The sequence below is a fragment of the Anguilla rostrata genome, chromosome 8 (genome assembly GCF_018555375.3).
Source record: "Anguilla rostrata isolate EN2019 chromosome 8, ASM1855537v3, whole genome shotgun sequence".
Taxonomy (NCBI): domain Eukaryota; kingdom Metazoa; phylum Chordata; class Actinopteri; order Anguilliformes; family Anguillidae; genus Anguilla; species Anguilla rostrata.
The window spans coordinates 18720136-18842031 of record NC_057940.1 but is presented as its reverse complement, the minus strand read 5'-3'; the positions used below and the strand labels follow the sequence as shown (position 1 = coordinate 18842031).

The following is a 121896-nucleotide window of genomic DNA, read 5'->3' as shown; positions in this document are numbered from 1 at the left end:
TTTCTAACAGTTACCACAGAACTGAGGACACTAGTAGGGAAAATGGTCATGCCTCATTTAAATAGACACCAAGGCTGCATGCTCCGTATTTTAGAGTGATCTCTGTACTCCCCCATTTGGCCATTGTAGGGCAGTGCAGTTAGGAGCCACCATGGAAATCAAACTTACTGAGCATTTTAATGAACATGTCTATTACTGTTCTCCATGACCGGTTCTGTTCTTCTAACATGGCTAAAAGGTTCATTTATGAAAAAGATAAGTCATTTAGCTCATTCCTGAAATTATCTTAATGTGATTGGCAGTATGTAAGCACAGCAAAGAGAAAAACAGCAATATATATTCCATAAAAACTCAATACAATGCAATATCTAAATGTGCATATATCTAAAGTATCAAATCTGTATAGAGCTGAAGTCCTTTATGAAATCACTCAATATTTTAGTATTTATATTTTAACATAATTTAACTTTAACATTTCATTTAGGTCTTCCTGTGTACTGTGTTGAGAACATTTACTAAGGTTGCCACAAATTCACTTGTGTTGTACATACAGTGGTGGATCTGTATGCATATCTCCTCGCTTAAATGTGTACTCATTCTGAAAAAAATTAAGTCTGTAATTGAACCAAATTTACAAAGTTGCTTGCAGGTTACAGCCCCAGTTGGAGGTTAGTGGTGATTGAGATTAGTTTCTTCAGGTTCCTTCACTGTGGAGCACTTTAATTGAGAACAAGAGCTGGAATTAAATGAAATCTATTTTCCATTATTAAGCAGGTTGCATGGAAAAATGTAATCTGTTTAAGTTACTCTGGATAAGGTCATCTGCTAAATGCCTAAATTAAAAAGTAAAACATGCATAATTCCAAATTACAAGCATTTTCAAACAGATAACAGAAAATAGAATATTCCATGATTATATAAAATCATGTTGCAATAAATTATCTCGCTAACGAGTGGCAGCAGAATATCGAAACATAGTTCTGTCCCACTCCACAGAACGTTTCCAGTCCAGTCCACGGGTGCGACCCATTACTCCTCACCTCCTTTCCTCCACTACCCATTACCATTCGTGTTCTACCCAGCAAGTATGTGGAGGAAAGGTGGGGAGGGGACTAGTTTGAAGCCGCTCCACCAATATACAGTACCTCTGTGCGCTTTGCTCGTCTCCTTAAATATTGGGACACTGGAGGGAGGGCGGACACAAAGAGCGGTTTCAGGGGTACGGAGCAGGGGAGGTGGTAGTGGAGGAAAGGCGGATACATTTTACGAATATCGGGATGCACCCCTACGGTCTATGGACGCACCCATACAGTTAAGTGGACGCACCATCTCAGACGCGTACAATGGGTTGCTATGGTTAACGCAACTTCCTGGATACGAACAGAGCTTTCTCGTGTATTTCCGGGATTTTCAATCGTATGAAGACAAGCGGACACATTAGATGGCTCAGCATCAGGTCTACTTTTCGAATTGGTAGTTAACGTCTGATCCTATAGCTTGTAAGTTAGCTATTATTACTTTATTTTTTTAAATATAATTCACCGCCATAGTTAAGTTAGGCGAAATGACAGATGACACTAGGCGAGGGGAAGAAGATGAGCGGGGTCCCGGTGCTGCTTATCAGATGTTTGTTGTCATGGAGGATCTGCTAGATAAACTGAAGCTTCTGGACTACGAGGAGGCAGTTCTGGAGAAACACAATATGAAAGCTCTCTCCAGGTATTGTGAACATTAGCTAAGTACAACCAAAACTAATTCAGAGCAATGTGTAAATAGCTATGCTATATTAGTCAGCTGCCTAGCTAACATTTTAAACGAATTAATCACTATTTCCATCATAAAGCAGACACCCTAATTTCCATAACTACTGACCAGCTATCTAACTAGTTAGTTATTCGATCTCTTGTGTTACGTGAGCTGATGCAGTGTCTGATTAGCTAAAAAAAAATATGCCAATGATTATTAGTTAGCTAATGAACTTACGAATGGCGATGTAACATGTGCAATCCTATTAATGTATCTTTGGTCTTAGACATTACTTCGCTTCAAGCGCCTACATGACTTCGAACCCAGGCGAACAATTCTACATGTTTACAATCCTTGCATCTTGGCTCATTAACGAGGCGGGTAGACCGTTTGAGCAGCCGCAGGAATACGACGATCCCAACGCGACCGTGGCAAACATTCTTGCGGAGCTCCGAGCGTTTGTAAGTTGAGTGACAGTGCGAGTCCTCTTTATACGAATAAATGGTAATGATAATATTCAGTTTTCATTTAATTTATCTGAAGGCTGCGATGTGTTATTTTTCTGATGACGTTTTGCTGGCTAAAGAATCCTACCTAAGAATGTCTTGTGGATTTAGGGTGGGAAGGTGGATTTCCCTCCTTCAAAGCTGAAAGCTGGCTCAGGGGAACACGTGTGCTATGTGCTAGATCGTCTGGCAGAAGAAGCTTTGAAAAAGAAAAGTTTCACATGGAAGAAGTAAGTGTACACCGCTCTGCTTGTAAATGGTATCATTGGCAGTGCCTCTAGCACTCATTATCACATTCAAGCAGTTGCTAGACGTGAGTTAGATGCAAACATGCAATGTTGTTAAAACCAAAATTCAGTATTATTGCATTCCATATGGCAGTTGGTAAGTGGTTGCCTGTACTGTAGTCTCTATAGTCTCTATAGTTTTTCTTGGCTCAAAATAGGGCTTAGATGGTGCCTTCACGTGACAGCAACTGTGATCGGTTTGGGTTTACGGCCGCTGTCAACTCGATGTGTTTGTCTTTTTGTATGGCCACATTTAGAATGTAAAGGTCTGTAAAGTGTTGAAGGGACCACCACAATGCATCGAGATGTAGGCTATTTAAAAATTAAACGTGACAAAAATAAAGAAATGGAAAGGGGGGGGGACATATTGTATGACATATTGTAATATGTCATTTTTGTCACTGGTGTTACTTGTACCTTTGTATATTTTTATTTCTCAGTTAAATCTGCATATAAAGGCAAAATAATGTAGTTTAATGATAATACAGTAGAATCCACTTGATTGCATTACGGATTATCACATAATTTGGGCTATTCCAGACCGTGCTATCCCACAGAGGAGCTGGAGGAGGATTCTGTCATGGAGGATGATGCTGAGCTCACGCTGAGCAAAGTGGAGGAGGAAATGACTGTGTGTGTCACATGCATCACACTTCTGCTATAAAGTAGATTAAAAATAATTCTGTTCTATCGTAGCGTTTTTGGGTTCACATGAACTATAACATGAAACTTTTACAAATTTTCAGCAATATATATTCTCATATTTTTAATTGACAGACATCATCAACAGACACACTACATTAACAGTGTAACCCAATATTGCATATTGACAAATAAATTATGCATAAAAAAAGTGAAAGATCTTGACCAATAATTTGCACATTAAAAAAGTAACATTGTCCAAAACCAAAAAGGAATGCTGACAGGGCGTTTCTTGCCATGATTTATCTTGTGCACTTACATAGGAAAGAAAGCATGGATTATTTAAGCTAATGAAGTGAATGCCCTGTTTTTGGTAAGTCACTGGAGAAAAAGCTATATTAACTGTGAACACTAATAAGTCTGTACTTTCCCCTTTAAAGGAAGAACCTGATGACTATGAGGAGGATGATCTCATTGATCTTGATGCACTGAAGGCGAGGACCAATCAGAATGTGAGTTTATAAGCATATCAAGTTGGTTATAGAATGAACCAAAATAATGTGATTTGATGCCAATATCAAGGTAAAGGGCCAAGGTAAATGATTCATTCACCAGTACTACTTCTCTCTACTGCATGGCCTCTTGTTCAACCGGGGTCCTACCAGAGGGCTCACTCAAAGCATGTGTACTGTAAAAAGGTCTCCATGCCTGTGCAACCAAAACACTGCATTGCAAGTTGCTCGAGATTAGAGTGTCTGCTAAATGAATGTAATGCCATTTAATTACACGGGTTTACTAACTGATTCCAAGAAACATAACTAATATGAACACCTTTGGGTAAAATCCCTAGAGATGATTGTCTTTTGGTTTAGGAAGTTAATGGATCCTCAAAACCTGAGGATATTTTGGAGTCAAACACAGATGCGGCCGAGTGGAATCTGGAAGTGGAGCGGGTTCTTCCGCAGCTGAAGGTGACCATCAGGACGGACAACAAGGTGACAGCTGCCCTTTGCTAATGGGAATGTTGTTAGCCAGTTCTGACACTATAGCTCGTAAATCGGATGAATGCAGTTATCCTTTTATACTGTACGTTGCTATGAATAAGTGATATAATACTATGGTATAGTTGGAGTTACAAGCAATACATCTCAATCTACATTTCCAGGACTGGAGAATACACGTTGATCAAATGCACCAGCACAAGGAGGGCATTGAGTCTTCACTGAAGGAAGCCAAGGTACAGTGCAGCCTGGGTGTTCAGACCGTGTGCTTCAGAACACAGCGTTTGGCTGCATCTGCTCATGACCCACACTGTTCTCCAGGGCTACCTCAACAAACTGCAGGAAGAGATCAGTAAGACTTTGGAGAAGGTTGGCAGCAGGGAGAAGTACATCAACAACCAGCTGGAGCACCTTATCCAGGAGTTCCGCTCTGCGCAGTCCAAGCTGAGTGAGGTAGCAGGCCCGCCGAACCATCCCGGGGCAGAGGGGTGTATGAAGTGTTAAGAACACTGGGGTTAATTGTCCTGATGACCCTAGGACTAGGTCTCTTCTCACTTTGTCATGGTGGATGAAAACGAGACCCGTAATCAATTCTTAGTTCCTAAATGAATTTGTTGTATCTGTTTCCAGGCCAAGGAGCGCTACCAGCAAGGAAGTGGCGGCGTTACAGAAAGGACAAGAGTCCTCTCTGAGGTCAGAACCTGCTGACATACCAAAGTTCCATCCCCTGAAGCTCATGGAAAAGTCATGCAATGTGCTCAAATATCCCACTGCCACATTGAGAGAAATGCATCATTTTCAGAATTCACTAGTTTGATTTCATTTTCTACTAGCCAAGTATAGTAGTTGTGAACAGTGTGCTGATAAGCAACGTGTTAGCTAGCTTGCCAGCTTGAACATAATACATTGCCCCCTAACAGAAGTCTTTGGTGTTTCCATTTAATGCAAGAGTATCCATATACGTGTATCTACACAGATGTAAAATATTTTTAAAGCAATTTGACTAACAAAACAAACTGCCCGCAAGACCTTAAGTGTCAGGCTAATGTTACAGGAATGTGAAACTTGAAAAAAAAAAAATGAACCTAATTGGAGAGAAAATGGAGAAATAAAAATGTTGTTATGGTCCTGTCTCTCTAGATCAGTGAGGACCTGGAAAAGGTGAAACAGGAGATGGAGGAGAAGGGGAGTAGCATGACAGACGGGGGTAAGAGACTGACTGCATACAAAGTGCACAAACGGTGGTTGTGTGAGGGAAATAAAGACGAAAGAAAAGTGTCAGTGACAGTTATGTGATGCGTTTTGTCTCCATGGTTCTTCCAGCCCCGGTGGTCAAGATCAAACAGAGCCTGACCAAACTGAAACAGGAAATTGTTCAGATGGACATCCGCATGGGCGTGGTGGAGCACACACTGCTGCAGGCCAAATTGAAGGAGAAGTCAAACATGACCAGAGACATGCACGCTACCAATATCCCTGAGGCTGCCATTGGTGGATATTAATGTATGAATACAGAATGTTCAAGCTTTATTGTATTCATAGTTGTTGTATTGTAAAAGTCATAATGTTATATTATGTTTCATTATTTATCCATATGTAGCCTTTTGTAATGCAGGGCAAAAAGTGTGTGTGTGTGTGTGTGTGTATGTGTGTGCGTGCGCTTGCGTGTGTGCATGTATGCCTGTGGGCTATATTTATAGGTTTGTATTTTTTTTTTTTACATTTTTTTTTTTTTTTCCAGGATGCTAAAGCAGACCTATGTGTACTTATCAAATAAAATCTCCTCCAGCAGCTCTATTTTTCCACTGGTAATACTGAATATACATGTGAATGCCTATATGTGTATGCATACAGTAACTATAGCATTTCTGGGCTCTACCACTGGGTAGAAATAATACAAATTGGTTTTCTATCATGAACTTTCTTAATAAAAGATGACAAAAATGATTATATGGTATGAGATTTTTTTCTTTTTTTGGAATTATATGTGAATGTGAATTAAATGGAGAGCTGTTCTGATACATTAGGTTTTAACCAGATACAACACTAGAGGTCACAGAGTGCTTAATGAAAAGAAAACTCATTTGGATGTCAACACTCCTAGGAGATGCTTATGCTTGCCAACCATATATGTGAAACATTGTATTTTTCCTGTCAATGTGTCCTTTATATGTGGAGAACCTGGAATGTATATTTCTTCAATATGAAACTTGGACGTTTTCTGGATTTCACATGTAATGCACAAATTCACCTGAGAGGTACTAAACAGAATGATTCAAGATCTCTTGACTAATTTGTACATTTGTTAGATGGGCACACTTGCAAATAGAACCGTTTATCTTTTAAATGACCATTTCAATTCTGTTAAATGTGGCTCTCATTTAAATTATCTCAAGTCATTTTGAAGAAGTGTTTGATAAAGTCAGATTTATTTCTTCCAGGTGGCATTGGATATGTCATCTGTGAGACTTATGATAAGAAGCATTTGTTTTACACATTTAATATTTACCATTTTAAACTGACAATAAAATAATGAAGTGAAGGCAACTGCATCAAAAGTGGCAGCTCAGCATTTCATAAAATTTTAATACTGTAAACTTTTGTTATATCCATTTTGTCACATTTTTTAGATTTTAATCTTGCTTTACCAAGGCAGACTGGTCAACCAAAAAAAAATGGTATGAACATGAAAGTGGCGCACAGTTTCACCTTATGATTATTAATGCTACTCTATTATCACTTACAAGAGGAAAAAGATTCAATTGAGTCACTCTTGCTATTAATAATAAAATTAATAAGAGTAGAATATATTTATACATTTTTATTTTTTAAATTAAAAATTTTAACATGCTTTTTAAAGTATATCTTAAATGAATGGCTATTTAATTAGACCTCACAGTGTGTTATCCCTTAATCTAATTTAGCTGCAATTTGGAAGTACTTAGCAAAATGGCTATGCCCTAAATTCACTGTCTGTCATGTACTGTCTGGAACTTCATGCCAAAAGTGTTGACTGCAGCACACCCTGGGCAAGTAATATGAATGCTACTCAAAGGAACCGCACGGGGGTCACCCAAAACTGACAAAGCAACGGAACATCAGTTTGTGACATCACTGTCTGCCTTTCTCTGCAATATAAATAGGTTAATAGTGTCTGCTTGGATACAGGCTTCAGACTAAAACCCTCAGGCAAACAGAATGCAGCTCTAATTGTCCTGCTTGCTGAAAGTCAAAAACTGCTGTGCTATGTGGATTTCCTTTACATGCATGATGTAGCATGATTTTATGTCTCTGAGTGGATTTTGGCTTTAAATAGGGGTTCTTGACTAATGTAAATAAAAATACATATAAACACAAAAGATTGTATTTTGGAAAAAAAAAAAAAGAGAGAGAATCTTAATGGCTTCCATGCCCATTAATTATTGGGCACTTAACACCCAGCTCATAGGACCTAGCCCTAATCCTAATTTATCCCAAAATTGTTCTGTCCAAGAAAACGTGTGTAGTTTTATGGACAGATACACAATGCATGGCAAAGTTTAGTTGGATTTTGCATTAAAATAAAGTAATTCATCCTGTTGAGCTGTGTAGTGCATTGCTCAGTGTTTGCATAGAGTAAGAGGTTAGATTAGTGGTAACCAACTCCTGGAGATCATTTCAACCATAATTTGGCACACCTGATTCTAATAATTAACTGCTCAATGCAGATCTTTAGCTGTTGAAGGAGGTGTGCTTTGTTTGATTTGGAGTGACAGTAGACAGTATATATCCAGGAACAGGGTTGCTTACAACTGGGATAGATTGGGATGGCAGGTATGTCATCCTGCCAAGTTACGCCTTGGTAATCTTTTCATCAAATGGTCTTGGCTGGAATTAGTGGTTTTAAGATACCCTATTCACCTCTCATGCACAGGCGAGGCGTTAGGTCGTACCAGCAATTCATCCAGAGACCCACACATTTAGATCCCAAGTTTGTGTATCCACTTCCTTTTCACTGTCCAATGCTGCTTTGTCTCACTAGGATTCTTGCCAATATGTCCAGGCACTAGGACCATACGGAATTTCCAGATAGCCAAAAGTAGGCGCGGCTCCCAGGCATAAGCAGAAAGCATATTGTCTGACAAGAACATAACCAAAACAGTTTATGCGCTAGAATTGTAGGTCAGCGCGCGGATGTTGAATGCATATAATAGACGAGCATTGTTTTTTCCACTTGTGAACGCGATCAAGAAGAAGGGTTCTGGGCAGGACTGAAGTAACCATCGTTCCCTATTGTTCTTTCAAGGACATCTGTTTAATTAAAACTGTAAGAACGGCTTCAGATACGATTAAACGTAAGTAGTGTGTGTAAAATATTATTTTCTATAATGGAAAATCAATATTTGTATATTGCATTTGTGCTCACCAAATTGGGGCGCATTTTGATTACCGTTATTTAAGAAATATGCCCAATGCTTTTCCAGTTTAAGGTCTTTTGTGTACTGTGCTAATTGCCATATTCACAGCAAATATATACATGTATTCATTACAGTGTATTTAATTATTGGAGAAATTATGCTGTGCTGATTTCGCTTTTTCTTTCTGTTGCGAAGACCAGTCAGTCTGGACAACTCGGGGAATTCGCTCGAGCGGACCTCAGTGATGTACAGCAACATATAGGCTAGTATAACCAGGCACATTGCAGACCAAGTGGTAAAGAATGCCATTTGTTGAGACTGATATTCTAAAATAGTGTATTTTCTGAACATTAAGATTGTGAGTCAGAAATCGCTTTTAATAAATTAAGTGTTTTAAATCTGACATTTCAGACATCGTGTAAGAGGGATGTCAAAAGATTTTGTCCATATAAACAGTGATATATTTTACTTCATTGAAGATTAGGGAATGATTTTATCTGACGTGTTTAACTTTTTGTATTTGTGTCTATTTGTGTCCCGTTATTATATATATATATATATATATAATAGCTTTGCTGTACGGTTGTTGCTGTTATATGGCTGTGTGCATTTTTCCTTTTTTGTGTTGCTATAAGCATGGCTGATGCCTTTGGGGTGACGTGGAGGATATAAGAGAAGCAAAACGCGAATTCCTTTGACACTTCCGTGAAACCAGCAAGGCTTCCGTAATTCTTGCTGACGCCACACCTCAGATAAAATATCTGATTTGCCCCATAATGATAGCTGTTTAATGCGCACAATGCAAAGATACATTTTTTTGACAGAAACTCTGATATTAGAAGTACATACTGGAAACAAACTATCCCTTACAAAAGGGATATATATATGTATATATATGACAGTAAACATGTTGGCCAAAGGGGCTGGACATCCCCTTAAAAGAGCACACAGGAATCTTGTACTGAGATACTGAGATCTATCCACAGTAAAGCTTTTTTGGGGGGGGGTCAGGCTTCCTCTGCCATTTGAAAACAAACAGTTCCCCGATCACATGATCCCAGCAGGCAGCAGCCAGTAGTCAGACCTAATTATTGTGCGAAACAAAGGGTGGCACTGTCTCTACAGTATTAACTGTCCAGCTGCCCTTACTTTTTCACGACTTAAAAGTCAAAACACTGTTCTGTCTCACCCAAGACAGGTGCACTGCATCACGTCAAAACATTTTTCTGCTCCGGCAAAAACAAAATATCATGTCACTCGTAAAGAATGGATGCATGTGTATCATTCAAATACAATGAACACGATTTAACTATGGCTTGTCACTGTGATTCAGCCACTGTACCATCTTTTCATTACTCTGACCATTATGTATGTCATTTCACATATCAGAGGTAATTAACAAGGGGTTACTTGAGATTTTGGTTGACACCCTTGTATGTAAATTAGTTAATTGTGGACAGCTCCACTAAGAAGCAGAGCTCAAATTTTGCAGGTGTCCTGCAGCATGATAATGAATGTTTGTAAAAATAGTAAGTGTAATATAAAAATAAAAAAAATGTAAAGATAGTTAAGCGGTTGACGTATGTTCACAGAGAAAGTTTGCTTTTAGTATCTTGTGGCAGTTTACATTAGCTATTATTATTTTTATTGTCTAGGGCATGCTTATCCATGGCATCTTGGAGAACATCATGGCAAGAACAAAGGAATTGGTAGGGAATTGTGCGTGAACAAATAGTGGTTATTGTTAACACAACTGGCGTCACTGCTCACTACATTAGTAGTAGAACAGTAGTGGTGAGGCTTTTCAGCTCATTCTCTCTGAAATGTCCACCAAGGTCCACCTACACAGTGACTGTATAGCTACTTGTGTTTTGTTTAAAGTCACCAGTAACAAGAGATTCCATTGTCTCAAGGTTTTCCCATTCCAGAATGATCCCACAATGCTTTGCTCCAGGCAGATTCTACAGTCACAAAGGAACAAAATGCACCCGCAGACCTAATGGTGGTTTGACTGCAGATAGGCTGGATATTATATGTACAAGTAAAGATGACCAGGAAACATTTCCTTATAACAATTTAAGAATTATTTCAAGAGTGTTATTCTCATAAGCTAAAAATTTCAAATCTGTTTTAATTTCTATAACCGTGGTAGTGTTTATGTGCATCTACACATGTGTAGCATATGTAGATATACGTACAGCCTTTGAATTTCCTTGCATGCTTTGTTCATGTTATTCATGTGTCTAGAAACAATATGTGTGCTAAACTATCTCTTCCTTAAAAGCAGCATGTCTGCAAGAAGTATTAACAGTCACATAAATTAATGTAAACCACAAAGCTTAACATGGGAATGTTTTCTGAGGTGGCAGTTTCATTTAAGTCTAAGCATGTCTGTTCTGATAAAGAAGCAAAGCCATGAAGTCAATAATCTAAAAAGAGGATTGTACCTTTTGAGAGTCTGGTAGGCCATGGGTTAACAGGAAAATGACCTCATGCAGGAATTTTTTTTCCGTTTTCCTTTTTTAACATCTGTGTGTCTCTGAGTGTTCGTGTTTTTGAGGGGAAGTTTTATCATGGGGGCCCTGTTGCAGGGCTGGTCTTGTGGTGCTGAGAAGGGTTTTGGCTGAGCAGTTTCAGACATCTGCTGTTGTGTGGGAAAAATTATCAGTGACAAAGGCATGCGCAGTCACCAAGCTGAAGTGTTTCCCAACAAGAGAGACATTCAATCCCCATAACTGCACTGAGAAACCGTGTTTTATGTAGCCAAATTCTTCTTTTAAAAGATACTGAGATTTGGTGAGTAGGATTGTGGTTTTATTTGTATTTTAGATATTCCAGGAAAATAGCTATTCCAGTACATTTAGCTTTGTGTCCACCAGCTTGGTGGGAGTACCATGTACCGCGTACAGTTTCAGAGGTTTTAGTATTTATGTGCACTGCACTCTTCATTTATGTGATGGGCAAGTGGCTGGCAGATAGTTAAATAGTATAGTACAGTTATGTAGTTTATGTTCAGTTTTACATCTGTCTTCGCATGATATGCTTTCAGGCCAGTTTTGGTCATTTCATTTTCTGCTTTGTATTCTGCTTAATTCACACAGTACAGTGCTTTACAAAACACTGTACTGTGTGAATTAAGATAAAAGTGTGATACGTTGTCCATTCAGCACAGTTTTCATAACACAGACCTAATGTTGCATTTGTATTTAGATATACATGTTGTTTTTCTCTTAGATGTTATTGAAGCTAAATGGTGTTACAGCATTATTATTATTTTAAAGTGATTTTTTATTAAACACAGTAGGGAAAAATAAATACTTTTGTTTGGATCAGTTTAACTTAAATGGCCACATTTGCTCCAAGTTTGCTCCAAGTTCTGTGATGCGCTCTCAGTCTACTGTAAGTTTCACAGATACCATACATGACTGGATATAGAACTCTGAGAATAGACTGGAATTACTTAATCTCTATACCCATTATGCAACAGGATCTGATAACCTTTGCCAAGATTTTTTCACTGGCTTAGCCTGGCAGCTAATGGGGTGTTAAATATGGCTCTGAAACATGATTTGAGACCCAACACTTTCAATGACTGATTTTGAAGTTGTAAACAAGATACTTTTATGGTAACCAAAGGATTCAGACAATGTTTTTAAAGTGCTCAAAGCTGCCAGACTGGCAGGAGCCCTGATGTCTGGATTAGAAGGCAGTGTATTTAAATCCTAACTGAGCCATGTAAGTAATCTAGTACATATTCAACTGAGCGAATGGGTTGTTTAGCCATAAAACTGTAAAACTACGGATTCTCCCACCAACTTTTGCTTAGGTGATTTATCTGCCAAGCACTTGAAAGTGATGGCCGTGGTCTATTGTCTTAATGAGAATGGCAAATACTCTTGAATATTCAATTCTTGAAGTCAACATGTTGTGAACATGCACTAGATTCCATTATTTCCAGCTTTTCTATGTCCAAAATATTTATCTATGTACCTAAAGCTGAATTTGCCAATTGGTAAAATCATCAGTATGATGGTGAGACAGGCTGATAGTGGTGTGGTAATGAAAATACAACCAAGGCTTGCACAGACCAATGACCAGTTTCTTCCAAATGATTCAAAATTATGATTTGTATGTACGTATCTGTGTTGGTGAAAGTTTGAGTGTCAGCTTCAGTAGTGCTTCATTGCCATTAAAGCAAAAAAAAAAAATGTAAAAAGCTATGAATTTTTTCTCAGTGTGGAATTCCCAGCTTTCCATACTAGTAAAGATATTAATTTTATAATTTTACTTTAAACCACTCTATTGCAAAACACTATGGGTGGTTGAAGTTAATCTGTCGCACATGATTGCTAATTTTGGAGTTCATTAAGCCTTGTTGTCCCATACCTGCTTGAAACCTGTCAGAAATATTTTTAAAGCCGCTGGCCTTAACATTGAGACGTGACTTGAACTCAGCTTATTGACTGCTTGTGTTTTTTCAGACTACAAGAGAAGTACACCCCCATGGCAGATAACCCAAAGCAATATTATCTGCCTGCTACAGACATGTCATTGTTGTTCTCTGGAGCCATTACAAGTACGTAACGTTCTCAGCACTGGAATTTAATGTGCATCTTGCTAATATAACATTTTACAATGAAATCATGCTGCTTTTTTCTGTGGCTTAACAGGTTCACCAGTTAAAACCAAAGCTCCAGCCACTGACCAGTCATATCATAGGTAAGGAATTGCACCCTCCTATTGTCAGGGACATTATAAAGCAGGCTTTCTAAACTCAGACCTGGGAATTACTTGCTGTATTTTAATAAGGGGTGGGTCACAGAAAATACATTCCCTTGCAGTTTGGATCATGGGTACAAAATGTTTGTGAGCCAGTAGGAATGACTTGCATATAATATGTCTGTTCTGTTAAATCACTGTAGAAGCATTATTTGGAGCCTGAGATATACTCTGTCTAGTAGACTTTTCCAGCCACAGTCTTTGTCCTCTGTAGACTGGGCCGGTCCCTGTTGTCCCCTGACTCGTCGTACGAGTGCTACTCCGTCAACCCCCTGACTGGATCCCCCTGCTCCTGCCGGCGCAGCCCCCGCCTCCTCTCCAACGGTTACTATGTGCTGACAGAGGACAGTTTTGTGTGTGACGATGAGGGCAATATCTCCCTCACCCCTTCCAAAACCAACATCTCCTATAAGGAAAACCTGGTCAGGTAAGATCTAGGATCAACAACTGCACAGGACTAGTGCTGGGTAAAGACAAGTTTGTCCAGCACAAGTCGTAGAGCAGAACTCCAGAACAGGTTCATCATTTCAACTCTGAGTAGCTTCATCGCAAGCTCCTGCAGGGTTCTGGTACTGCCCTGATTAAGCTTGTAGTCTAACCTTGTAAAAAAGGAATTATTACAGTGACTTCAGTCAACCTCTTTTAAATGCCATTTCTAAGAATATGGTAATGGTCGCCATGGTTACATAACTTCAGAGGGTGCAGGGAGGTCTCTGACAGCTGTGAGATAGCACTGCTGTGCCATGTTCCATATTAGCTCGGGGCTCAGTTATCAGAGTAAGGCAACATTTGGATCACAGATACACATTCACTGTCTACATGAGGCAGGCTCACTGACGCTGGCAAAATTCTTTGGCACTTAGTAATGTCGGTGTTGTGTTACAAGCAAAGTTGTGTGCTTGGTTGCCAAAGGAATCAAATGTTGAAAGATTACAAGAAAGGCTTTGCTTTGTTCTTCTAAACATCATATGGCTTTCTGCAGGGAATGCCATAACAGAAACCTTGTGTTGATCATGCAGTTCTTACATGCTTCAGCAGAAATGGTTTTGTTGCACATCTAAAAGTTGTCTGGTGTAATGAAATTACGTGGCTCCTCTGAACCAATCTGCTGTAACAATTGCGTAAATGTAAGCTATCTAAATTTGGGAAAGGGTACCTAAATCAGTAATGTAGCATATTAAGATAAATTCCTCCATCTTGAAAAACACACATTTCTGTGTCTCTCTCTGTCTTGCGCAGGATATTCCGCCGCCGGCGGAGGCCACGCAGGTCCCTTGCCAGCCTGTTCAACATGACCAAATCCTGCCAGTCCTGGCTGGACCGCAGGCTCTTCGGAGGGGTGTGCCACCCCCCCCTCGCTGAGTCCTCCTGGGTGGAGGACAGTGTGCTCGCGGGTGATGACACCTGCAACTTCACTTATGGTGAGGGGCATAGGTGCTTGTCGTGGGCAGATTAGTTTTCAGGACTATCAATGGGTGATATTGAGTTTATGACTCCTTAACCCTTCTTGTGTTTATACCCTGTGCTTTTACTTGACAGTAGTCAATGTCAGTATAAACAATGAGAACTGCATTTCACAAAGAAAAAAAATATTTTGGCAGTGTAAAAACATATTCCATGTAGAATGCAATGTCGGAGGTATGCTTGACTTGGACATTGCATGAGGTTAAGCCAAACTGGTAGAAATGATGTACAGTAACATGTAATGAGTGTATAATGCTCTTCTTTGTGATGATTGTCATAATTAGAGTAGTCAGTGTTAGGGAATTATTGGAATACTGTTCACTGGTAACAGTTATGCAAATTATGGAATTATTGCTGGTTTTTTCATTACTTTAACTCAAATGTGGTAGTAAATTGGATTAAATATGACTGTCAGCTAGCTATTGTCAGTACAATGTGCTTATTGTTCAGTTGCAAACTTAAGAAAGAATTGTCATTGTGCATATATAAACTTTTAAAAAAATGTTTCACAAGAGAAGGCATAGAATTGCATAGCTAAAGTTTAGACATGTAGACAGTACAGTTAGAATGAATCAGTCTTGGTTTGTCACAATTTGCTGTATATCAAGATAGGATACGCTGTGTAATAGATTACGCAGTGTGTGTTGTTTTAGTGTGGAATGAGATACATGGCCATTTTATGTCCTTTAACAATCCAGACCACAACCCTGTCCCACCCCCTCCAAACAAGCCCTCCCAGAAGCTCTGGCTGCAGGAGGAAGCATGTGCAGATGTTTCCTTCTCTCAGGAGCAGTTCAGCCAATCACTGGGAGGCTTACTGGATGTCCCGCCTCCCTCACCTTTCTTTGCCCAGATTTGCTGCCTCCATCCCCCTCAGCCAACAGGTGAGTAGCAGCCATGAGCTGTCCGGGTCCCAGTGTGTGAGAACAGAGAAGCATTCCAGGAATATGGCCCCCATTCATTCAAATTCAACTTTTTTTCATTTCAAATTCAAAATTTTAATTTGTACAATCACACCTGGGACATGTTGCCACAGGTTTTAAAACCTAATTTCATCACATCAGTCTTACCTGATGAGACAATTAGGTGTTGTAACCCACCCTGTTAAACTGATACCACTCTCCCTTACAGTTCAATCTCTTCAAACGAATAAGAGGAACTGGAGGGTTGCTGTTGTGTGATGCTGTGGTTATGTGATTCATCAACAACGTCTTTTGCAGATTCTGCCATTGTGAAAGCCCTTCTGTTCATCATCTTGACTGTCTGCCTGTTTACTGCCGTGTTCTCAAGGTAACAAACATCCTTCTGAATGTAAAAACAAAGGCTTCACAAGACAATTAAAATGTACTTTAACATCACAATGATTTTGTTGTCCTGTAATTTCCAGACCAGGCAACAAGACAACGTCATCTTAAACAGTCAAAGGTCATGAATATAAGAAGCAGACATGAGGTTCAGAAAGTAGCATATATGGGCTAATTAATACAGTGCTATACAGAAAGCAACTTCATAAGTGATTTAGGTGTTGCAAGCAGAAAGTTTGACTAGATGCTACTTGGGAAAACAACAAGGACTATGGCAACATAAATAACATGTTCTATGGTTTAATTGCTGCGTGTGCTTGGCATATTAACATTTTACCATTTAGTATCATTATTATCAATCTCAATTTTATTGATATACTAAAGATAACAAGTAATTTATTTTTGTAAAAATCCCAAGTGTCAGTTAGTTTTCAGTAACCTCACAGTAAGGTTTATTCAAAGTAACTCAAGGATAACAAGAAATGACACATAAATATAGAATAATTGGGAACCAATTACACTGAGTTATATTGAATAGATTTTTGCTTATTATTCTCCAGGTGGCTGCTGGGGGGACTGGCGGTGGCTTCCATCATCTTCACTTTGATTCTATCTTCCATCTGTAAGTTCTGATGTGATATTTCCATTCAAGCAGTCCTGAAACACATGCTTCCAAACTCTTCATTTTTCCAATCAAACCCCTCAATCAAAAAACCTTTTTCTCTCTCTTCCAGTCCTGTCAAAGTCTACCTTCAGGAGCACGGGGAAGTGGCGCAGAGCCAAGACAGAGGTAAGTCTGTAAATTTCAATTTAAATAGTTGTTGATGATGGGATGGCTTTTTGCCCATGAAATTACATTTGATTTTTGTTGTGTTGCCTTTTTTAGGATATCACGTCAAGGAATGAATAGAGGTGAAGTAAATCCTATTTATTTTATTTCTGTAAATCCATCTCCCTCATGCATGCAACACACACACACACACATGCGTGCAAGCACACAGGCAAAGACACAAGATATTATTGCACAATTTAATATGCTTATTTTAATTCTTCTTTTGTTATCAAGGACTGTGGACTGGTAGGAGAGAGAAACGGAAGAAGAATGAACAGAGCGAAAAGAAATGCAGAAAGAAAAAAGAAAGTGTTTGTGATGTGTTTACGTTTTTGTAGGTGAAATGCATGTAGGATGCACATGGTCTCAGCACATGGTGTCATTCCAAGGGAAGACTTTTTTTGTGGCATTGCTGAGATCAGTGGAGCACTGACAATATTTCAAATGAATAGAATTTAAAATATGCCCAATTCTAGATGTTATCCAGTTTGCAATGGATAGGTTGATTTACCTCAGTAATTAATATTTTGAAGTACAGTATATTATTATTATTGCACTCTTAAATGTTAAGTGTTATTGTTGATAGAATACCTTGGCAATTATGGTTACTCCAACATGACAAGATTTTTTACCTCTAGTTTCTTACATACAATGATCTCAGACATGCAGGTCTGTAAAAAATGCCATAACATAACCTGTTGTTTTGGGAAATCTCATAAAAGTGTAGAAACAGAATTATAACCTGCAACACTACACCAAATATGAGCAAAACAATCACACACTCACAGTGGGTCAAGGTTAACACTGTGAAAATACCTGGTGTTTAAATGTACAGTAATTAAGGAATAGCAAGTAGGTGTTTATTTTTTTCCTGTGGAAAAACAACAGGTATAGTGCCTTTATCAGAGAAATGCAGGGACAACTGTCCTCAGTGCCACAATGTGCCTGCTACCAGAATAGGGCTAAATACCAGTTTGAATGCTTGATCATTGCAATAAGCTTAATCCCAATCCTCTTGTTAAGTAATAGAGGAAGAGGAGACGAAGGCACCAAAAGGATTCATATATGTAAAGCAGGGCCAATAGTCGTTCAGTGCTGGAATGACAGGGATTGCTCTTGCTAAATCGAGGCGATTAAGAACATATCACTCTTTGTAGATGGCACTTATTTGTATTTAAATGAATTAGAGGTATTGATTCAATGGGCACTCAGTAGGGGTTTATATGCTATTGACTACTCTTTATAGATCATTTTATTGCTATTAATAAACCTAAAAAGGAACCTGTTTAGCACAGGGCACTAGCATATTGAGAATTTTACTTGTGCTCATTATTTTGTAATATGAAATGGGAAAAAAAAACATGTTTGGGCCTCCACAATGCCAAGATTATATTAAATCTAGTATGATTTCATGAAGGAATAGATAATTCTACTGTTAATAGTTCATAGTTTTATAGGATATAAATGTCACCAGCTACCAGTAGTCAGCTTTATTTAAACATTCTTTTTTATTACACATTACAGAGGAGAAAGAGGAAACTGTTAACTTTCTGTGGATGCCAAATCCAGTGTATTTATTTATTTTATTTTTAAAATTTTTTAATCAATACTCACAAGAATTTCAGTTACTGGAAAGACATTTTTAAAAAATCTATATTTATGTTTCTGTAGATGTTAATTTAAACATCTGTCCATTAAACATTTTGTGTACAAAAATATTCACTTTTTTCTTTTCATGGACATTTAATTTAATTCAGCCTTAAAAGCATTTAATTGTTAGCACTTAAGTAGTGCACCAAAGTTTAATTATTAGCACTGAAGTAATACTGAATGTAATTTCTCAGAATATTATGGGAGATATAATCTCTAGTCTTTGAGGCTGTATAAATAAATGTTCATTTTGATAATGTATTTTGAAGTATGCTTTTTTATTTTTTTCTGTGAGAAGTGCTGTAATACTTGCTTCATAGCCATGACTGATTTTTTTCTGATTGTTAGTGCTGATACTGTTTCCAAAGGTAACTGCAGTTGTATTATTTTTCCTAGTCTACATGTACACAGCATTTTGCTGTCAAATGTATCACCCTCTATGTATTGTTTTTTTCACTGCTTTGATATATGCACAAATTACTTTCTGCTCGTTTTAAAAGTTAACACTCCATGTGTGTTTGTGAATAAATAGTAACTAGTTTCAGTGGCTTAAAAATACATTTTCTGCATATCTTAGCTATTTCAGTAGTGTGTTATTGTCTGACATTGCTTTTGCACGTTGAATAAAACATCAAGCTTGCAAGCACTGAAAAAATTAAATCCTAAAATCCTTCTTCAAAATTGACCCGAAGAATTATTTACAATCAAAATAGTTTGCCAAAATTGATGTTTATATATCTGTATTGCATTTAATCAGATACTTTCCTTGAAAAAATAAAATACAAAATGTGACCATTTCATTTTTTAAAATCTTGGTCAATTTATCTTTGTATGGTTTTATGATTTAATTTGTTTCCTTAACGTACCATGAATCATTTTAAGATGTTCAATTAAGGAGGTTTATAGAACTAGGTCCATAGACCTCCTTGATTAAGTCTATAACAAGTCATCTAAATGTGTAATTTCTGTCTTGAATATATATTGAATAAATATTGAAATGTTATATCTTTTGTTTGAGACATCTGTTTTTTTTTTAAACAGAGGATTAGTGTATGCCACTGTCACAAAACCACGAAACTTAGAGGGAGTAAAATAAGCAGACAATGTCAGGCTCAAGTCTCATAAAACCTTGGACACTATGACCTCAGCAGTTTTGGTCATTAAGAATAGCATATGTATGCTATTTAATGCTGTATACATGGTATTGACTTATAATGAATAAGGAAATTACAGGAGGGAAGGGATTGTAAATCATTGCAATTACAAAAAACAGTGAAACCCTAGCCTGGCCAAATGACAACCGTGCTCATCGACAACACAATGAGAACCTCTCATGGTTTGTAACCAAATTGCAACTGCTGTGGTTCTTGCTCCAGGGCTTGTAGCAGGGACATTAAAGAAATGTCCCTCGTTCTTGTAGCAGGGACATTAAAGAAAGCCTCCCTGGATGACACAGTCATGAAATGTAATGCCGCAGTGTTAACAGCTTTATTGCAGAGCTCTTTGTATAGATTAGGGGCAATGGATTGAAATTGAAATAGGACATTTAAAGAATGGATATTTCAAGTTTATTGCAATGTTTTTCTGTAGGGAAATGTCAAGCCCCATGCAAAATGGGGGCAATGGGAAGGAGGGCATGTTTTTCCTTCTTGTAGAAAATAATGCATCCCTCCACTCAAACACACACATACACTGTATAAATGTTAACCATCATAAATACTGACATCCAGAGGCTATGAAATAATATATACAATTATGAAAAGAACATTTAAATGATTCAGTTGGTCATGCTATGCAATCGTTTTAATATCAGCTTTCTTTCAACCATGCATTTTTCTTCCCTTTGGCACAACAGGTCCCCCAGTGACCTCAGTGTCCTTTGAAGTCTACATTGTATGTTTGAGGCAAAATACATATCTAACATTAGTGTCAATCCTTAATTTTTCCATATTAAAAACCGCCATATTTCATACAATGCCATTTTTGTAGAAATATCGATGCAATGTGTTTGAATTCTGTATCTGCTCCTCTATATGCTATTTTCCACTAGTGATGTTGGGTCCAACAATTCCACCAAGTATTGAAATGCAAAAAAAAATGCACTCAAAAGAACTTGCATGCCGAATGCAAAAGAGCAAGTGTCCAAAACCTAAAAAGCGTCTTTAAAATTAGGTTTGATATGTTGCTCAATATTACCCTGTCAGATGACACTGTTGGTTGCCTGTGGGCAGTCTTCTTTCTCCAACATATGGTACAGCGTGATTATCTCCTAAGAAAACTAAGCACACAATGTGCACCTTGTAATAGCTTTGTTTTGAATGGAACTCCAGTTGAATGGAACTCCATTGTGGGAAAACTCTAGGAGTATGAAAGCTAACTTTTGCGAACACCAGTTACCGCAAATGTCGCAAGATCCACCAAAACTAAGGACAGACAATTTGAACTACTGCATTATTTAATGTCCATATGTATGCAATTTGTAAGATTTATGGTCATTAGCTATTCAAAACCTATTCGGACGTCAATAAGTACACGTGAATCTCACTCCATTATAAATATCTGAAAATGGCCTGATCAAAATTATGTTTAAAGGGACTTGTTCATCACTGCAGGGTTCCTACACATTTCAAATTTGTAGACTTTCCAGAGTGCTTGACTAACATGTTGGTGTTAGTGGCAGGAACAGCATGCAATACCAAGTTCATTAAAAGAATATAAATAAAAAAACAAATGTTTATCCACCAAGTTCTGTTGGATAATATTCAGACTATTGTCCCAATTTTGTTGACACAAACTTCAACAAAACGAGCACAATACAAAATTGATAGAATGACACTATTAGATTATTGAAATTAGGACCTTTTTTCAGCAACTTCACTGGTCACCTTGTGGACACAGACTGTGCCAATAACACCCTAAAAACCTCTGCAGCACCACTGATGTGTAATATGCACCCTAATAACAGAGATTAATATGCAGAGAGGATCTGTATTCTCTGTGGCATGGCCATAAGCACCATGCAGGTCCTCATAATTAGTACACAATTTCTTTATTTTTGTACTGGAATGGTCTGCTTGAAGAAATCCTTTAGGATGAAAATGTCCAGAGCAAGCACGTGGTTGAAAATAAAGAAATTACAGCTTGTCAACTCCGAATCAAGCGCACCTAAATGGTCTCGGTGAAACTTGACCATTACAGGATATCGAGACTGCTGAGCAAACTCGTTCCTCGCAGTTCCAAAAGGTTACAATTGTTCTTCAGCGTGAACAGTCACGTGTCTCTTGAGATGACTAGAAGAAAGGAAGGTCTTCCCGCACTGGGCACAGATGTACTGCCTGTGTCCCGTGTGGACGTTCTGGTGTACTTTGAGCGACCCAGACTGGGCAAAGCGTTTGCCGCAGTGCGTGCACCCGTACTTCCTCTCGCCCGTGTGGACGCTCTGGTGCCTCTTCAGGTTGCTGGAATCGGCGAAGCGCTTCCCGCACTGTGCGCAACTGAATGGCTTTTCTCCGGTGTGAACCCTCAGGTGCGTTTTAAGGTTTTTCAGGCAAGCTAGGCTCTTCCCGCAATACGTACAGATGAACAGCTTTCTCCTCGTCGTGCCGACTCGGTAAGGGGCCTTCATGCTTTTGGATTTGGTGAAGCGGTCATCGCAAGGGGCCCATCTGTTCACATCTGGGCCCCTGGGTTTGGGACCCGTGTCCTCTGGCGCAGCCATTTGGGCCTGGGGCGGAAACGGCACGTTGGCCAGCTGCAGCCGCTCCCGCCGCCGGTCCTGTCTGTAGCGCCTGTGCTGTGTGTGGACCGCTTCAGACGCTGCCATCTTGTTCCACGTGGGAAGCGTCTTGCCGTTCCCTGCAGAGAGGATGGGCTGTAAATCCGAGCTACCTGGAAAGCTTGCGGAGTCCGGCGGAGTCGCGTAAGAGCACGCTGCACTCGCGGTCTCTTTTTCAGCAAACCCCCGCGTGTAGAAAGTGTCCAGTTGGCCCGCTCTCTTGTACATGACGTGCTCGTCCAAAATGTCCTGCCTCCCTGCTGTGTGTTCAGAGCCTGCATCCAGGAGGTTTATAGTCTCATTATCTGGTTCTGCCTTGAGAACAGTGTCCAGTGTGCCATCTTCCCAAACACTGTGTCTGGTGCTGTGCTGCTCAGTGAGCTCCTCTGTGTCTATTGTAGGTTCAGTCTGTGGTTCTGCAATGAGAGCCCTTTCAACAGCTGGTTCCACAGGTCCTGCAGGGAAGATCACAATCAACATAAATATCTGCCAGTGAGATTGCATAATCCACTACAATGATATTCAGCCATTAAAATGTCTTCTTAATATTATGTTATTTGACCACTGTGTACACATGGACATCCAGTAACAGCATGGAGAACAAGTGCATTCAGTTAGAAATGCTTCTCTATTCACCTGAAACAGGAACGTGGGAGTACATGCCGGTTATTTAGTAATTAAGAGAAGCATTTCAAGTAGATGGCAGCAGCTTTGGCTTGACTGGACTAAGACAAGGAATCTATCGCTGAGAATTTACTGGACTAAAACACAGGAGTCCATCTCTGGGAGTCTATTGTGGAAGTACTGTGAGGTTGCTGCTATGTTGCTACAGTAGGGCTGCGTCATGCTTATAGCATTCCTTCTTATCTCTATGTCTGCACAGAGACATTCAGAGACCCTAAGGCCTGTAACATACTCTATGCAAGGAACTCAAAGGACACTTCTTACGTTCTCGCATAGCAAAATATGAAGTCCAAATTTTATAATGTGACACAAACGTGTGGTGAAGTTCCATGCGTTTCCATTTGAAGCAATAAATGCAAATACTGTTCAACAAACAACGACAAGCAAAGAAGTAATAATTTCCAATGTTAACTGCTTTGAAAAATCTAATTAGCTAAGGCTGCCACCTTGTGGATTAGCAGTATATATCCACAGACAGGGCTAGAAGAAGCCAGTAAATACATGTATGGTATGTAAGTAAAGTGCGTGTGTATGTCCTGAATCTGTGTTGGTGTTTGCATTCCATGCGTAGAGTATATACCAGGCCTAAAATAGTATTCTGCTGCACTTTATCCAATCATCACATACTCTCTTCACTGAGATGTAGTCCGCCCTGTGGATCACTGCTCTCCAACTCTTCTTCAAACTTCTCCTTTTTAATGGCAAGTGATTCAGGTCTTCTTTCCTCTTTGCTTGCACACTGTTACAAGGGAAACATGAATGTGACCAAGTTGCAGCATCACACACAAGCTTGATAAAAAATAATTACACCATTTTTTGAAGTTTTGTAATAAAATATTTATGTGGGTACCTATAATAGGTTTATAATATGGCAGGACAAACATACCAGCGTGCACACATGCATGCCCACCCACACACACACACTTCAGCAGGGTATTAATATTTAAGCTTTTTTTTATTTTTATGTTCTAGCTAATTACTACAGAAAAAAAAAACTAAATGAGCCATATCCTAGGGGGGCAAAACAACTCGTTCTAAAGAAGAACTATAATCTACTTCTTAGATACTTAACATTTTGCTTTAAGTGGCAATACTTGTTGCATTTATGACCAGGCTCTAACTAGCCTGACTCACAGGATACAGACTGTGGATATAAGCCTGCCATTGGCCGACTATTTCAGTCGGAATTCTCCTCCCCTTCCGCTATCTGTGTGTTACCGTTTTCAAAGTCCCCGTCGCTACGTGAAACAACAACAACCTCCGAGCTAGAAACCTACACGCTGAAAATTCCAAGTTTTGACGAAGATTTGGATCGTGCAATAAGGCAGGCCTGCTTGGTTCTTTCGGTGAATGGTTGTAAAGATAAATAGTCATACACCTTTGTCTAATCACCAATGATTAAATATTATGATACATAGATTTAGAATATCTATGTATCGAATCTGATTTTACTAGTTGCAGGACCACAACAACTTGTGAACGCACCTCGGAAAAGCCCAGACTCCGTCTCGCAAGACTCTCATGCCCGATGTTGATTCGTTTTCTGACACGGCCATCGTCAGTCGGAGTTGATTTGGCACATCTTTTAACTCTGGCAGCGGCATGCGCCAGTGACTTGACCAATGTACCAATCCGTTCCACTTCACACGAGCTTCTGTGATATCGGTTTAATAACGTTCTGCAAGAGCTACATACAGCTATTAAATCGTCTGTGGTTTTAACGAGTCCAGTGAGCTCCTCCAGAGCTAAAGTATAGGCAGGCTTCGCCTCTAGGGCACCGATGATCAAGTTATGTTTGTTTTTTTTATCAGTAAAAGTCGTATCACATAGTCGACATACGTCTTCTACTGTTTTATGTGGCGTTTTCTTTTGTGGGGATTTAGCCATTTTAATGCCAGGGCTCGCCTCTCCACGTGCAAATGTTCCACCAAAACAAGTTCTTCGTCTTCTCTGAGTTTAATGGGGGGTCACAGCCAACTACTTAGTGCAAGGGCACCGTCGCTGCATCCTGGGCTTGATTGGTTTAAAGAAATAAAAACAAGCCAGAGCGTTTCCTCCAAGTTTCCTCGCAAACAGCTTCCGGGCTAATTGTTTACCTAGCGTAGGGTGTTGTTTTAACGTGGTAATTTGTGTGTTTTAAACTACTGTTTTTAACTACAATGCAAGTCAAATGGAAACATTCATCGACACAGACACACACCAATCAATGATTAGCTTGTCAAAGCTATGTCAACATGTTACAAAAGATTAGGAGCTAAATGTGTCGCCTGATGCATTTCTAGTTAGCGTTGTAGCTATCAAATCTAGCGTTACATTCCCACCAGAAAGTTACTGCCGAGTCGAGCAGTCAGCTACTAGCTAACTTCACCTCACGCAAGTTTCATAGCAATCTAGATAGAGCTGGGGTCGCACCGTGAAAACTAGCTAAGTTAGCCAGCTATGAAACAATTTTTTTATCGATTGCAAACAAGAAAACAGCATCACTCAGCGGCAGGAAACGGGTAACGTTAGCGAAAAATCATCCTTACAAAACGTGGGGGGAACACATTTAAGCCTCGTTGCGTCCATATTCATGTTAAAACCCGGTTAAGTAACGAGAAATACAGCTGTCAAAAGCCGCTTTAAATCACATCGTACGGGTAACGTTATGAAGTAATCCACCATAGCGAGTCTAGCTAGTTAAACACATTCGTTCCCAAAACAAGCACTGTAGCTCGTCAGCAATCACACCTAGTTTTTCACAGACCTGTTAACGTTAGCTAGACTACGTTATTTGTTACAGCTAGCCAACTAGCTAGTCAACAAACTATCCTAAATATAAATGTTGAACTTAAATCGCCAGTCAGCTAGCGGTTAGACCACCAATTCCATCTCACCAGCTTGCGACCCACAAAGGCCCTTTCTTTTACCCATTAAAGAGAAGAAAAACCGTCCACCTATCAAAGGCTGACACTCAAATAAAAAGCTAATCGCGTTTCCGACAAACATAGGTTGAGAGCTAATGCGTTTATACATTAAAATTAAGCATATCCGCACTGGTTAACCAAAATATTTTAGCTGACTAGCTAACGTTAACTGACAAGCATGTAACATTCTACCTCTCCAATTTTGCTCGTCAGTTATCTGTGTAGCCAACTGTTAACCAAGCGGTTAGCAGCAACTCCCCAAATGCGACTGTTTCAAGTCCAAAAATATGACGGCCACTTGCTATAAGCAGATATTAGCCATGTGCTGTTTACCTGTGTCTGACGCCCCGGAAGTTTACAGCCGGGAGTTATGTGCCTACCTCACACAAAAAAGGAAAAATGGCGGCGCCCTACGTCAAGGCTGAATGATAATCGGTTCAGGCAGCCAGACCTTTCTCCAGCGCTGGCACAGCGCTGAAACGAAGTGTGGTCTGGCTATGCGAGACTAGGCTCTAACCGACAGCCAATGCAATGTCAGCATAGAGCACACGCCTATTAGACTATAGACACAAAACCATTACACATGACTGCTAAGTGTCCCACAATATGTATTTGTCATTGGGTATCGCCATTATCTCCAGTGTATCATTCAGAACCGACCTCGTCATGTTTTATAGTGTCTTCCACATCCACAATAGTGGGCTCCCCTTCTTTCCAAACACCGACGTCCAACGGATTGCCAACTCTCTCTTCGGGGGGGAACTCAGCATTCTCTGAAACAGGAGAGAGACAACGAATAGTTAGCTTGCGATCTGTCAAAACATATAGAAGTAACTTAATTTCGTGAAGGAAAATGATATCATACCAACGGATGACGGATGTTATCCAACATCCGTCATTTAAATTGAATGTAAATTGCAAACAATGTGTAATTTAAGGCAAAACAAACCATAGAAACGTACATGCATGTCAATAAGAAATTTCTTACCGCTTTCCGTTCCTATTATTTCATCGCGAATCCGAGCTCGTGGTTTCTCGGTACAACGCCGCGATATCCTCAGCTCCATCATTTGTAATTTCCTCTTTAGGGCTTCATTTTCTTTCTGCTTCCGTGATATTTCAAGGTGCAAAACAGCATAGCCATCATCTACAAGTTCGCAAATTTCTGCTACTGCCGCATTAGCTAATACCTCCATGATGGAGGCCAGTTGTGTTTGAAAAGAGACAGAATTCATCGTCTCAAATTAAATTCACTGGCTAGCCAGTTAGTTTCGCTAGCAACGCAATATTCTCTTTCAAGCTCTACTTGTTATGTTCTTACACTGCGATAATGCTACGTGCTGGAAAAAGATGTGAACTAACCACAGACCTGCGAAACTGGCAAACGCCTGAAAACACAACCTTAAGCATATTGTACTTCCGGGTCACACATTGTAGAAGGGTTTCCACCTTTCATAGCATATTTTTGAGAGCTGCCGTTCAGGGTAGCCAGATGAGCATAATGTCACATGTGACTATTTGGGCTTCTTTTCTTCCCTGGTTTCCAGAGTGGGAAAAAGTAGTCATTTTGGCATATTTCTGGGAGTTTCTTTCTATGTTCTGTTTCAATAAATGTTTCTTGCAATTGCATTGGCTTTGTTGGTCTGCACATATTGTGAATTAATGTGCTTTGAAAATTAAAAGAAGCACAAATAGAAAAAAGGTTTTAATTGTAATGTAGAATGATATTAATTTCACATCTTTAATTGGGAGAGTTTTTATGTGGTTTTATTTTCACTTTGGCACTCTCAGGTTTTTGGGTTTGTCGTTTGGCATAAAGCCATCCAGTAGATCCAGCAACCCTGTAGACAACATAAGTACCAAAAGTCTTCCAAAACTACAGCAAATTGTCCTTTCTGAATCTAGAGAGGTCATATTTTTTAATACAGTTCAGTAAGTCATGGACTTTTGTATGAACAGCCTCAGATATTTCTAAATCAGACTGTCAAGTGCATAAGATAGTCTATAGAGAACAAGACTACAAATAGCGAATTACCCATCAGCTCCCCCAGCCTTTACTATTAATCAGGGCAGGTGTGCATCATATGCAAGTTGTTGCTAAGTTTGTACTTGGAAAAATGAAAGAAAATTTTTTTTGTGTGTTGGTTTTTTTATTTGGACCATTTCTTCTCTACTTTTCAAGGATGTAGGATATCACAGATACTACAGACATATATTATTCACATGATTTTGCAGTGATAGAATAAATGGACATAGGTGACCACAATTTAAAGTATAAGTTCAAATGTAATGACCTGAACCATACTGTGCTGCCTGAGCGTATGTATTCTTTTTCCATTGCTGTCAGATGCAGAATGAAATTTGTAGTGTTTGAGGCATAATAATAATAATAATAATAATTGACATGCCACTGCTAACAAGCCTGCTGCTGGAGTAAGTAGCAAGATGCAGTATGTTATTAAACTATGCTATTATGTTAACATAATAACACAGTATGTTATTAAACATATACTAAGTATGTTATTTTACTAGGTAATTTGTTTTTATCCAAAGGTTCAAGGCATTTAAATGACAATGAATAACTTACAGTGAATATAAAACGTTTATAAAGTTTTTTAAACTGGCAATAACAACACTTGCCTGATGTTATAAGTTTCATGCAGTTCTTTGTTATATGATTATAAATGGATATACTCCTACTAAGCTTAGAATGCAACATGGATACATCATCAGTCTCAAACTTCACGTGACTTGTTGCTTTTATGATCTTCAGATGTATGCACACGTCTAACTGGCACTGAAATTTTGCAGACATATTAGCAACAATCTGCCAGGGTAAATTCCAATAACACAATTTCCTGTTTACTTTTTTGTTTTCAGATTTATACCAATAACATGTTTTACAGCCTTTTCAACACTTATATTTTACACCAGTAATTACAGTAGGGCTACTATACCAATAACCACGAAATGTCCAATTCAAATAGCTGAATTGAACACATAACCAATAGCAACTGGCCTGTATGAGCAGCTTTCTGCTTCCTGTTTACATTAACACAAGAATAACACAGATAGCACAATAGCACAAATCAAGTCACATACAACAAGGATGTCTTCTTTCATGATTGACACACTTTAGTAACAGACATCTAAATTAAAGTTGCTTGGTGTTATCCTTTATTTTGTTAAATCTCCTTCAAAACCACCCCATGCTATGTGTACTAAATCAAAAGTATCTGACTCTTTGTTTAGATTCTATCTTGAGCTCCACACAGACGGATGGTTTCTCTGTTGGTGTATTTTAAGGTTATGCTTCCCCGCAAATCTTTCCCCACAATGTATGCAAATGAACGGTCTCTCTCCTGTGTGAACACTTTTGTGTCTTATGAGATTGCTTGAGTCAGCAAACCGCTTCCCACACTGTGCACAGCTGAACGGCTTCTCTCCCGTATGAACAGTCTGATGTTTCTTAAGGTAGCTTGACTGAGCGAACCGCTTCCCGCAGTGCATGCAGCTGTACGGTTTTTCACCTGTGTGAACCCTCTGGTGCGTCTGAAGATATTTTGGGCAAGTAAAACTCTTTCCACAGTATCCACAAATGAATCGTTTCTCTCTGGAGCTAATTCTGTTATTACACTTAAGTCTGGAACCTGAGGTGAAACGTCTGTTCATTTGTGAGTTTGACTCAGTTCTACACTCTCTCACTGGCATCTGGAGTGCATTTTCTGGATGCAATTCTTCCCTCTGCCCATATTCCTTGTAATTCCTTTGTTGCGAGTGCACCAATCCTGGCACAGACTCTTTCGTCCATGCAGAATGCATCTCAGCATCCACTGTAAGGGGTTCAGAATCTATCAGTATTATATCTGGTTTCACATCAGGGCGCCCTACAGGCGACAACCTGTCCCCTACACCTTTAGCAGCGGTGGGACTGAGCTGCAGCTCCGGATGGATCGGGAGACTGTCTGAGCTGGTGTTTGGAGAATAAGAGCAAGCAGGCTCCTCGGTCTCAGTTTCAGAGTCCCCCCGTGTAAAGAAAGTGTCCAACTGACCAGGTCTCTCATACAAAGCATACCCATTTTCCAGGCTGTTCAGTCTCCCTTCTGTATCCTGGGGGTTTACAGACTCATGATCTGCTTCTGCCTTCAGAACAGTGTCCGGTCTGCTGTCTTCCCAAACACGCTGTCTGGTGCCTTGCTGCACAGTGGGTTCCTCTGTACCAATTACAGGTTCAGTCTGTGCATCCACATCGGAAGCCTTTTCACCCCCAGCCTCCACAGGTCCTGGAGGACAGATTAAAAACATATACAAGACATTATAAGAGCCTCTATAGTATGAGTTGCAGACAAAAAATACATGGGTTTCAAACATGCAAAGTCTGACAGCAAATTAATAAATGAAACTCCCACTTTGTCAACTCTTAACAATTAAATACATTTTTTAAATCTGGAATGCATACAAGATATAACAAATAATTAACTCTGGGATTATGAGTAATTAAAGCAATTTGTTAAAAAGCAGTTTAGGGCAATATTCATAACCATTTTAAAACAAGGCTGTCAAATGATTTAAGCGTCCAGTATCAAGATGAAAATAGACACAGATTAAAAACAAATTTAACAGTACAAGGCATCACAGCTGACGATGAAACAACCCAATTGAATTTCAACTCCATTGCTCCTCTGAATGAGTCAAAGTGGTTCGACTTGAGTCTGTTTGTGGACACGGTCTGGCAGGTCTCACATTTTTACAGTTTTGATATAACGGGCTTTACTTACTCTCCTCATTGAACTTCAGTCCTCCATGAGGGTCACTGGCTTGCACAACCTCATCCACTCCCTCCTTTTTGATAGTTTGTACTTCAGGCCTTTCCTCCTCTATGTCTGCAGACTACAAGTGGAATCATGTTCTTAAGCTGACTGGATTTAATATTCTCAATCACTTAATAAATACGAAAATATTTGCACTTTGCTAAGAAAAATGAATGTCAGTACTTGTTTTAAACAACCATATGAACTGATTTCTTTTTCTGACAATAACTACAATAAATTTTTAGTTTAAAATTATCTACATATCTTTAACTTTTAGACAAGGGTGAATTAGTGCTAACAACAGCATAGGAAATATGCTACAATAACTAATTACTTAATTATTTCACACATGAGGATCGATAAATTTGAAATATGTCAATATAATGCATATTAGGCAGGAATATAATGTAACAAATTTGGAATTCTGAGAAATGTGTAAAAAAATTAAAATTATCTGAAATGACCATCACAAAATGGTCATAACAGTATTTGTATGTCATTAATGTGCCATGTACAGTGTATATAACTATCTGGGTTTTCAATATATCATTTCAGTTTTAGTGTATGTTTTGGAGATCAACACCAAGTTCAGAATTAGATGTGGTTAGCAAAAAAATAAATAAATAAATAAATATATATATATATATATATATATATATATATATCCCCAGAAAAGAGATATGTTCATAATTAAGTACAGTATTTGGATCCTGTAGAACAATCTTTTCTGTTCCATAGACTAACCTTCTCACACGCAGCAGACCTAACGGAAGGCTCTTCATCATCCACAGTTGGTGGGTCCACATCTGCCCACAAACTGATGCCTGCCGGACAACCAATGGAGAAGTCTCTCACTTTACAAGGAAAACAGAGAAGGTGGGTAAGTAGATACCTATGCCAAGTAAACTATTCACATATATGCCAGTTGCACTCCCCTTTGTGGCTTTAACAGTACAAGTAAAACGGGCACGCACAATAAGTGATCGCAAGTGGTCAAAATTAGAACCCAAATTAATAGACATAGGCCTACGTAAATGTAAACTACAACTAAATATTCAAACAAATACAAAATAATATATCCTTTTATGTAATCCAAATTAAATAAATTGGGGGGAAAAAACAAACGCAAGTTCAATTAATTAATTTATTTTTGTTTCTGCAAAACATGTACGCATTCATTAAAAAAAAATCAGAACCAGTTTAGCTAATTATTTTATTTATTCTTGCCTAGTCTAATACCAATTTATTATTCACTTAATTTATATTTGATAAGTTTTAACTTCCATATAAACCGACCAATGATTGTAAGGATCATACAGAACAATATGCATCATGATCACAATTAATATGTTAGGTAACATTCATATAAACTTATACTCACCCCGAGCAGTCCCAGTAAATTCATCACAAAGCCGTACACCACTAGACAGCCTCTTTACATGGCTCTCGGCTGCTCGTCTTCTGTCCCAGGATCCTCGGGCAGCTCTCAGCTCCATCATTCGTAATTTCCTCTTCAGAGCCTCGTTTTCTTTTTGACTTCGAGAAATTTCCAAATGTAAAACCGCATAACCATCGTCCACAAGTTCACAAATTTCTGCTATGGCGGCTTTAGTTAATACCTCCATAATGGAGGTTAACTGAGCATGGAAAGCCACGTAATTCGACATCATAGCTAACTGACCAGTTCGCTTCGTATCGAAAAATATTTGCAGAGAACAGAAACTGCATCAGAATGCTCGGGCTGGCTTCACATCGGGTCCATGTAGCTAGCTGGCTATCGCGGAGTGCTAGAACTAACCAATTAAAACTAGGTAGCTAGTAAGTTACGTGAGCGGTATACAAACAAGCCACTGTAGTAGCTTCACCAATGGTGATTTCCTCGAATCAAGAATTTGCTTCCGGAATGACAAGGAAGCTAGGACAGATCGCTTGCTGCTGGATGGGGTACCCCATGAATTACCGTAAGTACTAGAAATAACCTCGGAGAAACTCATGTGCCTGTCTACCCGGCCTTATGAGGAGTCTGCATTATGCCATTCCATTTTCCCTGGCAGAACAAGGTGCTGCAGACATTCTGGCTGTGTGAATTATGGATATCCATAACAAATATCAGTATCAGATATGTGATACCCAGTAAGGAAACCCTAGTATATTGGCTGATGAAAAACATAAACAGCTCAATGTTTATTCAATAATTATGGAGTCAAATTTTTTAGGCTATGTGCAGCAGGGTTTGGGTCTTTTGATGGGATATGATTACATGCTTGGCTTGTCATCCCAAACAAGTTAATAAAATGATATTTTCCCGTACGCATTTTCCCTTCTGGAAAAATAGGTCCAACTATTTCTCTCAGAATGTAAATTGAAAACCACATTTATTTTAGCTGAAATATTTTAAGTCTGTAGCTTTTAACCCTCTGTTTACTTGACAGTGATGTTCTCAGACATATGGGGAACCGTTTTTCAGTTCAAGGCCTGCACACGGCAACCACACTCTGTGGCTCAAAATCAACCACATTTCACTCACCTCACAAAACAAATAAGTAACATACTTTTATTGTATTCAGTTTGTATCATTCACACACCAATTGACAATGATCACCAGAGCTCAGCATGAGTTCAGGGGTTGTGGAGACAGCATGGCAGCTTGAGTGTGAAATGGGTACTATAGCTACTGGCCCTCAGAACAGTATGAGAGCATATAAAAAGTCTCTTTTCCACCACCGTTAGGGCATGTTCCTATTCTAAAAACACCAAGCTGCATGGGTCCTTTAAAACATCATCTTTTGATCATTTTAACATTTAACACACATTTAAGAAACCAATGGATATATTAGTTAGGATTTCTGTCATTTGTTTTAATAGGAACTTTCAATTTTATTTTTTCTCTCAAACTAATGAGATGAACAAACATCAAGGTGGCTCAGTGGTCCAACACACAAATTTTAGTGGGTTGAAAGGCCCCAGTCTAGGTGAGGGAGACATCAGATCCAAGGCTCTGAGGCATTAAAAACACAAAAAGATCATATTCACACACCTCCTAGCCCTTCAGCTGCAAAGACCCACAGACACGCAGAGAACCAGGCAGTTCCCCCAAAGAGATTCTGAGCACTAATTCTTAATGTGTAATTTATTTAAACCGTAATAGTAATAGTAAACCTTGGGGCTCATCCAACATTGGATTCAGTGGGGTGTGTTCTCTGCTGGTGCACTTTAAGGTTATGTTTCCCAGTAAATCTTTTCCCACATTGTGTACACATGTATGGTCTCTCTCCGGTGTGAACACTCTGATGTGCTTTCAGATGACCTGACTGAGTGAACCTCTTTCCACACTGTGCACAAATGAATGGTCTCTCTCCAGTGTGAACTCTCACATGTGTTTCAAGGTTGTGAAGAGAAGGAAAGCCCTTTCCGCAGAAGGTGCAAATGAATCGTTTCTTCCTTGTGCCAGCCTTATGATAGGCCTTCATGCCTAATGATGTGGTATAACTTTGATTGCTAGGTACATATCTATTCATAGCTAGTGCCTTTGATTTTGGAACCACTGTATTGTGTCTTGGTGCTATTTGAGCATGTGCGGCATATACATTGGTAACATTCTGTGACTGCAATTTTTCAGGGCTCCAGTCTTTTTTATTGCGTCTGTATTGTGTATAAATGGGCAGGGTCTCTTTGTTCCATGCAGAACTCATCCCAGCCTCCCTCTCAAAGGATCCAGACTCCAGTAATAAAACACCTGGTTTCCCATCTACCACTTTCAATGTGGTAGGACCAAGTCGTAGCTCTGAGTGACCTGGAAAGTTCTCTGAGCTGGTTTTGGCTGCGTAAGAGCAGACAGGACCCTCTGTCTCCGTTTCTGAGTTCCCCCGCGTAAAGAAAGTCTCCAACTGACTGGGTCTCTCAAACAAAACATACTCATTGCCCAGGCTGTTCAGTCTTCCACTATTAAGCTCAGTTCCTTTATGGTGGAGGTTTAAGGTCTCATCCTCTGGTTCTGCCTTGAGAGCAGGGCTCAGGCTACTGTCTTCCCAAACACTGTGTCTGGTGCTGTGCTGCTCAGTGAGCTGCTCTGTGTCAACTGCAGGTGTGGTCAGTGTGTCTGCAATAGGAGACCTTTCACCACCATCTGACTCCACAGCTCCTGGAAGTAAAATACAAGAAACACACATAATAATATACATATCATCTTTAACTGAAAAAAGCAAGTCTCATAATCACAACACAAAGTTTATAACTTGCTTCACTTACTCTCTTCATTATCATTTAGTCCTCCTTGTGGGTCACTGGTCTCCACATCCTCATCCATTCCTTCTTTTTTGATGATTATCATTTCAAGCCTTTCCTCCTCCATTTCCACAGACTGTTAGCAATGAAGTAAAGTTGAAGTAAGCAATGTATTAAACTAGTAGTCAACCCAGAACTATGAACTAACCTAATTTGTATCAAATGATAAATAAATTATCATCATCACACAACAACTGATACTTTTCTTAACTTTGCCTTCATGCAATAGTTTTTAAAAATAGGTTTGTTAATGAGTCTGCTAGGATGAAACAGTTGATGTAAACAGCAACTAAAAATGATAAACATGACAGACCAACTAAGGAAAAAGCCCATACAGAGTCAAATATTTAAAATGGGTTGTAAGGGACTGGCAATAAATAACACTTAAATTCCACAGTTCAACTCTCTTAAGAACTTGAACTCTCTTAAGTTCTTCCATTACATCAAATAATGATAAACGTTTCAAATGCATGACTCTGATATGGTAGATACATACCCAATTAGAATATAATGGAACGCCAGGGAGGTGAGAGATATTCACACTGAATAAATGTGAAGTTCTGACATGAAATGTTGCTGTGCAGATTTCATAAAAGAGTATCAGAAAATGTGTGTATTGGAATTTGAAAATTACTTTTCCGTTACTATCAAACTCACCTTACCCCCAGGAGATTGAACAGAAGTATCTTCGTTATCCAAAGATAATGGCTCTCCACCTCTCCGCACACCGACAGACATACCACAACCAACATAAAATTCTCCTTCTGCAGTTCCACAGATTCCCTCATCTGGTATGGAGGGTCATTTATTCCAAAATTAGCAACAACAAAAAAAAGTTACAAAACTAATAAGAATGTCATCTGTGGAGAATTACTATGAATGCTTTAACAGGGTGTTTTACGTGACAATGGCCCTTATAGGTGCAGCTAATATTACCAATATATAAACGAAGGAACCCAAACCGTATTCTTCACTTTTATTCCATTGCTAACGCTGTGCGATACACGCGACAAAAATATTTCTGCACTGCAACTTACCTAATTTTCTTTCACTGCAAACGGGAGCCTCGCCCCCGGAGTGACCAGTTCCCTCCCTAGATCCTCGCGCAATCCACGGCTCCATCATATGTAATTTCTTCTTTAATCCTTCTACCTCCTTTTTACTTCGAGCCAGTTCCAAGTGTAAAAGAGCATAGCCATCATCTACAAGTCCGCAAATTTCTGCTACGGCCACTTTAGTTAACTGATCCATTATGGAAGTTAAACGTGTATGGAAAGCAACACAGGTCGACATTTTCGCTACCTGACCAGTTATATTCTAAATATCTGGGAAAGACAAGTTGTAACCGTGAAATGGCTAAGCAGTTCTACTATGCCGAAAACAAATAAATAGCTTAACTAGTGCCATAACCTAATCATGTGAGCTACGCATACGAGCCACCTATTGTCCGTTCTAAATTCTACAATTTACTTCCGGACTGATAAGGAAGCGATTGCATACCATAGAGAGTCTATGTTGCAGACTGTAATGATTTACAACGTATATATGTCTATGATTCACTCCTGACTGAACTCGACAAAGAGCTATGCTGCAAGCTTGAGTCGAACTTCACCTATCCCTTTGCGGCATATGTTTCTCTAAGCATATTGTGTTTTATTTTCCTGGTATTTGATGATTTCCCTGCTTAAATTCCTAATATTACGACCCTAATATTAGGGTCCATGCATCGCAGGTACCTGGGGGCAGGCATTGACATTCCGCCTGAAGAGTGCAAACTGTCATGGTTACCGGAAGTATTGCAGTTTAGTAAGTTTCTGGTGCCAAAAGGAAAATTTACCCATGAAGTCAATTCCTTAACTTGGCCAAATTATACTATTTTAGACAGTACATTTAAATTCTAAAATGTATTCACACCGAAATCATTACAGTTGACCCATTTTTTTCGGTGCCACACACAAGCTTTTTGTTGCTGTTGCATTAAACATGACAATATTAACTGGATATTAAATACAGTAACAACAATATTACAAAAGTCCCAGATATACTTCTAAAAAAGAAATAAATTAAAAGGGAAAAAATGTTATTACTTTTGGCAGCTTTTTTAAATTTTTGTAGAATGCAGGATGTATTTGTTGCCTTTCTGTTTGGATTTACACTAAGGAGTTGAATAAAATATTGAGATCTACAGAGAATAGCCTAAAATTTGGTTTGTTTATGAATCTGGAATCTACCAAGAAGGAATGATGGTGTCATCCATTTTTTGCCTGTATTGCAGTTCAGAAACAAGACCACCAATTCCTTAATTTCAACCATCCTGCAGAATGCAATAAAATGAGATATGGTGTCCCAAAAGTAAAGAGAGTAGGGACATCTAAAGAATAAATGAACCAGTTTCTTCTATATTACAAAATGAACAATTTGATGAGATTTCAGCTCTAAATGAGCCTATTAACAAATTGCAATGATAGTACCTATGTAAAATCTTGAGATGTGGTTTTTTGACTTGATTTGGTATTAAGAATTTATTTGGGACACACCAAGGATTTTTCCCAATGGAAAATGAGGAGTGTCTCCAGATCAGAAGTGCTCTTGGGCAACTCATCTTCTATGAGTACTTTTCTAATATGTACATTATTATATGTTCTGTCACAAATGTTTCTGTTTCCAATTGTAAGACAAAGAACAACACCACTTAAAGATCTGATTCTAATTAGTAGTGCTAAAATCCAGGAAATTCATACCACCATTACAATATATTCTTATGACTGTTTTCCTTTTCACATATTCAGTCTTATTTTTCCATTTTAACCTTTATTTACCCAGGGTAGGTTCATTGAGCACATATGCTGTTTTGCAGGAACGCCCTGCTTCACACACATACACATTCACACCTGGGAGCAGCCCAGTACAATCACAATCCTCTATTGTTGGCCACTGAGCAGATACACTGGAGGGGAGAGAACATTTTTTAGCTAATTAAATCAGGAGATGATTAGGTGGCAAGTTTTTGTGAGAGCCAGATCTGGGATTTTAGCCAGGACACCGGGGAACCTCCTACTCTTTGCGAATAGTGTTATAGGATCTTTAAAGGAGTAACATGGTGGTTGAACGTGACACTTCCCAGTTGTCTTTAGGCAACAACAAAACAAATGTGCATAATTTTTTATTATTCAGTCATTTCAATGTACTTTAAAACGTATTTTTCTAAGCTTAAATTTCCCACTATAAAAGTTCACCCGAACCGTCTGGGCGTGGTAATGAGAACTGTCAGTTAGCTATGATTGACAGACCGTGCCCCGTTACCATAGCTACCTCCATGATACACGCTCTTTTTGGGAGACTTTTCACAAACTAGCTAGCTTAGTAGTATATCAAGTATCGATAGATAGCTAAGGTAAGGACATTGACTTATATCCAATTATAATTTTTGCTATCTAGCTAGCCAAGTTAAGATAAAAGCACAACTATAACGTCCTCATAAAAACAAACTAGCTAGCTAACGTTATCGATAACATTGCCTTATGAAAGTAAACTACCTAGTTAGCTAACGTTAGCTAGCTAGCTAAATGAATATAACCAGAAATAATCTAATAGACATTAAAAGGAACTCTAATTTAAGTGAACCTAACGTTAGTCAAATATTTGCATTGTCTTGCCTGTAAGCCAGCGGCGCAAACTATGGGTCTCGAGTTATCCATGGGTTTATGGGGCGTGGAAAGGGGAGTGGTTACTGGGTTCGTGACGCACCAAGTTGACAACTTTCTCAACCGGTTGAAAATAGGACGATAAATTAAAAACGCATATTTTTCCAAAAATACAGAACGGACATATTTAATACTTTACTCATTGTGTTTCTTCAATGCCTCTTGTACAAATAGCACATAAAACCGAGAAAATGTGAAAATCATCATGGTACTCCTTTAATGACCACAGTGAGTCAGGACCTTGGTTTAATGTCTCATCCGAAAGACGGAATCTCCTACAGCACAGTGTCCCCGTCACTGCACTGGGGCGTTGGGGTTTATTTGACCAGAGAGAAGATTGCCCCCTGCTGGCCCACCAACACCACTTGCAGCAGCAACTCAGTATTCCCTGGTGGTCTCCCATCCAAGTACTAACCAAGCCCACACCTGCTTAGCTTCAGCTAGTCGGCAGGAGCAGAGTGCGTGGTGATATGGCTGCTGGCTTATATTAACCAAAATAAAAGTGAGTCCATAACTGCCTAAGTTTTATTGTCTACAAAAAGTGGATATTCGAGTTGAGAAATGTCCTCTGCTTTGGACAGTTAAATCGTTAAATCATGTCGTGACCAACTTAAAAATAGTTGGTTTTTCGTAATTTTGGAGAAATCGGCAATCGGGCTTAGCCAGTATCACAAAGCTGATTATCAATTTGCTAAGTGAAAGGCTTTCTTAATCAAACTCTGTGCATTCCCAAAAGGGAGTCTTTGCAACAATTAACCTATAGCTACAAGAACTATAGCTTTAACACTTTGGTTCCAGGTTTGTTTGTTATCATTCATAACACGGATCGTTTTCTGGCATGCTGTACTGATTGGATCAGATCGTTGCTCTTTGAACAGATACGTCAATCCAGATCGATGTATCATTACACCCCTAATTATTCATTGTCTTATTTCAAATCCAATGTGTTGGAATACAGTGCCAAAACAACAAAAACTTGTCACTCTCCCAATAGTTTATCATTTAAGTGTAGCAAAATTCTAGAGGTGCGCTACACAGAGAAATGGTCAAGCGACTCTTTCAGTTGAAATCATTTTCGTCGAGCAACACTTGCTGTAAGTGTGGGGCAACATAGTATAAATTAGCCTGATCATGAACTAAAAATGACTGAAACATAAAATGTGCCACGACTGGTGGATATAACCTACATTTTAAGAATTTACAAATAAGTTGATGTACTTTGTATATTTTCAGAACACAAAGCTCTTAATTTACTAAGAAGTCATTAAATAATATGCTCAAGTAGTCGAGACTTCTTATATAATTAATATTTGGTTCAGAAGCCTATATAACATTATAATTAGCTTGGTGTTTCCTCTGTTGGTGTATTCTAAGGTTTTGTTTCCCTGCAAATCTTTTACCACAGTGTGTACATATGTATGGTCTTTCACCAGTGTGAACACTCTGATGTGTTTTCAGATGACCAGCCTGAGTGAACCTCTTTCCACACTGTGCACAGCTGAATGGTCTCTCTCCAGTGTGAACTCTCAAATGTGTTTGTAGGTTTTGCGGAGATGTGAAACTCTTTCCACAGAAATTACAACTGAATCGTCTCTCTCTTGCACCAGTTCTATGATGAGTGTTCATGCCTGCTAATGTAGAGCAAGTTTCAACAGAAGGTGCACGTCTAGTCATCCCTGATCCTTTGGCTTTTAAACCCACTATATTGTCTCTTGGTACCAATCGGGCATGTGTGGGAAATATGTTAGTAACATTTTCTGGCCGCAATTTTTCAGTTTCCCAGTCTTTTTTAGGCCTGTATTGTGTATAAACAGGGTCTGACATAGTCTCACTGTCCCAAGAAGAACAGGCCCCAGCCTCCATTTCAAAGGTTACAGAGTCCATTCCATCACAAGATCCTAAAGATGACAGACTCTTATCAGCATCTTTTGCTGTGGTGGGACTGACCCGTAGCTGTGCGTGAGATGGCAGACTCTCAGAGTCAGTTCTCGTAGTGTAAAAGCAGACAGGACCCACATTCTCAGATTCAATGACCTTTTGTGGAAGGAACGTTTCCATCAGACCAGGTCTTTCATATAAAAACTCACTGCCCAATCTGTTATGTCTCCCTGCTGTAGCCTGGAGCTTGACAGTCTCAACATCTGGTTCTGCCTTGACGACAGTGTCCAGTCCGCTGTCTTCCCAAACACTGTGACTGATGTGGTGCTGCTCAGATAACTCCTCTGAGCCTAAGGCAGCCTCAGTCCGTGAACCCACATTGGGAGCCCTTTCACCACTATCAGACTCCACAGGTCCTGGAGGGAAGATCAGACACATGGTTATATCTATCCATCATCAGCAGCTCAGGGATTGCATGGAATTAATTTAACCTAGGAATATATTCCCACTGTAAGATCAACCAAAAAAAACAAAAAAAAAAAAAAAACAGAAAAAATACATGTAGAGATGAATAAACAAAATCACTTTTGATAATATCACCAAAGGCTCCTCTGTTCCTGATACTGCATGGATATGCTTAGGTCAACTTTCTTCTAATGCTGTGGTCATCTTGTTTTATGGCAGCGATAAGATGACGGTACGGCCCATTCTTTTTCATCAAATATCATTACCGTCGCAACGTTCTCCCTCTCACTTACTTTCGTCACTGATAATGAGTGCTCTCTGTGAATCACTGGTCTGCAAGTCCTCTTCAAGCGTCTCCTCTTTTACAAGTAGTGATTCAGGTCCTTCCTCTATACCTGCAGACTGTATTAGAGGAATGAGAGTACACTAGTATATGCGAGCCACGATAGTAAACAAATACAATAACCTATTAAAAACGGCAGTTAAATCATACAAACGCCTAGTTTTGTTCTCCGTTGGTTTTATTAGAATTACTGAGATACAAGTAGCAGAAAGGTATGTAATTTGTTTGTGCGAGAACGCATCTCGCTGAAAGGGGAGTATCGCCACCCAAACTACACATAACCATACCGTTCCTAACCCACTTATTTTCTCTCGAACTATTATGACATGTGACAATGTTAACGAACTAGCTAGGTTAACTACCTGACGACAGAAGACATAACTTGCGATACTACCTCGTCCCTCCTCCCGGACTGGTCCTCATTCACAGACGTGGTTTCCCCATCGCTCCGAAGACTGAAGCTCGACTGCTTGCCGAAGAGACCGTCTACGGTTGGAAAATTATCCTCTGGAGCAAAAATCAAAGCAGTAGAAGGCATAGATATGAGAATAAATCATATAGTCAGGGTTAGCTAGCTGGCTAACGACTGGTGTTAACTAGACAAAGAGGAACCTATGCTGCCAGTTGAGTAGTTTTCGCTATATCACTTGAGGTTAACATTTGTAAACAAATGGTAAAAATACTACAGTATATCCGCATCAACACCACCCTCGCAAGATCGGCATCACGTTAGCTATAAGAGAGTATGAGACTCACCGCCTGACGTTCCTGTTGACGCGAATTCATCGTAACCCTGAACGGAACCGTCCCTTGCTCGCGTACTCCGGCTAAAACATCGCGCAATTCTCATTTCCATCATGTGCAATTTCCTCTTCAGAGCATCGTTCTCTTTCTGTTTTCTAGATATTTCTAAGCGTAAAACAGCGTAGCCATCCTCCACAAGTTCATTAATCTCTGCCACAGCAGCGTCGGCTAATACTTCCATAATGGAAGCTAAACGCGTACGAAAATTGATATAACTCGACATTCTCCGTCTAGCTCACGCCGTATTAAAAACTTGCACGTCGTCGTTAGCTAATACTATTGGCGTCAGATGACTAAAGTTAGCCGCTGATATTTCCAGCTAGATAGCCAGCCGTTGTAGGGTGTCTAGTAGCCCACTCTGTGCATTACTGCCATTGAAAAAAGAACTAAATGGCCTGTTCGAGATTAAAGCGTGGTCGACAGCAACAACAGCGTTTGGCATTTGCCCGCCCACTTCGTTATTTTATAGTTATGACGTCTTGTAGGCCAATCCGGAAGTTTCTTTCGCCATGGGTTCCCCATTGGAATTTTGATTTCTGCAGAAAGTATGGTCTGTGGTCAATGTAAGCAAAAGATAGTTTCACATTTTTAACGAAATAAATACATATCTCATCTGTGAATTTCGAACGTTTTGTGTGCTTTAAAAAGTAAGTTGCTATATCGAAACTATTTAAGTTGCAGGCGGGCTAGTATGTGCTGGTTGGCGGAATTCCACCGTTTGTTGTAGTTTTAATTTAACTAGCACATAATTAGGGGTCTTGGAACAGCAAAACCCTGTACCCATATATGGATTTCTGGAGCAAAGGAAATCATTTTCACATAACCAGCTAGCTGTCACAGCCTGTGATTTAATTTGAGATTATAAAACGTGGATAATTTTTTATCCACACACATTTCTCTCTTAAATGGCACTGGATCCATTGAGTTCCTATGCCGCTTTCCAACCAAAATAATTATTTTGCTAACAGCAAGCCAACATAAGGCGGTTTGAAATGATAGCGAGCTCATTTGTGCAGTCATATGACATCAGTCTGAATACAAAATACTTACCTGTCAATCAAGAAGAGGTGTGGAGATTCACCTTCTACATCAGATGAGAACTCTGCCCCATATGAACCCAGTTTAAACTTTTCACTTTTAGGTGGCAATCCATGGCTTTTTTTTTGTTGCAGAAAATGCATTGGTACAGCTTAATTGGATTTATATATATATATATATATATATATATATATATATATATATATATCAAATAGAGACTCAGCTTTAGAACTAAAGAAATGTGATTTAGTGTTTATCACCCATTTAATACACTTTTGGCCCAGAACATCCACTGCTAATACATTTAGGATTTTTCCGGGGTCAATTTCTGGGCTCAACCCAAAAGAGAAAACACAATCAAAAATCACTAGTTCGACTACGTTGACTAGGCACACTGATCTCTGATTGGTTAAGAACTAAACCGATAAGATTTGTAACTCGTCACGTGTCGACCATAGTAGCGCTACTGCATCATCACATGACAATGCCTAGCCCCACTGTAGCTTCAATTTAGTCTTCAAACCACTGAGCCACAAAAGTTAGCTTGCAAATAACCTACAGTTAACTAGCTCACTAGCTACATGATATTAGCTAACAGTTTAGTTTGCTAGCCTTTTGTTATCTAGTGCACAATAATAAAATGGTTTCAAATGCTTTGATGTGTGCAGTATTTCTGAGGACAAACTTCACATCTCAGGTTAAGCGTTGCTACACTACCTATCACGACAATGAAAAGCATGATATCGATATCAGCCAATTTACTTTAGGGGTACAGCATTTAACTTGTTGGATAAACAGGTTTGTTCATACAGCCTAATGTTAACTAATGTAGTGGCGAGCAAAGTACTCAAATATTAACCGAAAAACCTGTTCAGTAAGATAGTGAACCAAACAGCTAATAATTATTCACAGCTGATTTATCTAGTTTCGTAACAGCATTTTTGAATAAAGACTGCATTGAAAACTAATAATCAGAATGCCCCAGTCTTGGCCTGTCTCTGTGCCTTGATTTAAATAGGCTAAGGCTAACCCACGTGAAATAAAATAAGGCCATTTCAAAAGAAAAAAAATGTTGCAATGTGTAGTTTAGGCTAATGTTATATAAGCAAAACATGTATCTCCATCAAAATTGCATTTAAGGTAGGCTGTGACAGAGGCGATATCAAGAGGTTAGCTGTGGATAATCTATAATCAATCAGTCGACCTACAATATCATAGTTTATTCTGTCAATAATGTAACAGTGACATTCTGGGGGGGCTATACCTGAAAAATAGGCTGCCTTTCTCACTGTGGGCATTTCCATCACACTTTCTCATTATTTTTAGGCCTATTAGCCACACGTGGCCTGAGACAGCAGTTGGGAGCTACGATAGGTAAAGCAGACGTTTAAGAGGTCTTGGTTGATGCGCAAGGGCAGTAGCATTTGTTATTGTTCACAGTTTGAAACAAAACTGGCATGTTAATAAACATGTCAACTGCAGTTAGGTTTAACACACTTTATTTTAAAACAATGGAAAAAAACTGGAATGCAACTGAAGACATTCCAGAAATTAAGTAGGAATGTCTTTAGTGGCATTCCAGTTAAGTGGGTTAAATGTCCTTTAGTTCTAATCTGAACTAAGCAAGATGAGCAGGTGAAGTCTGGCATAGGTGGATAATGCAACACATATCCACATTCAGTGGATCACTAGAGCTGGCCCCAAACTTTGTATGGGACTAAAATAAGTGGATTAGCCTATAACTGCTGCCTCTAATAAAAGATGCCACTCGACATTTATAATAAAATTGGCTTACAGAATAAGAATGTTAACGTGCTTATCATACATAGTCCTATTCACATTCCTACTTTCAAGTTCAAGCCCTGAGGCAAAAAAAGAGAGGCGAGAACTACACAAGGGTCAAAATACTTCTGCAACCCACAGCACTTATTTTGCAGCCTTAAAACAATAGTGAAAATAACTTCATACATGATGAGAATACCTTCTTTCACCAAGTGGTTCAATTGTCACAGACTTGAGCTTTCAGGTGTGATTTACATACAGAGAGCAACTAAGGCTATGTTTACACTGCATGTCTAGGCCCATACCCATTCATGTGTACAATAGAGAATTAGAGATAATTGCATTCAATTATTTAAAAATTATAAATATTTAATGGATATGGAGGGTAATAAAGAAACGGCAGAAAAAATAATTCAATGCATTATTCTCCTCCCAAATTACTGTTAGGCTAATAAAATAAAACATTAAATATTTGTAATATTGTAAGTTTGTGTGTACCACGGGTTATGGCAGTTTTCTAGCGTGTTAGTGCAAATTATAAAGGATCTATTAAGAGAATCAATGCACTGTTTTTCTGTGTTAATGTATTTTTAGGCATATAGCCTTTTACACTTTTTAGTCATTTAACTGTCAACATCAATAGTTTCTTATGTAGTGTCACAACTGGAAATGCTGATGTTTTTAACAAAAGGATCCAACTGCACTCGAGTCCTATATGGATCAGAGAACACCCACTAAAATTCAGGGTAAACTTAACTAACTTGCCCACCAATTCACTGTGCGTGGCATTTCAGGATTTAAAACTGCTCACACAGGTTATAATTCCTCTTTGCAGGATGGAAGGGGGGGGGGGCATGTGGTCTATCCAGTGTTCCTTCCATGCATTTTCATTTGACATAAAGGAACAATGTCCTGTCATATCCAGCTAAATAATCTTTACAGTGTGAACACTCCGGTGTCTTATGAGATTATTTGAAAAAGAGAAACTCTTCCCACACTCTGCACACTTGAATGGTCTCTCTCCTGTGTGAACATACTGATGTCGTTTAAGATAACCAGGATCAGAAAACCGCTTCCCACACAGGATGCAACTGTATGGTTTCTGCCCTGTGTGAGTTCTCTGGTGAGTTTTAAGATTACTCAGTTGGTTGAATCTTTTTTCACAGTATGTACAACTGTACGGTCTCTCCCCTGTGTGAATTCTCAAGTGTGCTTCAAGAGTTTGTGCACAGCTCAACAGCTTCCCACATAACGTACAAATCGGCCGCCTCTTCTCTCTACATTGAATCTTACGGCTTGATGACACCGTCAAGGTTTTTGCACAAACAGCGGCGATACTGGAATCTGCGGCATCAGAGTTAGATTCTAAAGGAGACAGATTTTTACGGTCCTCCAGCTCCGCGTGAATGAAGCGGTTCTCAACGTTACATCCTACCGAATAAGAGCAAGATGGACGCTCTGGGTCTGCAACTCCTTCAGTAGAGGAATGTAGTTGCTGGTCGTGTCTCTCAAAAACGGCATGCCCTGTGTCTGCAACCCCAGGAGTCGTGGAGGGTAAATGTTGATTGTGACTCTCAAAAACAGCATGCCCATAAGCCAGTTTGGTTAATCTTGCTGAACTTCTTGGTCGGGACAGGGACTCTTTGCTCCATGTAAAGCACACATCAGCTCCCATTTCAAGAGGAACAGAGTTATTTCCACAAAGGGATCCCAGAGAAGACACATTCTTCCCACTGTCTTTTGCTGTGGTAGGAATGAGTTGTAGTTCTGACTGAACAGAGTTGGATTCTGTAGGATAAGAGGAGACAGGACTTCCAGTATCCGTTTCATCAGTCCTTTGAGTAAAAAAAGTATCCACCTGGCTGGGTCCTTCATAAAAAACAAATTCATGTTCCAGGCTGTTCAGTCTCCCTGCTGTGTGTTCAGATCTTGCATCCGGGAGGTTGACAGCATCATGCTCTGGCTCAGCCTTGAGAACAGTGTCCAGTGTGCCATCTTCCCAAACAGTGTTTCTGGTGCTGTGCTGCTCAGCAAGGTCCCCTGTGCCTACTGAAGATTCAATATGTGCGTCTGCAATGGGAGACCTTTCACCACCATCTGACTCCACAGCTCCTGGAGGGAGACAGATGCATAATGATTAACCACTATAAACCTAGTTATTGTAAAACAAATCTATCATATGAGTTTTTATTCAAATTTGAGTTCATTTATTAAGATTTGGGTTAGACCCAGCACTTAATCAGTGCTCTGACATGGCTTATATAAATTCATCATACTAGTTCATATTTATTCTAACCCGAGTTGGGCTGTTCATTCCAGATATATCTCATGTAAGTCCACATTTTCCATCTCTGTAATTTCCTATCTGGACAGCAATTGATACACAATTTTGCCAGAAGTTTCAACCACAAAGACAAGGTCAAAAGGTGATTTCTTAAGAGCACATCTCTTTTGCCAAGTTTGTCTTAATGGTTATATTTGCTTTTTAAAAATGCAAACTTTTGTACTTCTACTTTTTGTACTTTCCCTTGAGAGGAAACACCTATTTGTACTCTGGACTTAAGCAAATTATTTTAATATTGTATTTGTCTAGTGTGCTTTCTGGGTGGAAAAAACAAATAGAAGTTCTGTGTTTTCTAGAAAGTTGTACGCATGGAGATCTGGTGATATCTTGTGCTTGCTACAAAAGATAACAGGAGCTGAGATACAAAGAAGCCTCTGTTCTCATTTAATATTTACCATAACAAGACAAAGGTTATAAACCAGCCAAGAGCAATGTTACCTCAGCTATATAAAACAAAGATATTATCTCTGTCATTATTATGTATGTATTAGAAAGTATAGTCAAATACATTTCTTGCAAAAGGACATACAGACACTGTACATCCTGAATAATAAAGCTTCCCTTATTTTCAGTACAGTATTCAACATTCCAGTGGGGGTCTGCTGCACTCATTCTGGAGAACAAAAAACCTATCAAGTGCATCTCATGGTATCTGCCTTGTTCATAGAGAAGGGAAATAATTCTGTTTTAAATTCTCACTCAGTGATTATTGTCTTTATTGCGAGTGTGCATATTGTAAGTTCTGCCAAATGCTATCAAATCCTGCCATTTAGGGGTCTAAGAAAAGTACAGAACATTGCAAAAACCTTTAAGTTTCTAAAGACTGCAGGAGAGCATGAAGAAAGAACAGAACTGTAGTGTTAGTGCCCCTTCCAGGGGGCTAAAAGTATTATATGAAAAAGTTGAGGAATTTGGCCTGGCCCAAAAAACAGTCCTCAATGTTGCCACCACATGACCCGCTTTGTCACCAAACCCCCAAGAAGTATTGTGGTGAGACTGACAGATGTACAAACATGTATACATCCTGTAGCTTGTCCTTCCCATAGCTGGATTCTGTGGGTCCACAGTAGCAGGGCAGACAGACAGGGACACCGCAGAGACATTATTCGTAAGGTTTTCAACCTCTTCACTTACTGTTCTCACAGATATTCAGTCTTTGAGGTAGATCGCTACTCTCCAAGTCTTCTTCAAGCCTCTCCGCTTTAATAAGCTGCGATTCAACCATTTCCTCACATGGGTATAAAGACTGTAAAACAGAACACACAAATAAAAAGTCTGGTTTTGGGAATAGGTATCTCATGCATTCCAATTCACAAACACAACTTTGCTCCTGCTGAATGTAACTTAAGTATTCGCAAGTTTCCGGTCTTCTCCTAGTTTATGGAATCAAGTGCCTTTCAAGTAAAAAAAAAAAAAAAAGTAATGTATGATCATTTGTCATATTTGATTCCTTTGAAAATGAGATTACAAAATGTTGTTGGACTGAAGAACCTCCTTTGAAACACTGGTAACCTAGCCTACACAGGAAGTTCCCATGATACATTTGAAGTTCATGTTTAGCTGGTAGAACCCTTCCGTTCGTTGCTCTTGAAAATAGCAATAGTTCAAGCCTCCAACCTTATCGTCGCAATTCCTCCGATTGTCCATCGTGGCGCATTCTACATCTCCACGCCAGCCGGCTACAAACTCGCCAAAGACTCCTCCTGCTTTAGGAAAATTGCCCTCTTAAATTATTTATGGAATTGGAAATTGAGAAAAGGCCACCAGTCAAACGTTACATAATTAGAGAAACTGAGGATCACCTTTATTTGCTAACATTTCTTGTTTCACGTGTTCATACACTCCAAGTTAGCCCACGATTGGAATGTATAGCTTTCGATATTTATTAGTATTTCGATATTTACTTATTAATAAAAAATCATGCGTGAACCAACATGCAAAACAACGCTAGCCAAGTTATTTGAATATTGATCATTCACATATAGCTACGCACTAAATTCAGTAACCCACCCATTGCAGTTCTTCCTTTATCATTATAAAGGTGGCCTCTGCAAACCCCGGTGTTTATATAAGTTATAGAGCTTTGTGGCGTTCTCCTTTTAGTGTCCATCTGAATCGCTAGTTGCCGCTTCAGCTCTTCGTTTTCCAGGTGACTTCGGGATATTTCAAGGCGTAACACAGCATATCCATCATCTACAAGTTTGCTAATTTCTGTCACCGCCGCTTTTGTCAAAACCTCCATGATGGCGACAAGCTCAGTTTGGAATGTAGCAGAAGTCGACATGGTAGTGCCTTGACAGCGTGCTGGACCAGTAAACACGACTTCAGACTCTGGAGGCACAGCCAGGCAATAAAAGCAAAGGTAGCTATTTAGATACCACGTTAAATACAGATTCAGGTAACACTTAAGTTAACTAGTTCGACTGTTGTTGCTGTACTTGTATCTCGATGGTCATTGCTGTGGTAGCCCTGACAATACAGAGAGAAATATTGTATTATCGCCTCCTACTGTGCCGGAGGTGAGATAAGAGACGTGACGACTTGCGATCGTGGGTGAACATGACGTTTTTGAAACTATCAACCATGTTTTTAAATTAAATTTTGATGTAAAAGTATATCTAATGAAAACTCCCCTTAATTCTGGAAAATGTGGTTGTCTTTAGTTTTTAGAATCTTGTCATTTTAAGTGTAAACTCCCCTTCATCAATTTTTTTTTCACAAACAAGTCCTTGAATCTTGGAAAATTACATGAAAACACAACAAATGTGATCACACATGACTTATTTGATCATCTGGTGCTTGCAGTCTGCCTGTGCTAAACATTTAACAAATGATGCAATGACTGCATAGCCCAGCTGATGAACTAGAAAATGAAAAGAAGTAGCAACATGGAGAATGGAATTTGCAGGAGGACCTTTCCTAGCATAGAGGCCCTTTTTATTTCTTTAGTACAATTAAAAGAAATCCCTAATTCTCTACCCTCTGGTTAGACTGAGACCTGAAGCTCACCTGGCTGCTGATTTTTAGTTAGCACAGCACAATACTAATAACTGCATTCGAGTGGTTGTACAGGTTTTACTGCACTTGCTTATTTGGTGCTTGTATTCAACACTGGATATATTCTGGTGCTCTGCAAGTTAGCTGAGAAAAATGAATATTTACACATTTTTTTCCATTATCTTAAAAAAATCCCCATCCAATCCAATCATTAAAATTTTTTTATCATTCTGAATTCAACCAAACAAACTTTTGAGTTCCTGTATGGATTTTGTTTTCCAACAATTGGTTTTATTTTACATATTTAATTCGTTACTCATTCCCTCAAAAACTAAACAATTGTGTTTTGGAGCATAATAATAATTGTGAATAACATGTGAAAGTACATTGATTAAAAGTGTTAAAAAGACAATCTTATTCATGACAATGATCATAACTTCTGAATATAAAATCTCAGATGGAAAAAGCAGATTACACCATAAAACTTCCAATATAATCTAGGTTTCAAATAGTGGTCAGATGTCTTAATTTTAGCTGGGCAGGTTCTATGTAGCCATAAGTTATCACATACAGGTCTATGTAGCATAACCTCTGAAGGTCCAGAAATTCATTTTTGCCCCTAGTAGGGGACATGAGCATCTGGTCTAAATCTCAAGAACCACATATTTTCCTGTGCTGAAACCTGTTGTTCTGATAAAAATGACATTTAAAAAATATTTTCACTGCAACATGTTTTGTTATCCTAGACAAGTCATATTATGACAAGACAAAAAAAAAAAAAAAACTTTTTCTGCCAGGTCCCTGGAGCAGTGGTGTGGTTAAAATGAACTCATACAGTGATCTTCATTCCTGGTTGTGGAGAGCTGCAGAGTCTGCGGGTGTTTGTTGTTACTCGGCAGTCGGCACTTAATTGATCAATTAAACCAGTTAATTATACTTAATTCACCTAACCTGGTTTCTTGAGTCTGAATTGGTTGCTAGCATTAAGGCAGAAACTGAAACCAGCAGATTCTGTGACTCTATAGTCAGGAAAATTTATTCAGGGAAATGGTGAGCATTTTTGGGCTGAATGGCCTGTTCTTGTTATTATCTTATAGGACAAGGAATGAAGATCACTGAACTAATATAAAAGTATTTTTTATAATTTAATTTTATATTTTCCGATTCTTAAAATGTTCCCTTCCCAGCAAAAAAACTGATGTAACTCTGCTCACCCTCCTCCCATCCCATGTGTTAAATAACTAGTTCTCTCTTGAACGCAGAGCAGCATACTCATGCATATGGTTTTCCTGGGATGTGCTACATATTAAAGAAATAAGATAATGCTGCAACTTTTTAAAACTGACAAGTTGCAGTAAGCTTGAATTTCACATCATGAATCAAATTTAACATTTCTTATCTTGTCTAGTTCTGTCAGTTACATGTTAGCTAACTAATGCAAGTTTCCAAGTGCCATCATTGGCTAAGTTAGCAATATTGTCAATGCAATCAAGTAGCTAGCAGCCAATGTGTAATGATGCTTATACAAATGTATGATTTACGAGAGGAATAATCCATGACGACGTGTGTGGTATATGATTTTAATGTACAATGCAGAGGCAAAGAACCACCCAACACAAAACTAGCTGGATACTACATTTGCATCAAAACTTCAGCTACACTGCAGTAAAAATTGTAGCGAAGCGGTCTTCATCAACTGAGAACAAACATAGCCTAACTACATAGCACAACATACTTCATTGACACTTGCTAAATTGAATAAATATTGCACATATCAACAGCAAACTTGTTAGCTAGATAAGTGTTAATGTACCCAAGATATTACACAGAGCGCAGTAGAGCGGTAAAAAAACAACTGAATTCAGTTTTTCTTTTTTCATGGGAAATTCCGTTAGATACAATCAGTGAAAGTAAAATGCTTTTGTACATGAGAAATTTGAAGTTTCTTACATGTGGTTGATTTGCTTGTGGAAAGTAGCGTGGAGGGTTGGGGGTGTTAAATGGTGACTTTGTGGCATATGGTATTGAATGTGGGCTTATAGGCACCTTCTCTCAAGGGCCCTGGTCTCCAATTAGGTCCCGATGCTCTCATCTTGTGAAGTAAAGGCCCAGTCCTTGTTGGAAGTTTTACGGTATTACTAATTTGCTCAGCAGCTCCCATTGTCAATAACCTAGTCTACATTATTTACATCTAAAATCATCTTGAGATCTAGCTCGAATTTTACTATAATTAAGGACCTAATACAGTGTATAAAGGTAGTCACTTCTTTGATTTCAGAGACATAACCTAACTCAATTTCAATCATGCATGCCAGTGTTTGTTAATGTCATTAAATTAAAAAAGCAACTCTTTTCACAGGGCAACAGTAAATGACTTGGACAGTTAATCACAATATGTAGCCCACCCCCACCAGAAGAAAATCCATGCCCAGTAGTAATATGCTTACTAAATGTTGCATATGCAACACTTGCTTACTATGCTAACTAAATGGGGTTGCTCATAACTTCTAATTCTGAAGAGTGACCATTCTGCTGTCTTAAAAGGCAGTGTCACAGGGTAAATCGATCTGATGTAACAATGAAGCCACCCTTATTCATGAAACTCTTCTGAAAGAATGAGACAGTAAGTTGCTCATGTTCAGTCTAAACATTATGGTACATTTTCAGAGAGAACAATGAAACATTTCTTTACAAAGTGCAAGTGTATGGTCTCCCTCCATTGTGAACACTCTCGTGTCTTTTACGGTGACTTGAAGTTGTGAAACTCTTCCCACACTGCGAGCACCTGAAGGGCTTCTTTCCAGTGTGAACGCTCTGGTGTCGTACAAGATTGTTGGACTGGGCAAACCGCTTTCCGCACTGTGTGCAGCTGAATGGTTTCTCTCCTGTATGGATTCTTAGATGTGTCACAAGATAGCGTGACTGAGCAAACTGCTTCCCGCAGTGTGTACAGCTGTAAGGTTTCTCCCCCGTGTGAACCCTTCGATGCGTTATGAGATTACTCAACTGAGCAAACCTCTTCCCACACTGCGAACAATTAAATGGTTTCTCTGTGACATGAGTTCTCTGATGTGCTTCAAAAACATTCTGGCAAGTGAAACTTTTTCCGCAGTATGTGCAAATAAACCGTTCTTCTCTTGCGTTTGCAGAGTGTGTCTCAGAGATTCTTGATGTGACAGAGCTTTTGTCGTAGGGGGCCCATCCGTTCATACTTAAGGCATTGGATCTGACGTCTGCTGTGTTGTCCCGACCCGCCATTTCAGTTTGTGAGGGACAAACATTGGTGTCATTTTCAAGCAGAAGCTCATCGCTCTCCCAGTCTTTACCATAGTAGCTGTGTTGTGAAGAAATCACTCCTGACATGATCTCTTTGCTCCATGCAGAACGTATCTCTGCTTCAACTTTTAGGAGCTCAGAGTCGATTGTTTCATCCTCTCTTTTCATGTCAAGTGACCCTAGGGAGGACAGACTCTTCCCCGACAGCAGCTCTGAGTGAACCGAAAGGTTCTCTGTGTCACTTTCCACAGGATAAGAACAAGCAGCTTCCTCCTTGTCCTTTTCTGGGATCCCATCCGCAGTGAAAGGCAGTTCAGCGGATCTCTCCTGGATTATGTCCTCGTAGTCCAAAATGTTTAGTCTTCCTGCTCTGTTTTCAGCTCCTGTCTTGATCTCTCGTTCTGCCTTTAGAACAGTGTCCAGTCCGCTGTCTTCCCAAACACTGTGTCTTGTGCTGTGCTGCTCAGTGAGCTGCTCTTGGCCTACTGGAGGTGCAGTCTGAGGTTCTGCAATGGGAGCCCTTTTACCATCATCTAACTCCACAGCTTCTGGAGGGAACATTAGAGGCATATAAAATAATAACACTATAAATGATAAACCAGAGAAAGTCTGCTCCCCAATTAAGTATTTTAAAGGTTATTGACAACTCAGTGTATGTAAAATTTGCACAAACACACGCAAAGTAAAACAGAACAGGATACCAATCTGTATAGTAACAAAAACAACACAGTAATCGTCTGAAAAAATGCAGTCACACCCCACTCCCCGATCCTGACTTCATTCACTACAATCTCTGATTGTCAGCTCACCTTGTGGATGACTGCTCTCCAAGTCCTCTTCAAGCGTCTCTTCTTTTATGAGTAGTGATTGAGATCTTCCCTCCTCCAAGTCTGTACACTGTAACACAGCAATGGATGATTACTGTAACTTCTCATCCTAAATATAAGGCTGCACAAAGATGGAAAACAAATAAGTGTGTAATTGTGTGTGTGTGTGTGTGTGGGGGGGGAGGGGGGGGTTACGGTTAGAGGGAGGTGTTGGGGGAGCATTTATTTCATGTGCTGCTCAAGTGGAGGGCCAGGATCCAGGTTTCAAACAATCAGTTTGCTCCAACATGAGAAAGAAAGCCAAGCTAGTTACAAAATGACCTTTTTCTATTATAAAAAGGGAAAGGGCAAGTCAGTGTGTGAGAAATTCAGACTAACCAAAGAACTGATGGATGCCACAAAGAGCAGAAATCTAACCAGAAACATCTTTGATATGAGCATGTTGAAACTGTGTGCTAAATCTGCTGATGCTATGAAAACTCACCTCATCCCTCATGGCAGAAGCCAATGAAGTGTCCTCTTCATCCACAGCTGTGGGCTCTCCATCTTTCCACAGACTAACACCCAACTGACAGCCAAAGGCTCGCTCTGCAGCTGCAAAATGATTCTCTAATTAAACAGAGGGAAAAAATCCCCCATAAAATTAGTGACTAATGTTATCAAATTCACACAGGACACTTAGATATATGAAGACTAAAGCTATGATTATGATTGAACAATGACAAGCCAAACATGACACATAAAACAAAGAGATTGTGGATAACATCATTAGGTCAAGAGACACTGATTTAAAAAAAAAACACAGGCCAAAGAACTGAGGATACTGAAAGGTTCTGCTGGGAGGAATGGTCAAATATTGCCCCTAATGAGTCAGATGCAATAAAACACAATGGAAAACAACAACACTATTTTGCAAAGGGAAGGGGCAAAGTACCAAAAACAGTGGTGTAAAAATGTATCACTTATTTTTGTGGAAATAACTTCATAATTTGTGTTAAGTGTTATTTGCTTGTATTAATTATTTCGTAGTCTTTATTGTTCAAGTGTATCAAGGGTGTGGATAACTCTGGCTGCAACTGTATTAGTTTCATCTATACCTATGCTATGGACGTAGTCATATTTATGTTCTTTGATGAATGACTCGCTGCAAGAAGCTAACTTGTCGAGGGGATTCTCTGTTGTTTGGCTTCTTTTCCAGGCGGATTGAGTCCATCTATTTTAATATTTGTATCTAATTCTAGAAACCATGATAGCCAGCAATATTTTGAATTAATGCTGTAGCATTCAATCAGACATTGCACAGTAGCTAGGATTAGCTTGTAGACTAGTTATTTAACACGCAAGCGGGCTGTAAAATAATACAGGACCAGTTAATCTGTCCTGAAACAGTCATCGATACTCTACCAAAAGAAAGCGACTGCCTTCTGAGCTTTATCGTTACCCCTTTCTGTTTCTCTGGATCCGTCGAAACCCTGGGCTCCATCTGGTAGGCTGTTTGCAGCAGAGGTCTCTCGCAGTCCAGTTTCGGCATATCCCCGCGCAACCATCAGCTCCAACATCTGCAGTTTTCGTTTCAGGGTTTGGTTCTCTTTCTCACTCCGAGATATTTCCAAACGTAAAACCGCATATCCATTGTCGACGAGCTGGCAAATTTCTGTCACTGCCGTTTTAGTTAGAACCTCCATAATGGAAGTTAGCTGAGAATGAAATACAACACAACTGGACATTGTAAAAGATCCCGTCGCGCACTCAGAACGACCCGATTTAGTAAAATAGTATTAATAAAAAACGATCACGCGACATAAAATAGTATCGTTAGTAGTTCATGCGAGAAACCAGGATAATTAACTAGCCGATTAAAATAACTGGATACAAAAATGCCCCACATTCTTAACAACAACCTTATACTGTAATGGTGCTATCCAGTACATTTCCGGAAATCTTGGATGACGTAATCAACCACGTTTACGTCAGTGGGTCACAAAGGCCTAGTTACCGTAATTACCCAAAATTGTATTTTGGCTTTGACAACCCTTGCATTTATGATGTGATATAGTTCACGTTTTCCTAAAACGTGTCATTCGCTATAGTTGACGATTTATGAAGCCGTCCTGTTGTTGTGAGTTCAACAAATTACTCAAATTACTGACTTAAGATAGCATATTTCCGTTCAATTAATGAAAAAATAATTTAGCAGTCACTGGGTTGACCCGATTTAAGATCCTACTTCTCAAGTGAATGGTGCAGAATGAGAGTAGCCTACGCATTTTTAAAATGCAGATTTTTGCACAGTTTTTGTTCTTATACTGATTTTGTTACATGCAAACACTGACTTAAATTAAACAGAGCAAGCAGATTCATTGCTTTATTACAGTGATAATGTAACTATCTGTTTTATTAGCATACCCCTGCTAAAACAATTGCATTGTAACGAAGAGCATACTGCTTGTCATTTACTGTGCAGGTGATACAATGCTGTGAAAAAGCATTTGCCCCCTTCCAAATTTCCTCTATTATTGCGTATTTCTTACACTGAATGGTTTCAGATATTTATACAAAATGTAATATTAGACAGAGGGAACCTGAGTAAACACAAAACCCATTTTATAAATTATTTCATTTATTTAATGAAAAAAGCTTTAAAACACCCATATCACCCATGTGAAAACGTAATTACCTCCTTAACTGCTTACACCACTGATGAAATGGAAATTACATAAGAAATGAAAGGAGCTGGTTTTGTAACCTAAAGGTCAGAGGTTCGATTCCCAGGTAGGGCATTGCCGTTCTACTCTTGAGCAAGGTACTTAACCTGCATTGCTTCAGTATATATATATATATATATATATATATATATATATATATATATATATATATCCAGCTGTATGAATGGATGAAATGTAAATACTATGTAAAAAGTTGTGTTAGTCGCTAAATGAGCGTATGCTAAATGCCTATAATGTAATATAGTTCATCATTACATTAGATTCATTATTAGAGAAGTAAAATATTAGTTGATAAATGTGTCATGCATATTTTAATGACACTGTTTAGTCATTATATATATATATATATATATATATATATATATATATATATATATATTCACTGTAGTATTACTGTAGGCTTATAATTCTGCCTGCTCTCCCCACTATGTTGTGAGATTTTCTCTGGAGACTCTCTCTCACCTGCATGTCTACACTTACAATATACCAGTTTGGTGTTTCTCATGAAATACAACTTTTATTATAACCTTTGATTATTAATTTTAACAAATGATGATTTTATGACAATTCAAATCTTCCTGTGTAATGAGAATTTGATATTTTTTAGTAAACTCGTTTTGAACGTATCAAAATCTTCGAGTCTAAATCTCACTCCTGGATTGGATGCACTACGACCTTTAGCAGCAATAACTGCAACGAAAAGCTTCCTATAATTTGATATCAGTCGTTCACATCACTGTAGAGGAATTCTAGCCTACTCTTCTTTACAGAACTTCTTTAATTCACATAAATTGGTAGGTTTTTCAGCACGAACTGCTAATTTCAGATCCTGCCACAGCATCTCTATTAGGATTAGGTCAGGACTGTGACGTCACACCAACTTTATTTTTCTTTTCAGCCATTCAGAGGTGAACTTGCTTTTGTGTTTTGGATCATTGTTGTGCTGCATAACCAAATTATGCTTCAGCTTCCGCTCATTTGTTTGTCTTGGTTAGCAGTGGTTTCCACCTAGCTACTCTCCCATGAATCCCAGTTTTTTCCAGTCTCTTTCTTTTTGCGGTGTCATGAACACCGACCGTAACTGAGGCTAGAGAGGCCTGCAGTTCTTTGGCTGCTCTTCTGGGATTCTTTGTGACTTCCTAAGTGAGTTGCCTCTCCACCCTTGGAGAAATGTTGGCTGGCCTGGGAAGATTCACCTCTGTTCCAAGTGTTCTCCATTTGGATAAAATGGCTCTAACTATGGTTCTATGGAAACCCAGAGCCTTAGAAACGGCTTTGTAGCCCTTTCCAGGCACATATATTTCTCATTTTATTTCACTTTTTTCTAATCTCTTCTGGAATTTCCTTTGATCATGGCATAGTGTGCTTGTAGAAACTTGTGGTGACTACTTCACTCTGATGGTAAGGTTCAATATGAGTGAGGTACAGATTTAACAGGGCTGACTGAAATCAAGCCTGGCTGTGTTCAATCAAGTGGATCTAAGTACCAATTAAATGTCGTTAATTGATTGAGTAACTAAGGGAGGACTTTTTCACATGGGTGTTTGATAAGTTTTTTCATTAAATAAATGAAATAGTAATTTAAATATTTAAATAATGTTACCTTTTGTATAAAGATATGAAAGTGTGACAAATATTCTGTAATAGAGGAAATCAGAAATCCAAGGGGACAAATACTTTTTTCACAGCACTGTATATCTACTTTTCTTATGTGTGTAACTACTTCCCCCAAATGAGATAACACTGTACAATTTTGCTACTGCCACATCTGATTCTAATACCAACACCGTACAACACATGACAGTGTGAAAACCCTGCTGTCAATAAATAAATAGAAATAGAGTTTTCAAAGTGGACAACTGGGGAGGTGTGATGTGGTAACTATAATAAAACTGTCTCATAAGCATGCTGAAAAAACTACTGACCTTATGCTGAGGGATGACTGAAATGCAGGTGAGGAAACTGCTTTGGAAAAACGGCTGACCCCAACTATAATATGCAATGGCAACAGTTGCAAGCTAGATTCACAGCGAGTTCCACGGCAATCTTTAAAAAAAAAGAACCTACATAAACAGTACCCTTGTAAACCCCACTGAGCCAAATGCTGGTATCCCTTCGGTTAATGGTTGATTTTACTCCATCCAAACGGTACTCGTGATATCAGCAGGTTAACAAACGACATATTTTAGCTCAGTCACAAATAACAATTTAGCTAATCAATTTCACTAGTCACTATTCCAGATGCTTAATCTCTGACAGAACATATAGAAAATTAAACCCTGCTGGCATAGGCTTACTGCAATATGATTGGTACCAGAATATTAATGAAAACAGATTTGGCTGGGGATGTTACCCATTTCAAACACACCTCCCCATGTAGTGCACTTTAGTACTGATCTTGGCCACTTTTCACAATTAGTATTGATGTATAATAATAACCTTGTGCTTTGTTAATGTGATTTCAGAATTTGTTGAGTCTATTGTTGCAAATTTGAAATATGTGTATTGCATTTATACTTGGTAACCACTGGATACCCCTGGATAATTGTGCCAGTTTCTTTCAAATACTTATTTGAAAGAAATTTGCACAACTTGTCTGCCTGGAAACAGGATATAGGAAAATTGAACCTGTCAAGTCTGGTCTATGGAATGCAGTTTTTTAAAGAACAATAATCCATAATTCCAGACCAAGTCCAGACAATGCCATTTTTTAATTAGTACCTTCAATTCTTCCCTTATTAAAAAATATCTGTACTGCCTGTTGTACATGGGGCCTCTCATTTAATACAATTGTTGTGCTATACTAGCTGCAATGCCTTGCTGTTGTGTCCTCAAGTCCACGCTTCTTCACAAATTAACTAGTTAACTAATTTAAATTTCACACTGATCAGATTAACACTGACGTGCTCTATAATTACAAAACTGCAAAAGTTTTCAATTGAAAAAGTACATATTCCGAGTTCCATTTTTATTTCTGAGCAGTTGTGTCTTTAATACGATATGTCCTTGAACATAATGTCTATACCACACATTTTATCATCACTGGTGACATGTCAAACTTTTCTTTCAAATTCATTACTCTGTTAGATTAAGTATAAAATTTTCTAAATTGGCATTCAACATAAATTTGCATGTGGAGAAAATAAATACCCTTCAGTATAAAAACATTGATGTACTGTATGGTGAGATGTATGGTGAGCCATGATAAATGAAACTTTCAACACACTGTACAGGTAAATAGTTTTCCTCAACAGTGAATTCACCTTCTATGATGCTTGGAAGCAATTAAAATCTTCCCACAATGTGCAGCTTAATGGTTTCTTTCCAATGTGAACACTCTGATGTCTTTTAAGATTACTGGAATCGGCAAACCTCTTTCCACACTGGGTGCAACTGAACGGTTTCTCCCCAGTGTGGACTCTCTGATGTGCTATTAGACAGCTGGACTGAGTAAACCTCTTCCCACACAGTGTGCAACTGTATGGCCTTTCTCCAGTGTGAATAATCTGATGTCTCTTGCGATTGCTTGAATCGGCAAACCGCTTTCCACATTGGGTGCAACTAAACGGTTTTTCTCCTGTGTGAACTCTCTGATGGGTTTCAAGGTTTTTAGGGCAAGTGAAACTCTTCCCACAGAATGTACAGATGAATCTTTTCTCTCTTGTGCCAGACCTGAGATGGGCCTTATCCCTTTTTTGTGTGATGAAACTTTCATCGAAAAGGCTGTATCCAATCACATCGGGGGCACTGGATTTCGAAACTGCAATGTTCTCTTTGACCATCAGTCGTGATTGTGGCGAATATGTGTTTGTAACATTTTCCGGCACCAATTCTCTTTCCCCGTACTCTTTGTAATGTCTGTGCTTTGCATGAACTGTTTCCTGCACGGTGTCACCCTCCAACTCATTGGGTGCTGAGTCTATTACTACAGCTCCAAGTTTCACATCAAGAAATTCTTTAGAGGTCTGGCCTTCACCTTTCTCAGCATTAGGGCTAAGCGATAGTTCTGTGCAAGTTGGCAGGCTTTCCGAGTCAGCAGTGGCATAAAAGCAAGCTGGATCTTCAGTTGAAGTGTTCTGTTGAGAGAAGAGAGTCTGCAGTTGACTAGATCTCTCATAATGAACGTAATCATAGCCCAGGCTGTTCAGTCTCTTTTTTGTGTGTTCAGAGCCTGTATCCTTTAGGTTTTCAGTCTCTTGCTCTTGTTCTGCCTTGAGAACAGTGTCCAGACCATTGTCTTCCCAAACACTGTTTCTGGTGCTGTGCTGCTCGGATCGCTCTTCTGTGCCCATTGCAGGTTCCGTCTCTGTGTCTGCAGTTGGAGTTCTTTTGCTACTATCACCCTCCATAGCTCCTGAAAAGACAGTTACAAACATCACTATTAACTGTGGAATTGCAAGTGGCAAACAAACACTACATGGCGGACACCTGAACATCACAACCATATGTTGAACTGTTGAACATCTCATTCCAAAACTATGGGCATTAATATGGAGTTGTTCTCCGCTTTGTAGCTAGAACAGCCTCAACTCTGGGAAGGCTTTCCATTTGATTTTGGATCAGGCTTTGGGGATTGGCTTCCATTCAGCCAAAAGAGCATTAGTGAGGTCGGGCATTGTGGCTTGTGTGTAGCTTTACAGCTATGGAAACCCATTTCATGAAGCTCCCGATGAACAGTTCTTGAGCTGACATTACTTCCAGAGGCAGTCTGGAACCCGGTAGTGTATGTTGCAATCGAGGACACACAATTTTTACATGCATGCGCTTTAGAACTTGGTGGACCCATTCTGTGAGCTTGAGTGGCCTACCATTTCGCAGCTGAGCTGTTGTTGCTCCTAGATGTTTCCACTCCACAATAACAACACTTACAGTTGACCAGGGCAGCACTAGCAGGTGAGACATTTAAGGAACTGACTTGTTGGAAAGATGGCATCCTATAACAGTGCCATGTTGAAAGTCACTGAGCACTTCAGTACGACCCATTCTACTTCCTATGTTTGTCTATGGAGATTGCATTGCTGTATGCTTGAGTTTATGCACCTGTTAGCAATGGGTGTGACTAAAGTAGCCTAACCCACTAATTAAAAGGGATGTCCACATACTTTTGGCTATGTAGTGTATATGTCTACAGGTACATTAAAAAGCAAGACATCACTGAATAGAAGGTTAAAGGACCTGAAAACTGGATTTCAGAATATGCTATAAATTAACCAAGTAGACAGGTTACAAAAACCTTTTAATGAACATTAAACAATGCTAGCAGGTGTTATAAGCATTCATAGCCAGTCAAATAAAGGAGTAAGTTTGCAAGTATTTCACTATTTCACTTCTCTCCTGGATCAAAATGAGAATCTAAATTGTTGGGGTGGTTATTTTCCAAGAGGAAATATAGGAACTATGAAAGTAACTTTGATCTGCACAACAGCAAAAACAACAGCATATATATATATATATATATATATATATATATATATATTATATATATATATATATATATATATATATAAATTAAACTTTGAACTTTTCCTGAAGAACTGTCACCAAAAATTTCCCCAAGAATGAACTGACTTCACTTACTCTCCTGTCTGATCCTCAGTGCTCCCTGTCGATTGTTCTCCAAATCGTCATCAATGGTCTCCTTCTTGATATGTACAGACTGAGGTCTTACCTCTACTGTATCTTTAGACTGCAAAAGGATAAAAGAAATTATTCTGAACAGCAGTGTGCCTTGCTTGCTTGAAGTATGTCCCCTGATAAAATAAGAAACTATCAACATCCAAATAACTATACTGAAAATACTTTATAAAGACTGACTATGCTTTGGTAATTTAATCCAATCTTATAAAACTGCAGGAAATCTTTCAGAACACTGCAGCTCCTTAGACCTCTGACAGACGGGGACAGAAGCAGATGTCGGTTCTTCAAGCACCTTATTCAAAGGACTTAAAAAACCAAGCAAGAATCTCAATAAACGGTTTTATATGCCCCAGAGCTTAATCAGAAAAGAAATGTTCACTTAAATGTGTCACTAGGTGCGGTAAGGAGACTTGGTCAACTAATGCTGCTCTCACCCCATTGCTGCTGGTAGACTGCACGTGAATATCGTTGTCTACAGCATTAGGCATTCCATCTCTCCACGGGCTGATGTCCAATTGGCTGTTCAAGGCTATCTCTGTCGAGGGAAAACGGGCCTCCTCTGAAACGCGGAGGAGATAGAAAAGCGTATTTCTTGAATAAATACAGGGACTTGCCTGCAAAATTACGAAGTCAATAATAAAAAACCTAAATGGAAATGATGATGATTAAGGTAAGGGGTACTGATACAGGTGCTATTGGCTATCATGAATATGCAGGCAATAACAAGTTACGTATTACCGGCTTTTAAATCCCAAACTCTACGTCACTTAATTTCACAGTGTAACCCCTTATTCGCATTCCTTTTTCAATCATGCTCTCTTGTAATCGCTACATACTCGCAATTCTAAGCTCCATCGTTTGCATGGATAATTTCCTCTTCAGGGCTTCGACTTCCTTTTGGCTTCGGGACATCTCTGAACGCAAAACCGCATAACCGTCGTCTATAAGTTTGCAAATCTCTGCCACGGCTGCATTGGCTAAAACCTCCATAATGGAGGCTAGCTGTGTGTGGAGAGCCACACAGCTCGACATACTGACTGAAAACCCCACCGTTTTCAAACAAAAACCAACCTCGGCGAGGACCTGTAGTTACAGAGCAATATGACAAACTATTGTTTATTATACTACTGTTAGAGATAGTGTCAGTGAATATAATTGAATATAAGCAAGCTATCAGGCGGATTGAACTAACGGGAATTAACCGCAGCTCTCTTGCGCGACAGAGCGCACAATTCACTTCCGTACAAAGGAGGCGACTCAGAATTCAGACTACCGTAAGTACTAGTTCAGTCTGCCAACAAAACTAGCGGTGAGCATTTCAACGACTCGAGTCTATTGAATCAGGTCCCTATAAAGATTTGTTCAGTTGTAGGCTACTTCCGAACAGTCTTTTTAGCAAACAACTGGAAGGACCTGGCCATGCGCACATAGAACTGTATTTAGTTTTGTGCATGTGTAGCCGGCAGTAGTTCAGCAATTATTCATTTAATGATTGCTTTGGCAAAACCGATGCTCCAAGCTAGTTGTGATGTGCACTTTTGTTGAAATCCCACTTCTCTCTTTGATGTTTCCTGTTTAAGCATGCTTATATTTAAAAAGAAATACAATTACCAATAGTTTTATTTCAATTTTATTTGCTCATGCCCAGCTTTGATACTTCATACACATCCCCCGCTGTGGCTGCTGCTAGGGTCAAGTCCTCATTCTGACCTACACTGTAACCAACAGGACAGCCCCTTCTTATCTACAGGACATAATTACATTACAGGGATTTAGCAGACACTCTTATCCAGAATGACTTGTACAACTTTTTACATGGAATTTACATCGCATGCATTTATACAACTGGATATATACTGAAGCAATGCAGGCTAAGTACCTGACCCTACACTCCAGCCCAACCACTTTGCTCTGCTGCAGCAGGGCGACTTGCATTTCCTGCCCTCCAACTGAATGGTGTTCTCACACATCCTGACCGCAGAGCATCTCCACCCTAGCTTCCCGGGGGTGGATCAAACTCCCCATTCCTCTTTGAACCACTCAGTCACTGCCCATTTTTCACCGTGGTCTGAAGACACAACTCTTCAGACTGTACCATGACTAACTCCAACAACACTACTCCTTCTCAGAGTTACTCCCAATCTAGGATCACTCATATCACTTATATCCTTGCAACTTGATCTTTTAGCACTTTCACGTTACACTTGTATCCTCATCCAGCATTTATATTGCACCTGTATCATTATCTTGATGTTGTAGCTTTTTATCATATCTCTTGTAATCATGCCTCACTTCTAGTTTGACTTGCCAGTAACCAAGCCTTTGCTTACTGTGTGAAGTAGATTTGATGTTCATGAAAACTGATAACTGATACTTCATGAGGATTGTACCTTATTGGACCTGTATTCTGTGGTAGTATAAATGACCTCTTATTTTACATTGCTTTGGATATAAGCGTCTGCCAAATAAAATATAAAATGTAATGTACACACTACTTCAAATATACATAAAACTTCAGTAATATATGCTTATGTATATTTTATATATTGGTTATAATAATGAGTGTTCTACAATAATCAATTACACTGCTTACATCTTGAGATATTTATTTATTTATAGATTTATGTATCTGGATTTTTACAGGAATAATTCACATTTACTTTCACTAACAAGTCAGACCCCATGCCCCTGCCTTGTGTTCTCTGCAAAAGTATGTTTAAAGGGAGATGTGTGGTACTGTGAAAATCATGCAGTCTTTTTCCATGGTGTTCCAAATATCCTACAGTTGATAAAGATTATTTCAGCAGAGCTACAAACAGGTGACAAATTAAAGGAAAAACCTACATAAAGTATCTTAGTAAGGTGTTGGGCCACCACAAGCTGCCAGAACAGCTTCAGTGCACCTTGGCGTAGATTCTTTAAAGCTGGCAGTATACTCAGTAAGAAGAAAGAACTTCAGGATTGAGAACCACCGGCAAACATGTCCACGAACACTGTTGTCGGTATACTCAATGAGAACACCCCACCGTTTAAAGTCACTCCACACCGCTGGGGCGTGAGTAATTACGAATAATTACGAGGCAGCTGTTAACCGGGGCTGGAATCTCGCCCAGACCTCCATCTCGCGGCTACGCCATGGATGTATAAAGAGAAGGGCTACGCGAGATCACAACACAAAACAAAAAGTTTCAAGTGTATAAAGTGGCTTTAGTTTATCTAGCTATGCAAAAGAAGAAAAAAAGGCGAAGGAGATGGTACGTTCGGCGTTTAAATCAGAGTAGGACGGAGAATGGAGAGTTTTGTCTGTACGTTCGGCAAATGCAGAGTTTAGACGAGGGGGTCCACTTTCTTTTATTTCCGAATGTGTGCTAGGCGTTTTGATGACTTGCTGAAACGAGTAGCACCATTCATCAAACATGCGGGAACTCACAGAATTCCCATCTCTACAGAAGAGAGATTGGCATTGACTCTCCGTACATTAGCATGTGAAGTCTGCCCTCTGAACTCTCAACCGTGACGTAACCAACCATGTGATATTTGGACCAATAGACGAGAGGGGGAGGTCGGAGAACAAGAAAGAAGTTTTCCAAAAGTTCTCCCTGGAGGCCGTCGCAGACTGCACCGTAGGAACACACAACACTGCGTCTTTTTGTTCTTCAGTTGTTCTCATTGCTTCGTTTTGCTCAAAAAGTTCTACTTCTTACGAAGTATACTGCCTACTTTAAGTCTGTGGAACTCTACTGGAGGGATGGAACACAATTAATCCAAAAGATATTCCCCCATTTGGTGTTTTAATGATGGTGGCGGTGAGCGCTGCCTAATACGTTGGTCCAAAATCTCCCATAGGCATTCAACTGGGTTGAGATCTGTTGACTTCGAAGACCGTAGCATATGATTCATATAATTTTTATACTCATCAAACCATTTAGTGACCGCTCATTCCCCTGTGGATGGGGGCATTGCCATCCTGGAAGAGACCACTCCCATCAGGATAGAAATGTTTCTTCACAGGATGACGGTGATCACTCAAAATAACTTTGCATTAATTTGCAGTGACCCTTTCCTCAAAGGGAACAACTGGACCCAAACCATGCCAGGAAAACACCCCCCACAGCATAACACAGCCACTGGACCCCCTCACTGTTGGGGTCAAGCATTCAGGCTAGCACTTTTCTATTGGTGTACATGACACATACACTCGCCCACTTGTCGAGAATATGATGAAGGATAACTCATAATTTCTGACCCTATTCACTGATGTATTTCCCATAGATCCTAATGCACTTTAGTCAGTTTCTATTGAAACACTAGCCAGTTGAGCAGTTTTTGTGACTGAAGCCTCTGCCATCCATGCCTCAATAGTGAACCCTCTTTCAAAGTCACATAGTTCTTTTCCTCTTGCCATCTTGACCCAAAATTGAGGTCAACTGGGCCTGCTCAGCATTTTCATACATGCCACAGAGCATGATAGGATGTTAATGGCTTAATTGTATCATCAAGAGCACCTGTATGGATGCATCTGCATTAGTTCTGTTTCTCCACTCAGGTATTTCCTTTAATTTGTCACCCGTTTGTGCTTGTTTCAGACTGTCTTCTTTTCAGTGCATTAAGAACATAATAACTGTGATTATGTTAAATGACATGATCATGAAGCATGTTTATGAATTTATTTCCTGTGTATTTGTAAATATTCATGAAATAGCTTCCCTCACAGGCTTCTCACACCGTATGCATCTTACAGTGTTCGTTCAGTTCTCTCATCAGAGTACACAGTGAATATTCTGGTCTTCAGAGATAATGTTGCAGAGAATACAAATGAATCAAAGAATCTGTGTCTCAAACTTGGTCCAAGGCATTTCTCATTCTCAGGGCGAAAAAAAATTGGTGTGTGATACAACTACTTATACATCACTTTTCTAAAACACTGTACAGCTAAATAACCTCCTTCAGCAATTTTGATACATAACACTCAAAATATTTAAACTTATAATGCGCAGGTGAACAATATCTTGCCGATATGTAGTTTTTTTTAATGTGACTTGAAGTGAGTGAACTCGTCCCAGGGTGTGTGACCCGACGCTTTCTTTCCAAGGTGAATGCTCTGGTGCCTTTTAAGATTGCCTAAAAACGAGAACCTCTTCCCACACTGCATACACCGAAATGGCCTCTCGCCTGTGTGAACATACTGATGTCTTTTAAAATTACTTGAATCAGAGAAGCACTTTCCACATTTTGTGCATCTGAAAGGTTTCTTGCCTGTGTGAACGCTGCAATGTTTTCTGAGATAAGCTGACTGGGAGAACCTCTTTCCACACTGCGCGCAGCCAAACGGTTTCTCTCCTGTGTGAACTCTCTGGTGCGTTTCAAGATTCCTTAGACAAGTGAAACTCTTCCAACAATGCGAACACAGGAACCGTTTCTCCCTTGCTCCAGGTCTGTGGCTGGCTGTAACGCTTCTTGATGTGGTGAGACCCTCTTTCCCAGGGGCATATCCAATCATATTTGGGACTTCAGTGTTCACTGTATTCTCTCTTATCAACAAATGGGATTCAGATGGACACACATTCAGAACATCTTCATGCTGCAAAGCTCCTCTTTTGCCATTTTCTTTGTAATATCTGTGTTGCTTGAGAACTACTCCTGATGCTGCTTCTTTGGTCCATGAGGAGCTCATGTCAACATCCAATTTATTGGATACAGGGTCTAATATATCTATCGTTTCAACCTCTGGTTTCATGTCAAGAGAGTCTGAAGTGGACAGACCTCTCTCTAACCCTTTTTCTGCAGTACAAGCAAATTGTAGCTCTGAATGAACAGACATGCTCTCCAAATTAGTTTCCACAGTATAAGAACAGGTAGGACCCTCAGTCTCAGTTTGAATGGTGCTTTGTGTAAAGAAAGTCTCCAAATGACCAGGTCTCTCATACAAAGCATATTTATTTCCCAGATTGCTCAGTCTTCCTTCAGCATCCTGGAGGCTGGCATTCTCATTATCTGGCTCTGCCTTGAGAACAGTACCCAGTGTACTGTCTTCCCAAACAGTTTTTCTGGTGCTGTGCTGCTCAGTGAGCTCCTCTGTGCCTATTGCAGGTTCAGTCTGTGCGTCTGCAATAGGAGCTTTTTCACCACCATCTGACTCCACAATTTCTGGAAGTAGAGTTAAAACTAGCATAAATATTATTTTTAACTGAGCCATGACAAATTCAGGTCAACACGGGAAAACAGTAGCCTTATAGTGCAGGGTCTACTCCTCAAGCTTTCTTTTCGTGAAAGTGTTCTAAAAATAAATAAATAAAATCATGCACTCATAAAACTTGTATTCTATAATCAGACAAAATTATTTCCAGTCAAACTGAATCACAGCACTACATCATGAAGTACTCATTGTCATGGGAGTACATAATTTGTGCATTTTGAATCCTGTCACAGTACTGCATCTTTTTTGGAAACCAAAGCAAACTAATATAAAGGACATTATAAAGTTATACTCTAAATAGTGCAGATTGATTGCCCTGTTGAGCTTTCTAACTTCTCCATTTGGGTTTCCGTTAAATTTGACCAGCTAAAGATCTGAAAACCATTCAGGGTGACAAATATGCAATAATAGACAAAATCAGGATGAGTCAAATCAAATACTTTTACACGGCACTGTAGTATCCACATAAACAATGACAGCAAAAACATACAGTATGTAGTCTGCTGTCATTTGAAAACACCCTGGCATCACTATTCTCAAGGTTTTCATGCTCTCTACTTACTCTGCTCATTGATATTCACTCCTCCACGTTGTTCACTGGTCTCAAAGTCCACTTCAAGCTGTTCCATTTTAACAAGTCGTGATTCTGGCCTTACCCTCTTTTTGTCTGCAGACTATAACAGAAGAATGTGAATGTGATAAAGAATCTGAAGACAACACCTATGAAAATGAAATGTGTGTAAGGATGCTGTCAACTCACCTGGTCCCTGGTAGATGACAAAGTAGTACCGTCTTCATCTGGAGCCCTACACTCTCTATTTCCCCACACATTGCTTGGGTAATATTCATCCTCTGAAATAATAAGGGAAGCACAGCAAGTTATGCTGTAACATTACAATGATACAGATTATTTTGCTAATTAGCTAGCAATTATAGTGAGAATTAATTAGCTAGTCAACCTAATAACAATACTTTATCCTGGACTGGTAGAATAGGGTAATGACGACAGAGATATAGCAAGCTACATATATCAAAATACATTACCAGATTAAGCAAAGTAAACATACATAGCTGGACACAAAACTTACTTCTTGGCTTGTTTTGTCTTAATTCGTTGCAAATCTGAACTCTATCTGAACAACTATTTGCAGAGTTTGCTCTGGCTATCCTGTCATCAGATCTTCGAGCAATCCTCAATTCCATCATTTGTAATTTCTTTTTCAGTGCTTTGTTCTCTTTATGACTCCGAGAAATTTCCAAGTGCAAAATAGCATAGCCATTGTCTACAAGTTCGCAAATTTCTGCCACGGCCGCCTTCGCTAAAACATCCACAATCGAGGCTAGCTGCGTATGAATGGAAGAAACAGTCGACATGCTTGTTCGGATGTCTAAAACAATATAGTCCACTACCTGCTGTTTCAGTTTTTTAATATCCTGAATGACCAGAAATGAACTTTAGTTAACGACGTTATGAAAATAATTATCCAATTAAGTTAGAAATAACATGGCAGAGGCGACATATACAGAACGATATTTTCTTCCACAAGACCCCAGTACGCCCACTGAATTGTTGTTGTTGTTGTTCAATGGTATGTCTTCGATATTTAGCTACACATTAAGTACACCGCCGCCTATCGTCGTGGAGTATGAATTAGAAAAATAAGTGCTGTTGTATTTGGTCCTTTACGGTTTCTGTACAGCGTGGATGGTTTCTATAGCAACTTATCGTGTGCTTGTCAACTTGTCCTGAAAAACTGGAAGAAATGGTCCTAAGTAAGTTAACATTGAATGTTTATGCTGCTTTTAGTGAAGTCAACGTATGCCCAGCGTAGTTAGACTAACTTGCTTATATGTGCTGGTAAACTGTGGTGTTCGCTCCAAATTTGTTTGCAAGGTACCATGTGAACAACCCATCTCTGGCTGCGGTAGTACACATCAGCTAATCAGTCTAGCTAACATTAACTGTAATGTTTTCGGTTGTTATTGAGCAGTTAAATAATGTTAGCTTGCTATGAAATGTGCTCGATAGGCACTATCAATGCTTTCTCCCTGTCTTACTCTGCACCTCTTCTACTGTAGTTACAGAAGATTTGATCCGACGCCGCGCAGAACACAATAACTGCGAGATCTTCTCCTTGGAGGAGGTTTCCCTGCATCAACAAGACATTGAGAAGATTGAACACATCGACAAGTGGTGCCGGGACCTAAAAATACTTTATTTACAAAATAATCTCATCCCCAGAATTGGTGAATGCTGATTTTTTTTATTCGTGTTATTGGGACATGGTTTACTAATTTGCACGTAAAAATATTTACGCAGATGGGAATGAAACCTTTGCATGCAACCTGATTTTTCTTGAACAATTCATTAGTGACAGTAGTTACTCTTTGCACTGATTCTACTTTTATTTTAATTTTGTCTAATTTCTTTTTCATGCGCGTAGAGAACGTCAACAAACTGAAGAAATTGGAGTACTTAAACTTAGCCTTAAACAACATTGAACTAATTGAAAATCTGGAAGGTAACGATTTACTCTTTCTGCAGGCGAAATATTTTATTAATGAATGGTTATTTCGTGAGTGTTTAAACCATTTAGTCTTTTTAGAGTGAAGTGGCTTTTGCTATTGTTAGCCCAGAGCACGCTCTTTTTCCACACTTCCAGGCTGTGAAAGCTTACAGAAACTGGACCTGACTGTGAACTTTGTGGGGCAGCTGAGCAGTGTGCAGTCTCTGAAAAGCAACCTGCATCTGAGGGAGCTCTTTCTGGTTGGGAACCCTTGCACTGAGTTTGAGGGCTACAGGCAGTATGTGGTGGCATACTTGCCTCAGCTAAAGGTACACATTCATAAGATCATCAAACTTATATCTATATTTCTATTAGCTCTATATTTCTGTTGAGTGAAAAGGCTGTCAATTCAAGTGCAGGTTTTGTCTGCTGCTGACAGTTTCTAGATGGAAAGGAGATCATGCGTTCAGAAAGGATCCGGGCAGGGCAGGGCCTAGAGGCTGTGAGGAGGCGTGTCTGGGAGCAGGAGCAGGAATACCTGGAGAAGAGAGCACGAGAGAAGCAGGAGGCCCAGGATACAAAGAAGAACAAGGAGCAGAGGAAGAAGGAAGAATCTTCTAGGAAGCCAGGATTTGATGGCCGTTGGTACACTGATATCAATAACACTGTGTATGTACCACCTCAGAAATACAACTTGAGGCTTCTATGGATTTAATAAAACAAATTTAGACTGAAATAATTAAGCAAATAATTCATGAGTGAATTTAAATTGTAGGAGAAAAAAGAGCATGTTTATGCAATCGTATGTAACCTTATTGCTTATAAAAGTAGTGCAACAGTAGGTGTCTATAATATTCTCCCTTGACAGCTACAAATACAACTTCAGCTTACTTCATAGTGCTAAAGTATCTGAACTCTTTTGATGTTGAAAAGTAATTCGATAAGTAAGCAGGAATTAAGAAGTAATTAAGAAATGTTTTGGGAAGTTTCAGTCCTCTGTATTCTGTTTACTGAAGTCCAAAGGTACCTGAAGAAAACAAGGAAAATGGGGGGAATCCGGAAGAAGAGGAGAAGACCCGGGGCACGTGCACAGACGATCTGGACAAGGAGTTCTGGGAAAAGCCGTGCGCCTTCACTCCAGAGTCCCGGCTGGAAGCGCACCGGCACATGGAGGAGAAACGAAGGGCAAAAGACAGAGAGAGGTATCCTTGGCCCCGCTCACGCACCCATATTGCCCCCAAGCGTCAACAGCTCTGTTAGATGTGCAATAGCACTTGCAGGCAAAGATGGATACTGCCCAGATGACTGGGCCATTATGAAGAAATGGAGAAAGGCAGTGGAAGTGTTGGTGCAATACGAGTTATCCCTGAGCACATTATTTCTTCAATATGCCTCTGACACTCTTTTCCGGTATTATATACATTGAAAATAAGTTATATCAGAGCTCCATACGAGCCTTGTTTTTCATGTGTCCTGGTTTTATCGCAACATTTAAATCCCCCTTTTATTTTAAGGCAGTCAGAGACATGGTATCTTCTGCACTCTGCAAACTGGGGTGTAACTCAGAAACATATATAGAGTGAGAGAGGGAGGCTTTGGTATTCCACATAGAAGCATGGAAGCTTTGGTTGTGTACTGCAAATAGCAAGAACAGCTGTGCTTCCTCAAAGAACCCAGGAGAAGTCTCCTCTCTGGATTTTGGTTGATTGTGTTTCAAGTAGCATTACTGGATTGTTGCTTGATAAAGCATTTGGAAGAGCACATGATACAGAGATGAAATGGACCCACAGCCTATTGGTCATGAGTCAAGCACCTAAACCACTACTTCGTACTCCTCGACTAGGCCCTGTAGTGAATTTGTGTGTGTGTGCTGTGTGCTTGGTGCATAATTCTGTAGATGGATATTACTTCATATAATTTTAGAAATCACTTTTCCTCATATTTTACTCTGCGATCGCATTTAGCCAACAATTCAATTTCTAGACAGACGAGCTTGTGCCTTGTGCCATAAAACCAATGAAGAAATGTGATTAGCCTGTCACCGGTTATAGCCTCAAACAGATTTTAATTTCTCCCCATTTGTTTAATTAGATTATACAAAAATAATGGCAAATCTGTGGCTTTTACATATCAATCAGCAAACACGTATCCTCTGATGTTTTGGTTGAGCTATTTCTAATAACTTGAACTCTACCCTCTAATAACTTGAACTCTACCCTTCATTGAGTATAAAACATTGTTTCCATGTCATGTTGATCTGCATATAAATCACTCAGTTGATTTATTTACTTTTCGAGGACAGCAGAAAAAATGTAAGCATATGTGTGGGTTCCACACTTTGATTTACAAACAGTTTTTAAGTGGAAATGAAAAATTCAGTTTCTTGCCATTTTGAAGATATTAACCTTTATTATTAAAAATAATTTAAAATAATAAAAAAATGAAAACTGTAAATGAAATAAGATAATTTAGAGAGAATTATGGTTTAGATGTTCAGATATAAAACGAACTAAAACTAAAAAGAATGCACTCAGAATGCACAATCTCCCCTTTTATGAATGTGCACAGCAAATGTATTGGCAATCCAAAGCACAACACTCTTCCCTTGCATGAATGTGCTCAGCAAATGTATTGGCTATCCAGTCATTATTGTTTGAGATATGTTTGGCCTGATGTTGGCACTACAGCAAAGGTCATGGGGTCACCAAAATCAATAGTTTTATTTCCCTTGGGAACATGAATGTGCCCAGCAAATTTCATGGTAATCCGATCATTACTTTTCCATATATGTCTGTCACATACAGATGGACTAACTGACAGATAGCCTCCTAAACTTACATAACCTCCTTGGTGGAGGCAAAAAAAGAAAAACATTTTCACACTTCTTGTGTTGCAGTGACAATGGCCTTGGATGAAAGTGCAATAATAATTATGGTATACTCCAGTTTCCCTGGAGTATCTGTAGTGTCCCTGATGGTAGGCTTGGCATGTAAGTCAAAACAAAATTGTTCTGCATCCAAATCATTTTCAAAGGAACCTTATTACAGCCCATTCTTATTCCTCCCAGGGCTTTTTATATCTGTTACAACAGAATGCCAGTTCTCTGTATTGACCTAACTTCCATCTCCTGTTATCAACATATCAATCAACATGTCCCATTAATTAAAGTGCATTTTAGGAACTAGGCTTGTGAGTGTGAGATTGGTCCTCAGTGCATGAGACTTGATATCTATGTGTGAACTGTAGTAAAACACACTTCCAGTTAGAAAAGCTGTAGCCCGTAACAGATGGTCAGCTGAGAGTCAACAGAGTGCCTCAGGAAGTGGACACTGCTGTTATATGCCTTTCAGTTCAGGAAAAAGGCATCCATTCATCTTTTAATACACTATAAAGTTTATTGCTGAAGAACTGAATGTGACCAACGAATGTAGGACCAAACCAAAATGCCTAAAAGCATATTTATGATCCACTCTATCGAATAGCTTTTACTGATCTAAAAACATAAAGCCCAGACTAAAACCAAAGCAGCTGGTGTAAGTTATTAAGTCAAAAAAGCTATTATCAAAAAATTGGCAGATCTAGAACACAGTATATTTTCACGCTGTGCACCATGGAACTCATTACCTTGCTGAAATGATTTGCCAGCACTTTTAATGTAACTTTGGAGGCTGAACATAAAAGGCTCAGAGGGTACCAGCCTTTTACGTATTATACTGTAAATTCCATTTCTTCCACATAAAAACTTCATGCCAGCCTAGGGGCACTCCTATAGCAGTCCTGCTCTCCTTACAAATCTCCAACAAGTCTGGTCTGACCTGTAACCAGAAGGTTTTATAGGATTTGGCAAACAGTCCGTTTGTCTCAGATTCTAAGTCCACAAAGTGCCTCAGACATCTCCTGCTGAGTCAGCTATGTGCCAGCCAGCTCCAGTACTCCTCCTTCAAGCCCAGGTAGCACCTGCAGGAAATCTAGAACCTCCACAGTCTCCTCCACCAGCTGATGCATTAAATGCCCAGCCTCTCTCCGAATCTCCCTGGGCTCCAGAAGCAGTTGGCCTGCCATTGCACTCAGTTGGTGAATAAGTTTGCCATTTCAAGAGCAAAGCTTAAAATACTTGACTTTTCATTTAGTAGGTCCATAGTATCCATATGAAATCCTTAAGGAGATGTTCTTGCACTATCATTGTACATTCAAGGGAATATATAAGGGTGCACTACAATTATTTGGCCACCAGATAGCATTGTAACACAGACTTTAGACCAAGATTCTCTCATGTTCTTTGTTGTAAACAACATCCCGATTTTTAAAAAGTGCGCCATGATGGTATTAATATTTGCATTCCGTTGGTGCCTCTTAGCAGCCATTCAAGGAAACAGCTTTTATTTTTGAGTTTTCATTTTGTTTTTAAAATTTCCCTCTGACAATTTCATTTTGAGGGATGATGATGATGCCTCCTGCCCTGAGTACTCCAGGCATTTTGGATTGTTATTAGATTGTTTTGATTGTTATAGATTTTTTCTTTTCTCTTCTTTTGTTTATTAAGCTGATGTACGAAAAGTTCACAAGGGGCTCCTAATCAGTAACCATCTGTTTCTGCTTATGAGCATGTTTATCAAGCATGACTGCTGGAAACCCCATCAAACTAGCATACTCATTGCATAGCCTCTTTGCTCCCCTGCTCTCATCCAGCTCCCCCACTTTACCTCTTCTCCTCAACCCCTGTGGTTTGAGGCTGTTATTACCTTTGCCTCAACAGGAAAATAGTTGTTTATTGTTATTTATTGCCCACTAATCTTGCTGTGCTGCAAATTCATTTCAAACTGCTCAGGCTTCAGGTCGTCCTCTGGGCTACTGTCATGCACCGTTCATTAAGCTTACTTGTCTCATTCGACTCTTGCTGGTTATTCACCACAGAGCTTAGATAGATGACAGCAAGCGCTGTGCAAACAATAACTGAAATTAGAATGACCGGGATGTGGGCTGAGCTCGTCCCCCAAGCCAACTTTGCTCATCTTCTACGCTGTTTCTCATCACGCAGGTGTGACTTCTCTGGTTTATTCAGTGCCTACTGTGCCTGTCTGTTTTCTCCAACTGTGGAGAGTTTAGTCCTTTGATGCAGTGACTGCACTGTTCACCTGATGGACTTATCAGTGAAATAATCTAAAGCTGTCAGTGTGCTCTTTGGAGGAGAGTGGAAAGTTACAGCAATGGGACAGGCATAGAAATATGATTGGGCCTTCCAGAATTAGAATAAAATAGAATAAGCAATAAAAACTGGTCCAAAAAATATACAAAATCAATAGTAATCATAATGATGCTACAGAAAATGAAAATCTATTGTGTAATGAACATAGATTACCTGCTATTTATCACTTTTATCATTTGAGCTGGTGGACTGTCGAAATATCATACATCATAAGCATAAACTGCACACAACTGAAGTATTACTGTGTACGTAAGTGTAAGGAATTATTTTCTTTTTTTCACTGTTTGAGCTTCTTTTGAGTGGCACTAAGGAAAAATAAATCACTAATAGATAGGATAGAGTCAATACCCACTCGGAAACTGCTAGTGAACACATGAAACTAAAGTTATTAATATATAACCGTAATATATTTAATTATACCTGCTGCATGGGCTCAATATCTGAAACCGACATTATCAATGGAGAACCATTATTTCAAAATTTACATTAAAAATCAATCAATGTCTTGCTGTATATATTAAAATAAATTACTTTCAGTTGGTGATCATTTTCAGTATTATTTGTTTACCCTTAAAATAGTATTAGCACTTACTGTCTAAGTAGTCTCTGAATTCACCTTTCTTGCGTATTTCTTTGAAACATGACAGCACTGACATGATAAATTCTTTTTAAGTAATATTGACTACCATTTCAAGGCTCCTGCCTGGTTTGTACATATAGTTTTGTAAAGGCCAAAACATTAGTGGGTTTCTCAGATGCATATAAATATTATTATTATACATTTGTTTTAACAGAGGACCTTGTATAAATCTGAGCAAGAAGAGAAAATGTTATAGACACAGTTTTATGGTGTTTGTTTCCATGCAGTGACCCACAGTGCCCTTTACCGCTACTTTAAACTCATGGATTAAGACAGCAACTTAATTCTCTCGGAAGTAATTCGATCACGCGCATGTGTTTTGTGTTTTTACAATTTAGGGACTTATGCTGACAGAGAATGTTCTCCCGGACACAGAGGCGCCATGTTGGTCTCTGAAGCATGGCGGCTGCAGATGTAGATTTTAATGCATATTGATATGGCAGAGATCTGCCAGGTTCCACTTAGGCTTTAAGTTACCATAGATGGTGTTTAACTGGAGAAGAGCATCTCTGTCCTCCCCATCCCTGTGCGTTCCAGATCACATCATCAGACTTGACTGAATTTCTGTTCACTGGGGATAAAAAGTCAGCTCTTACTGAAGACAGTTGCACTACCAATACTGCTAGTGAGATATGAGAATTGAGCTTTTGGGCTGAATGAAAGTAGAAAACCTCTCAGATGTACACTTCACTTACAAAGTTTGTTATTCAGTTCGGCCTGTCGGCCGCACAAACAAAGAATGCTGACTATCTTCTGGGAGGAACAGTGTATGCAACCCTAGGACCACAATGGATAACTGTTGGTACAAGTTGTACACTTAAATCATACGTTCTGTTCTTCATGTGCTGTCAAGATCAATGTTCTGGCTAACTTGTTGGTTTTGACTGATGAGTGAGCTGAAAGTCGTGCAGGATTTTTTTGCAGTCAACGTCCCCTCACTTTTACCTCATGGAGCTTTCGTCGGGCAACCATGGATCACGAGGAAAGAAAAGCGTGGGAGAAGATGACTCAAAATGTATTAAACCTGACAAAACCTCAAGGAGAATCTATTTATGGGTTGGCGCCATCCCCCTTCATGAAGGATGACCTACGTGGACCAGAGGATCTACTGTGTTAATGAAGAAGCAAATTCCATAATTGTAAAATCACACAGGCTGATGAATGAAGAAGCGCTGGCGGTTAAGCTGTCACCCGGAGGGTCTTCCGTAGTAGTGATTTACTGTGGTAATACCTTTGATGGTTGTCTCCCAGTATGGTTCTTAAAGGAGCGTGGCTTTTCACATATTGCTGGTTTTCTTTGATCATTCAGACGCTGTATATTTATAAGCTAGCATCTACGATGAAGATGTACATTTCCTGTCCTCAAGGAAAAAGTAAGAAAATTAAAAGAGAGTGAAACATGAGCACTCTTGTTCTAAAACACAGTAGCCTGCATTCAGTCTGGTTGGGCAGTATTAGATTTTCATGGTTTCATGGTATGAAGGTATTGCGCAGCTCTAAATTGTGTTATTGTAAAATCTCAGACTAATTTGTCGAGGGGCAACATCACTACCACGGTCATTATTTTATTTTTTTACCAAATGACCCTTTGTGGATTCTTAATGTGTTTTTGTAAAATCCTAATAACATCAGCATTGACATACGATGATTTGAGTGTGCGCACATGCAATCACACACATAAAGTTATATATTGTGCTAGCCAAGACAAGGTGAGGAAGGAAAGCTAGCTAGCTAACAGTAAGTTAGCTTAACTGGCTCGCTAGCAGGCTAGCTAGTTTGTACCAAAGCTGATTTCAAGCCCAGATTACCTTAAATATGGGAAAGCGCATTGGATGATGATCCCATAAATGTGCAATCATGTTGTACGTATTGCTTCCTCTTGCTGCCACTTCTCATCTGCACATTTTACAGTCTGGATGATCTTCCTCTTGTACCCATCTGGTTTTTGCTGGTAACCAAAATTTTTCCATATTGCCGCCTTTGTCAATTTCAATAGGGGAAAGAGTTCAGGAGGTTTACGTCCTTCTTCCTTTGATATATAAGTTATTGAGCTCGATCTGTGCTCGCTGGATGCGCATGAAATGAACTCAGGTTGGTTTTTATTTTTCTTTGGTTGAGCTAGTTGTTAGGTCATTACAATATATTGACAAAAACTCCATTGCTGGAAATGTGTCCAGTACAAAGACAGTTTTAGAGCAAGCACTATCCAGCTTTTTTTCCTTCTTTTTGGCATTAGATACCATGGTGAATATAGGAGCTGGTCATTTGTCTACCATTGGTGAAACTCTTTCTCACTCTTTCTGCATCTGGCTATGTGTATAAATATGTGAATGTGCAAGGTCAGTCTCATTGTTGATTGGATCACGACATGAACCACTTTGTTTTGAAACAAAGTGGTTCTATGATTTGAGACCAATTAAGCATGACTGTTCCCTGATATCTTTCAAAAATAAATATTTTTTATATTTGTCTGAGAAATAAAATAAAAGTGCTTAAGGCAGAAAAGGAGAATAAAACCTGTTTTCAGAAAAAAACTTTAAATGGCAATAAGATAAGGAAAAGCTTTTAAACACCATTATTTAATTTATACCTACCCTGAGGATCTCCAAAATATTGCAGTGTCCACTACCTGCTTTGTTTCGCCTGAGTTTATCTTCATTATTTTGCAGGAAATAGAACTGATGAATGGTTTCTTGCAAGGTCATGCAGTAATAAGCCAGAACCACAATTGGGAAGAAATGGTACTGCAGGTTGTGTGATCACCGGTCTGTTGAAATATTTACCAATTATTCCACTATTTCCTTGTTCTCATAATGAAAAAGAAGACAAAGAAGAACTCAGAGTGAACCTCTTACTCTGTACAATACAAGAACAGTTTAAGTTAATTGGATTCATTACAACATTCATCCTGTCGTTTGAGATCCTCACTAGAATCAGCACCCTGTATATCATGGGTTTTATTGGACACAAGATAGACCCTGTGGAAAGCAGCTGTACATTTTAAATAAGGCAAAATGTCAAATTAAAAAACGTAAAAAGTAAAAATAATGTGTGAGTGCCTTGGATATATATAAAGATAGTTTTTACCACACAACTACCATGTATGGTAAAAATCTCATGATAAATTATATGTAAGAATAGCATGTACTCTTCTGAAATCCACATTAACAAGACCTACCAAAATAAGGTGCCAAATTCATGTTCTGCAATATGTCCCTCTATTTTGTTTCAAGCCATTTAATGTAAATCATAACTTATATTGTCTTGTAGAGTTTCAGATGTCAGATGGGAGCAAGTAACAGTATGGTACAGCTGCTGGCAGAGACAGATGGCTTTTTTTACAGCGAAAAAGCAGCAAGCCTACATCTTAGCTTCTTTGCATAGGATGTAGTTTCTTTTTACTGTGACACACAGCACACAGTGTTGAAATATCACTCTGTAAACACAGTTGGCGTTATGCTGACGGGGTTCACCGTCCACACCGAAGGCCCATAATTCCAAGCCGTGATTTGTTGTCTCCCCAGCTCTGAAAGCTCACGTTGTCCATTCTGTGATTCCTTTTCAGGGAAAAAGACAAGAAGGCCAAGGCTCCAAGGACGCTGATCACAGCAGAGGGAAAGGTCCTGAATGTCAATGAACCCAAGTATGTGTCAGAGCGAAGGGAGGGAACGAAAGAAAGCAAGCAAGCGCACTCAAAATAAAATTTATCAAACCAGTCTGAAGTATGTATGTAAAGAGTAGCAATTACCTCTTGTCTGTTGGGTCAAAGTAATCTGCGATAATAACACCTTGCACCTTGAGTGCCCATGGTTAATTAGTGCCTGCCACTTTTTTAAAGTGCCTTTGAATTTATTGCAACTAAACTTCATGCCTCATTTTTCAATTAGGGATTATCGCACGTCTGGATGCAGCCTTGTGTTAGATTCACAGTAATAAAAACAAATGGGGGAATTTTTTGATGGTGTGGATAAATGTTCTGGAATTCCTCTGATTCAACAGCCTTAATATTGTGAATAAATATAGGGGCATCTGTCTTGATTCTTATAGTTTGTTAGCCGGACTCCACTGCCGGAGGCATTTACATGCAAAATTGCAGTCAAAGGTTGTACGTTGTTTTACCCATACTGTATGTATTTGAATGCTTCTTGTTTCCTCACATTCTTACTTAATGGGAAAATTGACTGTGCTTCAAGCAGAATCCTCTAATGTTCTAATAAGGAGCAGTAATAGGCTGTAGTCTGAAGAGGTCATGCTCAATTTTTGGAGAACCTGCTCTATAATTGACACCCAGCGGGCTAAAGGTGTCCTTCTCAGCCGTACTGCAAGAAAGGCAAAACTGAATTGCAGCCAAACGTTAGATCCTTTTAAACCCAAAAGGTCATAGTTCACCTTTTCCCATTTTGTTGCATTCTGACTGGTCGTTTGTTCCTCAGACGTAAAAAGACATAGTTGTACATACCAATAAAAGCCACTTCCAGCCCTTATTGCTAAACTTCCTCTAATCCTAATTTGTGGAAACAGATAGATATTTGTTTTGCCTGTTATGTTTGAGTAACCTTTAAGTGGTTTTTGATCTGTGGAGTACATTTTTATTGTTTACATTAAATGTGGACTCCATTTGTTGATTTCCTTAGGCTGGAGTTCTACTTGTCTGAAGATGAGGAGAACAACACGATCATTCTGGATTTGGCTGTTTACAGGTTAGCTATTGATTTCTTGCTATTTGGAAAATGAAATAGTAATCGGAACAGAAAAACTGGGAGTAATCATTCTGTTCATTTCATTTGCAGGCATATGGACACCTCCCTTCTGGAAGTTGATGTGCAACCAACGTACGTTAGAGTGACAGTGAAAGGAAAGGTAGTTCTGACAAACTCCTCTGAAATGTTGACTGTCTTGTAATTGTAAGTTGCAGATGGTTGTCCCTGCTACTGTATGTCAATGTATACATATAATCATACTTATAACGTATATCTGTTTTAGTATGTATGAAAATATTTTTTTGTTCTTTAATATATCCATTATGTATGATCAATATAGTGGAGGTGTAGGTGCTTTGCAAATGGAATAGATAAGGTAATTATAAACCATATAAAAGAGGGCATGAATCAGTGAAAAAGGTATCTGTTTATCAGGCAGTACTAACCATGACAAAAAAATGTGCAGTAGCCGTAGGCTGTTTGTTCATTGCCCATGTAGAGTAGGCATGGTTGTGGTGTTGGGTAGAGATAGAGGACTGGAGTGGGGGAGCATTGCGATTGTGGACAGAGGAAAGGGACACCATCTATAATGGATGGATGCAATGCGTGCCCTAGGCGACTGTGTATGCCTTGTCATGTATGCCTAAAGTCGGCCCTGCTCTTGAGCATTGCAATGTTTACTTTTATATGCAAATTAATCCATGTACTGCAAAATATATTTAAGGTACAGTTTTACTGTACTGCATGTTCTACATGCCAAAATGAAAAGTGGTAAGTGTATCTTCTAATGTATAAACAAATATATAAAGGCTATGGTTCAGGTGTTTGTTATGTATCTATTCACAACAAACTACTGCTGAACTTATATTTCCATGAGTAATCCCTCATTGGACTAAGAATTCCAAAAATTAATTAATTAATTCCATTATGAGTTGCTAGTGCACTGCAAAGTATGCCAGGTCAGGTGTTAATGAGTTGCGTGGTTTGGCAGACTGCCCTCTGCTTGTTGCCTGCCGTGTTCTCTTTGCACGCATCGTATGTCTGCATCGGTGACGCGCTGAAAGACACAGGCGTGGTCTGCTGTGGCAAGTGGAAACACAGCGATATTCGCACCCCTGGAAAAGTGTCCAGCACACTGCACACGACGACAGCAACAGTTAGACCTACACCTTCTAGTGAGAAACGACGGGAGTGTTGCCAAGGAGCCCTCCGGCACAGAGCCCAGATTTGGAATTGCATTTTGAGTTATTACATCCTTGGCCATATTTCTACGAGCTGTAAATTAACTAGGTGCTATACAGCTTTTTCTTTTAGTTTGGCAGTATTTAGTGTTGGTGACAAGTGGGGACTTCCTACTATTTTTGTCCTACAAATACATTACTTAAATGTAATCACCGTGCTTGTTTCTTAATTATGTATTTAAGGTGGTTTTTATTTCCCACGTTTCTACTCTTTTGGCTTTCATTTTTCTGAAATCAAACTGCAATCATTTTTCTGTTAACTGCAAATAAAAAATTCTAGCATTCCTAAATTAAGGGTATGGACATATAAGCAGTGATGTTTCTCCAGTTTAAGGAATTGATTCATGTGGTGATGTGGTTTGTAGTTTATTCACGAAAGAACAAGATAGATGACTCGTATGATCTCTTAAATAGTAGAAGGGGACCAAATCTTTCAGTCAACACGGGATAACAGTTGCTAAATTAATATGTCTGTCTATTCAATGTGTCGTTTATGAGTAAAACATTTAACAGTATGAAAGGAAAATAGAGAACGATAATTATGAATCCAGTCACCATATACATTTTCCTCCCTGGGCCGTGCTATACCTACAAAGCGGTAAAAGTCAGAATTTCTTAGTTTTGTGATTCCGTATGTTTATAAATTAGACCCATTACATTTCTGTTTGATTGTTGTGTATTGCTGTTCATGTCAGGTAACACACCATTTTTTACCCCTTCATAAAAGCAGATGTGTGAATAGATGTAGTGCTTTCGATTTTTCTGTTGTGTGTATCTCACATTTGCTGCAGCAAACTGCTTTGAATTATGGTGCTAGCTACAGCAGACAGTTATGAACTATGGTGCGAGCATTCTAGTCTGTCTGGAAAGTGGAGTTCAAACTTAACTTACTTGCTTGTTAAAATCAGCCTGCCTCGCCAGGCTAGCTGAAATTCTGTGTCCAACTGTTCCAGTTGAAAGACCAATCTCAGGTTAGTGATTGCATTCTTTAGATCAGTTTTTACATCACAGGATCAAAAATAAAATGCATTTGTACTCATTAGGCTGTATTCATTTAACATTTGTCCTTAATTTTGTCTGCTCTGAAGAAAACATAGGCGCTACCCTTGTTCATGACAAACTCGGTTAGGCTAGTTAGTGATCACTGAACTCACCAAACTGTTAAGAAAAAAATTTCCTGCTTTAAAGTGTCAGTCCTTTTTTCATGCATTTGTCTTTTTGTGATTTCCACCAATTAGGTATGTCCCTTCCCCCATATATTTTTAAAAAGCACTTACTGCAGCTTTAATGACAATTTAAGAGTGAGTTTTTGCCTTGAGATTGTGGGAGCCTGTTGTGCCCACAAGTATTTTGTCTTGGCGTAGGCCTCTAGCCTAGCTACCAACAGCCATTAGGGAAACGTTTATCAATTTTTCATTTGCTGAGACAATTTTTACAGAATATTTAGCCGTTATCTTAATTCACAAGCTGGGCATATTTACTTCTAGTCCCCTTGTTATGGCCAGTGATTTTGACAAACAGCTTGACGTGACCTTAAAGCTTCATTAACCAGCTATTTTGTGGGCAGTAAATCCAGACCTGTATTTGTTTTTTTCCGACAGAGAACCCGGTTAGGAACACATCCATGTAACAATCACCCTGCAATTTAGCTAAATTAATTTATAGTTTGCGGTCCGGCTGGTCTGGCAAAGATACACAGAGCTGGGAATGTCATCCTCGTGCCTTGGCTGCCACAATATTTTATGGCGCATCATGTTTTATGTGACCACTTCTCAGATTAGACGGCAGAATTTACACCTTGATGTATCACCTTCAAGAAGATGGAGCACTTTAAAAACCCATATTAATATCAGCTCATTTCAAGCAGGCAGAATTAATCAAGAAAGTCATTCATGATTTGTAAATCAAATTTGTTCCAGCATTTGAGCACCTCTTCCACTTTGACAGTCATCAAACTTCTCAGGATTGTGGCTGTTGCAATGTGGCAGAGAAAAGTGTTTGTGTCAAGGGCCCCATTTTATAAGCCGCTTACATTTAAGGTTATATACTAATGGCTGAATGACAGCTTCAAAAAGTTTTTGAAGGAGTTCTTTGGTTAATTTAAGTTTTTTTTAAAGGTAAAGAAATGGGAAGTGATGCATTTTCCCTGACGTTCCCTGAAAATGATTAAAGCTGAACATCAAGTCTGAATTTCAGAAATGAATAATTTATTATTATGGTTTGGTCTGGCTGTTCGGATGCCTTCAGTCTGCCTGTGTGAATTTATGCAATGACAGCACAAGTGAAAAGAAGCAGCGACCCGCAACATTTACTGTAGAGGAGAGCACAAGTCTGTCTAAACACAAATTATTTACATTACAGCCTTGATATGTGCCTATAGGAAATTGCAAATACAGTGGGCTCCACTGTAAGTTTTGCGACAAAAATGTATTTCTTTCTTGATTTGGCTCTGTACTCCACAATTTTAGATGTGTAATCAAACAATTCATATGTGGTTAAAGTTCACATTATCAGCTTTTATTAAAGGATATTTTAATACATTTTGGTTTCACTGTGTAGAACTTACAGCACTTTTTATACATAATCCCCCCCAATTCAAGGGTTAATTGATTTTTTAAAAAGTGAGCTGCTTTGGCATCTGTTAGAAAAGTTGTGAATAACTTATCTTGCAGACCTTTCAGTTGGTGCTTCCTGCAGAAGTGAGGCCTGACAGCTCCACAGCGAAGAGGTCTCAAACTACTGGACATCTTCTTGTCACCATGCCAAAGGTATGTAGAGTCATGCCATATGCAAAGAGCACTGGTGCATATTCCAAAGCACAAGCTGCTAGAACTTGAACTTGGACGTTGAAGAGTTGAGAAGTTTATTTCCAACCTCTTTGTAGTTATTATTGACCAATTTTCCGTTTCCCATTTATTTACCATTTGCATCCAGTGTCTTCTCCATTTTCAGTTGATACTGTTTCTCATATATGAATTGATACATTTTTCAATTGCCATTGGCTGTATGCAGAGGACAAATTACTGGATTACTAGAAGTGTTTCAATTTTTATTTGTTTTCATGTAAACTGATCCTAGATATAACAGAGCAACCTATTTCCTTGGTGTTGTGTGTGGCATTTCTTTCCAAAAGGCAATTCTGAGGTAACTCTACTATAGCATAAACCCCCTCTCATATCGTACAATATATTACTGTATCAGCAACATATAGAAATATATTAAACCTGTCATTGGCCAGGACATGAACTCAATCAATCAGCGCTGGAGCATTTATGGGCAGCAGCTTTAAAGGCTACATTTACAGTGTTTTAGCGTAATATTATTCCCTTGAGTTCAATGACATTACTCACAGTAAGTAGGTCTTATTATGCTTTGTATTCTAGAGCAGTTATTCAGGTGCCCTTTGACACTGGTGGTCCTGGCTTTTCAAGGTGAATTGTGACAAATAGCTTCAATTTCAATGGAAATTAAATAGTCTAAAACCAAAATGTGACATTTTGTGGGATAATGTACATAAATTTGGCTCAGTCCACTTTCAATAAAATCAATATTTAATTTAAGTTTAACAATGGGCCAAATCGTTGACCTGGATTTTTGGCCTTGTCCTGCATGTTCTTTTTTTGTCAGACAAATGTAATCACGTGCTTAGATATATATATGCTCCTTTATTGTGGAAATACTTTCACCATGCAGCTTACATACTGATTAACTTAACTTCAGTTCCTACGACTGCTATTGTGTTTCAGCCACTTCCATCATTGAATCAAATTGCTCAATGGCTGTTAGAAAACTCGTGTTAAAGACTTACTCCAGTGAGAATGCAGTTTTTTGTTGTTGAAATACAGCATAGATTGTCGTCTTAACTGCAAAGTGCAATCTTGTGCCACTAACACCTGACTTTTTAAAGAAGACTGTCAGAGAGCAGCTGAAAGAAAAAGACAGTTGGAAGACAGCTGTCAGCTACATGTCTATGATATTGATCTTGTTTAAGCGTGTATCCTGGATAACATTTATTCTAGTTTTTAATAAACATTTATGTCAGTCAAAAAAACACAATATTACTCAATTAATTGGACTCTACATTTGAAAGGTTGTACGTTCGCCCTTCTACTTGCTGACTGCTCTTAGCCAGCAGCAGACATTTCTTTTTTTTTAGCCATCCGTTGAATGAAAAAGGTTGAATTCCCGTAAGTAAAGACTTTCTTCTCCATTCAAGGAAGGCAATTGAGATGTAGTTTCCCACTGCTTCCGAACACAGCTGCAAAGCTTGAATAACTGTCATTTGCTAATTTCCCATCAGTAATACACAATATAATCTTGCTCTTCTGGAAGCACACAACTGAAACAAATAAGAGAACTGATGAAACCCTGTTTCATAATGTGTGTGACTGTGTACCCATTATGAATTCAATCATTTCCAGAAAAGATTGCAGTAATTGACTACATGGGTGAGTTTGCGATATTGTTTTTTCCAAGCCAGAGGCTACTTGGAATGTAATCCGTCGGTAGGCTGACCTAAGCGAGATTGAGGACTAGATAGTCACTAGAGTGACTGACAAGCAAAGAGACTGATGCAAGAAATCAAACACTATTTTCAGCCTCCATGGGAAGAATGAGATTCACTTGATTGGACAAAAATTGGACAAACATTTACTTTTGTCCAATCAAAATAAAAGGATTCAGGCTGATATCCAGGCAGTAGTAGAAAAAGTAAAAAGCAAATGGGTCCTATATCACAGATCAAAGGCAAGCTTCTGACCTTTTAAATAATGAATTACATATAGAATCGTGCAAGCTTTGCCTCCTCAGCCTAATAATAGGAAATGCCAGTGAACCAGACTAAGATTTTTAGCGTTCAACAGAACGCGCATTAAAGCTAGTGAAAGCACCGACAGCCTACGCACTCTGCAGCTCTCTTCTCTTGGGAAATAACCCAAACTGACACCTAAAACATTCTGCCTCAAAATTCTGGACCCAAGCCCAAAAATCTCCATCCACGTCCATTTTTTGAAGAAAGAGCACGAAATATAGGGCATAACATCCAATGGAATGGGAAGTTACTTTCCCAAAGATACAACTACAGTGTGCTCCTCCGCCCCCTTCCTCCACCCACGCTTAAAATCTGGAATCTTCTGGTCCTTCCCACCCCCAACTTACTGCACTATCCGTGTAGTTGCCATTCTCTCATTGTCCTGTAATTGTTATTTTTCAATCTACTCTCTTGTGTTTTCCAAGCATTCCAGTAAGGAAAACTTAATTTCTCATTGTAACTCAAATGAGTGGCTATGAATGGTAGCGATTATTTAAAAATAAATTAAGGGGTGACTGAAGGCGTGAGCCTCACGGCATCAGCCTCACGTAGGTACGGTGCTAGACCAGCGAGAGTGAAAAAAAACAGAACTCGAAGGAAATTACAGCTTTACTAGGCAACAAACAGACGAAAGCACAAGGCAAAAACTCAAAAATATCTAATAACAGAAACAGAGGACTCACAACTGCGGCAACACAGCAGTAGGACAGCAGGTCAACAGAGCACAGGACAGGTCAACAAACACAGGCAGGTATATCGGTCTGAACAAAACATAGTCGAACAACACAGAAGCACCAGTCAGGAGAGAACTTAATAACGGGTAACACGTGACTCAAAAATCAACCAGAAGGAGGGATAAGAACAGGTGGAACATGATAGATCGAGACAGACAATATACATTAACAGGGACAGAACAACAATGCCGCATCTGGGAACAAGGAACACAGACAAAACGGCCATGACACTCACTGTGCACAGGCTCAATCGTACAATCGGCACCGTGGTTTGTGGAATCCGCTGATTTGACTTAGCATACAGTGGTGCATGGATGAAATTAAATAAATTATCTGCTGTTCATTATCTTCCTTCCTTGCGATCCTAGCAGATGCTCATGAATAAAATGTGTGGTAGATAAAAGCAATTAGTGTCCCTTAAAACTGCGAGTCCATTTTTCTGGGGGTTTTTTTTGTTCTCATAATAAGCCAGAAGGAGGGCGTGAACAGCTGCTTAATTGACTTGAATCTGAGTTATAAAATATTTTCCCCTTTGCATGGGCTTCACTGTGTTGTATCTTGTGGAAGGTACCGCATAGCTGCGAATTTGTTTTGTTTTTAGAGCTGGAGCACGGCCTTCTCCTGAACTGCCACAGTAAAAGTTCAGCTGCATGAACTGCTGATCTGCTAAATATGAGCTATCTAAGCCACCCTGGATAAGAGTGTCTGCTAAGACAAACAGGATTTTATAGATTTGTTGTCTATGAAAGCTACCTATGAAAGCTGGGAGCTTAGGAGGAGCTCCCTACCCTTTTAGTACTGGTGGTTACTTAGTCTACAGGACATACCGGAATGACATGACAGTAAGCACTGTTTATGGTGTTACGGTTAACTGAAGATAGGATAATTCTTTCTGGAAAATTATATAAAGTATAGATAATAACATTCAGTTTATTTGAATATGACAAGCATTGGCAAATACTAATATTGCTTCATAATCTGGATATACTGTGATTAATACAATTGTGTTCAGATTCAAAACAAACTAACCCACAGTATTTTCATGGGAGACAGCAATTACACACCATTGAATATTTTTGAATACTGTATGTGGTGTTTTCCAGTCCTAGTATTTCTCATATTAACATGCAATATGTTTGGTACATTGTGCTTTCTGTTTCAATAAAATAAAAACTTTTTTCTTGCAATTATATGAGCATCTTCTTTGTCTTTCTCAGATCCAAGGAGAAGTCAAACCAAAAAAGACAGCTCCTCATCTTTTGCAACCTTCGCAGAGCAGTGAAGTGCCTGCGGAAAAGACAAGGTAATAAAGTGACTCAATTTTTTCTTCATCTGCTGTCTCCCGCTTACTGTGAATGGTTTCCAAATATTTCCATTGTGCTTGGAGGGCATTGCTGGAAAATGTTTGCAAGGAATTTGGAGGTTCTATATTTAATGTTCCCCTTAGCCTATTTCAGTTAGCCGTAGCAAAGCGTCTGACTTGCTCACTCAATCCAGTCATCTCTATTTGAATTCCTACACTGAGATTTCAAGCTTCCATCAAAATGAATGTTGGAAATGCTTAACATGCCTTTCAGTTCGGGCAGTTTGGCTAGTGTACTAAAATGACATCCCTCACTTTAAGAACTGCTACATGTACTTGTAACTAGGACTTTGTTGATTGCAAAGCACAATCACATACATTGACAAGTGTGTACCATTTAAATTGGCAAACAGCAATTAAATTCAGCATAAATTAAAAACATAAATGGAGAACCTTTATAATGAACTCTTTAGCAGAAACGCTTGAAATTGAATTTTCTCTCCTGCTAAGGGCATAATGGACAATCAAACAAGAGAAAAGCAAATGAGAATAGCTAGCGAGAAGAAAAGAAAACTTAACACAACTGTTCATTTACAGTGTGGGGAACTGATTGGCTAGTGCAGGGTTTTATATTTGCTACACCTTCAACATTACAAACTGTAACTGTGCTTTTCACTCCTGCACGCATACATACATGTATTGCTTTTCGTTAACTTTCAGCTTTGGTTCATAGATTTTGATGTTTACAGGACGTTAGTCTTATTAGTCGTAAACTCCGTGGCCTCGTCCGATCTTCCTCCTTCCTGCTTCCTCTGATTGCTTTATATAATTCCAAGGTGACCCTTCGTCAATTCAATCTCTTCAACCTGTGCATCTGCAGGTTAAGGCCACATCATACTCAAACACAAATGGTTCTGCGGCGGTTGTTCTGCTCAATGGGTTCTGCTGCTTCCCGAGAGCACCAGTGAAGATTCATATGAGCGCCGGTGATGAAAATGGGCTTTTTAACGAGTGCATGCGCTTTGACTGAACAGATAACCTTGACCAGGGCAGCGAGAAATAAGTGCCCTATGTGGTTCTGCAGGTATCATTCTTTATGGGTCATTCTAATGAGATTGACAGTCTCTGTGACCCAGACAACTGTACAGTGAGTTCCAATATATGCCCATGTATTCATTCATTTATTTTATTTAGTTAATTCCCTCTTTGGCTGAAAACTATTCTTGGTGTATGAAGTGTCACGACCCTTTGATTACAGAAGTACCATATGTTCAATCAAAGTTTGAAAGACATAAATGACTGCACCATAAGCAAACGCAATCCAGATTAACTCATGAAAGGAAAGGAAAGAGGTAATTATGTGTGTTTTAACACCACAAAACTACACAAAGATGTAACAGACCTAAAGGCTTGTTCAGATCCAAAAGCCACCAACTAACAAGATGAGCATTTTCAGCGGATATTTCTTTCAGTATGAACTACCGAGTTTTAGAACATCTGCTGACAGCTATTGTGATCCCCGAGATTCATCATGCAAATCTTGAATTTAAGACGAGAACGATCCGCTCAGCCCACTCAACTCATTCTTATGGAAACTGTTATTTTTTTGTATTTTCTTAATGGAAACCCATCATTCACAACCTATCTACTGTTTTGATTTGCACGGGGCATAAATTGTACTCCTCTTTGTAATATCAGTGTATGGATTATGTGATGAATGTAAAGATTCTACATTCTCATTTCCTGGCATAAAGGGATTTTACATGGCCTTTGATTTGAATAAATGTTTTTGTTGAAATCCCATCTGTGTCCGTACCACAAAAAGGTGTGCCTTGCGAGAATACCAAGCCACAATTAGCAGTGAAGAGGAAATGGCTGATGAAAATGGACAACTAAAAAGGGCAAGAGGGCAATGTTTAATTCAAGAAGCATTTCTGCTGATGCAAAAAATGACTTGCAACATGTTGCACTCTGAAATTACAGGACTAATTTGTTTGTACGTGGCCACAAATTTGACAATAATTTCCACTTTCGTAAATGCTGACAAAATACATACATTTCTATAATGATTTTTGAAATATACAGCACATAAATGGTTTAAAGTAGCAATACGTGTTTGCACTTTATACAGTTTTTTCTCACAATGGTAATAAAATTACTTGCGTCTTCTTTAAAAGTGAGAGTAGACAGTCGACCCTCCTTTTGTATCTTCTGCTGTATTTACAGAGTGGGAAAGGCAGAGAGGGTAACAGACAGAGAAAGGATTACAGCTCAGAAGGTGTCATGGCACAGGATTGAACCCCAAACCATGCACAAGGGCTCACATATGGCTTGAGCAGCAGCTGCCCTGCAGACTGCACCACACGTCTCTCCATGTCTTTCAGCTTCTATTCCGTGTGTTGTGATTCTTCCACATTGCTCACTGTAGTTCCTGGTGTGTCAGTCTCCTTGCCTCCAGCCATTTTGGCTCAATGTCCTCCCTGGTTTCTGAGTTCTGTGGACAGACTTCCGCAGAAGGTCTGTTCGGCTCCCCCACACTGCCCCGGAAGCACGCCGCTCTGACAGACCATTACATTAGCATTTTTATGGGCCGCGCAATGCTCCTCGTCCTTCAGCCATCCCCCATTAATACTCCCCACGAAGCGAAGGTCGTGCGGTAATTTGTACGCTTAAATTAAACATTAGATAAAAATGCTAACAGACATAATGCTGATACTGTACAGAGTGCGAACGTGTGACAATAAACTGAGTTATTACATAATTTGGGGCTGATTAAATAACACCTTTGACCCACTGGCTCCTTCTTGCAAATTACGAAGTCAGCACTTACGGCTACCGTGTAACAGAAATAAGCACAATCTGACAGGACGGTGGGTGCTCTATGCTTTGAGAGGGCCTCTGAAGATGTAAATAAAATGTAATTTAGAGCATTTTTATATATTGGACATGTAGAATAAATTGAGGGAAAATTAGTGTTTTTGTCTATGAGTAATCCTTACTGTGTACTTTCACCATTAGTCACATGCCTCCCACATCACCCCCTTCTACCAGGAATAATCTAGAAAGGAATTTAGGGCTGATCTGAGCTAATCATTTTTTGTTGCTTTGTTTTGTTCAACACAAAACTCACCCAAAACGTCAGATATCTCTTATGGGGGGTCCTTATGACATGTGCAGATCATTGCATTTACAAGTGATAGTGAGAGAGTAAATAGTGGTACCCATTAGGGGTGTGCAGAAAGAGCACCATATCTGTATCTGTCCAACCAACAAAAAGAAAGAGCCCATAACCTGTTAACTGTGTGGGGGGATGGTGGATCTGTTTTGTCATTATTTAACTAATGCACCCATTAGTGTGTCGCTAAATGCGTTAAAATGTGTGTTTTATTCTGCGTTTCATGCCTACTTTTGGCGCTAATCTCATCTTCCGATTGTCATTGGTCAGCTTTGGAATGAAGGCATGTGTATATGAACACACATTATTTGTGCATTTCTGTGCAATAGGGTATACGGGTTCACAAACACCCCTTTACCTATCTTACGTTGTGCATGTTTTTGAAAATTTCTCATTTTGGAGATCCACTTTTTTATTGTTAACAAGGTTTGCATTATTAGATTTTTCAAACTAATGGCTTCATCCATCTCCCAGAGGAAGCTGCTGATGTTCAGGTTTACCCATCCTTTACCAAGATGAGTGTGGCTAAACTTAGGCCACTCTTACAGGTGTCATAAATCTTGTTGAGACCTGATAATGAACTTCAGAATGTATTATCATTCTTCATTATTATTCATTTGAGGCCATTTTGGAAGAAAAAAAGGTCTGGAGAAACAACATTTCAATAATCCCCAGAAAGCTAATCACTCTTTTTACTCTGCTCTCATTTTGCATAAAGTCTGGTAATTTCTCTCATGACGTTTCTTAAGGCCATTGTTTAGTCTTTCTGCTTTGCTGAATCCTTCCATTTAGTTAATGTTAGAACTTAACTGCGTTTAAAGTAAAGAATGAAGGCTCATATAGATAGTTAGGGCTGTTTATGTAGTATAAAGGGAGATAACTTTTTTTCATTACATATCTTATTTAGATTTTTCTAGCTAAATATTGTGGCAGTATGCAAAAACCGTATTTTAAAACTATCGGTGATAAAATAGTCAAACCACAAAGCATGTGTATTGCTCTTTTTAAAAATACGATTTAATACTTTGTGATTAGTGTTACATTAGGCCAGCTCTGTGTGATGTTGTTTAGAGGATTAAATGTTGCAGGGAGCACACAGAGAATAACAGCCATTACAGAAAGAAATAAAAAGAGTATTTGTTTCAGGTAATTGAATAGGCACTGGATTCAGGCAACTAAGTGGCTTGGTAACATTATGACACAGAAGTCACGGGGTCCCATTAGGACACAGACGTGTATCATTCCGAACTGACATAACTGGAACCAAGAGGGTACTCTTCAGTCCCAATTTCCTTTGAAAATTAGTTTTGTAAAGCAAGCAGATATGATCAGGGCCGTGTTTTAGGCTTGTGTTTGGCTCTCTGTGGCCCCTGGTGGTATTTACTCAGGGAGCTGTTGTATAACTGTTATTGGAGCTCCTCTGTGAGATTAAACATAATTACTTTACCCACCAGTAAATTAGGCCTTTCATTTCCCTGCATCATGCTGGCGGCTTCCTGCTGGCAAATGACAACCTTCTGACGAAAAGGCCAGGAGCACGGCTTCTAACGCCAGCCAGCTTTGAAAAGGTTAAGGCCGTCGCATGTTTTCGCATTGTTATCTCAGCAATGATTCAGGCAATGGGGCTGATACTTAATTAAATTTCTCCTTTGATTTATTTCAAACGGAATGAGCTTTAAAATGTCAGGTGCTAGATGAAGGGGTGAATGGAAGGATACAGTTAACCCGAGCCAAACGTTGCCGCTTACCTAGAAATACCTGCCCTCTGATGCCATAAAGTCTCAGTCAACCGGGCGCTAACATGAGCATAAAACCTTATTATTCAAAGCTCATTTGCTGCAGGAAGTGCTGCCCTTTCTGCAGACACACCATACCTCAAGCTGCACACCTTCACTCATCAATCCTTGGTTTTGCACAGCTTTCTCCAGATGCCCATATACAAAGGGTAAACCATCTGTGTTTTAACCTGAACTAAATATCCAAACCCATATTGCTCATATTTGGTGCAAAAACTCACAAAGGAGCTCCGACTAAGATTTAGGCACCTACTAAATTTTGTTTAAGATTGTTAATTAAAGTTGAAGTCTTGCATGTTTTCAGACCCTTCTTTGCACACCCGCTTATATTTGATATTGACTGGCGCTTCCGTTAAGCACATGCCCTCAGGTGGACAAAAATATTAGCACTGGAACCGTGAAATTAACTATGAAATTACTCATTAAATCAAGAGGTGAGTTTTGCTCATTCGTTGTGTGGGAGGTCATCTCTTTAAGCTAAAATGATTTGAAAAGAATTTAATATTTAGAAAACAGCGGTAAATAAAATTTTCTGTGTGTAAGTGAGGCCATATTTGGGATTGTTTTCAACAGACCCATTAGAAACTAGCCTATTAAACAAGTAGCCCCTTGATGTGTTGAAGTTACTCCATTAATGTATGGAGTTACAAGCTCATATTTTGTTTATATGTGAACAATATGATGAGACTGCATTCTTCTGCCTCTTTGGAAGGCTCCCTGTGTGTTGAGACAAAGGGCAAATTGGTAAATAATGAGGCTCTAAGCCACTTCAGAAAAGGGATTTGAATGCACAAATGGGTGAAACAACATTTGAATCCAGTAATTTGACCGGTCATCATAACAGTCTTGTTTCTCCGCTTTAGTGTGTGCCTACAGCTGATACTGGTTCAATTCTACAAGCAACAAAGATGACAGGGGATAAAAAACACAAGCCAAATTTTTTTTTGAGGAGGTATAGGTACGTGTGATACAGGTATTCATTCTGTATAGTTCACACACCATTCACATGGACCATGTCCGCAGAAATTTAGCACCTGCCAAGGTGCTTAGTTCTGGAATTTTCCAAAATCATCTGAATGATTGCAATGTTTTGTAAATCAAACAATATCAATATAAAAATCACTGACGAGGATAGTTACTGCTGCCTGTACCTTGGACAAGTCATGTTGTAGGCATCACAGGCCTGGAACGTAAGAGTGAGCAACACAGATGCCAGAAACAGCCAAAAACATCAGAAAGTTAAAGTCATGTGGGACTTGGAGACGTGCGGAAATAAATATAGTTCTGTTTGAGTCACTAGAAAAATTGCTTGAAAGCTCTGGTTGTCAATATTTATATAAAGATCCAATAAAAGGCCCCCTGGGTGTCACATTCAGCTAAAAGCACTAATCGTTGTTGCAGATACTCCACAAACTAATTAGATTGCTCCAGTGCTGTAGGTGGCTGGGAGTCCCGTGGGACTCACTGCACGTGCTTTCTTGGAATCGGGTGCTTGGACACTGCGAAGCTCTCAAATTGATGGAGTAACATTAAGGGCCTAAAAATATGATTGGACATTCGGTATGGGAAGAAAATGTCACAACAGGATTAAAATTATGTTTAAGAATGCAGTAAACTCTGGTGAAGTTATAGCAGCTCAGTGTTTATTTTGTGTAAGTTACAGCGTCTTAGCTATCTGTGGGGCGGAAACAGCCATCAGACATATGCATCATATACAAGTGGTGATTTGCTGCAGCGCTCCCATTAATGTTAGTCACATGACTCTCCCATCTGTTTTTCCTTCACTCAAACTGGTGATGCTGAGAGTTCTGATTGGACACAGTTCAGGCTTCAAGGAGAAAACGTACAATGTCCTGAGGGTGGCTTTATGCATCAACATTTGGGAAATATTAGTTCATTATTTTTACTTCATAATCCTAAGGCTGAATACATCGCTCTGCTTTAGTGAGACTTTCATGCTATGCTAACGTACAAACTCTTTGAGGAAGGGCATAGCGCAAGTGCCATCTCATGTGAGACCTGACAGTGAGAATGGCTCGCCCGTTCACTTTGTTTTGTGTGACGCCATTCTCGGCTGAGACGCCGGCACTGGAAAGACAAAGTGGAGCTGTGCTCTGCAGTTAAGCATAGGCATTAGCCACCTTCCTCTGGTTCATCCACAATGTGCCGACCCACATTTAACACAGCTGCTCAGATGGTATGATGTAAGTGACATTAATTGGTCTCTTGAAAAATGTGAATTACCTCATCATATGAAACATCCCAAAGATGATGCTGTGATATATGGAGAAAGAGGATCAATGTAGGTTAATGGGATGAAAGCAATTCCTGTAATGGCCTGTAATTCATCAGTAGGCAGCTGATGACATTTGAAAATATGTATACTGCATATTTTTTACAGTGTACTGCCAAATTTATTTGCCACTGACTTTCACTGATGAGACATATAAGAAATTGATTATCAAAATGGCAAACTCATGCATTAGAAAATTATACTTAGGGCTCAATATTTGCAGTCAAGGCTCAATTGTCAAACATGATGACTTATCTTGACTCAGGCAGTTGCAAATTAAGAAGTGTCCAACTTATTCTATGTAATTGCATGACTGTAGCATGCCTGTGGTGCAGAAGTGAAAGAGGTTGGTTGAAACGGAATAAATTACACAGGGGTGTGGCAGGGGTTTGGTTTTGTTATGGCCAATCAAATTGCTGCTTTCTTTGTCTTTAATACCTGTGCGTCAAGGCCGTAGTGAACTGGCAGTTTCATCATGACTGATCTACTTGTCCATCAGTCGCCACATGTATGCTTATGGCACCTCGTAAAAGCCTCAGGCAAATTACGATGTCACGATAGCCCCTTTAGCACCCGTTAGTTCTTTAGCTGGTGTATTTTCATCGTATCTGGATATAAACTGTGAGTATTTCTTTTTTAGTGCATAATTTTTTGCTTTTTTATTATGAATTGTACCACTAAACTTGTCAATAGATTGTTTATAGATATTGTCCTATTTTTTTAGTTAGGGCAACAGGATACACATCATCCACTTAAATTACTTTTCATTGATGCACTTGGGATGCTTTGAGCCATCAGGACTGTCCCAGTCAATGAAACCCATAACAAACCTGAAATAGCAATTATGTCTTATCAATATCAAGCTCTGATGCAACAAGACAAGCAATAAACTGGAACAAATCACTTTTCTTGATAAGAAATGTAAGTACTATCAAAATGAGGAAATCAGGACCTGAACCTGACCCGGCCCTATTTTTTCATCTTACCATCTGAAGAGAATGTGGTTATTCAAACTTTGTCCAGCATTGTTGCTGTGGCTTCATTGTGTTTCTAAGCTGTCAAGCTTTGCTCAAACACATTCTATTACTTTGTTTCAGTAATATTTATAGTAGTTTGGTAAACAAACTCTCAAGGGCTACCTTTCAGAAGAAACCAGGATTATGCCTGCAGTCAAAAGGTTTTAAGGATAGTAACCATTTTATTTTGGGTATGTCATTTTCAGGCTTGTGTTAAAAAAGGGGTGCTACATTAGGGGTTGATGTGCATTGTGTGTTCATGAGTGTGATTGTTCTCCCTACAGGAAAATGACAGGACCTGAGAGACTAGAAGTGGACCCCAGCAAACACTCATGTGTGGATCTGGCTAACATCATACCGAGGGAGAAGATTGTATCTCAAGGCCCATTGAAGCTACAGCGCCCCCCACTGAACAAAGTCGGGTGTAACTCTGAAGACTTTGAGGATGATCCTGATGTTCCACCTTTAGTATGAAAGAAAGCGACTCACAAAGTCCTACAGTAGTGTGTGATCTGATCAACTGCCCTTCAGCTGCTCTGTGTTCACCTTCACGCCTGCGGCTTGGGCTACACGGTTTTATGCACCACTCGATATCGCAGCTGTTACTGTCGCACTGTTCCATTGTGACAAGGACCTGTAACTTGAGATACCTGCAGTGTCTGAGTGTTTTGTCTAACCATCTGTCAGTTTATCATCCTGTCTGTTTGCCTGTCTGGCTGTTTACAGTTCCTGTCTCCTTGTCTGTCTGTTGGCCTGTGTACAGTGTGTCTGTATCTACATCCATCTGAGATCAACCAGATGGACAGAAATACAATGAAAATAAATGAAGTAAAATAAAATATAAAAATAACTGTATAAAAAGGGCTGTAATTCCTACTAGGCTCACCCAATATAGATGCAAATGCGCTCAGATCAAAGCTGCACTTTAACCTCATATTCATAATTTCATTTCAAATCCAGTGTGCTGAAGAACAGAGCCAAAACAACCAAAATTGTGTTTCTGTCAGAATACTTAGTGACTGCACTATATTTGTGTCTGCTATTTTTTAGGAAGAGATTTGCCATTCATCCTGGAGACAAATATTTTATGGGATGATTGTATCGTATATCTCTCTGAGCTGTCAACCTGTGAAAGATACACAGTTCGCAGTCTTATTTATAAATGGGCTGGCAGTGTCAGTGGGGGTAGATGGATGGTGGGTGCAGGATTATGGGTTGGGTTCACAGGTCCTCAACCAGTGCTGTTTGGGATAACTTAGGACTTCCACATTTTATCATTGCTTAGGTGTATTCTGAACAAGAAGAAAATCAAAAACTCGATTACAACCAAGATTGTAGAACATTAGTAATCTCAGAATAGATGCAGGGACAGATGAGCGGAATTATGTATTATCTGTAGTAAAAGCGACAAATGGCAGTTAATGGATTGCAAGGAAGCTGCTCATTTATTGATGCAATTCCCTTTGGTGAGCTTTGAGGGACCACATAACTTTTTGGAGTCGTAAACACTCACAGTGCAGCCTGTCGATTAGATGCATTTTGTAAAATTGATTGTGCAAATTACAGCACCGGTAACACGAATCATCTCCCCCTGATGTTTTTTTTTTCTGTCCGTGATTCAGCGTTTGTTACGACTGCCGTTCGAGAGCGTCCAGGCTGTGGTGTGGTGTTACCTTTCTGCCTTTCGGCAAGTCCCTGCTCTCTGGAATGGTGTTTACCACTCATCCAACAGAAATAACTATGGTCAGTGCAAGCTATCTTTCCCCTGCCCTCATCATCCTCTCTCTGTGGCCTTTGGTGCTCACAAGGACACGACATTTGAATGACAGCTACCATTCATCACGCCCACCACCATAATGGTTTCTCACATCATTGTAGGAACATGTTATCATTGAGCCTGTCAGCTCCATCATTGCTTTCCATCAGATCTGTTGAAAATGTCGCTCAAGCATGGTGTACTTACGCACAGACGGGACCTTGGTTACCCTGGCTGGAGAAGGGAGAACACTCCATGTACCGTGATTGTGAAGTGCTTGCATATCTGTGTTGTGTGCTTTAAAGTCACAATTGGGTTTAACTGAGTGAACCTGGAAACACTGAAAGTAACGGAGCTCAGTTAGAAATACTTCCAGCCTCTAATATGACTTTTGATTCATTCATAGAACTGATGGCTTCACTTTGGGTGGTTTGGGGGTTCACAGGAAGTGAATCATTCAGGATCCTGCAGTGTATTAATGCTTTAGAGTACTGACTAGAGCTACTGAACAAATATCATAATTTTAACAAAAAACTCACTGGTATTGTGACAACCCTGCATTGCATTCATGTAACACTGAAATGAGCCTTTTTTGGAAAAGATCTGTGCTCACAGGCTTTCATCAAAGAATGTGCAATGTACATGAGCCATTTTTGTATGGCACATCTTGGGTTTTTAAGGCAGCGCAGCTGTAAATTTAAAACACATAAGCGATGTATTCTTAGCCTGAGCAGGGCAGGGCTGACAGTTTTATTCCTGCATTACTCACTGTGTGCTATGCGATGTTCCTGCATATGTCAGTGTCTGTAAGCACATCTCTCTCTCCCTGGCCTGACCTTCAGTCACGCCCGTGCTGGTACTTGCTCCAGGGTAATGGAGGGAACAAAAGAAATCCTCCTACCCTCTACGCACTAGTGGCAAACCTGACACATCTGTACTCAATTCCTCGTTACTTACTTACTCATATTTCATTTTTAACATAAGCAAATAATGTACAGTACTGTGCAAAAGTATTAGGCACCCTAGATTTTTAAATATAATATAGTATATATTTGGTCTTAGATGTTTTTTTGTTTTGTTTTCTGCATTAGTGTGTCAGTGGAAAAGAGCAAATTTGAGATTTCCAAACATGAATTTTCCAAAAAATGAAATTTTACAGATACATTTTTGTATTTTGTTAAATAAAGTAATATTTTAAGTAATAGACTACTTTTCATTATAAGAACTTGATCAAGGGTCTCTGGGATTACCTGGAGAGCCAGAAGCAAGCAAAACAGCCAAAATCTGCAGAAGAATTGTGGCAAGTTCTCCAAAATGCTTGGAACAACCTACCAGCCGATTTTATTATAAAACTTCCAAACAGTGTACCTAATAGAATTGATGTAGTTTTAAAGGCGAAGGGTGGTCACACCAAACGTTGATTTTATTTTGTTTCTAACTATTCACTGCTCTTTATATTATTTTTTCGATATTTATAACCTTACATTTAATTATTTTTGAAAGCATCTTAGCATTTCTTTTTACAGGTGCCTAAGACTTTTGCACACAAAAGACTTTTGTGGGCCACAAAGAAATGCACGAATTAGCCAACAGCCATTGTGTTTCCCCTCTTGTGCTATTACTCAGCCCCTAAACCTGTTTGAACCTCTGCAGTTCAGAGGTGACTTAAACATGAATATAGATGCTGTGTGCAAAAGATGATCTGCAAAGGCTTCCACATTGAGTAAATTAGCTAAACCTATGGTTAATTAACCCATCAGTTAATTAATTAATTCATTTTTATTTATTTACTGTATTTGTGTTTGGGGAGGGAAATTTCTAGTCCAAACATACATGTACCAATGGGATGCAGTCCCTATTTGTCTAATATTCCTATGAGAAGAAGTCCACATAAATGCTTTTTAATTGCAGATCTGCAGAGTTGCACATATCAAATCAAGTGACAGGTGAAGGTAAATTGCTTTGCACTGAAAAATAGAGCTGTGGTTAAATTTCTTTCCTGCTTCATTCATAAATAACATGAATAATCTGTATATGATAGTTATGCCTATAAAGATAACACATACTGCACATAACTGTGTTATTATTTCTGACTCATTTAACAACTTAATGGGGTCAATAAAACAATTATGATAGCGCTTCAAAAAAAAAAAAAAACTTGGCCAGATTTTTTATTGTACGTCAGGAAGCAGATAAATTACAGCAAGCTGCCCAATTACATTCATTGAAGCTGTTTCACACCTCATTTAAGAAAATGAAATTAGCCTGATATGTTGTGTAGAATTGTGAAGATTTTCTTAGTGTTAAAATGGCCTGATATTTTCAAATACAATGCTCTAATAAGGTGCTCTATAAAGTGTTTTATTATGTTTTATTTTATTTTATTATGTTTTATGTTGATTTTTATGTTAAACTATTTTCATTTGTTTTTATTTAGCAACTATTTATTTAATGCTTTGTTTGTTACTGTGAGAAATATCTGAATCTTTGGTATGAGATGGTATGGTGATGGAGTGTTGCTATTTTGCATTGCATTACATTGTGTCAGGTGACCCATTTTAGGATATGATATGTCCTCCCCACTATTTTATAATTTCTAGCACTGAATAGTAGATTTTTTGCAATGGAATAGAAAAAGAAATGGAGTGGAAACTCCAGGCAAATTTACATTTACCATCTGTGGGTCTGAGTTTAATTGTGTTCTGTGTACCTCAGCATGGACCATCCATTTCAGAGCTACAGTAAGTCCACATCTCAAGTGAATATATGTTGCTCTCATTTTTTAAAATGCCTTTTCTCCCAAGTTTGGAATGCCAAATTTCTAATTTGTTTCAGTGCTCATTGCTAAAACCTCCACTGTATATTTGGGGGAGCCCAGACCAGCACGTGCTCTCTTTAGCATATGATGGTGCTGCCACTTTTCATCACACCATAGTTCAAAAATCTGTGTCACACAGAAAAGATTAGGGTGAAGACACAGCTCAACAGGCAGGCTTGCGGGTGTCTGTTCAGCCAGTGGGGGTCTCTGGTGGGTGATAAGATGCTGTATTCCTGGCCAACTGTCCAATTGTGTGTCGGCCTGTGGGGCTGCCAGTCACAGTTGGCATTGCCGGAAAACCAAACTGTCGGGCCCATCCGTGCACTAGAACAGCACCTAAACATTATGAACCTCCCCACAGCGTATCCCATAAGGGTTAGCAGCTGAGGGTGTGTAAAAAGCACGTAAGTTTCTTCTAAGTCAAGATCAGGTTTTACTTGTTGTAAGGTGCGTCTATCAAATGTTTTATTTTCAAGAAGTTTACAATGAAATGATTGTGATTAGATTGAATTGAATACCCATGTGATTTAGGATTGAGGAAATGAATCATCATACTGCTGTGAGGTTCATGGATAATTCTGCAGCAGATTGGATGCCTGTGACCTCAAAATGTGACCTCTAAAAGCACCATTATCAGCACCAGAGCCCTTGCTCTAGATCTTTAACATCCTCATCCAAGCTTTAAAAATGCCTTTTACCCCTGAATGAGGCCCTGGCAACCCTCTTGGGGCAGCTGATTTCTCTGCATTCAAATGGGAATGCGCGGTACGGAACTACATTATGAGGGATTGTTTCCAGTAGGCTGGGCTTGACCATGGGTCCCTACCTGTCACTTTGATTTATTGGAGTGGCGGTGACTTGAACAGGAAGCCCCGCGCCACCTGCCAGATGCGATTCTTGCCTGCAGCTCCGATCGCGTGACCCCCCCTGAGGATCGACTTGAGCGGCTCTCCTCCCTCTCCACTGCATCTTGCGGCGGATGTATTGGATCAGCAGAGCAGCAGTGCTGGGAAGCCTCGTCTCAACAGGCTTGTTGTGTTCAGAGTGGCTGACTGTGGAAGTGCTGCCCCGTGCTCCGCAGTTTGCGCTTAGCTGAGGTGTCGAGCCCACGTGAACGAGTGGCCCTGGGAACTGATTCATGTTTTAACCCTTAAAGGTGTGAGATCACAAATATGTGATTAGAATGTTCTGAGCTGAACATTCTAATGCCGATGTAACAATCACTACTGGTAATTGAGAGCAATGGATTTTGAGAGCCCTGACAATTTTGAAAATACATTCCAAAAACCTAATCTTCAAAGGGTTAAAGCCCATATGCGCATGCCATACTGATCAGATTTTCCTGAAGTTTCAGACATTTGATTTGTATTGTTTTTGTGTATCTGAACTACTACAGATATCAGCACTGAGGCTGTTTTACCTCCATAGATGTGAATATAATCAAAGCTAAAATGAGAGCCCTCTTGTACAGCCTTATTCTGCTTTTGCAAAACCCATTTTTCACAATGCAGTTCATATCTAACAGTGTCATACTATACAGACTCACAGATCTTAAAATAAATTAGATGGCTTATTGCATTCCCTCTGTGTGCCAGCCCTGCTAGTCCATACACTTTGCAGATAACTCTCATTTAATTCAAATTTTGGACTGAAGCGAATATTGCTTCAACAACCAGTTACCAAAATACTTCAGGGAAAAAACAAACCTAGCATCTGCCATCTTGTCCCTCTACCCATAGTGCACTGGAATTGACAGCCACATCAAATTAAGTAGTAAAGCACTGCAGTAAAATGTATGAATTATGTCTTTTGACTGATGTCAAGCAATAATTATTTCTTAAATACCACCAGACCTGGAGTCATTTTAATATTTTAATGCTACTACTCACTTCAGAGAGGACTGCAATTTACTCATTCTAAGATGAATATAGCTACTCCATGGGAAGCTATTACTTTACAAACTGTGCTTCTCTGTTAAACAATTTCAGAATGGTGACCATTCAAAAAGAATTTGCTTTGAATACCACATTTTCAGAAATGGGTGAACTGTAGCTTCAGACAGCAACAGAGAAAAAACAGAAAAGTGTTCTTTTTGGTATATGATTTAAAAGTTTGTCAGCCTGGTATGACAATAGCACTCAAAGTTGCAGTTTGTCACTCTCCTGAGGGAGATGCTTAACCTTGTAGGCCCGGCTGCCTAGTGAACCACCTGTCATGGATATATACAGATACTGGCACGGTTCACTAAGTCTTATTTCTCTGAAAGGGAGGTCTGGCTTGTTGACTAAAGTATGAATAAAAGGTGACCCTGAAAAGTTTAAATCAGTCTTCTTATTCACTGACACGAGTTTACAGGAGATCCACTAATCTTTGTAATATATGTCTAATCTTTGGCATCTACTATTGGCCAATCCTGCGCTCAGCGCTCAGGAAATACCTGCTGTGATCTGATGCCTGAAATGAAGCAGAGCTTCTGACCAGTGCAGAAAAAAGGGATGAGCTTTGTGAATGCATGCATATTTTTGTTTAAGACTACAACACATTCTAAAAGGAGCTTGGGGCATGTGATTGCGGAAGGGGGAGGGCTGAGATATGACCTGGAATGTTCCACATTATAGTCACAGAGTAACTGGTCACTTTCTGCTAAAGGGTGGGTGTACTGTATTAGAACCCCCCTCCCCCAGTTGCTGATATGTACTGCTTTGTTTCTTGTTTTTCCTCTCCTCTTACATTGCTGGCTCACCTCTCACGGTTGATCTCTCATGTCTATCGCCATGACAGCAAGTGAGTGTTCTGTTGCTGGCAAATAAGGGACCCTCACAGCAGATGGGGAAGGCAGAAATTATCTTAGTGGCGCAGATCCTCATAGCCACCAGTTTTGCAGCTGAGGCTTGAGGCGGCGAAGCTGCTTGCAGCTTTACTCAGCCTGCTATTGGATGTCAGGCATCTGTCATTCACCAAACTGTGGCCTCTGAGTAGACGGTGGTTATGTGGTCTCTCTCTCGCCTGCTCACCCTCACAAGGGGTTCCAAGAATGCGTTCTGCCTGCAGTTATGGCCCTGCCCTGTCACACTGTGACACAGATACAATCTAAGCATGATTCATGGTCCTCAATTTCGAGCAAAGAATGGTGCATAAACTGTATGCATATGTTTGTAATTGATATAAGCCTGATAGATGGCAAAATGTAAGATTGCCTGTTGGCAATATTATAGGGTAATATTGTGATGTACATTGAGACTCAAATGTCAGAGCTATAACATTTATTTTAATGCAAAACTGATGCAAACTTATGGATTACTATTAGTATTATAATAGTTGTTATTATTATTATTATTATTATTATTAATAATAATAATAATAATAATAATAATAATAATAACAATAATAATAATAATCATCATCCATCCATCCATCATCTATACCCGCTCTCCTGGGCAGGGTCGCGGAAGGTGCTGGAGCTTATCCCAGCATGCATTGGTAGGTCTCCAATTAGCCTACCTGCATGTCTGTGGACTGTGGGAGGAAACCTGAGTACCTAGAGGAAACCTATGCGGACACGGGGAGAGCGTGTAAACTCCACACAGAAAGGCCCAAGCTAGATTTGAACCCCAGGCCTTCTTGCTGTGAGGCGACAGTGATACCCACTGTGCCGCCCTGTTATTATTAATCCTTATTATTATTGTTATTATTTTACAGTGCAGTGCAGTGGAAACATAAAGTGATGAGGTAACTCATTCCAGAGGCCTGTTGCAAAAAGAAGGCACAACCCCCATAAAGCACAGCTGGTCCCAGGTACATGTAATTGCATGGAAATTTGAGATTGCATGATAGAGGTAGAGAATGTAGATGCTCTTTCAAGTATGTATGATCATTACTATGCACACATTTGAAGGTCAACAGCAGGATTTTAAAATCAATTCTGCAGATTACAGGCAGCCAGTGCTAAAACAGGAGTGATATGTTCATGCTTATTCATGCTCATCGGGATTCAGTCTGTGCTGTTCTGAATCTATTGGACCTGAAGGCCATTGCCACTAATCCTGGTAAGCCTTTGGACAACAAAGGCATGGGCAAGCCTCTTTGCTTCTGAGTGTGTTGAGATGGGACATCGTTTTGCAAAATTTTTAAGGTGGGGAAACAAAACATATTGGATACGTGTTTGATTTGGTTATCAAGGGTTTGGGAGGATTTCATTTTTCTGCCACAGTTGGGGACAGAGGTTGACAGTGAGATGTTCTGTCCTCTGATAGGTGGGTTATGCTTGAATGCCAAGTGTGTTGTCAGTCTTAGCTCAACGTAGAGCTTATGTTGATGAAAAAACCTGAATTAGCATGTGTCTCGAATGAAGATTGTTAGCACTAACGCTAATTGATGTTGATTGGTAATGAGGTAGTAATTACTGTTTTACAGCCCCTGCTGCACCTGGAATCATGCACACACAGAGGATGGCAGTAGCTGAAACATGACTGTGTAAGAGGAAAACTGCTGAACTCAACATTTGCAAAGGAGTCACATTAACTCTGTATGCAGAAAGCATTATTGGTTTTATGAACCAAGAATGTCTACTCTTAAAAAATGTCCTGTAACAAGATTGCAAAGATTATTTATTTATTTTGAAAAATACCTATTGAACCGTTTTTAACAGAGAGATCTTGTTCATGTGTAGGCCTCTGCACAACAACAAGTATTAAAGTGATGAGAGAAAAAAGGAATTAGTGTAAGTTTTCATATATTCTCAAATGTCATCTGGAAAATATTATTTCCTGACTCTTACCTGCTGGGTGTGGCACTGTTGCCTTCATCTACATGGTGGGCTTGTAAGCACTGCTGTGATTGGTCATCCTGCCAGTGAGACCTTTAATTCAGCATTATGTTGCTGGGTGTTGCCCCTAAAACATGACTTTTTCCAGCGCTGGCAATAGCATGGGACTCCATTAGACCTCATAAAAAACGATCTTGAGTCCAATGCCTTTGGCACAGTATTGTCATTCTTTTGGTGGCGTGCCACATCAATCAAAGGAGATTTATATTCATGTGGTGCCTTCTGCACAATCAGTCAGCATAAGAGACTGTTGAAGAGACTGATGAAGAAAAGAGACAGGGAATCCGGCCAGATCTGATGAGCAGACAAGGGCAAACAAATGGAACGGTTGATTGCATCCAAGATAACATTTGCCTCACAAGCCACCTGGCTAAAACACAACATTGGCAAATCCTTGCGCTGATGCCACAGTCTCATGAGTGCAATGACATTGCATTGGTGCAATGACGCTGCAGAATTGCGAATATATTTCCGATGTGGAGGCCGTTCGGTGACATGCCCCGCTAGAGCACCTGTTCCAAGTGTATTGACATATATATGGCATGTTCCGTGGCCTGGAATAAAATCCTGACTCAACCAATACCAACTCTCGGCTGCAGCCCTATAGGATTGTTTCAGTTGTCAGGTTTCTCCTTGGCTCGACACGCAAGAGAGACTCCACCCGTCGGTCGGGCACCTGCACACCTGCCGGTGCCATTTGTGCCGTAATGAAGACACTTTAGAGGTCATTGCTTACCATGCAGTCATTGCTTTTTATTGCATGTGAGTCCCCACCCTGGTTGCACCTGTTGTCCCATGACATTGACTTAAATCCTTGATTACCACCTGTACGGTACAATTTTACACACTGTTGAAGCCACAGACACCATAAAGAGACCATACAGCTGTCAACACAACAGTAAAATGAAAGGACAAGCCTTAAAACTGCCTATCATTGGTTATTGGCAACTGTTACATGGCGTCATGATAAATTGTTTTGCCTTTTCAGAGCATCCAAGGTACCTAGCTTGGTTAGTTACTGACAAGCATGTGGATGTGCTGCTGCTCTGAGATAGCTGTTAGAGTCAGTGTCCAGATAGATCCTAGAGTTATTTCAGGAAATAATAGAGGGGTCATGTTCCAGGATATTTATATGGCCTCACTAAGTAGATGAAGTAAACGTTAACAAGGGATCCCTGGGATAGCTGTTGGTTTCGGTACACAGATCTACATATTTTCTAGTTGAAGTCACTCCCTCATGGCACATAAACTGAATTTCAGGATTCCAGATGAGTGTACATTTACCTCCTATGATAGTCTCAGTGTCAGAGAACACTATGACATGTTTGTCCCTACAGTATCTTTTGCCATGGAGACGGTTTCATGGATAATGCTTTGTTCATCTCTGAATGACTCAGCAGTAGAGAAGTGTCATTGCCTTTGACAGAGTTCCCAGACGCTACATATCCAGTAAGCTTGTAACTTTGGTGATGGAATGGAAAACGTCCCAAGTGAACCCATTCAAGGCAGTCAAAATCTGCCCTTTATTTTCAAACATGAAAAGGTATCAAGGGTCTAAAAGCTGCTCTGAAATACTGACAGTTTTGAAAAATATACTTGAATATATATTTTTTTTAGATTTAGTTTTGAATACTTGAATATACCCATTTTTGGTCAACCATGTAGCAAAAGTGAAATTTTATGCCTCTGGAAAATGTTTACACTACAAAAAATATAAAATTGTCAAAAAATATCAGAGGAAATTGTCTAACACAGAATGTTTAAAATGGCACAGCCAAGCTTAAGTGTCATAAAGGTTGTTTTGAAAAGCTTTAAATCATTGCAATTGCAGGAACCTAGTGATGCATTACATAACATTTATATACAGTGATGTAAAAAAGTATTTGCACCCTCCCTGATTTCCTCTATTATTGCATATTTGCCGCACTGAATGGTTTCAGACCTTTAGACGAAATGGGTGATATGGGTGCATGATAACTTTTTTTATTGAATAAATGAAATAATAATGTAAAAAAAGTGTTCTGTGTTTACACAGTCCCTTTGTATAATATTACATGTCTAAAGATCTGAAGCCAGTCAGTGTGGCAGATATGCAATAACAGGACATCAGGAAGGCTGCAAATACTTTGTCCTGGCACTGTATATATATATATATATATATATATGTCTGCCCTTAAATGTGAGATTACATCTGAGACAGAGGCTAAATCCAGGAGTGTCTGTATAAATGTGCATCTGTGTTGTGTTCACAATGCCATACTTTCAAATAAACCTGTTAATTCATAAACAAAATTAGATTTTTACTTAGAATAATCCTGATGTGGATTTTTTTGTAGCACATCTGTTTTGTCCTGACTGGTCTTTGTCTTTTTAGGCTATGCGTCTTTTGTAAAACAATAACAGCAATCTGCTAAGGTGCTGAAGCTGGCTGCCTTAATCATCATGCTAACAGAAAGCTCCTACATCCATCTGCCTCTTGCTGCTTTTTAAAAATTGATGGGAGAGCAGGATGCATTGATCGGTGGATTCCTGTTTTCCCCAAAGCTCTAGTCTTACTCAGTTCCTTTTCAGCACCAGCCGCCCCCCCCCCCCCCACACATACACACACACACAAACACACACAACACACACCTGCCTTCAGTCACATGACTCGCCACTAGTTCCTGCTCAGCATTTCAGGATAACAAGGTCTAGCATTCCTGTCAAATTGACACGGTCGCTAAGGGAGTGATGTTGTTGCATCTCACGCACTTCCTGCCAGTGTTGTGGCAATCACATGCACAAGGGTAGGCTCCAAGCTACACATCAGGGTCAGGACTGTGATTTGTGCGTGCTGACACCTGGAAATGAGCACTATCACAGATAAATGTGCAATCGCTGCAGTCACGTACTGCACGATCTCATGCACAACCAATGTCAGTTGAATGTTGGGGGAAACATGGTGTTGCAGTCATAGCAGCAGGATGCAAGTGTGAAGGGAACTTAATGTGTTTTTTGCATTTTCCATAGGGGATACCATATTACACTACACTCTGTGCTGTATTTAAAGGCAAGCACTCTACATTAGGTTCCTACTATTCTGCAGGAAAACTTCAGTACATCTGAAATATTATTGTATTTTATTTTATTATTGTATATTGTCAAGATTATATTGCTGAGTCCATAAACCTATTACGCATAATTTACAACTGGTCATACCAACAAATTTGTCAACTATTTTTAGCTAAGACTGATCAATTGTACCATTTTGCTATTTTTATTTTCTTGCCCACCAAACCTAAGCCTGACCCTCTCCCCACCCCACCCCACCCCAACCCACCTCATCACTTCTTTTACCTCTCATTTCATATGATGCACTGGATCTTAGGGTTCTCTCAGCTCCCAAATTCCAATTTAACCTCTGACTGACATTAAGTAAAGTTGCAGATCAATGTACGGTCATTACTTAAGAGTACCTCTCCCCAGAGACAACTAAATGTCTGCTGGTAATGAGTGGCCTCAGTATGGAATTTAAATTTGGAAAGCAGACCAGCAAAATGAGTTGACCTCACCCTGGTATAATGCCTTCTGCTATGAAGGTTTACTGAAGCCACATACAGTACCAGAACCCTATAGTCTACACATTACTATTTTGAATTTGGGCAATGTCATTTGCAGACATGGGACTGAGAGCCCACTGCAATGGGACATACTTGGCTAATCCTGCAGGAGTAGGGTGGGCTATAGCTTGTCAGGGTTCCTTAGATTACTGCAGCATAAGTAACCCAAAGCTACTTGTCGAGTGTGTACTGATGACCAGTTGTCAGGGCAGAAAAGCTCCCCCCTCCTACACTAGCTCTCTTGTAGTATGCTGTGTAAATTTATATTTGTATTTCTGAGAATCTCCACTATTGTACCTCCCACCAGATAGATCCATCCGCTTATGTGACCTGATGAAAACGCTGTCTAATTAAGGTGCATTATTGAGTTTGAGTGTACAGGCTTTACTCTTGAACATCGCTGATTCCTATAGCCCAGCACCTATGGTAATATGTGTATAACTATACTTATTACCTAAATAATATCAGTCACACGTTTGATGCTAGCTTCGTTTGGCAAGCTAACTAGATGCATTATAGACAAGGCTGGTTATACAGTAAGCACTAGAAAAGTAGGTCTGCTTGTTGGAACAGGAACATAAAAGTATTTCCATGACATTTCCGTGAGTGAATCACAATCAAAAATCAGCACTTGCAGATAGCTAACCATTACCCTATGTTGTACTGCTTAATGGCAAGAAAGAACTTACAAACTGTCAATTCACAATATATAAACAAATGCATACATAGTGATAGCATCTTTGTAGCCATTGCTATGTGGGTGCAGTTAACTTGCTAATTGTCAAGCACAATATGTTTACATATACAGTACATACATGAAGTCGTAGCAGCAAAGATCGATCACTTTTTATCTAAACAATGCATTGTTCTGCAGACACCCTGGTTCATACAGAATAAAAGCAAACACTTAAAATGCACTGACATGTAACTTATTTCATGCGCAATAGTTTTCTGGTTAACAATTAATCTCTCAGCCAGCAAAACACAGTTTTTAGACTGTGACTACTCAATACTACTCAAAAAAAAAAAAAAACACTCATGAAAAAAAAACAGCCAATTAAATTTATTCCCACATTATAAATTTCCATTTATTTTACAGCACAGCTGTTTCTCATCCGCCTGTGATGTAACACAGAAGTTTTGAGTGAAGAGATGAGTGGCGTAAGCCACACATCTACTGGATGGTTACACATAACTACTCCTTCTGGGCTGTCAGTAACAGTAATCACTCTCAGACACTACTCTGTTCTACCATTACAAATACTTAATGCAGGTCCATCCTAGCTTTCTTTTTGCATGCCAGCCTTCAAAGACCTCAATACATATATCAAGTATGCATGGGGCACGTAACACATAAATAATGGATTATCTCGACTGCCTTGGGCGATAAACTTATCAGTTTGATTTATCAAATGCTTGTAGGGTGTTTACTGCCCTCAAACTGGTGTTGAGGGCAACACAAGTAGAAGAGTATTTACTAAGATGGCAAGTTTAAATCATAACTGTGTGCTGTAGGAACATAAATAAAGGACTTTATTTCATTGAAAGATCACCTGTTATAGATATGTAGTCATACATATGCATATTCTGATGGGTTTGCAACTACTACTACAAATACAAATACTACTACTACTCCTACTACTAATAATCATCATCATCATCATCATCATCATCATCATCATCGGTGTCATCATCATCACCACCACCACCATCTTCATTTTTCTGATTTGGGTGTACTCATCTCCCTGGAAGGTAAGGTTGTAGCAACTCATTACCTAATGGTCTGAATGATCATCATCATCATCATCATGCATGTTAAAGCAATGGTGTCCAGCAGAGAAAAGTGTGTTTCAAGATGACAATGCCCTAGCCCACAGAGCAGAAGTACAGTAGTTCCTCAGCAGCTTGAGGAGCATCACATGACATGTACTGCAATGCCGTCTTTCTCAGTCTTCTTGGTCATCAAATGTGAACCCTTGAATGAGTGACAATTGGCAGCTCTCTTTCTAATTAATGTTGTTCCTTCTGCACTCTCTTTTTCAAAATACAGGTTATGGTTTGTTACAGGAGCTTCAGGTGCTTCCAAACGTCCACTGAAATGTCATTGTACTTGTTCATTATCCTTTCTGGATCCAAAGATGCATAAAATCGTAGTGTTTCGGCATCACCTGAAGGGAGACAGAACTTTCAACTATACAAATATAGACGTGACTGTTTTGTTATTCTGTTACACAGCACCAGAGATTCTTTACAGTATTCAGATGGTCTTACATTCCTTATGTCTGTCCTTCTTTATTGTAGCCAGAAAATTTAGTTTTGGAGTAATGGAATTTACAGCTCTAGTTGACAGTGAATGCTTATTCATGGAGCGGCATCCCCGAGTGCACAACATATTTTTTCCACCCATATTTCCCTCTGCCGTGTCCATACACATTCATAAGCAGTATCTCATTTAACTGGGTCTGTGACACAGCAACAGGGACAGTGCTTTATATGTACAGAATACAGAAATGACTATCTGGTTAGTCTAGAGAAATTGAAATAGCCTGCATTCTAACTGCGGTTGGTTTCAATGGGAAATTTGAAGGTTTCCACTCATTCCAAACTCCTGAGAGGAATGGGAAGAAAAGAATGACAAGCTGGAGTATCAGTATTGCTGAGAGAGGAGAGGTCTTAGTTGGAGTATCCAGATGTAAATTATTCATCACCTTACAGGCACTCAATTATTCCTGCTTGGTGTGGCTGAATTTCTGTGCTGTGGCATGGAAAATATTTTATTAATTTTCTTCATTCAAGTTTCATGGCAGACATACAGTGAAAAGAGGGTAGAATACATGTACTATATCTCTTCCAGTGGCGGAATACTGTTTCTGAAAAACAAAGTAATTAAGAAAACACTTAAAATGCCTGTAATGGGAATTTGATATTTTTGCTGGTCCTGGTACAAATAAAACAAAAAAAGGCACATGTAATTAGTTTATAGATGTAAGTAAAGCTAGACATCCAAAATAAAGCAAAACCAGATGAAACAAAGAAAACAAGAACAACTGGTAATAGATTTTTGAATTCATCAACGTTTCTTATGATGTACCAGCAGTGAAACTGAAAAAAAAAGAAAAGGGGAAAGGGGACACTATTTCATTCTCGTGGTAAGGTTCAATATGAGTGAGGTTTAGATTCAACAGGGCTGGCTGCAATCAAGCCTGGCTGTGTTCAATCAGCTGAATCTGACTATCGGTTAGATTTGGTTAATTATTTGATTGAGTAAGGGGGCAATTACTTTTTCACATGGTTGATATGATTTTATACATTTTTTCATTAAATAAATAAAAAAACAATTTAAACAATGTGTTGACTAATATTGCACTAATCTAAAGATATGAAACCATTCAGCGTGACAAATATGTAATAATAGAGGAAATCAGGAAGGGGACAAATACCTTTTCATTGCACTGTAGCACTTAATGGTCTTTCACTCATTGCAGCTCTTGTTACCCACTGAATCACAGATAGCCCCTTAAAGTGGTGATTTTAACTGAACTCAGCATTTTGGAGGATGTTGACATGTTACTGGAGACCAATCTGTGCTCTGATGTCTTGTGACAACACCAGCTAGAATGGCAGAGGAGTTCCTGCAGATATTCCACAGGGGATTATTTTATGCTTGTTGATGTGAATATTGAGAATAATTCCTGACCATCTGACCTCTGCAGTTTTGTGAGTGTGTAACAAATGATCCTTTTGTTAAATTGCTGCTCCAGTACTGCTTAATGATAATTCTTCAACTATTCAAACAGAGTTATTCTACAAAATTACACAAAAGCATTGGTATATACTGCACTTAATGTTGACAGAACGGTATAAATGTATAATCTGCTGTATTCATGTTGAATCTGTGATAAAAGGGCACTAAAATGATATTTTTGGTTTTTGTATAATTCCCAGAATCCACCATGATACATGTATAAAGATGTCGTCTTACTGATGGCAGCTCATAAATTAAATAACTAACCATAAAATCAATGGGTAAGACCATGCAGGGGCAGCTTTTGCTATTGGAAGCATTCAGTGATTTAGCCCTCCATGAATCACGTTCATGCACGGAGCATGCCTGTGGCTGATGTGTGGAAAATGGCTCTTGATGTGCATTGCTGCAGGGCTGAGGGGGTCGCCACAGTGAGGTTTGGTTCGTCATACAGCAATTCAGCAAAAATACTAAAATAAAGCTGTCAAGCTAAGTAAAGATATAGGGCCAGCACAAATCAAAAGGTTGTCCAAATGCTAATCGTCAGTAAACATCCAGGTGACAGTTAGGGTGACACTCTGTGTGCGGTATGAAAATAAACAATTGAATAGCCACTAAGTAAAAAAAAAGACCCGTGATTAGATGGTAGGCAAGTGTTTTGATAGGCAGTAGGCCAAGTGACTGATTTGCAGACATGGCATTTTATCAGCAGTGACAACATTTAAGCCAAGGCCACATCATATTCTTTCACACCAAGGCATAGTCTACCCTCTGCTGATCTGTGATATCTAATTAAAGTGAAGGTCAGAGTTCTTAGCCTGAGAAAATTCCACATGATGGTAAAATGTGCAGTTTCTGTGTAACTGTTTTATTATGTCAGAAAATGTGTTTTACCACCATACTCTGAAACAGTTAAGTATTGACGTGTTCATTGTTGGTAGGAGTGTGTGGATTATATAGTTTAACTGGGGGTTACCTTTTGCATAAGCCTATTGGCTCATGAATTAGAAACATGTTCTTTGTGATATGCATTATTTTTTCCACATATGTATTCCAGTTTGGGGTGGGGGGATATGTGGTACATATTGTTTTTAAATTTTCAGTTTGTTGGGTTTAATAGGCTTCTGTTCATTGCAAATCAATATCCAACACAATAAACAGTATTTCCTGAATGTATGTTTTTAAAAGGAAGTTCCAGTGACAGTACAATATGTCTTTCCCCTATTCCATGGATCCAAAAACATTGACATGCTGTAAATGCTGACTGCAAACATTCTGTCTGTTTTCATAAAAAAGCAAAGGTGCCAGAGGAAATGATGGCCTCTGGGCCAGTATTCCAGGAGCTGGCACACCACCGGTCGAATACTGTCCTCGTGAAGCACCTGCTGTTGCCTGCGACTGGGGCCTTAATAGCTGAATTTTGCTGAGTAATGGCATCTGACATTTGTCCCTTCCATCAGCACTGACTTTGCTGAGTCACAGTTTCCAAGGGGTCATTAGCCCCCAAGGAGGAGGGGGGGCAAGAGAGATAAGTCAATATCCCGTAATCCGCCTCCCTCTTTCTTGGTACTCATTCCCACAAAAGTAATTAAAATCCTCATTGTTCCTCTCATTAGCTCCCTTTTTAATCAACCTCCTCCCAAAAAAATAAAAAATAAAACTTCTGAAAAGTTTCATAGGTAGCTGAATGTTCCTAGTGATTGCTGTGGGATTTTAACTTCAGTTGCTCACTTTATTATCGTCACCCTTATTTGGAGCTAAATTGATGTTATCTTCTGTCTCATGTGCTTGGATAAGGTCTAGGCCACATCAAAAATAAATAGGTCCTCTAAAGCAAAGTGCAGGAAATGAAAGTCACAGGGCATTAGACTGGTTTCTGATTAACTTTTGTTAAATTAAACAACTGCACGTCTTTGATTCAGAGGACTATCTGGGGTGGTTGAAAGTTGAAGACACAATAGACTTAGAGAAGATGTGTCCAAGAAACCCACTCAACGCAATGGCGCATACAATACTGTACCCAACCCTACCATGCTTTACTGTAAAATGTAGTACTGAGCTATTCTGTATTAAGCCATGTTATGCTAAAATAGGGTATACTGTATTAACATATGCTATGCTATACTGTATCTACACAAGGTCCTGAAAATATTAGACAGAAATACAGTGTGAGTCTTACTTCATTGACTATGCAACCTATTCTGTATATATATTCTTTCTGAGTGAGTTGTGGGCATGTGCAGCATGTTGGACCCCTCCCCTCTGGAAGCAGTTATGACATCATCATGCTCCATTTGACAATCGGTGTGGCAAGCATTAATCGCTCAGGGGTGATCTCACCATCAAGGAAATGCCACTCGATCGATCAAGAGAACCATAACCTGTGAGCCATGTCAATAAAATGGTCCAGTCTCTTCCCCAGTCAAGAACATGGGAACTGTATGGAACTGGGCTCTGAGAGCTGCTGGCAATAAAGAGAAAATGGATTTGGATTGATAGTGTATGAAATATCCCCAGTTTAATCATTAATAGAAAATTGACTGTTGGTCATAAATGCAAGCTCCAGTGAGAGTTATTGGGATTAGTGCAGTTCATCCCAGTAAACATCATGTAACAACCAACAAGTCATTTTATTTAATATGCATTTTTCAGTTTTGCTGTTTTTAGTACAAAATTTTGAGCTTTTTTGGCTTTATTAAGGATGGAATGTGGTATCCTCTAACCGTAATATCAATTCATGCATATCATGTTATGAATGAAATGCGATGAAAGCACTCCAGTGGTTGCCTGGTCAGAAGTTAAATACTAACTGTAGGGAGTCAGACAGAGCACACTACAAAATGATATTTGCTGCCAGTCACTCTCTGAAGGTTCGGATTGGATTGTGTTGGTTAACCCAAGAATGGGCGGTGGGTTAAAATGCTCAGAATAGGCTGATGGGGGATGGGTTTGGTTCTTTAGGGATCATTTTTCTCTGGCAGCCCAAAAAGATGGGAGGAGCATGGAGGGGGTGGGGGGATACTAGAATTCAAGGCTGAAAAACAAACTGAAACGTATTGCCTCAGCATTCCTGCATACAGAGAAACACTGCACAGTAAACTGAGGGGAGAAAGGAAATTGCTCTTGGCTTATTTTCAGGCAGGGGCTGCCATTTTGACCCCAGCAGACATAGAGAATGGGAGCTTTATGTTGTGTAAAGAGCAGGGAGCACACAAGATATTCAAGGACATGGTACAGGTTGGAAAAAAGACTGATGGATCAGCAGCTTGGTCTTTTAGGCAGCTGTAATAAGTTTGGAACTACAGACTACAAAAAGAACATTTTCCAGGTCTGGGCCCCTTAAATCTACAAAGCCTAAAAGCTATATTCTTAATATTTTTTTGTGGGCAATGTTGCAGAACAACAGCAGTAAAGGATTAGTTCTATATATGTTTTTATCATTGCCAAGTGGCTGTGAATAGATCACCAACTTCATCGACACTGCACTACAAACATTCACAATTAAACAGCCAGCTTTTCCAGCGTTTGCAGTCCCATACTTGACATTTAGACTTGTGATATATGACTGCCCAGCAAAGGGGCTCTAAATTGCAGAAAACAAGTCATAATTTCAGCCATTGTGAATGCAAAGCTATAGTTTTTGCCTGGGTTCCAAGCAATTCTAGGACTATTATAATTCCTCCAAAGTAACTTGTTGGACATAAAATAAATGGCCTGTTTGCTTATGACTCTGGAAAGTTCATTCACAAAATATTAGCGATTCATTTTTACCTGAAATGTTGGCACAGTGGATGTCGTGGTCATGTCTGCAACTGCAAGTTACCAAGCGTATTTTATCACAGATACATTGTTCTTATTCATTATTTCCCTCATTTAATTGTTTTCCATATTATTTTCTTTCCTTTTTCAAGTTCAAAAGCAGTACAATATGCAGTAGTAATATGAAAGTGTGAGAAAGTCATACAAGAGTGAAGGTCAAGAAATTGAGTTGCATTAGACTGTGGGATAATGAGATGGCCAGACTGAGACAGTCACATTGGGAATGTGGCCAGTGCACCAGGGAACTGTCCAGTCTTTGCAATAGTGCCATGGGATCTTTAATGACTTTAGTGAGCCAGATCCTCTTAAATGTAAAAATTGAAAGATGGCGTCTCCTACAGTGGAGTGTCACTGTACTGACACTAGTTTTCTGCTTGGTCCTGAGGAAACCTTGGACAATCTTTGACCACAGCTGGTGCAATAATATCACTTCATAATAACAAGTGCGGTAGCAAACTAATTATTCAGGAATCTCGCTAAGTATTTAAAAAAACCCACCCTGCTTAACAGCATTCATTGGTCAGGTATATGTTACAGTAAATGGCTGTATGACTGCAGACACACCACTGTTTATAAGTAATCCAGATACTCAGTAAAACATGAACAATGCCTACCTGAATTATAGAGGAGAGGAATAAATTGTAATTTGCGACAAGGGCTTTATGGCTACAGTGGGACACACACACCCCTTTTGGGAAACCTTTTTTTTACATACTGCATGCTCAGAAAGTTGCAATTACAGTTAATGAAACCTCAAAACTAGAACAGTATGGCAAATCTGTAGACATTCAGAGACAAGCAATTTTCTTAGAGCCAGACATTCATTCTTCAATCTAAAATGATATGTGTATACAGTATTGGTTCAGTTGCATATAATACTACTATTCATTTACATAAATTTCAAAAGGCTATCTTTTACTGAATAGCAAGAGCGTAGCTGAAGGGCAAAAAAGCTCTCATTGATAATTATAAGCATGGAAAATATGAAAATGTCAAAATAGTCACATTTCTGTGTGATACAGAGAATCCTCCTAAACACAGCTGTAGGCTGACATGATTCCTCTGTTATTTCTCTTCACTCTCTTGAGGGTTATTAGGTAATTTCATAATTCCACTAATTACCACAATATTATTTAGCATTGATATCATCTTCTGTGGAAAGCTCTGAGGGCTTAGGGTGCTACATGCCGAGTTCTACATGAAGACAGATACAACATGTATGTATAAATAAATACTTAATTTAAATTGCATAAACAGACTGCAAGCCAAACTTCAGTCAAGGGATTCCACCATCTGTCCACTGTCTATGTTTTAATAGTATTGTCCAGCTAAGGACTGGTTCAATGGTCACATTAGTTATACTATATTCCTAAATGGAGTATCAAAGATATTGTCTTGTTAGCGAGGCTGTAAAATCAAAACTCACTTTTATTCTAGTACAAGAAGGAAAAGTATTTTTGTTGGTTCCTTTACCTCTTGCTCAACCACATGGAGACATTTTCTGAATTGACTGAGGAGAGGCTAACATTAACTCACTCGTCATTCAGTTCAGATTCTTGTTATTATTTAATTTCTATTGTAATCATGTCTGCTCTGGTTATTAAACTGTAATTCATTTTAATTCATTTTCCAACATTCAAAGCTTTCAAATGAATTGCAGATTTTTATTGCAGATTAATAGATTGGTATGAATAGTGAGTGAATGGTGTGTGTGCCCTGCGATAGATTGGTGGCCTCTCCAGGGTGTATCCCGGCCTCTTGCTCAATGCATGCTGGGATAGGCTCCAGCACCCCCCGCGACCCTGCCCATGATTAGGAGGTATAGATAATGGATGGATGGATGGATGGATAGATTGGTATTTCATATATTAGTTATAATAAATAAGCAATCATCTAAAATAAATCTTGCTACTGAAAATTGAGTTTGGTTAACAGAAATTATCTGCAGAGTATCTGCTTTGTAATCCTGCAATACAGCCCATTTTACATTTACAGTTAAAAGCCTCCTGATCTTTAGGTCGTGCTGGGTAGGCATCTGTCAAAACCTCTAAGTTGGTGTCTGCCCTTTATTACTGTTGCAATTACTGCACCTCATTCTGAAGTGTGTGTGTGTGTGTGTGTGTGTGTGTGTGTGTGTGCGCATGTGTGTGTGTGTGTGCATGTGTGTGTGCGTGTGTGTGTGTGCATGTGTGTGCATGTGTGTGTGTGCGTGCGTGTGTTTGGCACGAGGTGGATGATGAACTGAACCCTTCTGTGGTCCACTGCTGCAGACTGCCTGTCTCATAGAGCAGACGAGCGAGACATATGCCTGCAGGCAAACACAGGCAACAAATCCACTTTTTGGCTCCCCCTGGAGACCTCCAGCACTGCCTCGCTGCACACGACTCTCAGACATCACAGTCTCTGGGAAAAGGCTGAGAAAACCTTCCTCTGGTGCTGCCGGGTGGAATTCATTTGGTGGCAGTGGGTGGAAGGGTCCATCTTTGCTGCAACACAGATACACACATATAAGCATACCGACTGCTTTTTTAATTTAATGTAACAGTCTGATTAATTTATTGCTTTTTTATTTTTAACTTTAAATACCACAGCAACCTCATTCCAAAAGAATAACAGAAATCCAGTCTGAATGAAAATGGACAAATGAAAAATGTAAGCCCCCAGGAAACCCTTCATTACTAGACCAATCCAAACCAATCTAAATGCTTTGGTCTCCACAGTAAAGACACTCTAAATCACTAGCTGAAATTACTCTTTACTCAACATTGTGTGAAGCTGGAATCCACAGTACAATGGAAACCTGGAGAACTCTGCATTGATGGTCCTAC

General features: G+C 39.3%; 11 protein-coding genes across 20 annotated transcripts; 3 read left to right on the top strand and 8 right to left on the bottom strand.

The window, feature by feature from the left end:
* Positions 1–1342: 1342 nt before the first annotated feature.
* Positions 1343–6129, top strand: ift57 (intraflagellar transport 57 homolog (Chlamydomonas)). Its single transcript, XM_064346893.1, has 11 exons — positions 1343–1719; positions 2033–2207; positions 2364–2482; positions 3080–3170; positions 3622–3693; positions 4054–4176; positions 4347–4418; positions 4504–4635; positions 4813–4875; positions 5323–5389; positions 5506–6129. Exons 1-11 carry the CDS (start codon positions 1565–1567, stop codon positions 5682–5684), a joined length of 1248 nt encoding a protein of 415 aa, XP_064202963.1. The 5' UTR covers positions 1343–1564; the 3' UTR covers positions 5685–6129.
* A 1849-nt stretch (positions 6130–7978) lies between these two features.
* On the top strand, positions 7979–19611 carry tmem71 (transmembrane protein 71). Of its 2 annotated transcripts, none has more exons than XM_064346891.1 (11): positions 7979–8516; positions 13061–13155; positions 13250–13298; positions 13573–13785; positions 14598–14779; positions 15521–15706; positions 16043–16112; positions 16687–16748; positions 16861–16916; positions 17013–17038; positions 17193–19611. In XM_064346891.1, exons 2-10 carry the CDS (start codon positions 13083–13085, stop codon positions 17034–17036), a joined length of 915 nt encoding a protein of 304 aa, XP_064202961.1. In that variant the 5' UTR covers positions 7979–8516; positions 13061–13082; the 3' UTR covers positions 17037–17038; positions 17193–19611. The 2 variants fall into 2 exon arrangements, with proteins under 2 accessions (XP_064202961.1, XP_064202962.1); XM_064346892.1 differs by lacking the exon at positions 7979–8516 and adding an exon at positions 9523–11375.
* Positions 19612–20067: 456 nt separating this feature from the next.
* On the bottom strand, positions 20068–27407 carry LOC135261036 (zinc finger protein 181-like). Of its 2 annotated transcripts, XM_064346883.1 has the most exons (4): positions 26962–27407; positions 26634–26746; positions 23695–23806; positions 20068–22838 (listed from the first exon to the last, which is right to left on the bottom strand). In XM_064346883.1, the coding sequence occupies exons 1-4, from the start codon at positions 27206–27208 to the stop codon at positions 21853–21855; spliced, it is 1458 nt and encodes a 485-aa protein (XP_064202953.1). In that variant the 5' UTR covers positions 27209–27407; the 3' UTR covers positions 20068–21852. The 2 variants fall into 2 exon arrangements, with proteins under 2 accessions (XP_064202953.1, XP_064202952.1); XM_064346882.1 differs by lacking the exons at positions 26634–26746; positions 26962–27407 and adding an exon at positions 24553–26148.
* Positions 27408–28619: 1212 nt separating this feature from the next.
* Positions 28620–32709, bottom strand: LOC135261033 (zinc finger protein 853-like). 2 transcript variants are annotated; one of them, XM_064346880.1, is made up of 4 exons: positions 32166–32709; positions 31529–31608; positions 30752–30863; positions 28620–30256 (listed from the first exon to the last, which is right to left on the bottom strand). In XM_064346880.1, exons 1-4 carry the CDS (start codon positions 32452–32454, stop codon positions 29229–29231), a joined length of 1509 nt encoding a protein of 502 aa, XP_064202950.1. In that variant the 5' UTR covers positions 32455–32709; the 3' UTR covers positions 28620–29228. The 2 variants fall into 2 exon arrangements, with proteins under 2 accessions (XP_064202950.1, XP_064202949.1); XM_064346879.1 differs by having other exon boundaries at positions 31529–31638; positions 32166–32705.
* A 615-nt stretch (positions 32710–33324) lies between these two features.
* Positions 33325–39160, bottom strand: LOC135261037 (zinc finger protein 287-like). 3 transcript variants are annotated; one of them, XM_064346885.1, is made up of 4 exons: positions 36106–39160; positions 35726–35856; positions 35033–35144; positions 33325–34925 (listed from the first exon to the last, which is right to left on the bottom strand). In XM_064346885.1, exons 1-4 carry the CDS (start codon positions 36359–36361, stop codon positions 33952–33954), a joined length of 1473 nt encoding a protein of 490 aa, XP_064202955.1. In that variant the 5' UTR covers positions 36362–39160; the 3' UTR covers positions 33325–33951. The 3 variants fall into 3 exon arrangements, with proteins under 3 accessions (XP_064202955.1, XP_064202956.1, XP_064202957.1); XM_064346886.1 differs by having other exon boundaries at positions 35731–35856; XM_064346887.1 differs by having other exon boundaries at positions 35731–39160.
* A 205-nt stretch (positions 39161–39365) lies between these two features.
* On the bottom strand, positions 39366–43421 carry LOC135261038 (zinc finger and BTB domain-containing protein 49-like). Its single transcript, XM_064346888.1, has 4 exons — positions 42215–43421; positions 41853–41965; positions 41409–41517; positions 39366–41066 (listed from the first exon to the last, which is right to left on the bottom strand). Exons 1-4 carry the CDS (start codon positions 42483–42485, stop codon positions 40096–40098), a joined length of 1464 nt encoding a protein of 487 aa, XP_064202958.1. The 5' UTR covers positions 42486–43421; the 3' UTR covers positions 39366–40095.
* A 1361-nt stretch (positions 43422–44782) lies between these two features.
* Positions 44783–49916, bottom strand: LOC135261030 (zinc finger and SCAN domain-containing protein 30-like). 2 transcript variants are annotated; one of them, XM_064346873.1, is made up of 4 exons: positions 49437–49916; positions 49044–49129; positions 48561–48672; positions 44783–47194 (listed from the first exon to the last, which is right to left on the bottom strand). In XM_064346873.1, the coding sequence occupies exons 1-4, from the start codon at positions 49708–49710 to the stop codon at positions 46008–46010; spliced, it is 1659 nt and encodes a 552-aa protein (XP_064202943.1). In that variant the 5' UTR covers positions 49711–49916; the 3' UTR covers positions 44783–46007. The 2 variants fall into 2 exon arrangements, with proteins under 2 accessions (XP_064202943.1, XP_064202942.1); XM_064346872.1 differs by having other exon boundaries at positions 49044–49132; positions 49437–49915.
* A 2073-nt stretch (positions 49917–51989) lies between these two features.
* Positions 51990–56485, bottom strand: LOC135261031 (zinc finger protein 436-like). 3 transcript variants are annotated; one of them, XM_064346877.1, is made up of 4 exons: positions 55968–56485; positions 55011–55120; positions 54509–54596; positions 51990–54247 (listed from the first exon to the last, which is right to left on the bottom strand). In XM_064346877.1, the coding sequence occupies exons 1-4, from the start codon at positions 56251–56253 to the stop codon at positions 53112–53114; spliced, it is 1620 nt and encodes a 539-aa protein (XP_064202947.1). In that variant the 5' UTR covers positions 56254–56485; the 3' UTR covers positions 51990–53111. The 3 variants fall into 3 exon arrangements, with proteins under 3 accessions (XP_064202947.1, XP_064202944.1, XP_064202945.1); XM_064346874.1 differs by having other exon boundaries at positions 55011–55135; positions 55968–56484; XM_064346875.1 differs by having other exon boundaries at positions 51990–54244; positions 55011–55135; positions 55968–56484.
* Positions 56486–59944: 3459 nt separating this feature from the next.
* Positions 59945–64141, bottom strand: LOC135261035 (zinc finger protein 41-like). The gene is made up of 4 exons (XM_064346881.1): positions 63726–64141; positions 63324–63448; positions 62830–62938; positions 59945–61606 (listed from the first exon to the last, which is right to left on the bottom strand). The coding sequence occupies exons 1-4, from the start codon at positions 63919–63921 to the stop codon at positions 60519–60521; spliced, it is 1518 nt and encodes a 505-aa protein (XP_064202951.1). The 5' UTR covers positions 63922–64141; the 3' UTR covers positions 59945–60518.
* A 3401-nt stretch (positions 64142–67542) lies between these two features.
* LOC135261032 (zinc finger protein 239-like) lies at positions 67543–70659 on the bottom strand. Its single transcript, XM_064346878.1, has 4 exons — positions 70174–70659; positions 69846–69937; positions 69648–69759; positions 67543–69036 (listed from the first exon to the last, which is right to left on the bottom strand). The coding sequence occupies exons 1-4, from the start codon at positions 70457–70459 to the stop codon at positions 67919–67921; spliced, it is 1608 nt and encodes a 535-aa protein (XP_064202948.1). The 5' UTR covers positions 70460–70659; the 3' UTR covers positions 67543–67918.
* Positions 70660–70756: 97 nt separating this feature from the next.
* dnaaf11 (dynein axonemal assembly factor 11) lies at positions 70757–99647 on the top strand. 2 transcript variants are annotated; one of them, XM_064346889.1, is made up of 12 exons: positions 70757–70858; positions 71165–71332; positions 71530–71607; positions 71749–71921; positions 72032–72261; positions 72609–72794; positions 81004–81081; positions 82073–82138; positions 82229–82298; positions 86052–86147; positions 90141–90226; positions 98791–99640. In XM_064346889.1, the coding sequence occupies exons 1-12, from the start codon at positions 70849–70851 to the stop codon at positions 98978–98980; spliced, it is 1431 nt and encodes a 476-aa protein (XP_064202959.1). In that variant the 5' UTR covers positions 70757–70848; the 3' UTR covers positions 98981–99640. The 2 variants fall into 2 exon arrangements, with proteins under 2 accessions (XP_064202959.1, XP_064202960.1); XM_064346890.1 differs by lacking the exon at positions 71530–71607 and having other exon boundaries at positions 98791–99647.
* Positions 99648–121896: the final 22249 nt, after the last annotated feature.

Coding starts and splice junctions, on each gene's coding strand:
- LOC135261031 (XM_064346874.1), bottom strand. CDS start 56,253: ATGTCCAGTTGTGTTGTATTTCATTCTCAGCTAACTTCCATTATGGAG. Junction 55,136..55,967: donor ATCCAGAGAAACAGAAAGGG/GTAACGATAAAG, acceptor CTGTTTAATTAG/AGAATCATTTTGCAGCTGCA. Junction 54,248..54,508: donor GGAGAGCAGTCATCCACAAG/GTGAGCTGACAA, acceptor TGTTCCCTCCAG/AAGCTGTGGAGTTAGATGAT.
- LOC135261030 (XM_064346872.1), bottom strand. CDS start 49,710: ATGTCGACTTCTGCTACATTCCAAACTGAGCTTGTCGCCATCATGGAG. Junction 49,133..49,436: donor TAAAGGAAGAACTGCAATGG/GTGGGTTACTGA, acceptor ATTTTCCTAAAG/CAGGAGGAGTCTTTGGCGAG. Junction 47,195..48,560: donor ACTGAATATCTGTGAGAACA/GTAAGTGAAGAG, acceptor GTCTCCCTCCAG/GAGCTGTGGAGTCAGATGGT.
- LOC135261037 (XM_064346885.1), bottom strand. CDS start 36,361: ATGTCGACCTGTGTTGCTTTCCATACACGTTTAACTTCCATAATGGAT. Junction 35,857..36,105: donor TTGCAGTGAAAGAAAATTAG/GTAAGTTGCAGT, acceptor CCTCCATACCAG/ATGAGGGAATCTGTGGAACT. Junction 35,145..35,725: donor TTCAATCTCCTGGGGGTAAG/GTGAGTTTGATA, acceptor CATTGCTAACAG/TCTGTGGAAATGGAGGAGGA.
- LOC135261035 (XM_064346881.1), bottom strand. CDS start 63,921: ATGTCGAGCTGTGTGGCTCTCCACACACAGCTAGCCTCCATTATGGAG. Junction 62,939..63,323: donor AGTCTACCAGCAGCAATGGG/GTGAGAGCAGCA, acceptor ATCCTTTTGCAG/TCTAAAGATACAGTAGAGGT. Junction 61,607..62,829: donor ACTGAGGATCAGACAGGAGA/GTAAGTGAAGTC, acceptor CTGTCTTTTCAG/GAGCTATGGAGGGTGATAGT.
- tmem71 (XM_064346891.1), top strand. CDS start 13,083: ATGGCAGATAACCCAAAGCAATATTATCTGCCTGCTACAGACATGTCA. Junction 13,786..14,597: donor TATAAGGAAAACCTGGTCAG/GTAAGATCTAGG, acceptor TGTCTTGCGCAG/GATATTCCGCCGCCGGCGGA. Junction 15,707..16,042: donor CCATCCCCCTCAGCCAACAG/GTGAGTAGCAGC, acceptor CGTCTTTTGCAG/ATTCTGCCATTGTGAAAGCC.
- LOC135261038 (XM_064346888.1), bottom strand. CDS start 42,485: ATGTCGAGTTATATCAATTTTCGTACGCGTTTAGCTTCCATTATGGAA. Junction 41,518..41,852: donor AGTCCGGGAGGAGGGACGAG/GTAGTATCGCAA, acceptor CCTCTAATACAG/TCTGCAGGTATAGAGGAAGG. Junction 41,067..41,408: donor ACTCATTATCAGTGACGAAA/GTAAGTGAGAGG, acceptor TCTTCCCTCCAG/GACCTGTGGAGTCTGATAGT.
- LOC135261033 (XM_064346879.1), bottom strand. CDS start 32,454: ATGATGTCGAATTACGTGGCTTTCCATGCTCAGTTAACCTCCATTATG. Junction 31,639..32,165: donor ATTTACTGGGACTGCTCGGG/GTGAGTATAAGT, acceptor TTCCTTGTAAAG/TGAGAGACTTCTCCATTGGT. Junction 30,864..31,528: donor GGTCTGCTGCGTGTGAGAAG/GTTAGTCTATGG, acceptor TTCCACTTGTAG/TCTGCAGACATAGAGGAGGA.
- LOC135261032 (XM_064346878.1), bottom strand. CDS start 70,459: ATGTCGACTGTTTCTTCCATTCATACGCAGCTAGCCTCGATTGTGGAT. Junction 69,938..70,173: donor AAGACAAAACAAGCCAAGAA/GTAAGTTTTGTG, acceptor TTATTATTTCAG/AGGATGAATATTACCCAAGC. Junction 69,037..69,647: donor AGTGAATATCAATGAGCAGA/GTAAGTAGAGAG, acceptor CTCTACTTCCAG/AAATTGTGGAGTCAGATGGT.
- LOC135261036 (XM_064346882.1), bottom strand. CDS start 24,954: ATGGCTAAATCCCCACAAAAGAAAACGCCACATAAAACAGTAGAAGAC. Junction 23,807..24,552: donor GGAGTCTGGGCTTTTCCGAG/GTGCGTTCACAA, acceptor CCCTTGTAACAG/TGTGCAAGCAAAGAGGAAAG. Junction 22,839..23,694: donor ACTACATCTCAGTGAAGAGA/GTATGTGATGAT, acceptor TCTTCCCTGCAG/GACCTGTGGAACCAGCTGTT.
- ift57 (XM_064346893.1), top strand. CDS start 1,565: ATGACAGATGACACTAGGCGAGGGGAAGAAGATGAGCGGGGTCCCGGT. Junction 2,483..3,079: donor AAAAGTTTCACATGGAAGAA/GTAAGTGTACAC, acceptor GGGCTATTCCAG/ACCGTGCTATCCCACAGAGG. Junction 4,177..4,346: donor CCATCAGGACGGACAACAAG/GTGACAGCTGCC, acceptor CTACATTTCCAG/GACTGGAGAATACACGTTGA.
- dnaaf11 (XM_064346889.1), top strand. Junction 71,608..71,748: donor ACTAATTGAAAATCTGGAAG/GTAACGATTTAC, acceptor CCACACTTCCAG/GCTGTGAAAGCTTACAGAAA. Junction 82,139..82,228: donor CTGGATTTGGCTGTTTACAG/GTTAGCTATTGA, acceptor TTTCATTTGCAG/GCATATGGACACCTCCCTTC.